We start from the raw sequence: 143,638 nt of genomic DNA, 5'->3' as shown, positions 1-143,638 counted from the left end.
ATCGCCTGGGACCCAGTCACTGCTGGTCTCCTCCCCCCATAGCTAAGAACTTTTGACCCCACCTGTAGGCCCAGCCTCATCCCTGGCACCCATCCTGACACTAGGCAGCCCCAGGCCCACCTGCTGGCCTTAATGTCAGACCCTTGCTGTGGCCTGGCCCTGGGCCTGGCCCTGTGCCCTGGTTCAAGTCACTGGGCTCTTACTGGTAACAGTGACCAAGTCTCTACTTTGCCCACCCCAGCTCTGATCCCTGGTTCCATCCTTGGTGACCTGAGAGCTGAGCCCTGCTTTGCCTTTGCTGGTCCCTCACAGACTGGAGTCTGGCCTCTTTCCCCTGCTGGAATCCTGCTGCCTGCAGACATACGCCCTCCAGCTGCCGCATCCCCAGCTGCCCCCTAGAGTGCTTGGTGTCACCTGCCCCAGGACTCCTTATCAGTTGCCATGTCCTCTCCCAAGACATTGTGTGAGACTGAAGACCTCTGCTGCCCCCCTGAGTGTCCCCACTTCTGGCTGTTACCTCAGCTCTCCAGACAGCCTGTTCTGCATGCTTTACTACAGGTGTAGCAAGGCTTATCCCATAGTGCCTGCCCAGGTCCTGTCATCTGTCAATGTCAAAGGCATCTAGGTTTGCTTTAGCAAACTGTGGCCATGATCCCATGACAAAGAATTTGACTCCACCCACCAAGCCTGGCAAAGAAGTTCCCAAGCATTAACTGCCACTAACACAGGGTCTCCCTGAGCTCTGTTAGGCCCTGGGACATGCCCATGGGCCATCCTGGGGCCCTAGGTGGAGATCTCTGCTGTGTCATTGGCCCAGACCTTGTTGCAAGCTAGTTTGTTTCTTTCTCTTGCCCTATTTCTCAATCCCCCTTACCCCCATCTTTGACTCCTTCTTCCTTTCATTCTCTTCCCTCACTGGCCAGCATTCCCACCTTAGCCCTGCCAGGCTCTATCTGACCTGTGATTGCCAAGCCAGCAGCCCTTCTGCCAGAGCATTTGAAGCCACCACTTCCTGCATAAAATTGCTTCTGTGCTGAACTGATAATGACCAGCAATCCTGCTAATAATCAGATGCTTGCAAGATTCAACCTTCAGTTGCCACCACTTCCTGTGAGGTTCCACCAAGTCAGCTATAGCTATAGCCCTGAGGGGCCCTTACACTTAGGAATGGAGCCCAAGGCCTCCTCAGAGAGGTGGAGTGGGTTGGCCCAAGGTGGCAGCAGCTGGCCCTGGCTAGAAAACGAAGCAGAGCTTGGTCCTTGGGGATCTCATGTCCCCTGCCCTGCCTCTAACTCTCAGCATACCGGGATGGCAAGGGTAGGGGCCACAGGAGCTAGGAGGTGCTGACTGACCTACTTATGGGCAGAACCACTGTGGCAGCGGGCAGGGACACTGCATTCCGGAGCTGAGAAGTTTGTATTTCCCACCCTAGGCCCTGGTGACTAGAAGACCAGACTTTCCAACAGCAGGAATTTCACTTCTCCAAGGGGCATCTAATGTCTTTTCTGGAGATCACATTCAGGCCTGCCTCAGTCTCTGGCTGCTTGCCTTGATGGTCCTGTGATACACAGAACCCCAGTTTCTAACCCATCTCCTAGTTGTCCCTGGGCCCCTCCCTTGGGCAGGAAGAAATTCCTGCCAAGGCAAGGGGCATTTTGCAGCAAGGAAATGATTAGCTGCCTCCTATCTGTCAGAACTCCCCAAAATGTAGACACTTAAAATGGTAGCCTTCTGTTGCTGGGGGAGGAATGGAAGGGGAATTCCAAACTCTTTTGTGTTGGGCCTCCCTGGTGAGGAAATCTAGGGGACAGAAGGGGCTCAGGGATTTAATGGTATAAAGGTATATCCTGCCTCTCCAGTATAGTCAATTCTTGGATCGATCACAAAGAACATCAGAACTAGAAGGACCCTTAGAACCCACTGGTTTCCAAACCCAGCTGCTCATCAGAATCCCAGGGAATCAGGCCCTACCCCTTAAGGTTCTGCTTCAGGCTGTCTGGGGAGGGGCCTGGCAATCTATATTTTTAAATGTAGATGTGCAGCCAGGTTTAGGAACCATTGGTCTAGTCCTGTGCCCTCACATTACAGATGGGGGAAACTGAGACTCAGAGAGCCATGTTTTCAAGTCATGTGACAACTACCTAATCTGACATTGAAGGCCCTCTATGGTCTGGTTCCGATCTACCCTTTCTCGTTCTAGCATCTCATTTATGCACCCTTAGGGTTGCTATATAAAATACAGGATGCCAGTTAAATTTGAATTTCAGACATACTTATACTAAAAATTTATTCATTGTTTATCTGAAATTCAAATTTAACTGAGTATCCTGTACTTATACTTTCTCAATCTGGTAACTCTATGCACCCTACACTGCAGACCACCTGAATGAACTTTGTTATATGTAATTTCTACATTCCTACTTCTAGGCCTGCTGTTCCCTCTGTCTGAAATACTCATCCCATTATTTCCTCAAATCCTGCCTGTTCTTTAGCCTGAATGCCACCTCTTCTCTCAAACTTTATTATCCTTTGATCTGATCTTCATCTAGCCTCCGATAAGACATCTTTGTCTCTCTACTTCCACCTCCTCATGCTCTGTCTTGGATCAGAACTAATTATCTACTTGGCTTAACTCTCCTGTGGAGCATGAGCCAGCCCTCCTCCATGGCAGGGACCATATCTGAGCAGAGAGTAATGTGTAAAAGCATGGGATCTGGAGTCAGATGGATTTGATTGAATTTCAGCTCTGCTACTTGCCAGCTGTGTGACCCTGGGCAAGATTTTCCACCTCTTTGGGACTCAGTTTCCTCATCTGTAAAATGAGAATTATAAGACTAATTTCTGTATATGGTTGCAGTGAAAAATAAATGAGATAAAGCTTTGAGAGTGCTTATAACAGAGCGAGTACATATATATCAAGTGCTCAATAAATGTTAGCTATTGTTATAAATCAACATCATCTCTATATCCTCGGGGCCAAGCACAGAGTAGCGATCAGTAAAGTCTACTGAATGAATGAGTTAATGAATGAATGAATAAATGAGTAAAAGTGAAACGCCTGGATATAAGATCTTGTGCCCTATTGACAGAATTGCTAGATGCCAATGTGAGTGGCTTTGCATTGAAAATACATGTGCATTGGAAAACCATGTTTCCTCAGGAGATAGTTGCTGCCCTTAAGGAGCTGTATATAATACCATATTCCTCTCTAGGGGAGTAAATTGCTTACTCTTGGAAAGGGTAAATTGGAGATTGTTACACAAATGTTTGTCTCATAGGATCACTTCTATGCTTCTATTCTCTATGGTAATTATTGCAAATGGAAATCTAGACTTGTGCCTTTCACTCAGTCCCTGACTTCCTGTGTACTGCTAGGAAACTTTAGTATTTCCATTGGGCTTTGCTCTCTCCCTCTGTTACAGTGGAATTCATTGATTGAAAACTTGGCAAATACTTGGAGACAAAGAAAAAAAAAGATGAAATACAAGTGCCAAGTTCTGTTCAGGTTTACTTTTCTGATTCCTCAATTACCGCCCCCTCACAAATGCAGTAGTCGAGGGTTCATTGGGTCCATGGCATTCATTAAAATGAGCATAAAATGAACAGGTAGAGATTGAAATAAAAGGAAGTGAGACAGGCAGTTTTCTAGTGCAGTGGGATGTGTTATTCTCATCTGAAGTCACTCATGGCTTTGTTGGAGCAAGGCATCCAGCATATTGCCTGATATATCGTAGATGTCAAATAAATACTTTTTGAACAAATGACTGGATGTTGTTGAATGAAAGATAGAGTATAAATAAATACATACATAAATAATTTTTAAACTAAGATAAATGTGGAATAATTCTTCTACTCCTTTTTTCTGCCTACCATGTTCCTGGTTCAACTTGGAAAAGTGATTGATTAGGCCCTGCCACAGGAACCCTGCCTAAATTTTGGTGCAATTACCATTTACAGTCACTTCTGTTAGGCTCTTGAAGCTGATAGGGACATGAGAGGTTAGTTGGGCCAAGTTTTCTCTTGTATACATCTAGTGACAGGGAGCTCAGTACTTTATAATCTTTGCTATGCTTTTGATCTATGCTGTGATCTTTGAATGCTCTGGAAAGCTCTGCTGCATCAATGACAGATCTGGTACTAGAACCCAAGCCTCTCTGTAACCCAGACTAGGGTACTACTGTACCCCCCACTGTACTACTCTTGGAACTCTAAAGCTGTATTTATTCAAAGGTGGTGGGAAAAGAACTTTCCTAGGAAGCAGGAGACCTACATCCAAGTTTGAGCTCTGACGTTGACTTGCTGTGTGAAATTGGGCAATCTCTTTCCTTATGTGGGCCTCAGTTTCCCTTTTTGCACAATGAGGGGTTTCAAACTGGATGTTCTGCAAGACTCTTCCAGCTCATGTGTTCCAGGATTCTCTAATGAGTGCTAATTAAGATCTCGTAATACGGTGGTTCTCAAAGTGTGGCCAAAGAATCCCTACAGCTCCCTGAGACCCTTTGCAAGAGTCAAAGAGGTCTCCCTTTTCAAACTACATATCTGTGGGAGGCAGGATTTTCTTCATATACTTCAAAAAGCATGTCACAACAGACTGAATGCAGAAGCAGGTATGAGAATCCAGCTGTCTTCTATTAAGCCAGACATTAAAGAAAATAGCAAAAAATGCAAAACCATGCCACTCTTCTCAGTAAATTTATTTTTGTTGTAGAAAATATTGTTATTCTTCATAAAATATATTTAAAGTATGTTCTAAAAATATGTCATTTATGTTAACATGTCTAATTTTTAAGCATGTTTTTTAAATTAATGAATGAATCAATCAATATTCTTTAAATGTCTTCGTCTTAATTTCTAATACAGTAAATATCCATAGATATCACCTACATAAATAAAAACTCCTCGGTCTTTGATAACTGTTAATAGTGTAAAGGGGTCCTGAGAGCAAAAAGTTTGAGAACCATTGTTCTAGTCTTTCTCTGACTTCCCATCTCATACTGTATAGCCTTCTCCCTCCAATGGTCCCAAATATGCTCAATATCTGGCAGAGGGATAGACACAATGACCTTGGGAGGGAGACCATTCTTCCTAACTCACGGGTCTCAGACATACCAGGCTTCTCTTCTCCTTCACCTGGGTTCCTTGGCATAGAGTGGTCACTCAGGACTTGGATAAGACACCCCATCACAGGCAGTGCCAGTTCGTGGGTAGGGAAACAAAGCATCTGGTCAGGTGACGGACAGTGTGATTGCCTCCCTGCTTGTCTGCCCACAGGTTCCCAGCCTATTCTGTTTCCACCTGCCCTAATTGCTACAACTCTCCATACCCCACCGTCCACCCACCGGACCCTGCCACCAAAGAAAGCAGGCTTCATGCCTGCTATGCCACTTATGGGAGGCCTTGGGTGTGAGGCAAGGGAGGCCCTCCCAGATTCAGAGCCCCCATATAGTGTGGGGCAGGGGAAGGAGGAAAAAGAGGGGGAAGGATCCATGTTAACTGAGAGAACCTACTACTAGTCAGGTTCTTCATGACCCTTCTTACTTAATGACAAGCCTGCAAGGTGAGTAGGGATCATTATCCTCATCCTTATGTTACAGCCAGGGAAAATGAGGGTCCCAGAGATAAAGAAAGTTTCCTAAGGTGGTTATACAGCCAGAAAGCAGCTGGGCTTGAATTTGAACTCAAGTCTAGATAATACCAAATCAATGCTCCTTTTGCTTTACCAGGGTGAGTCAGGAGCACCCAGGACAGGAAAAGGGAGCGAGGGGACTAACATCTATCGAACACTTACTATGTGCCAAGCATGGTAAGTGGAAAGGAATGTTGTCTCATTGACTCCTAACGGTAGTTCCCTTGTATTAACAGTGAATCCACAGTTTACAGATGAGGAAACAGGCTTCGAGAAGTGAAGTGGCTTTCCTAAGAGCACACTACTAGAAGGTAGCAGAACTAGCGTTCAAATATAAGTCTGTCTGGTCCCAAAGCCTAAGCTTCTTCAATAACAACATTTATTGAAAACTTACTTTATGCCAGGCACCATACTAAATACTTTAACTCATTTAATTCAAACCTCCCAACCAGGTAGGTGCTATTATTTTCCCTCATTTTACAGATGGGGAAACTAAGGCAGTAATGGGCCCAAAGTCACCCAGTTAGAAAGTAACAGAACTGGGATTTGAATCCAGGCAGTCTACCTCCAGAGTTCTTGGGCTTAACCATTGCACTATAATATCCTTAAGGTTAAACTGGCATGAGAGGCCCAGAAGTGAAACTGAAGTCTCCTGGTCTCTCAGGTCAATGTGCTGTGCACCATTGCCTCCTGAATGAATGTGCAAAGCCACAGCTGGTGCACCTCCTCCCAGGGGCCAGAATCTAAAGAAGGAGGTGAACTCCAGGGAGCAAGAGGCCATGTGGCCATCCTAGGAGGCCTGTGCTCCTGCCACGCAGCCAAGCTGCTGTGCAGCATGTTGTCTCCTCCAGCAGTTTCTCTGTGGTTCTCCATCCTCAGGCTTCTGGCTGTGGGGGAAGAGGGCATATGCTCAAAGAAGGGAACACTGCTCTGCTCTGGGTCTTTGTGTTACTCCCCTGCCCCATGCAGCGGGCTTTCTCTTATAAGCTCATGTACAGTTGGAGGTGGGTGAGAAGGAGCCACTTGTCTTGCCTTTAGCTGACTATCATCCTGACAGGGACCAACAGAATGGATATCTGATATGGAGGTCAGGGCTAGAGAGAAGTGAGAGATCAGTTACTGCAACCTCCCCAGGGTACAAATGGGGAAACTGAGGGCCACAGAGTAAGTTGTAAACAGCTGGAGGGACCCTTACAGACCCTCAGGACAAACCTCTGGACCAAACCAACCACTGATGAGGAAAGTCCTCAAAGATAGGCAGAGGCTTGCTCAAAGCAGGCTTAGGATCTTCTAGGGTTCCAGGATTTGATCCTTTGCCTGGCCAGCTTGGATATCTCAAAGGGAAGTGAGGCCAGGGAGAGTAAGTTATTCTGGGCCTTGTGACGACATGTGCCCCCAGAGACCCAAGCCTGGTCCTTTGCCATGGGGTCCCTGGGATGCTTCTGGCTGCCAGCCATGGCACCCTGCCTGCTGAGGCTTGGGGGAGGAGGGAATCACTGCTTCTTAATGGCTTCCTGCCCAGAAAGTCTCCAGAACCTCCTAGTGCTAACTCTATTTCCACTGAAAGAACTGACTTCAGTGCATCCAGAAGGTTTAAGTTCAGATTCCAAGCTAAACATCTGGATCTGGAGAGTTCTGAGCATGGGAGTGGATAATAACAAAGAGGAAAGCCATCGTCTCCTCAGAAGATGTTCAGAAAAGAACATAAACCTAGGCTATCTGAGCTGCTAGACAGCTGTGATGCCCTGAGGCAGGAGGATGGATGAAATGGCCTTTGAGGGCTCAGATTCTCTTTGGGGCATTACCTGACTTCCTATGAATTCCCAGGGCAGTACAGGAGTTCTGAGAGGAGCTGAGTAATTGTTGTCCAGAATGGAGTTTCTTCCAGACTTGCCCTGTACCTAACCCCAAACAGGAGTCATACATTAGACTTGAGACTTAGAGACCTGTGACCCTGCCTTTCATTGTACAGCCAGGAAAACTGAGGCCCAGAAAGGAAGGGGCCTCTGCAAGGTGCCAGAGTGAGTCACAGTTCCTAACTTTAGAGCAGCATTGGAGAATCACCCCGTGACCCAGGGCCCAGAGCCGCCCATCTGAGAATGTTTCCTAAGGCCACAGCTTTTCCCCTTTCACCGACTGCCTTCACACCTGCCTGGGTCCTGCTGGGATTGAGGGCTCTCCTCCCTGGGCCGTTTTCCTTGACACTCTTTCCACAGCCCTTGTCTGTCTGTGGTTGTACTCAGAGGCCCCCAGGGAGAGCTGGTGTGTCATTCAACAGGAGGCAGGCAGGCAGGCACGCCGGCGTGCAGGTGATGGGACTGGTGAGTGAGATGGCAGGCGGGCTGAACACTCCAAGCTTGGGAACTGTAATGTTCAGGGAATATCAGTTGGCATTGCTGTCCAGTCCCAGCCAACTGGTTAACGGTGCCGGGTTTGAATCAGTGACCCGCCTCCTGATCCCTCCTCCTTAGCTAGCGTCTCTCCCTCCCTCCCTCTCTTCTTCCCTCCCTCGGCTTTCTGGAAGGCGCCTGGAGTGGAGGCAAGTGGAGCTCAGGCCAGTGCTGCTCTCCGACTCTCCCCTCTTGGTGCTGGCTGATGGAGCACAGGGCCAGGGCTGGCTCTCACCGTGCTCCGGGTCCCCTCTAGCCAAGTCCCTAAAGAGGGAGAGGCCCGTGCCCAGCAGAGTTCTGCCAGGCCCTGCCAGCTCCCTGCGCACCACCATGCCTCTGCTGGATGTTTTCTCGGCTTGCTTCAGGAAAGTGAAGGTAAGTGGCTGCCCACACCCAGCTCACCTCACTACTCAGGGAGGAAGGAGGCAGCTGAGGACCACTGCATGCTGGGTGGAAGGCAGATGGGCTTCTGAGACTATCCGGAGCTAGAAAGGCTTGGGTTCAAATCTTGCCTTTGTCACTTAACCAGCTCTGTGAGCTTCTGCTGCTTTCCCACGAAAATAAGTAGGCTAGCTGGCTCTTCCATAAAACTTGCTTCTGTTGCTTCCCCAGCCTCGCCACAAAGGCAAGATTCTTAACTTCTCTGAGCCTCAGTTTCCTCAGCTTTAAAATGGAGACAATAGCGACACCGACCTTACAGGGTGATGAGGTTGGTGTTATTGTTTACATATTAAATGTATGCAAATATAAGAGGTAATGTGTGTAAAGTTCCTAATGTGATGCCCAGCATGTAGCATCCATACAAGTTAATGGTAACTATTATTATGATTATTACTAATTTCCATCAACATATATCAACCACCTACTCTGTGCTAGGCACCATAGGAGTTGCACAAAGACAAAAAGGGATGTAGCTTCTGTCCTCAAAGAGGACATAAGAAATGTGACAAATCTTTATCAAGCTCCTACTATATGCTAGACACTCTGCTAGACAGTCAGTCAGTCAAATATCTGTTGAGTGCCCACTATCTCCTGGACACAGGGTACATGAGCACAGCAGGACCCGCAAGGATGTGTAGGGCATGATTTGTGCTCTCAAGAACCCAGGAACTGGTGTTTATTTATTATCTGCTATGTACCAGACATAGGCACTTTCAATTCATTAACTGTAGTGGTAATCTTCACCACAGCCCACTGTTTTCCTGCTTTTGTAGATGGTGAAAGGACAGTGTGAACAATTAAGAAATATTTACAAGGTCGCTCAGATATGACTGGCAGAGTTGGGATCTGAACTCCTAAGTCCATACTCCTCTTGACACTAGGTGGCTTCCCACAGTTCAAGCCCGCAGGAAGACTTTTAAACAACTAGTCTGCCTGGAAGATAGGATGAAAGTAAGGCTGGGACCCTTGAAGGGAAAGATTACTTCCACTGGGAGGGACTTGGAAAGGTTTCTCAGGAGGTCACATTTGGGCTGAGACTGAGGCTGGAAGGAAGAGAAGAGTTTGTCAGTCCAAAAAGGGGGGAAGGGCATTCCAGGAATGCCTGGCAGAGGAAACTTCATGAGCAAGTCTGGAGGCAGTCAAGTGATGGTGGGTTGGGGAGGGGCTGGTTTTGTGATGTGTCTCAAGTGCAGGGTTTGAGGAGAGAGCAGTTAGAGAGGGGGAACCAGGGGCTGCCTCCCATAGGGTTTGGAATTGATCCATAGGTTTGTGGTCCTCACCTAGTGGGGGTCCCAAATGAGATTTTCACCCATCTATGGTAAAATGAGAGAGAAGTGGTATAATGTAGTGCAGTTTTCAGAAAGCTAAATTAATTCAACTTAAAGGACTATTCCTTATTTGGAGATTGTTATGTTCTTCTTATGGGGGTGGGGTTCAAATGATCTTTCTTTTATGAAATAGGAGTGAGAGTTTTTTAAAAAGTCTGTCCTCAGCAAAATAAAAAATTTGCAACTCTCTGATTGTTCCTCCATTTATTTATTTAAACCTGTTCTCCCCATCCATGAAATTCCAATGTCTGGGGACTGTTGTTTTAGGGGATGGGGGGATTTCAGTAAAGTAGGGATGTAATTAAACGGATGATTTTAAGAAAAGCACTCTAGCAGCCTCAGGTGGAGACGGTGTGGAAGGGCCCATGCAGTGATGTGGAGGCCAGGAAGGTGGCTGTGATGGCACTGATGATGGGTGGGGAGGAGACAATGAGAGACAGATCTAATGATAAGGACAGGGCAAGGGGGAAGTGAAAGTGCCTGTGAGGTTTGACGCCTGATTGGCACCGCTATCCGCTACCCTAGTTAACCATTCTGGGTATTTGGCTTGGATTTAAATCCCTTTACACTCATTACCCCAATCTCTCAGACTCCCAGCAACACTCCCAACCCATGTCAGCTTCTTAGAAATTTTTGGGTAGGGGAGTCCCCAGAAAGGTCAAGGACCTGTATCCTAGGCCCCAGACACTGGTGCACATGCATACATTCACTCATGTGCGTGTTCGCAAACACAAGATGTACTCATGCATTTGTGTACACTCTCAGCTGCACACACATATACATAGACATGCCATTCAAGCATGCCCACACACACATACACACATAGAGACAAACACATGCAAATGCACATGCACACACAGGCAGTGCATATCCACAAGCATGTAGACTCACACATATGCCTCCAAGCACATACAGAGATAGGCACACATGCACACAAATACATACCCTCTCAAGCACAAGCATCTAGGCACACACAGACCCAGGCACATATGCAAAATTGTGTAGACATACAGAAGCATGCACACAGTGCAAAGGCACATGTGCATGCACGCACACACACAGGGCTGTGGCAGACATAAATCAGCACATGGTTAGATCTCAGGGCTAAGAGGCAGCCTGCCAGATCCATACTCACGCTTGAGTTTCATGTCTCCTTTTCCAATGCTACTGCATTGAGGCCCCAGTCAGATTAGGCAGGCCATCTGGGCTTGTAAGGTGGGTCAAGGGCGTGGGCTGCTCTGAGCCACCCTCTGTCTCTGAGCCAGGCCCCCTTGTGAGCAATTGCATGGCTGTGCGAGAGCTGACTATGGGGAGCAGCATGGCTGTGTCAGAGCCTGCCATAGTTGAAAGGGCCCTTTCAGATCATCTTATTCAACCTTCTTGTGGTCCTGATGAGGATACTGAACTGCCTACCATCCCACAACATATGGAGTGCTCCACCAGCTGAAGAGGTATGAGGAGGGGGGGAGGGAAGCAGAGAAGCTTAGGTTTGAATTTCACCACCCCCCATACACACACATGAACAAATACTAGCTGCGTGCCTTTGAGAAAGTCCTCTCTGACCCTCAGTTTCCTTGTCTGCAAAATGACATTAATCAGTGCCTGCCTCACAGAGATCCCATGAGAATTCGGGGAGGTGGTGTCTTTAAAGTGCCTTGCATGGAGTAGGTGGTCAACACACAGGACTTGTTGGAAGTAGATTTCTGAACTGTACATCAGGGGCGCCAAAGCAAAGAACAAGGGTTATTCCATATTTGAAAACTCCAGAGTTAAGGTGTGCTCCTTTGCCACAACTCCCCTCTGCCCTCTACTCTGGCCTTGCCTGAGTCTATGACCAGAAGCAACCCATTTGGGAGCTGAAGGGTGACACCCCAGAAGCCAGGGATACTGGGGAGGTGGCAAGAGGCCAAGCCAGGCCCCAAGATTGCTTTGAGCTGCACTGGGGTTAGGGGCAGCCAAGGAACAAGACGTTTGGATGTGAGATGAACCCAGTATAAATAGTTTCATACGTGTTTGATGTGTCTTCCTTGGAGGCCACTGGGGGCTTGGAAGATATCCATGGCCTCTCAGCACAACCAAGCATGCACATGAGTCCCCCACAGCCTCCCCCTCACACATGCACACACACAGGACTGTTTCTTTGATGTGCCCTTTTGCCCCCTTCCAGCAGCTAGCACGGTTTTATGCATATAATGAGTGCCCAGAACATGGATCCTCTCTCACTTACTCTCTTTGTAGCAGGTGGCCATATCAGTTCCTGGAGTGCACTGGCCTGGGACGTGGAGAATATGGCTGGAGCTCCATCTCAGCCATGATCTCTAGGTGACTTTGAGAGAGTCAATATTTTCTGCTGTACCTCAGTTCTTCCCTCTTATAACATAGGTAGGTAGTCAAACAATGTCAGAGATGGAAAGACCCATAGAGGTCATCTGTTCCTCCCTCCCTCCTCCTCCCTCCAAACTGCAGATGAGGAAACTGAGGCCCAAAGAGGGGACAAGATGTGCCCAAGGTCACACAGAGGGTCAAGACACAGAAGGATCCACACATGGTCTATGTAATAGACCATAATCTCCCCACTTGTTCAGTGGCAAAATCCAAACACAACTTTCTTTGGTAGAATCGAACAGCAATACCAGGTGGGCCATCTATATCCATGCCACACACACATGCACACATAGATGCACGTGGTGATAACCCTGTCTTACCTACCCACAGGGCTTCTATGGGAGGCAAAGTAAATCATGGACAGAAAAGTCCCTTGTAATCCGAGACGCCTGGTAGAGGCTAGCTACCCAATCATGGTCCAACAAGGGACACCACTCTTCTCCCCCGTCACTGCACTCACATATTTAGTCATGCATATGAGTGCATATGTGCACAAAGGTGCTCCTGAGTTCACCCAAGGACACATTCTCAAGCACCCTCTCCTGTGAATGACCTCCCATAGTGTGCATGGGACTTTCATGTGGCTGTTCTTATCCCTGGCTGCTTAGGCACCTGTTCATGTGGCTGTTTGTGTTCACACCCCCTCCACAGGCTCGTATTCATGTACAGACACATGCTCGTGTGAGCACACATCCTCACGTGTGCTTGTTCACACTCTGGGCCCTCTCTGCCCCCAGGCCAGCTTGCAGCTTTCCATTCTTTGCCCGGAATCAGCCTGGCAGGATATGGGGTGAAAGTGTGACAATGACTGGGTGATTCGGCAGTTCCACTCCCAGCCTCCAGGATATCTCTACTTTTCGAGACCTTTGCCCTTGTCATTCCAAGCAAGACCAATTTGCCACGTGCAGTATGCATTTGTTGTGGAAGGGGCAGGAGAGAGTATAGAGGATTCAGGAGGGCATATGAATGTATAGAAACTCTCAAATACTTCTGGATGCCATTCCCACATTCCATGTAGAAGTCCTCTCTATCACATCTCACCAAGAGGATGGCCAGACACTGTTGCACACCTCCAATGATGTGGAGCTCACCACTTCCTCAGATAGCCTATTTCATCTCAGGACACTGCTGTAGGTCCCCTAATCAGCCTGAGTGTGTGTGTGTGTAAGTGGTAGTGTACATGTGTACATCTGAGATTTGTACATACAGCCACCTCTCAATTATTGGGTCCAAAGTGACGAATTATGACATAGACTCCCAGGTCATGAAAAAAACCACTTGGCAAGGCCCTATACTCCATAAAAAGAGGCTTCATCCCCAGGTCCCTCTCTGTTCCACAGCCCAGTCAAATAATGTATCAGTTGAGTGGTGGGTACTGGTTCTCGACATGGGTGAAAAATCCACACTGTGGATTATTCCTGTGTGGCTAATTGTAAATTGCCTAGATGCTGACATATGCCATGTATCTGTGAAGCACAGATTTATGGGCTGAGGCAAAAGAATAGGTTGTGGTAAGGTTTTTGGCACAGGTGCACTTAAATAGAGTTGTGAGTTGGTTTCTGGATGATCTAGGAAGCTTTCTGGGAGGCATTTCCAAGTTCAGAATAGAAGGAACCTTGGTATGGCAGAAAGAGCACTGGACATGGAGTCGTCCGACTGACCTGGATGTCATGCCTACCTCTGCCACCTCTCCTCAGTGGATAAGACTTAATTGAGTTGCTAATAAAATGATGTATATACAAGCCTGGCATGTGGTAGATACGTAATTGGATCAGAATCTGAAGGGATGATCTACAGAGGAAAAGAGAAGGAAAGCTTCTTTAAGGAAGAGTAAGGTTGGATACAGGAGAGGGAAGAGGCACAGAGCCAGGGGACTTGCCCTGGATGTAAGAGTTTGAGGTGAATCGTGATGGGAGAAGGGGCCACAATGAGAGACTTAGAAATTTGTGTGTGAGAGTTTGCCCTGGGTGCCCTTGATGCAGTGAAAAGATCAGATCTAGGGTAAGAAGACAGGGAGTCAGGCCTTTCACTTATCTGAGCTGCAACTTCCTAGTTGTGTGACCTTGAGAAAGCTACTTCACCCCACTGAGCTTTAGTTTCCTGCTCAGTAAAATGAAGCTAAACATAGTACCCACCTCATAAGGTTGTTATGAGGCTTAAATGAGTGAATATGTATAAAGCACTTAGAAAAGTACCTGGCACGTTGTTGGTGAGCATTAACCATTTTTATTATTGGTACACTGGGGAAAACTGTAATTCCTATCTCATAAGGCTGTAGCGAGGATCACATGAAATAACGGTGGCAAATCCTGTTGAGATGTTTATTTATTGTTTTCCTAAATGAAATGGAGGGTTTTCTTAGGCTGGGAATAGCCTTGAAGAATTCATTCCTTCACTCATTCAACCAAGCAATATTTATTCAGTGCCTATTATGTGCCAGGCACTGTGTTCGGCCCTGAGGAGAGAGATAATGGTGAGCAAAATAGCTATAGGTGCCTACCCTCATGGAGCTGACCATCTAGAGGATATAAAATGAGAGTTTTTTCACACTCACAACCCTCAAGTGTCCTGTTGGTGGGTATGACTGATTCAGTCCAGAAAATGTCAGGAGATGAAACTGTTCAGTTAACAATCTTAGTCTATCTAGGACCAGTGCATGGTAATCTTGCCTAGTCTTCAAGGCAGAGGGATGGCTCAACTGGAGTCCAGGGTACTTCTTGCAACAGCATAGCCAGAACAATCTTGAAAGTGGGCCCAGCTTGGGGAAGGGGATAGGGACCTTCAGAATTTGTCTGATCTGAACTCCTAACACTTGTCTCTCTCCTCCAGTTGCCCCATCTCAGCACAATTGGTGCAGTTTGCTCAAGAGTCATCTGAGATTGGACAATATTTGTTCTGGAGAGTGGGAGAGACGGGGATGGATGCTGGGGAGGTGAGATGGGGAGTAGAAAGCAAGGCTTCGACTCTTACTTATATCTTGGACACACATTCTTACGTTGTCTTCAGCTTCGTTGGTGCCAAAAGGAGTATGAGTAGGGGCTGCTGGGGGTGAAGGACACACCCAACAATATGTCTGGTGGAGGCAGAAGTAAGTAGGAAAGCCTGCAGATTGGCAAAGCCAGGTTTATTTTTCCCCAAAGCACTAAAGAGAGTTAGAACTAATATTAGTTCACATTTATAGAGCACGTACTATGTGGTAGACACTGTTCCAAGCCCTTCACATATATTAACTCATTTCACCATCACAATAACTCTGCAAGACAAGTGCTATTATTCTTATCATCCTCATTTTATTGAAACACAGAAAGGTTAGGAAACATCCAAGTTTACACAGCTATGAAGTGATAAACTTGGGGTTTTAAACCCAGGTAATCTGGGTACAAAGTCCATATTCTATTCACTATGTTTATGTAATCTGTGCCTCAGTTTCTCCACCTATAAAATGAAAATTGGTTTATCTCTGAGTCCTCCCAGCTCTGGCACTCTCATTATATTTCATATATGTATACTTCTCTGAACTTCTAGGCCAAGTGAAAAAAAAAAACTGCTCCCAAATGTCAGTGATTTCCACTCAAGATCCCTGGGGAGGGGGAGAGGAGCCCAGGCTCAGGGAAATGAGCCTGCACTGGAGGCCAGGCCTCCCAGTGGCCTCTAAGGCCTGAGAACAGCTGGAGGCTTGGGAAATTCTGGGAGCCAGGGCCTGGCCTGCATTTCCAAGTCACTAGTAACAATAACAGGGAGCAGCAGCTTAGGCGGCCTGTGCTAGGATGTGGGGTCAGAGGTTTCACAGTGGGGGTGACCACACCCCTCTGGTCCACCCCTGAGCAGCTGCTGCTGCTGTCCAGAGACCTTGGAGTCCAGTTCGACCAGTAGTTCCAGAGCTGGGGCTGCCAAGGGGCAGAAAAAAGGAAGTCCTGCACTTGGGGAATGGGGCTTGAGGCCCTGGAAATGGGCGTGGGCTGACTTTCCCTGGCCTTTCCTCTACCGTGGGCTGGGTCATTCTGGGAGCTTGAGAAAAGAATGTGGTATAATGATATAATATAGTAGCTGCTGCAAACATAACACCAATCTGCTAGCCCAGGGTCTGCTTATTCTTCCCCTCTCTGAGCCTCAGTTTCCTCATCTACAACATGGGGAAAATATTCCCTACATCATAATTGATTGCAATGATGGCAATGTGAAAGGGCCTGCCACATAGTAGGCCCTCAGTAAATCTGAGTTAAATTCGAGGATAGTTGATTGGTTGCTCCAGTGGCTTGTGCTCTCAGTTTCCTTGTCTATAAAATAAGGAGACATTTTACCTGCCTAAGGAGAGCCAAGGATTGGGAACATCCTGCAGAAGTAAAAAGACAGTAGGAAACACTGATGTCACTACCCGAGGCTCAGGGAGCGGGTTGTTTAGGTGATTCTCCCTGCTTCTCCTATCCCCACCCCTACTCCCACTGCTGGTCAAATTAGTTCAGAGTCTGGAAACAAGGCTCCATTCCACCCTGGAACCACTGTGCCTCTCCCCTGCAGTCCCTTCTTGTACTCACCCTGTCTAAGGCCTCTCTCCAGGAAGGACTGCCAAGCTCTGGCAGGAGGGTCCCTGTTGGTTGGTGGGAAAGTCAAGTCTTTTGGATATGACATTCCTGAGAATATCCAGAGAACCCCTGGGGGTTGCAGCTGCTCACTCACTCTCCTTCCTGGCCCAGCTCGCGCCTGCTGTGGAGGCAGGGAGGACAGTAGGGCCCAAGGCTGGAGAAGGCTGGGGGAAAGGGGTCCAAAGGCAAGAAGCTAGGCCTGGAGTGGCCCTGCAGGCCAGGTGAGGAGTGAGGGAGGGAGGTCCTCTGAGACGGGCAGGAAGGAATTAAGGTGAAAAGAGTCCAAGGCAGCAGGAATTTCTGTCATGGGGTGAGTTATAAAATGATGTGCAGATCAACATTCCTGAGACTACAGATCAGGTACTCTCTTGGGGCGTGGGTGAATGAGTATTAGACCATGGTAGTCCTGGTGGGTAGGAAAGGAGAATCAGGCCTTCTGAGAGGCCCCGCCCTCCAAGCTAGTATGGGATAGCTCGCACCCTCAGAGAAGGGAGATAGGGGAGATAGACCCTCTGAGGATTCCTCAAAAGGCTGTCCCAGACTCTGAGTTCTGCAAAGACCTTCTAGAAGTAATTTCTTCCACTGCCGTTTCCCAGCTGGGATTGTCCGTCATCCTCTTCCTCGTGATGGAAGGATAAGAATTGTCAGGGGACCACCTATCATTATAGGCAACAAGTCTGAGGCCCAGTAAAGAATTGGTCAAAGGCATACGGTCAAGCCCGGAATGCTTGTGTCGGTTAGTCCTACTCTAAACCAGGTCTCCTCTGCCCTTTCCAGGGAAGAGATTGGTGTCCCTCAGGGCTGCAGCACCCCACTCCCAGCAGACATCACACTCTGAACATGAGCACATGTTTCCAGGCCAGTGGGATGGGGTTTAAAAGTGGCACCATGAAACCAATGCTCCAATTTAGGACATGGTGGCAAGCTTATTCCAGCCCCAGCCTGCACACCACCTGCCATGTACTCAGCTATCTCCATGCTGGATCGTGAGCTCCTCTAAGGACTGAGCCTGTGTCTTATCCACTCTTGTGTCCAGCAGAACACAAGCTTTGTTCTAGGCCTAGCCTAGCAGAAGTTGGCTGAGTGCATAGAACACACATGTACACTCATGCATGTACAAGTGGCCAAACCCACTGCACTCCCTTCCAGTGGAGAGAACCCAAGAGGCAGAGGAGTCAACTCCTGAGAGGTCAGGGGAGCCTGTTTCCTACAGTAGCCATAGTCTGTGTTGGCAAAACATGGGCTGGGCCTGGGGGCGGTGAGAGCCCACTCTGGAGGGAGGGAGGGTCAGGCTGTGAATAGGGCTCTGTGTCACCCAGCTGAGAGGGCTGGGGGAGGCTGGAATGTGAAGAACGTGCTCTCATGACTGGCCCAGGCTTGGGTCTATGGCACAGGGCTGACTAGGGGCTGAGGGGAAGCAGAGAAACCAAGCAATGAAAGGACGAAAAGTCTCTCCAGGCCTGTCCTCAGATAGCAAGGCAATGACTGGTCATAGATCCTGCAGGCTCAGCAGAGAGGGTGCTGGTGATAGTGAGCTCTGCCCTGGCTACTTATGGCTGAGGACTCCTCGCTTCTGGACAAAGCCTGTCAGTAGCCTTTGCAGCTTGTCTCCAAACCACCCCTCTCAGACCTCCTGACTTCTCACCCAGCAACTAGCTTTCTGCTCCCATCTCCCTTTTGGCTCTGGCTCTCTCTTTTTCACTCTTTCAACATGATTCCCTTTTTCTCTCAGAAACTCCTGATCTTTTTCTGTCTGCACACTCTATCACCCACTAGACTGCAAGCTCCTTGAGGGCAGGGACCACATCTGCTGCTGTGCAACTCTGCATCTACAGGTCTACCATAGTGCCTACTGGACAGCTCTAAGCAGATGCTCCACAGACCCCTCAAACGCAACAGGTCTAAAATGAGGTTCGTTACAAGAGGAGGATTCCCCTCCCACATGCCCCAAACCAGGCCTTTTCCTTTGTTCTTGACCTCAGTTAATAGACCTATCATCCACCCAGTTGCCCAGGCCAGAAACCTTGGACTCATCCTCGACTCATCTCTTATCCTCTCACATCCTATCATTCACTTTGGTTCTACCATGTAAATAGTTCATATATTGGTCCCCACCTTTCTATCCCAAAGGCCACTGCCCCAATCTGCTCTGGCCTCCTTGTCTCTAGTTTTGCCTAATCTGCCCCACACCCATTCCCAATCTATTCTTCACTCAACAGATAAACATTCTGAAATATAAATCTGACTATGTTACTCCCCTGTTTAGACCCCTCCAATGGCTCTCCACTGGGCTCTGGATAAAGTTCAAGTTCCTTCACATGATCTACGGAGTCCTTCATGATCTGGCCCCTACCCACTGCTCCAGACTCATTTCTCTCTCTGTCTGGCACTCTGCTTTCCAGTCATACTGCACACAGTTCCTGAAACCACATGCTTCCACACCTCCTTGCCGTTTTCTATGTTCTTCCTTCTGCCTGCCATGCTCTTTGCCCCCTTGTCTGCTTCATAAACATCTATTCATCCTTCAAGACCTTTTCCAAATGCTGCTTTCTTTATGAAGGGCCTCACGAAGGGCACCTGCACTCCCAGCAACTAATTACTCCCTCTGCTCAGTTCCACAAGGCTTTATACTTTTCAATAGCACTTCCATGGAATTATGATGATTTGTGCATGTGGCCTACCCACCCCCGCCCACTTGGCTGTGAATTCCTCAAGGGCAGGGCACATGCCTGATTTATCTGAGTCCTTGAGTACCCAGCACAAGGCCTGGCCCTGAGGAGGCTCATAGTGAGTGAATGAATGAGTGAATGAATGGCCCACTGGATGGGAAGACTGTCACCACTAATCCTGGTCTTCTTCCAGAGTTGCTGTCTCTGTAGCTGCTGGACTCCCGGGTTCAAAACCCCCAAGTGAGAGGAATATATTCTACAACGAGGAAACAAAAAGAGGCTTTACTCTGTAGCAGAACACTGATGCAAAATTTTATGCCTCATCTTTCCCTGTAAGCCTCTTAGCTACCAAAGTAGCACCAGGATCAGGGTTCAAAGCAGAGTAGAACTCATAGTCCTGGCCCAGTCCGGGTTATTCTGGACCCCAGAGAGAAAAGAATAGGATGCAATAAAATTGGGAGACCCATAGGCCTAAAGGGTAAACTTGATTCTGACATTTACTAGCTGTGCGACCTCGAGTAAGTCATTTCACTTCTCTGGGCCTCATTTTCCTCATGTATGACAAAACCTAACACGCAGAATGTTTGTAACAGTCAAACAAGGTTACTTATTTGTAACCTATAGATTCCTGTGTAAATTTAAAGCCTAATTAACTCCTGAACTATCTTTAATTCTGTTATACTTATGATGGGTTGGAGGGTAGGGTGGGAAAGGAGAGAATTTAACATGAATAGAACAGGACTGCAGAGTAACAGTCTGTCCCACCCATCAGTTCATCTCCTAATTTCCAATAACTATCACATTTAGGACCTCACAAGGGCCTGCTTCCTCCTTCTCTCCCACTCTCTCATCCTTTCCTTTTACTCCCCTTTTGTCCACCACTGAGAATTCTATTGACTTGCTTAATCGTAGTTCTGCTTTGTAGCTTTGTAGGGGAATTTCATATCTGTCCCTCTTGATTGATCTTTCTCCTCTTTTCACACCTATCTCATTCTAAAATTTTCCATCTCCCTCACACTAACATCCCTAGAGGGTCTTGCCAATGAACCCTCAGTGGAGGACACCTTCTACCCCTCCTCTCTCCTGTGGTCAATTGTAGGTTGAAGATTCATCAGGTTGTCTTGTGGTCTTCAAGGATGGATCTGACCTTTACTCATTTTAGGGTGATCTAGGGCTGAGATTAATCTCCTAGGACTAGAAATCATTGTGGTCAAGTGTCTGCACCTGGTGTGACAATCATTTGCAGGGGATAAGAGAGATGACAAATACTATGGCAAGTCCTTTCCTGATAATCCTTTGGTTGATTGAGAGGCTGGTGGCATAAAGGCAGAATAGGCAAGAAAACCCTTCAGCCTCTAAGAGGAATGCTTATTTCCTTCCTTCTTAACTGCTGAATTAACATCTCTACCACCACCATTTTAGCCCAAGCCACCGACAGTGCTTACCTGAACTACTGCAAAAGTCTACTAAGAGACCGCCCTGCTTCAACTCTAGCTCCACAATCTCTCTCCGAACAGCAGTCCTGAGTGAACTTTTTAAGGTGGAAATCAGATCTTGTCATTCTGCTGTCTGCCCTCCAATGGCAACCTACTGTCATTAGTATCAAAGCCAAAATCCTCACCCTGGCCTTCAAAGCCCTGCATAATCTGGCACTTGCCTCTCTCTTCAACCTCTGCCTGGAATGTTCTGCACCCAGATCATCACATTGCTGGCTCTTGCTTGTCATTCAGGTCTCTGCTCAAAGTTTAGCTCCTCTGAGAGACCCTCTCTGACCACCTTTTCTAAAGCAATTCCCCCTATATTCCTCCTACCCTATCATTCGCTACCTGATCCTGTTTTTGAAAGTTTCTCCTTCTTGGTTCTTAGTAATGTCTGAAATTTCCTTATTTATTTATTTGTTTACCTATTTAATGTTTGTTTCTGCTCCACGAAGACAGGGACCTTCTTTGTCTAGATCACTGCTATATCCTTAGCGTCTAGCATAGTGCTCCATAGGGCACTGGTGCTCTATAAATATTGGTGGAATGAATGAATTTATAATGTGCTTTATCATTTTAAAAAGTGCTCTCATGGGGCCGGCCCTGTGGCGCAAGCGGTTAAGTGTGTGTGCTCCGCTGCAGCGGCCCAGGGTTCGCCGGTTCGGATCCTGGGTGCGCACCGATGCACCGCTTGTTAAGCCATGTTGTCGCGGCGTCCCATATAAAGTGGAGGAAGATGGGCACGGATGTTAGCCCAGGGCCAGTCTTCCTCAGCAAAAAAGAGGAGGATTGGAATTGGATGTTAGCTCAGGGCTGGTCTTCCTCACAAAAAAAAAAGAAAAAAATAAAGAAGTGCTCTCATGTACATTAATTTCTCACAAAGCCTGTGAGGTCAGGATTATTACTATCCTAGTCTTATGGATGCAGAAACTGAGGCTCAAGAGTTTATGTCCAATGTCGCATAATCAGTAAGTAAAGGAAAGTGGCCCTGAAATTGAGCTTTCTGATTCTAAATACTGCTCCTTCTGTCAACACACCTTGCTTCTAACCTGGTTGATGCTATACCAAAGATGGTATGTGCCGAGCAAATGGTGACCAATTCCTTGATAATCCTTATTGGCAGGTCTTGGAACAGTACTGTGAGTTGTGCAGACTGTCTCTAAACCCCTGACTTGGAGGCACTCCCCATTCCATGAGAGTGAAGTGAACGGGATGAGTTAGCTAGTAAAGTGGGAAAAAGTATTTTGGAGTGGGCAGTCAGGAGTCTGGGATTCTAGGCTCTACTTTGCTCCCTACTTGTACTTCATTTTCCTTTCCTGTGGGCCTCAGTGTGTCTTTCTGTAAAATGAGTAGATTGAACTTGCTGATTTCAAAGATCCCTTCCAGTTCTGACATTGCGTGGCTTTCTACAGTGCCTTGATTTCTTCTCTGTTTCCTTTGCAGTGTTTCCCGTTGCTGCAGGGAAGGAAGAATGCCGGTAAGTGTATAAAGTGGACCTCGCAAGTGGCATGCAATGGGACTGAGCTTCTCAGTGGTCCTCATAGGCTGGCTGATTAGGTCCCTGGGCAGTGGAGCCAATGGCCTAGATACAAAATCTGGAGACATCCTCTCTGTCTCCCTCCAGTGGGCATATCCTGGGTGACTCAGGCTGTGCCTTTTAGATCTGAATAAGCATGCAGAGCTTCTTTATTTCTCAAATGGAGAGTTTTTTCTGGTCAGGGAGCCAGGAGAGGGTTTCCCTGAAGAACTGTCAACAAGTGGCAGCTGCCACATGCTTCCCTTCTTAGATGTTTTCTTTCCACCAGGAAGTATATTAGGTAGGAGATATGTTGGGAAACGGAACAGGTAAGAGGAAAGTGAAGGAAAGAGACTTGGCATTTGGGGTTCAGTGTCTGTGATATTCCCAACACATGCTTTATCTGGAAGGCTTCCAAGAGGGTTGTTAAAACTGAGGGGATATATATATAGCCTCGAGGGAAAAAATTCCCTCCTGTTTCTCTCTAACAAGTCTCTTTGAGCCTGACTGCCTATCCATCTTCTGCCTCTGGTGTCCTACTTGGATGTGGACAAGTGGGTGGCATTCTGGGAAGAACACCCTTTGTTGAGGAGAGTGCAGTTGTCTAGAGGGGGGTTTCTGCTTTGGGAAGGAAGAGAAAAAAGGATGCTGGCCAGGAATGAATTTGCTGCCAGAGCCTAAACTCCTGGCGTTGGCCTGGCTTTGCTGAGGTCATCTAGGCCATCCTCCTGACTCCAGCCCAACCTCAGCCATTCCCGTTGGCTCCAGTTTTTCATCAGGTTGAGCTCATGACTTCAATGAGCACGGCTTCTAGGTGGCAGTTGAGGCTGGGGGGTCAAGGAAACAGAAAGGCACCAATTAAGAAGTGGCATGCTAAGGGCCTGTGTGAAGCATCTTGGGGAGACATTGGAAGAGACAACCCAAGCCCTTGCTTCTGAGGACCTCCCCAAGTACTTGGAGTTGGTTTGGGCACAGTCTTACCAGGAGGCAGAGAGGGGATCTGGTGACCTCCCAAGGACTTTTCTACCTTAGGACCTTGAGTCCTTGGGTGGTGGCTGCAAAAAAGAAGAGCCAGCAGGATGAGGTGTTTATTTGCATTGCCATGACAGCAGATGAGAGGCGACCTATTTTGAAGCAGGAACATGGCTTTGATCAGCACACAGCATACATCTGCTTCTCCATCCCCCACCTCCTACTCCCCATCACCATTCCAGGGCTTCTTGCTGAGTACAGCTCCTGCTTTGCAACAGAGACTTATGGGGGCACAAGATCTGTAGGCTGCTCATCCTGGGAGAAGGACAAACTTCTCCATTTCAGAGACACCAGCTGCAAAGGCTAAAAAGAAGCCCCTCAGGCCATGAAATAGTGATCCCCTCCCCCAGACAAATGCACTCACAGCTGCTAAGTTGGCTCATTAGAATGTCTGTGCCAGGCTGAGTCACCAGCACTGAACCCTGGGATGGTGGGTACCAGGTGGCTTAATGGTCTGTGGCTTCCAGAGGAAGGAGGAGTGTCTTTTAGGGGGTGGGGCCAAGCAGAAGAGATTGCCACCTACAGAACTGAGCTGGGACTAGTTTTTGTGCTACTTCTTTAGGTTAAGGTTTGAAAATGTCTATTTAAGGGCAAATGTAAATACATTGTCTCAAGCTGATCCAATGACGATCCAGCACAAATTATGAGTTTATGTGGATGTGGCAACGGAAGCAGCAAGGCACTGGGAATCAGGGGACCTGGATTTTAGTCCAAATTTCATTACCGATTCACTGTGTGAGCCTAGGCAAGAAACTTCCTCTCTCTAGACCAATGTCCACATCTATAAAATGGAGCTTATTGCACAGGGCTCTTGTACGGATCATAAGAGATAGTGCTTTAAAAATGTCATAGTGCTGAACAAATGTGATTATTTCTGAGATTTAGCTCAGGGAGGGAGCAGTACTCTTGATTTGTTTTCTTATTTATTTATTTTTGGAATAGGTAATGCCTTCATGTGTTTCAAAATTCAAGAGGTAGGAAAATAAAAAGTCTTCCCATCCCTGTCTCTCAACCACCCAGCAATCCTCTTGGAGGTGACCAATATTACCAGCTTCTTTGGCTCTTGATGAGTTTAGAAGGTCTAAAGAAAGTGAGCTGTGCTAGACAGGACTTGTGGAGGATATAACTGCCTGATTTGGGGTGGGGGTAGGGTTGAGGGGAGTGTGCAGGAAGGGCAATGGAGAAGGAATTGTGGGGCAGGAAATGTGGGGCAGTGGTGGAGCAAGCATTAGTTTGGGAGTCACGAGGCTTGAGATCCAGTCTTGACTGCCACTTATGGTTGAATGATCTTAAGAACCTTCCCCTCTCCGATGGTCAATATTCCATCTGCACATTGAGCCTGCTGTGTTATCATATGCCATTTTTACAAGTTCCACCAGAGTAAGAACAGAACTGGTGGTGGAGGAGAGGACCAACAAGGGACTTTTTAGAGAAGAAAGAAAAAGCCAAGACTCTGACTCAAAGCTGACAATCGAATATGATCTGCATATATGATCTTCTTCCTATTAAGATCAGTCAATCAAAGGTTTCTCTGACACGCTACTGCTTTTGTCCTTATGGTCTCACTGACAGAGCAAACCTTTGGCATCGTCATCACAGGCGAACGTTAGGAACGTCCAACTGGCTTCAACATATGTAGTGCTGCCCAGGCCCAGGAGGATAGCCTGAATGACCTTTGATGGTCTTGCTATCCTGGTCCAAGAATCCACTAGTACAAATGTTTCCAAAATTTCATTTATCTGTCAACCAACTTCACAATTTTTATCATCACTTCATCCTGTGCCATTATATACTTATTATTTTTCTTTAAATCAACCTTATTTTAAACAATAACCTCGCTCAAAGCTGTAACATCTATGAAATTAGGGTTTTGAGTTACTAGTTACATCTTTCCTAATATGTATGGAATTCAATATATATCTATCATGATTCAAAATTTCAATGTATCACTCCAAATCACCCCATGCGTATATATCAAGCATTGGAAAACAGAGAGGTCACAAACCAACAGGTCAGGAGGAAGTTCAGGCCTTCGGGCCTCACTCCAAGACTGACTAGGTGCTCTCCGGCTCCCCACATCACTTCATACTCTTTCCAAGTCCTCACTTTGTGTTACTTAAGCATGAATTGCTCCTGAGATGGAAATAGGTTCTGGAGCCTCAAAGGAGCCCCTTCCCTTCAACCAAAATCCACAATTCTGAACTGCCTTGCAGGTCCTGAAGTGAAAACACTTGACTGGGGAACCAGAAGCTCTAGGTTGTAGTTTTGGCTCTGTCGTTTGCCAGCTGTGTGAAGTTGGGCCTGTCCCTTCCTTTCTCTGGGCCTTAGTGTCCCTGACTATAAAATAAATAGTTCGGTCTAAATGACCTCTAAGGTATCTTGCTGCTCTGAAATTCAGTGACTCCTTTACTTGCAGACCCCACACTTCTGCTTAACCTATTAGCTCCCTTTCCCAGCAGCCCGCAGAGGTAAGGAGGCTGCTGACCTTCCCTCCCACCACCCTTGCACCAAATCCTCCCTGCGTTCCCTTGCTCCTAGTGTACAAAGCTCCTTTTGTTGCCTGGAGCCATTCAGAGTTTCTCTCCAGGCTCCTGCTGAAGTGGCTGAGGAAACCTGGGGGGTAATAGTTGGCCTACAAGAGCTGGGGGGTAAATAGTTGGTAACAAGAGCTCTGACTCCCCAAGCTAACTGGCTCCAGCCTGGCTGCAGGCTTGGCCTCAGCACCAGACTCCATCCATCAGCTGCCCCAGACCCCTCCCTCCAGCTCTGAGAGGACAGGAAGACCAGTTTAAAAGGGAGGAAATAGAAATAGAAACAAATACATTTATTTAAATTCATTTATTTAAGTTGCTATTGAGCATCACTTCCAAGGCTCAGGAGGGCAGGAGGTTGAAATATGGAGCCTACGAAAATCATCAGGACAATAATAATTCAATTAACTTCTCTTCTTTTGAAAATGATTTCCTTCATTAAGTAGTAGATAATAACAACAATAAACAAACACATAGGGACAGAGATTGGATTGGTGGTTACCAGAGGGGAAGGTGGGAGGGAGGAGGGTGAAAGGGATAATTGGGTACATGTGTGTGGTGATGGGTTGTAATTAGTATTTTGGTGGTGAACATGATGTAATGTATGCAGAAATAGAAGTACAATGATGTACACCTGAAATTTTTACAATGTTATAAACCAATGTTACTGCAAAAAACAAAAAATTAAAAAAAAAAAAAAAAAAAAAAGAAAATGACCAAATCATTCTTGTAACTAATTCTTGACAGATCCGGTCATTTAACATTTGCTATTTTATGAAGAACATTTGTAGGGCATAGCTTATCTAGCATTTGACAGATACTTTACCTAGCAACTTCGAATAGTATAAAGATCTACTTAGTTAGGAGGTATCTGGAATTGATTATCATTTGAGACAGAAAATCTTTCAACCATGAACTACAGTGAATTCAGCTGAGGCAAAAACACTAGACTACCAGTTGAGAATTCTAAGACCTGGTCCCAGGGCTGACATTTCCTCCTTCTGTGACCTTGAGTTAGTTGCCTCCCCTCCTTAAGTTGCCTCAAGTTTCCTTGTCTGAAAAGTGAGAAGCTTGAACCAGAAGGTCCCAAGGTCCTCTGCACTCTGACTCTGTGCCATCCTTCACCCCCTACTTCTGCCAGAGTCAGACTAAAAGAAGGGAGAGGCAGGGATAGGGTCACTGGAAAGACAATTTCAAGATGTTCTTTGGAATAAAGGAAGGAGTGTAACAACTTCCTTTGGGGTCAAAAGAGGCTGGGAAGCCCAGGTTCCCAGTGCCTGTTTTCAGTAGTGCAAAACAGAAAGTTAGGCCTGGGCTTAGAGATGCAGGTCAGGCAAATGTCCTGAGACACAGCCTAGTTGGCCATTTTCACAGCCTGGGCCAATCCAGAGCAGAGCAAGGACTGGATGGCATGGAATAGCTACCCAGGGGCTAGGGAGGGAATGTGGATTGCAGATGGAATGATAGGTCTGGAAAGGACGTAGGAAGTGCTATTGGACACTTCGACCAGAAGGTCCCATGAATCCCTCAAACTCAATGCTAAAGATTGTAATTCTTCATCATTCCCGTGGAAACCTTCTCCTTCTCCAGGACTCTCTTTCTTGATTAATGCAGCATCATCTACCCAGTCACTCAAGCAATAATAACCTGGACTTCTCCGTCTCTCTCATTTGCTGCTATCCAGTCACCAAATCATGCCCATGAAACTTCTCTGTAATGTTTCCTAAATCTGCCCCTTCTTTTCTACCCACACTTTCATAGCCCTCCATCTCAACTCTTAGCAGCTCTGGCATGGATGGTTGCTATGGCTTCTTAACTGGTCTCCCTGTCACCATGCTTTCCCTTCTAGTCCACCTCCCATACTGCTGCCAGAGTTCTTTCTTTAAAAGAAAAACTTGATGATGCTCAAAAACCTTTGATTGTTCCTTACCTTTAGTCAAAGTCCAAATTCTTTACATTGGCATTCAAAGTCCTTCACAGCTTAACCTATCTTTCTTGCTTCATCTCCCACCACATCCCCACATTTCTGAGCCCCATGGGACAACTCACTATTTCCTATACATACAATGAGCTCTCATCTTGGACTCTCCACTGGGTGTCTCTGCCATCCCCCCTACTTGGCGCATCAAGCCATCCTCTGGACTCCCTTTCCGTCTGATTCGTATCTCTATTATAACATGGAACACTGCTCTGCATTTGCCTCTTTTCTTTCCTGTATCTCTCACAGACCATGAGCTGTTGGTGTACAAGAGCTACATCTGACTGACCCCTGTATTCCCAGAACTAAGCACAGGGCCTCACATAAACAATGAATCTGCCAAGGACTGTCTTTTATTTTTGTTGGCATAGCAAAAGAACTTCTGGTAATCAGACTAGCGACTTCTTCCTCTCAGCAGACTTTCTTCCCTATCATTTCAGCTCTGAGCTAGCTATTACAGATTGACACAGAGCCCTCGCTGGCTCCAGATGACAAATAATCTTGAGACAGGTCCTTGAGGGTCCAATAGTTCCAGACAATGGTGCAGATCTATGTAAAACACATTTCCACAAAACCCTTGAAACTTGGAGGTTGCCCTACATCTCAAGGCAGGGAGTGTACTTAAGGATCATATTAACTGGTGATTTTCAAACTGAGTACTGAAGAACTCTAGAGTCCCCAGAGATTCATTGGAGGACATGAGGGGAGGACAGAATTGAGGGGTGGTTCATTCAACCAAATCTATTTTACCTTTTGGAGGCTCCATGAAGATTTCATTTGGAGACTGGAGTTGGCCACATAAAAGTAGATGTTGGAGACCCATGCTCTAGTCCAGTGCTCAATTACTAACAGGCCCCCTTTTATACCATTCCTGTTACGTGCCCACTTGGGCTCAGATCAAACTCTCCAGGCATGGTCAAGCATCACTTTTCATTCTGTACTCAGTTGAAAGTTCTTCTTTATATGGAGCCAGAATCTGCCTCACAACTTCCACCCAGTGGTTCTGTTTTCATCCCTTGGGGTCTCATGGAAGTTGTTATGTTCCTTCTGCCCTACGACCAATCAGCTGGCATTTAGAATTTCCCAAAGCCTGAGATGGAAGGGACTTTGTAGCTCATACAGTTCAATGCTCTCATTGCAGTTGAGGAAGCTGAAGCACAGAGAAGGTAGGTGATCTGCACAACAGCAGACAGCTCATCGGTGGTAAAACTGAGACTAGAATACAAGTCCCCACTCATCTATAATGTTCTCCCCAGAATCTGTCTTTCCCCAGAGTGAACAGCTCCAACTCCTAAAATGATTTCTCACAGTCCTGATAACTCTTCCCTAAACTTACTCCTGATTGAGAGTAACCAATGGTTGAAGATCAGCAGCTCAGCTGGTGAAGGCTCCATGGTAGGGCAAGGGTAGGTCCAGGGTAAGGGAAAAAGCAAAGGAGAGCAAACTGGCATCAGAAGCAGAGCTTTTCCATCACTACAACCTGGATGCCATTCTTCTTGTCCTCCTCCTCTTTCCACAGGACTGAATTCCATTCCAACAGCCCTCCTCCCATGGCAGGGCAGCCAAGGGGCAGCTTTCAGAGGCCCTGTCTGATCTGTTTGCTAGAGGGTCCCTGCTGTGTGACCTTCCACATCCCAAACCCAGAAACAGGAAGAGTTGGTTTGGTTTACATTTTGAGAAGAAAAATGAAAACATAGGAAGTAGAGCTCCCGAGAACAGAAGCTTCCAACTCTGTGTCCACGTGCCCCTGGAGCAGGATATATTAGGGAATACATTCCACAAGGGAAGGGAATGGCCTCCTTATTAAAAACAAAACACAAAGCCCTTCAAGGTTTGTAAAGAGAAAAAGGCCAAAAGGAGACTCTTAAGGAGGGGAGGGGCAATTTTTTCAGAATCTCCAACCCTTCCCCTAATCCGCCACGTGGCGTTGTCATGCTTTGATCTCACTGCTGTTATCACCACATCTGGCCCCCAGAGATGCCCTGCTCCCTTTAACCTATGGCCCAAGAGGAGGTCCAAGACCCTTTTCTTGTTTCCTTGAGGATCATCAAAGTATGATGGCACTTAGAACCTTCCTTTAAAAGCAAGAAAAAACAGACATAAATTAATTACAGAACACACAAATGGCAGAACAGTCAGGCTTTACAAAGTACGTGCTTCTTGTCTTAAGAAAGCCAGCAATGGGCCGGCCTGGTGGCGTAGTGGTTAAGTTTGCGTGCTCTGCTTCAGTGTCCTGGGGTTCGCAGGTTCGGATCCCTGGTGCAGACGACTCATCGCTTATCAAGCCATGCTGTGGCGGCGTCCCATGTAAAGTAGAGGAAGATGGGCACGGATGTTAGCTCAAGGCCAGTCTTCCTCAGCAAAAAGAGGAGGATTAGCACGGATGTTAGCTCAGGGCTAATCTTCCTCAAAAAAGAAAAAAAATAGCCAGCAAAAGTAGGGAAGCGCTTTGCCAATCCCCAAATATCTCTCAGGATAACTATTTCATTGACCCGCACAAGCTGCTATAAGTTTGCCTGGCTTTCTCCCCTTTCAGCTCTCTGTCGCTTGGAGGTGGGTGCTATCTTATTTCTCAACCACAGTTACCAAAAGGGTCAATGCAAAAGGTCTTTTAGAAAAAAACCTTCCAGAATACCTAGGGTCCTTTCTGGTTCTGGTTTCTGGGCTGAGGAACATGGCTAGTTCACAGCTAGTTGGCAGGGTAGAAGTGTGGATCATCTGGGTGCCAAAGTAACATGGTCCTGAAAGGAAACAGTTCTGGCCACCTCTGGAGCATCTACAGGCACGCATGTATATCTGTCACATGCGTACATGTGTGCACACACACACATAGCCTCTTTACCAAAATCTTAGTTTTTCAAACTAACAACACCTTCACCACACAAAAACATATCACTGTCTCTTGCTTCTCAAAGGGGGCTATGTGTTCTCTTGGGCCAGAGGTAAGCAGAACCTCTTCCTGGAAGATGCTTCCGAGAGCATCCGCTTGGAATGGCTCATTCTTCCTAAAAGATCTGGGGGCAAAACATCATTTTTGTATTAAAACAAGCATAGATATATGTTATGGAATAGCATGCAAAGTTCACGTGAATTTGTAAGATAAAAATGGAGACTTCAAAGAAATTTCTCACTTGTGGCTGGCTACATGGGCTTCTCCAGCTCCTTGGGGCTGTGTGGGAAATGAGTTCATTCTGTTCAGCCATTTGGCAGTGCTTTGGTGCACAAGTTTGAGAAACACCCACTGAAATGGGCTCTCTGAGCGTAGAAACTTTGTCTAATTCATCTCTGTATCCCCATGCCTAATACGGAGACAGACACAGAGAGCGTGCTCAAGAACTATTTGCTCTATCCTTCCATCCACCCATCCACCCATCCATCCTTGCCAAGAAACAAGTGAAAAAGGTAGCCTTAAACTGGTGGAAAGAGCTCAGTTTCTGGAGAATTCAGACAGCTCTGGGTCTGAATTCTGACTCTGTCACTTATTAGCTATGTGATCACCTCTCTGAGCCTCAGTTTTCTGTTGTAAAATGAGGATTCAAATACCCAACTTCTGGGTTGTTGTGGGAATTAAGTGATGATGAGTGTGAGAGTGCTCTCTAAGCTCCCAGGCAATACCCAAATTATAGTTATTAAATGGTTATAAAAGGACCACCATGACTATCCCAGAAAGTAGTGTGGGGGAAGGGAGAGATGTTTTCTCCAGTCCAGAAGTCTGATTTGAGATGAAGAAGGCAGGAGCTGAGACCTCAGGACCTCTGGGATGCGGAGGGCCTATGTTGAATTGTGGCTCCAGATCCCCACCCCTACTCCCGGGAGACAGTGTGCAGGCCAGAAGGCAACTTCAGGTGGAGTGATGAAAGGATCAAATATGCCTCATATACCTCAGGTCTCCAAAGACCAGATGTGCTTACCTTCTCATGTCTGCCAGTGAGCCCCTTTGAGGCCTGGCTCAAAGCAAGGGTCATTCATCAACAGGGGCTGAAGTACACCCAGGCATGGGTGCTAACAAACTCTGTGACCTTGGGCAAGTGCCTTCTCCTTCTGGGCCCTGGCTTCCCCATCATTAAAATGAGGGGATTGGATAGGGTGGTCTCTAAGGCCCTTCAAGCTCCTATACACTATGGTTATATGACCTTTAATTGGAAAGGGATTTGACCTCTGTTTTCCAAAAATGTGGTTTTCCAAAAATGTGATCAAACTGATCGTCTGATTGTTTGATACTGAATCTTGGACCTTAGTGAAAAACAGTGAAAAGCAGTGTGGGGAGGCCTGTCTGGGTCCCCCTTCTGTTTGTGAGTTTCTTGGTCCCTATGGCTTCTTCTGCCTGTGTCTGGCTGGACTGGCCCAGCTGGACATTTCCAGAGCAATCCATGATCACAGTCCAGGTGAGGGACGGGTGAATGAAGCAGGTGTTTCCCAAGCCCTGGGCTCTGGCTCAGGTACCTCAAAATATAAAATGAGGAAAGGAAAGGAAACAGGAAATTCTGCCCACTATATACACCTAGTTGTTCAGGAAGAATTCCTTCTAGGCAGGCCTGTTGTCCCAGAAGTCAGCAATAGCCGCTGAGTTAGAAAGCTGACTGCTGCAGTCTCTGGGATTCTGGGACTTCCCCCTCTGCATCTCAGTCTGTTTAGACCTTTGCCATTCTTCGAAGCTCAGTTATAGCATGGATCATGTTCTGCCTTGTGTGGCAGCTATTTCCTATCACATGTGGATAAGAAATAGAATACATCTGGATATAAAATGGAGAGCCAAAGTCCCATAACCCCTCACTCCTACTTTCCAGAATTAGCCACTGGAGGGTTAGGAGGGTTTTTTGTAGTGTCCCAGAAAGCTTCTATTGTCAAAGCTATTGAAAATGCAAGAGCACAATGCTTTGGACAGAGCACTGGCTCTGAAGACCAAGTACTTGGGTTTGTGTCTTGGTTCTCCACTTGCTAGTCAGATCAGCTTGGGTGAATTCTGTCTCTTCATTGACTCTCAGTCCTATGCTCTGTAAAATGGGATAACAGTTCCTCTCCTGCTCTCTCACAAGGTTGTTGTAAGGACCAAAAGGACAAAAGAAATGAAAGCACTTTGGAAACTGTAAGGGGTGCTGTATTTACCACCATGCTTGTCTCTGCGACTTGACTGTAAGCACCTTGAAAACAGACACCTCAGCCCACCTGGGCCCCCATTGCCCCTAGTTCCGATGACTTGTCCAGAACAGGCAGGTGGTAAATGCTGGGGGATATGGAACTAAATCCCAGGGGGTGCACTACACCCAGACAGGTTGATACTTTGCTCTTGCCCTGGTTCTGGGCACACAGTTCCTTGACCTTTCTTTGGAGCCAAATCAGCTGACAGGACCATTTTTCTAAAGTTACTTGGCTTTCAAAATGCTGCTCCACTTTGAAAATTCTACAACTCCTGTTCCCACTCTCTACCTTCCTCAGGTCCCAGTTCCTTAGATTCTGGCCCCAACTAATGCTTTTAGAGTTCCCCGCACACAGACAGAGTATGTGTGCATGTGATGTGTGTGTGTGTATGAATGTATATACATGTGTGTGTATGTGTGTATGTACATATATATATATATAGAGAGAGAGAGAGAGAGAGACAGAGACAGAGACAGAGACAGACAGAGAGAGAGACAGAGAGAAGTGGCCAGGGAGATTCAATTTTCTAAATGGATCAGATGTAAAATGGTTGAAAATTAGAGCTGGAAATCTCCTCGGATGTCATTTAGTCCAATCACTCCCCTTCAACCTTTAACAGATGGAGAAACTGAGACCTAGAAAAGGGAAGAGACTTGCCCAGGGAGATAGTGGCTTTGACAGCCAAGTAAAAAGGGGAAGGGGCAAGCCTCTGGGCTGAGGGGGTTCAAGTTGAGGGAACTAGCTTAGGCCAGGTGGGTGGGGCCCAAGAAGAGATGAATGCTGCCAGAGAGGGAGGATCAATCAGGAGAAGCAGTTGGGACCAGCTGCAAAATTCCCCTGGAAAGTAGAAATATAAGAAATACGAAGGTTGTGGTTTAGCAAGTTATTATGGATCTTGCTGAGTAAGGAGAGGGAGGAGAGAGGAAGAGAAAAATATAAAGGGCCAGAAAAGGAGAAAAAAAGGAAGAAGGAAAGCTAAACCAGGCTAACGGAGGACATTTAGAGTGGTAGGGTCAGTAAGGGCTGAACATAGCAAGTCAGTAGTCTTGTTGCATGCGGGACATCCAGCCACCTTATAAATTTCCACTGGGTCTGCCGCCTAGTTTCTTCTAGGCTCTGAGCATGCAAGCCAGAGCCTATTTTCTTAGCAAACTCAGCATTTTTCCACTGCTCACTGTTTGGAGAAGTGGCCCCAGACTGTAGGCTTTACCTTAGCAGATCTGGCACACGTGGGCACCATGCAGCCTGGCCTCATGGCCAGAGCAGGAATGCACCCGTTCTGCAGCTGCAATCTGATTTTAGGCACACAGTCACAGAGCAAGGTGAACTCAGCCCATTCTACAGATGAGGGGTAATATAATTTACCAATGAAAATAACAACCATCACAAGAATCATAAAAATAACTAAATATGTATTGAGAACCAATAGTTGTATTGATGAACAATGAGGGCCCTAGAGCCAAACTGCCTGTATTCAAATCCCGGTTGCACCTTTCATTAGCTGTGTCATACTGGACAAGTTGCTTAACTTCTCTGCGCCTCAGTGTCCTTATCTGTAAAATGAGGGTAATAATAATGCCTTCTTGAGAAGATTTGGAAGGATTAAATGAGTTGACCCAGGTACAGCCTTTGAATAATGCCTGGCACATAGTTAGTGCTCAATAAATGGTAGCTATTATTGTCATCATCATTACGTGCTGGGCACTCTTCTACATATTTTATTTGTATTACAGCATGTAACGATCACTCAGAAGGTAACTGAGGCTCAGGTGCAAGAAAAAGATATGTAGTCCATTGGCTTTTAAATTTTTCTTAGATGCAGACTCTTTTTTTATTTCTAAAATTGAAGCCTAATATATAAAACAGATAAAAAGCAGCATGCTCTGATTGAAGCAAGGCTGGGTAGGAGTGGGGGCCTGGAGCCTCCAGGCTCTACCTTCCCTTATTCTCTCCTCCCACAACATCCCCAAGGTAGGCCTTGAGGCTCCTCCCTGCTACTGGGAGGCACAATTCGCAAGCCTGCTGATCTAGTCCATCTAACCTTTTCATGCTCAGATGAAGATATCATTAACCCTGAAAGAGCAAGTAGCATGACCAAGGTTATATAGCAAGTCAAAGGCAGAGGAGGGTACAGGTAGCACCACCAGGTAGGGAGGACAATAACTTGGTGGAAGAGAACAGTCTCCTTGGTTAAACTAGAATACAGAACATTGAAGCTTGGGCAGAGAAGAGCTAGGAAAGGAGAGTGAGCAGGAGGGAAGGGAGGCTGACCCAGAGACCCTGTCCCTGGGCCCTGAGTGTGAGCAGTCCCTCTGGACCCTCACATCTGCTGGAGCCACCCTAGCCTTCAAGACAAGGCCCTGTCCTCGTGGGTCCTCTCACTGTACAAGGCTTGGGGTTCTGTTTTGACAAGGGATGTAGTCCCCTGTCCCAAAGGTCTCCAGTCTGTGGGATGCAGCTGACCTGGGGCTAAATTCTGCCATTCAGGCCTTCCAGTTGGACTCTTGGCCCGAGCTGGGCATTTTTACAAGGTTCATTCTCCTCCAGGGTTCCAGGACAGCAGCCTGGCTTCCGACCTATTGCTTTCCAGGAAGTACAGGAGGATGGCCTGGTGCTCCACCCATTTTACAACTGTGTATGTGGGTGCCCCTATCTGTTCAAGGCAAGCTGCTGTTTATCTAAGAACCTGTGTGCTGCCAACTTTTGTTTCCAGACTTTGACATGGGTTATCTAAGGACACCACACAGAGGAGAAATTAGAAGAGAAGTTCCCCCCAGAAAACTTTGGGACTTCTCTGGAATCCCTTGTTCTGACCTGATCGCTTGAACCACCCAGGCCCCATGAGAACTCTGGAAGAGTGAATCTCCAGGTCAGGGCAAGGCAGGGGTAAATACTGGAGGGCAAAGCCCGAGTTCAGGGCCCTGAGTTGATTGCTCCTCTTTGGATGGGCCTCAGGATCTGTACCATGAGGGGGTGGAGCAGATGCTCTCTAAGGGCCCACCAGCTCTGGGCTGGGCTTCTGTGGAGGCCCTGGCCACTTGGGCACACTCTCATGCACTGGCCTAGAATCCCAGGGGAACATACCAAGTGATGGATGCAAACAAAGCCTGCCCACCGCCATGGTTTGCCAGCCCTCCTGGCTAGTCACAAGAGGGTGGAATGCAGGAGGCAGATTACTGACCCTCAAGCTGCAAACTGCTCCCCTGACACAAAAGCAAGGACAGTTGCTCAAATGGACAGAGCCCTGGACCCCCAAGCCACACTGCAAGGTATGTGTTACTATAGGTTGGTGCTACACCCTGCCCAGTGATGAGAAGAGGAGGATGGACGTCTGCAAGTTCTGACCAGGGTGAAGGTGTGTGCACTAAGGCCGGGGAGTGGGAGTGGGGGCAGCTGTGGGTGGAAACTGTAACTGCTTACCAGATAAAGGCAGAGAGTGGATCTTAGAAATGAGCAGCCTATGTGGTGCAAGGACAGGAAGAAAGCAATGAGGCAAGCTAAAGGGTCAAGGGGTGAGTTTGCCACTGACAAAGGCATCTTGAGGATGCTTTCACACTTGATCCACATAATAGTTTAGGGAGGCAGGTGTTATTACCTCTATTTAATAAGTGAGGAAACTGAGGCCCAGAGAAGTGATATGACATGTCATCTAGTAAGTGTTGAAGCTGATGTTCAAATCCAAGGCTGCTTTGCGAGTTGGAGTTCGTAGGGGCCCCTTCTCTGGAGCTGATAAAATCTGTACACATATACATTGTTGCTGACCAGCCAGCAACCCATCTAAGACTTGGCTGCAAGGGCCTAGGAATTATCCTTCCTGTTTTACTACAGCCCAGAAAAGGCTAATGATTGGGCCATAGTCATACCCAACCAGCTGGAGATGGGGGAAAGGCTGAGGCTCAGGTCCTTGACCTCTCTGCCTTCCATTGGAAAGCTATGGAACACCACCAGAAGTAGCACTCCCTCTGCTAGTCTCTCTGCATCTGGTCATTTTCCACTTACAAACTGCTCTCAGATCAAAGAAGTTTGCAGGGCAGAAAAAATTATTTCCATTTTCTAGGTGAAGAAACTAAGGTTGAGTAATTTGCCAAAGATTACACAGCTATTGAATGGTGGAACCAGGATTTGAGACCTGAGTTGTGCCCAAACTCCCCTCTACTTGTCCACAAAGTGCATTTGGCCAGCAAGGGAAGGGCAGAGCAAGTTCACTGAAGCATAACATTTGAGACCAAAAGCAGCAAACCCCAACTCCCTAGGGTGACATTTAAGCCCTTTGCTCTTTTCCATAGGAACCTCTGAATTGCAGAGGCAGTCATGGGGCCTTTAAGGGGCAAACAGAGAAGCCAGGGAGCTCAGTTCTCCAGAGCAGACCCCAGAGCTGCTGGCTTTCGTGACTTACTAGATGTCCCATCAGCCCAAATGGCTTTGTGGTCAGGGTGTCAGGGTTTGGTCCAGCCACATGAATGGCAGGATGGGGTGGGGGGGGCCTTCTCTCTCTTCCCCTCTGACTACCTCTGGTTGCATTTCATGCTTGGTCATTGAGTCATCTTTACGTTCCTCTACCCTAATGATATTTGGGGAAGAAAACCCCAAATCTCTCAGCCACCACTTGGTTCGGTCAAGGCTGCTCCTGGGCACTCATTCACTCTTCATTCAGTCCTTTAAAAAATATTCTCTAAGTGCCAACTCTGTGCCAAACTCCTTCCTGAGCAATGGATGTGCCATAAATAATAAAACATAGTCCTTACCCTCAGAGAATTCAAACTCTTATTGGGCAGGAAGACATATAGATAATTAAACTCAATATGGAATGATTCCTAATGTAACTGAGCTGTGGGAGCACCCAGAAAGGGAATGGCTTATGCTATTCATAGGAGGGGCTAAGAGGACATATAGGAATTTGGTAGGTGTGGCAGATAAGGCAAATAATTTAACCTCTTTGTGCTTCAGTTTCTTCATCTGTAAAATGGGATAATAATACTACCTACAGAGTTTCTGTAAGGGGTCTATGAGTTAAAATGTGAAAAGAGCTTAGAATAGTGCCAGGCACATTGAAAGCACCACGTAAGTGTGAAATAAGTCAAAGGAAATAAGGATGAACATTTTTGTGAAAGAGAAGAGCGCATGTGACACATCTGGAGGGTAATGAAGTTAGGTTAATGAAGTTCTGGGAACGCCAATTCATTTGGCTGGGTAAGCTTGGGCAGCACTTTGAACGTCAACCTTAGAAGTGTGGACTTGTCCCTGTAGATGATGGGCAGCCATTTCTGAAGCTGGATCTTTGCTACAGAGGATAGCAGAGGACTCCTGTGTGAAATACTAGTTCTCTATCCACCAGCCCAACAGGTGCTAGGTCCAAGAAACTGCCACAAGCCAGGACACAATCAATTGCCACACATGAATGGAGGACCAGCCCTGTGCACAGCCCAGCCCCTGGCTTAGCATCAGTCTGGGGAAGGGTGGGTTGAGGGGAGAGACACTGCATCTCTGCCCTCAAGGAGCTGCTCATCTAATTGGAATAAGGCCTGCTTCTGTCAAGAATCAACTCAATCGTCCTGGTGGGAAGTGGTGGAGATGAGTGGGTAAAAGAGGCTCTGTTGTGGCCTAAGAGGCAGTATGTATAGTGGATACTGGCCAAGGCTGAGAGTCAGGATCTCTGGGTTTAAAGCCCACTGGTTACTTCCAAACTATGTGACCATGGGCAAATCGCTTAACCTCTCTGTGCTGCAGTTTTCCCACTAAAAATGAAAGCAATGATAATAATTTGACCTCTAATAGAATTGTCATGATAATTAAATCATACGTGGAAAGTGCTTAGAATGCTGGCTCATGTAACAAACTCTCCATAAACGTTAGCTCTTCTCAGTGACTAAAGGCCTACCATGTGTCAGGTGTCTCGTATCCCTAGGGTAAAAGGCAGTGGCCTGGAGCGTATGAACGCACAGGACCAATGTGGCCCATCTTCCTAGAGTGTCAACTTTCCTCAGAGGCTTAAAGGAGAAAAACACCCATTTTTATATGAAAACAACATGCGTGTATACTGGAATTAACTGGAAAATTCAAGTAGGTGTTTAAAATAAAAGCAGTGACTTCAAAGACATTCCCTGTTTGAAGCCGAAGCTTCAGGTTACATTTTCAGCCCCCCCAGGGTTGCTTCACATTCTTCCCCCTTGGCCTTTAGGGATACTTGGGTGCAAAAGTTCCAGCTGCACAGACACAGGTGAGTTCAAGGAACCTTTATGTTGGATCATTTTCTGGGGTAAGGATGATCACCGCCATTATACAGGTGAAAACTGAGGGTCACGGTTCAAGTTCTGCCATCGCCACTTATTAGCTGTGTGAACTTTAGCAAGTTATGTTACCTTTGTTGTCCTTCAGTTTCTCCATATATAAAATGGGGGTGATGCTGCTGCTGCTGCTAATAGTACCTACTTTAGAGGGTTGTGGTACGAATTAAATAGATTAATACCTGAAATGCCGGGCATATAGTTAGCGCTCAATACACATTAGCTTTTATTAAATCCATTCTCACATTTCCTCCCACAACAACATTGTCAGGTAAGTGTCATCCTGTCCATTTTATGAAGGAGGAAATTGAACCTGTAAGAGGTTAGGTCAGATGTCCCTCTCCTCTTTGCTAACAGAGGGCATTACTGCAGTGGGGAGGAGGTGGGGATAAATAACCTCTGGGGTCCTTTCCAGTTCCCAGGTTCTGTGATTCAAGTTAAACTTTGGAGCTCTTTCATATCACTGTTCTGGCTGTGGCTGAAGCAGTGGAACTCAGGAAATAGGGGAGGGACTGGCCAGGGAGGGAGATGCCTTAGCAGGGTAGGAAATGGCAGCTGCCGCCCTTCCTTCTAGGCTGCTGCTGCCGAGGGGCTGTGTCCCGCACTCCCGCCCCACCAGAGAGCAAAAGGGAAACTCCTGTGCTTGGAGGAAGCTGACTGGGGCCTCCTTTTCCTCAGAGGGGAACTTGCCCTCGTGGCAGGAGCAGTGCAGCTGCTGCTGGAAACTCAGAAGTCAAAGGCTTGGCAGCACCAAGCTGGGCACAGAGAGGGGCCTCCCAATGGCTGTTTATCCTGGCTGAGCTGGTCCAGAATGGGGATTGCTGATAGGCCAGAGGGTGCTGGGAGAGACAATGGACTCCCCACTGATTTATGATCACATGGGGGAAAAACAAAAAGAATTCCATGAAGCAGCATGGCCTAGGGGAAGGAGGAATAGACAGGAGACCTATCTTGATTCCAAAACGACTCACTGTGTGACCTTAGGCAAATCCTCTTCCCCATGTGAAGAACATATTCATTCAATAAGCTTTTGTAAACCCTATTGTGTGCCAGCACTGCCTTGGAGAAAAGGGTGAATGAAGCGGAGGTCAACATGTTACTCTCTCATTTCCTTAAAGCTCTGACATTGAGTCTATGAAAAGTGGGTGTAAATCTCATGCAAATCAGCACTCAGGAATGCGCAAACTCCTCTTCCTTTTCCTAGCCTGTCCCTCACAAATGGGGCCGCTTAACTCTAGTCTCCTGGCACAAGGTATGGAGACGATAGGGGGAGGGGCTGTGACCCTCATCTGTGTATCCCCTTATTATTATTCCCATTGTGTCATGGAATTATTATGCTTATGTTACAGATGAGGAAACTGAGGCTCTCAGAGGAAAAATGGCTCAGGTCATGCCCCAGTTAGTGCAGAGCCACTATTAGAATCTTGCTTCTCTTACAGGCCACCACAAGTGGAGTAGAAATGACCAGGTTTGAGAGCTGGCAACTTTCTGCTTTCCCTCCATTGCACACAAAGGCAGATAGGACTCCCCACCATCCCCAAATCGGGGAATGCAAGTTTCCTTGCTGTGGGTGGAGGTTAGGGGTAAGGAAAAGGGTTATGTAACTTAGGCTCCTGGGTCCAGGCTTTTTTTGTGGTAGATTCCCAGTGCTGATTTCCTTGAGAATAAAAGCGAATCTTTCTTTATGCAGACTGTCTTCTTGTGCCAGGCACCAGGCTCAACCCCTTTAGATCCTCACAACAGCCCTGCAACATAGAGATAATTGCCCCCACTTAGGTGACGGCCAAGCCATTTGTATTCTTGGGCCTCAGTTTTGCGTCTGTTAACACGAGAGTCTATAAGGAATGCTTCTGCTCATAAGGTCTAGGATACTCTTGGCACTGCAAGGGTTTCAAGGTATCCTTGCTGGAACCTAGGGTCCCTTGCTCTGTTCAGACAGACAGAAAGCGGGCGTGGGGGGGACAGTGATAAGTAGGGGGGTGGGGGAGGCTGATGAGTGAGTGAATCAGTCTGCCAAGATGGCGGGAGCCATTGTTCCCCACTCCATCTGGCTGTTGCAGCGGGTCTTCCGCCATGTTACATGGTTGGTGAGATTTGGGGTAGACAGGAGGTGGAGGGGCTGACCTGGTGACTAAGAAGACCCTCACTATCTCACACTGCTCAACAGAGCAGGAAGGAGTGGGATGGTGGTGAGACACCTCTCAAATAGTGGGCCGGAGTAGAAAAGGCTAGAGGGTGACTCCAACCCAGGAGAGGAGGCCCAATGGTGATGGCGAGGCACAGTAGCAGAGCTAAATGAGTTGAGGCCAGTGTAGGATAGAGAAGGGGGAGTTTCTTCTCAAGATGGGAGCCTGGAACTTTCTAGTCGCTACTGGGTGGGGGGGCGGGGCAACCCAAGCCGTCACTCCCTCAGCCCCTCCCTTCCTCCGCGCTTCCCCGGCTGTCCGCTCAGTCCGGGTGCAGCCACCCGCGGCGCCAGAGTTCAGGCTCGCTCGCCTGCGGGGTCCGGAGACGCTCGCAGACGCATGGCCGAGGCGCGGGGCTGGAGGCCAGCCTTGCGGCTCCCAGAGCCCCGGACGTGGACACCGTGGGGTGTGAAGGGCACCCGGTGGGACCCGCCGTGCTGGAAACCAGGTGAACAGAGCCGCGCGGACCCTGGCGGGAGGTCAGGGCTGGTTGCCCTTTGCTGAGCGCCTTCGAGCTGCCGACCCAGCCGGCTCCGCAAAGCTCCTCTCCCCCTCGCGTTGTCTTTGGTTCCAGTCCCGTTTTCATCTATTAGTCCTATGTACGTTTGTCTAAACCCCATTCCTGGCTGGCAGTCCCCGTTTGCAGACCTTCCACCCCCGCACGCCTGCTTTCTTCTGATTCTTAGCCACCCCAAGATGTCCCATCCTTTTATCAAGACTCTGTCTGGCTTCGTCCCTACCCACCTCTCTCTCTCTCTGCCTTCAGCCTCCACTCAAAAAGAACATTTTCGTTATTAACATATAGTAGGCGTGTAATAAACAGTATATCCCTTACCCCTTATGCCTCCAGCACTTTCTTTGTTTCTGCCCCTGGCGTCGTACTTCCACCCTCCTGTCTGTCTTCCTGTCGCACTATATGTATGACCCTCTTCATTCCATTGTTTGTCTGTCCTTCTGTCCCTCTTTTTGTCTCTATATCCTTGGGTCTTACTATCTAGCTGGTAGCTCCCTACACCCCCCATCACTCCAAGAGCCCCTTACCACCTCACTCTGTCCTCTAGTTGCATGACACAGACCAGCCACCACGGCCACACCTTTTCAGTCAGTTTGAATTTCCTAAAAGTTCCATCCAAAGGCCTGTTTCCACTCCAACAGGTCTCCCAGACTGCCTGGCACTTTGTCTTAGAAATTGAAAAAATTTATATTTCTTTGAGCACTTAAAAAAATTTCCAGGCTCTGCCTGTTCCTTTTCCCCAGTAAATTCTCCCTTACTGCCGCCCAAATGGCAGGGAAGAAATAGCAAACCAGGTTGGGTTTTTCGACGAAGATTTGTCATGGAACATGAACACACTGAAGGACAGGCCCCTCAGACATCCTCAGATCACATCCTCTGATTGTATATATGTAGACACTGAGGCCCAGAGAGGGCAAGACTCTCACCTAGGTCACACAGCCTCTCAGTGATAGAAGCTGGGTAGGAGTGCAATGTCCTGGCTCCTGATCCAGGAACCTTGGTGGGGGTGGGGCCGAGGAACCACTTTCTGGTGTTCCCTGGGGGTCCGTTGATCCAGAGACATCAGGTGTCTGATTTCAGAGCCTTGCTGTTCCTCCCCTCTCTCTGTCCTCTGGGACCTCACTCGGCTGCCCATCTGCTTGGGTTGGGCATTCTCCCTCTGGGGCTGCTGTTGCCTTCCCCACTGGCATGGGAGCTCCAGGAAGGCAGGGACCCTGGCTGTTGGGCCTATCTGCCCTGTTTCCCACCTCAGCCCCCTGACAGTGCCTGGGTGCCCATGTTGACTGACAGGTTGGTACATATGCATAGGGAAACCCTGGCCCTGACTGAGGGTCAGATCAGAACTTTTATTTAGTGAGAATGTGTGTGTGTTTGTGTGACAGTATTGGGAGGGGGAGAGCTGTGCGGGGGGAAGGGCCCACTGAGAGAGGACAGGGATTCCAAGGCCAAAAAGGGCTCAGACCCTTTGTTGAGTTGCCCTCGAGCCACTCCACCTCATCAGATGCCCTCTCTGATGTCATCCTGGGGCCTCTGGAGGGCTGTCCTTCAGGGAAAGGAGACAGGGTGGGTGGGTGGCCGGGGGTGGGCTCTGTCTGCCTGAATTGAGATTGCCAAGCCCTAGAGACCCATAATCACAAGGTTGGACTGGGCCTGGCTCTGGGCAGTGCCTGTGAAAGCTACTCTCCCCCCTACCCCCTGCCCCAGCAAGCCCTCCAACTTCATGGGCACCGGATCTGGTTGCAGCATGAGGTGAGGCTGTAGTGGGCTGATGATGAAGCCTAGGGGTGGGAAGGAATAGCCTCTTTCCTCCTCCTCCATCTTCTTCTCACCCTCCCAGGTTTTGTCTTGGGAGCTGCTTCCCTAGACGGACATGTGGAAGGGTCCCAGGCAAGGGACTAGGATCCTGAGCTCTATTCAGGGGCTCTGGGTATCCACCGCTGCGGGGTAAGTGGGGCAGCACTGGAGGCAGAGGCCAGGTCTCCAGCCTTCTGGGCCCTTTCTTTGCCTTTCACCTCAGCCCTTCGCCTTCCTTTTTCTCACTTTCCTCTGCTCTTTCTGACCTGGTCCCCAGCTACTGCCCATCCTCAGAGGACCCTCATGCCTCCACCGCCCCCTTTCTCTGCAGAAGCCCCATGGATGTTGGGCTTCTGGGAGCCCCACTCCCACGGAAACACACAGAGAAGTTCACAGAAGCAGAGAATGTTCTGAAAAGAAGGGACACAAGAAATTAGGACCCAGCCCTGTTTTTCCAGATGAGGAAACTGAGCTTAGCCAGGAAGAAGCAAGCTTGAAGGCTGAAACGAAATCATACAGAGGGGACTCTTGGGGAGGTGGGGTAGAAGAAAGGTTCCTCTGACCTCAGCTGCTTGTATGTGTGCATGGGGAGGGTGCAGGGCAAGGCGAGGGGGCTTGTGTTAGAAGTGGGCTTGCCTTTGCTCATTTCCCCTCACCACACTGTGACCTTCCTCTGAAGGACAGGAATGGAGTGGGGCATAGGGGGGTGGGGGTGGGCATCCTGCTCTGGGTGTCTGTGCCAGTCACCAAGTGCTCTGCCCAGGGTGACCTCACTTATTCGTTTGGGCCAAGGCAGGCAGACCTCCCCGAGGGAACCAGGTGTGGGGGGTGCTCCATCTGCCTGCAGCAGAAAACCCTTGGCCCCTTTGAGACGGGCCAGCAAAGCCAGGCCAGGGGCCCATCCTGGGTGTAAAATGGGGCCCATCACACTGTCACGGCCCAATGGGTCTGTTGTGTGGATGCTGGGGGCCAGTGCTCCATTAAGCTGACACTTTGTCTCGTGTTTGTTGGGGGGAGGGGGACGGGCTCTTGAGTGTCTGGGAAGGAGCCCGGGACAGAGACTGAGTCGCCTTGGGTTCTCCACTTTCAGCCACCTAGTCCAAGTGCCTGGAGGTGGTCATGAGCTGCCCCTACACTTTCCTCTCAATGGCTCCAAGAGGCAGGTGGGAGGGAATGAGTGCCTCTATGTCCTGGCTTAGGGAGGGGGAGCCCAGAGAGGGTAAGTGACCCCTGAAACTCCCCTGGCCTGTGCCTGGCTCTGCCAGTGCTTCAGCTCCCCTCACAGCCAGCCCAGGGGTCCCAGCCCAGGGCTCCCAGCCTGGCACAGAGCTCCCCCTTCCAGGATGCTGTGGGAAGTGGGATAAGCTCAGCCCGGGCTGTGGGCTGAGAGGGGGTCTTTGTGCTCCTTCCAGGACATAGCTCTCTGACCCCCATCCACAGTTGGCAATGCTCAGTGAGGTGCGTGTGTGCTCCTCAGCTTTTCAAGCCCCTGCCACCACTGCATCCCCCCTCCCCACATCTGGCCCTACTCTGGCTGACCCTCTTAGTGCAAACCCCCCTGACATGGCCACGACTCCTCAGGAGTTTTTTCATGAGCTGCAACTATCCCACCTTTTGGGAGCCTGATCAATAGCCCCCTTTCATGAGGCTGGGTGGGGGCCCCAGCCACTGGGGAGCAGGCCTTTACCCTCCCAGGCCTGACTGGTGGGCTTTTGATGAGGCATGCAGGAATGTGTGTGCAAGTGTGAGAGCGTGTGTGTGTGAGGGCACCCATGGTCATGTGCTGGGTGGAGCTGGTCCGAGTGTAATTCATTTTCCCCTCATGGCTTCTACTCCCCTTTTTTCTTCCCAGCTCAGTTCCCTGGAATTATTTGCTACTGCTCCTTTAGCTCCATGGAAAAGAGTAGTGGAAGCATCTGTTTGGTTCCTTCCTGACATTACCCTCAGCCATTCCAGAGTGGGGTAATGGGTCTGCCTGCAGCAGCCTGAGGGACCCCCATTCTTAGGCAGGAAGGGGTGTAAGAACTGCTGTAAGTCCTCAGATAGGTGCTTATTGGGACCCAAGTGTCTCGGAGTGAGGCTCAGGGTAATGGTGTATGGAATTTCTCTGTGCCACCACCTAGAAGAAAAGGGCTGATTGGCCCTGGAAAAAAGCTTAGCTCTGCAGCACCTTCAGTGCCATCCTGCCACCTGTCACCACCCTTTCCAGTACACTCTCACATCTATTGTCTCAACTTTGCCCACTAGGGATTGTACTCTACCCTCATTTTACAAGTGAAGAAACTGATGGTTGGAGTGCCACAATGACTTGCCCTGGGTTACATAGCCAGAAAGTGGTAGAAGTGGGACTAGCATCCAGCTCTCCTACTTCCTGATCCACAGCTCATTCCACCATTGCTCAGTGCCTCTGTTTAACCATATCTGTCACCATATCTAACACTTAGAGGCACTTTCTATGTGCCAGCCACCATTCTAGGTGTGATTTAGCCCAGTGGATCAGCTTAGCAGCCATATAAGGTCAGGATGGTGATCATCATCACACTGTACAGTTGAGGAAACCGAGGCACAGAAAGTTGGAAAGCCTAAGGTCACACAGCTAGCAAGTAGCAGAATTGGGCTTTGTACCCAGGCTATCTGGCTCCAGAATCCATTGTACTGTCTTTTGTATGACACAGCTGAGCTGTGGTAGTGGTAGAATGAGGGGAGCCCTATGCCTCAGGCATAAAAACACACACACATGCACCCTGAGGCTTTTTCACCTGCCCTCGGCCTGCCCTCATGCACTGTATGTTTCCCTGCCTCATGGCTGAGCTGGCATCCAGCATAGTAGAGGCAGCACTATAGGACACACAGGGAATAGTGGGGGCTCGTGGAAAAAGGGACACCAGGGACCTAAAGGCTCCAGTTACTTCCAGAGCCACTCAAGATGCAGCCCAGAAAGGAGCCTGTGAAAAGGCACCATTTCCTCATCCATTCCAGGCACCATTACTGAATATCTGTTCTATGCAAGACTCGGGCTTAGGTTGGGGGGTGGGGTGGCTCGGGGAGCAAAGGCTGGCAGTGGGATTGAAGGGGATGAGCTATCTTTGTCGTTCTGAAGAGGCTGAGCTGTCCTTGCCTTTCTGAAGCTCATGGGATAAGAGAATGAGATCAAAAAAGTCCCAAAGGAATAGCCTAGACATCGCTTGGGCCATTTCAAAATGTCACAGTGTGCGTGGCAACTGTTAGGATCGTAGCTTTCCCTGACTATTGTATTCACTTAGTAATTCAAAAGGTGTTTTTATTGAGTAGCTACTCCATGCCAGGCACTGTGAAGCCCTTGTTCTAGTCATTTATAGCAATTACTCTTTTTGTAGGTTTAGTTCTTTCTGTAGTTTTTCCCTTTTGTAGTTTTCTGGTTTGATTGCCTTTTTTTTTTCTTTTTAAAGAAATGGGTGTCTCAGAACCCAACATATCTGATTCAGTTAAATGTATCTACTAAAAGGTAAGTTGGGTTTGGTCATATTCATATGATTGTAATTTCTTCATGGTTGTCCCTTGAATATCTTTCAACATTCATTCACCCATTAGTAAATATTACTGAGAAACTACTGTAGGCACTGTGCTTGGTGCCATGGGGTGGATAGAATTGGTTCTGACGTGGTTTCCTGCCCTTAGGGAAGCTATAGGATCACTGCAAGACCCACACTTTTATATCCTAGCGTTTTCCAGAAGCAAGATAAGTTTGGCTCCAACTCAGAGCCTTAGGGATGCTTACAAATATAACAGCCCAACCTCAGGAAGGAGGTCATCTCCCTTCCCACCCACCATGAGGGTTCCTGACTCTGGGTAGAATTTTGTTTCCATGAGTGAGCTGTGTACAGGCCTCATTCACATCCAAGACCCACAGGGACATGGCTCATCTTGAACAAAGTGCCAGCTGCAGACTTGCCATTGAGAGGAAAGGGGGGGTACACACGGGAGGTAGCCTCCTTCATCATTTCTCCTCTGATTCTCATCAGGTCTGGCAAGGAAGGAAAGTGGGAGAATTCCAATTTGGCCTAGAAGACTGAAGGCCAGACAAGAGGGGGGCACCTGGTGCTAGGTCTGGCTCTGCCATTGCCTCGGGTGACCTTAAGAAAGTTGCTGTCCTAAGAAACATTACTTTTTGCTCTCAACCATGTTGGCTGCTCTAGCAAACAAGTTAGATGGATGCAGTCTCTGTTTTTTAGGAACTTCAGCTTCATTTCTCCCATCTATTAGGTATAGAGAAAATAACTGGTGTGCATGTTTTGTCCCTGCCATGGATTTGCTAAGTTAACTTGAGCGCGTCATCTCTTCTCAGTTTCTGTATTTGTAAATGTGGAGGATGGTGGTTAGATGGCATGGGGTCTTGGGTACTCCCAGCCCTGACTAATAGGAGTCCCCAATTCAACAATGAAATCAAGGTTGTGAACTTGTGTTGGAACTTTGTGAGGAAAGGCAAGAGAGAAATCAAATCTTAACACTCTGTTGCGTACTGAATTTAAATGGGCTTTCTGGTGGTACTTGCTGTCACAACTCTTGGGAGCCCTCTCTTGCCATGGTTAATGCAGATGCCTCAAGTTTTCCATGCATTTTTGGGGAGGTAGAGTTTGAACTTGGAACGGAGAGCTGGGGGTAGTGGGGGAAGTTGCAGATTGCTGGAGCCTGAGCAAGGTGGGAATGGCAACTTCTTGCTCAAATATCTAATATCCCAGTTCTGTCCCGGTTGCCCCTACTCACCCAAGAGATCTTACCCAAATTGTATTTTCTGAACGGCCCATAAATTATCCTCAGTAAGCCACCGAACCTTCCTGTGCACATGGCTTATGTATTTAAATTCCCCACACGGTGCCAGACACATTCAGAGCTCAATAAATATTAGTCTCTGTGCCAGGCCAACTCACTCCTTCGCCCTCAGTCGCTGGCTCTCGGCTTGCGCCTCCTCCCCCCGCTCCCCCACCCCCAGCGGTGTGACCTGAGGAAGAGGCAGCGGCGCGGGGATTGGAGGAGCCAGAAGGCAGAGCCCCGCCCACCACAATTTGGGCAACTATCTAAGGAGTCCGGTGGGCCGGACTGTGCCCTCATTGGTCCAGGGGCCTGTAGGTGGGCGGGGCACCCCTACCGCGCAACTCGCCGTGCCTCCCTCCCCACCTGCGACAAGAGCAGCGTCGGGTTGACAACAGCTAAGCAGCCGCGGCAGCTGCTCCTCTGGCTGACACCGTTACCCCCGTCTGATCCCAGGCTCCGCGCGTGCTCCGGACGGAGCAGTCACGCCTGTGCTCACCTCCAGCCTGCTGGCAGCTGTGTTGGGTTCTCGAACCCAAAGCGGTGGACGCGGCCTCCAGGTAGGAGTTGGGGCGACGGCGAGGGAAGATCCGGACGGACGGGGCCGCCTGGGCTCCCTCGCCCGCCTCGCTTCTCTGGCGCGCTCCAGCCGGCCCCCGCTCTTAGCGGTTCGGCTGGGCAGGGTACACAGGAGACGCAGAGGAAGCGAGCCGAGCCACCTTTGCCCCTGGGATTTGGGGTTGGAGTCGCCGAAATTGGAAGACCCCCGAACCCGCAGGCCGCACTTCTCCCAGGGAAGCCTTGCGACTGGGGTGGTGGAAGGCGGCTGTCCGCCCGTTATCTCTGGGCCTGGCTGGAGTCGGGAGCCGCCGCTCTGGGGCTTTGGAGGAGGGCTGGAGCTGGGCGTGGGTGGCGGAGTTCCGGGCTCGGCGGTCTGGTCACAGCGCTTCTCTTACTCTCTTCTCCTTCCTCTGCTTTTAAGGTCATTTCCAGGAAACTCCTGGTCTGGCGGTATGGGCTTTCCCCTCCGCCACTGCCTTCCCTTCTGAGAAACGCCCCGGACTTTCCTGGTGTTGTAGCCGTGGGTATCAAGAGAAAACCTTTGAATAAGTCGCATCCTTCAGGGCTGTTTCCCCATGAAGTCCAAAATGGGTTTGGAATAGAGAACTCTGAGGAAAGGCGTTTTAGTGGAAGTTTTTGGGATTTCCAAATTAGGTAGTCGGAGGTTCTCTCCATTTCTCTTCTCCCAAGACTCTTTCAAGTTGAGCAGTGAATTACGACTCAGGGAACCGGGGTTTAGTTACTAATTCATGTGACTTTAGGCGAGTCTTACTACTTCTGTGGGCCACAGTGTTTTCAACTGCACTTCAGGTGGTGGGCTGGATTTCAGTATGTCAAGGGCCAGTCTCTTCTGCCCTGACGTTTGATGACTTGGTGCACGGGTCCAGGCTCTTAACTGGCAGGTAAAGGGTTATCTCTGAGATGCTTGGGTCGACAGGAGCTATGTAGATGGAGAGCTCTGTGGTGTTTATGCAACTAAACCACCTGGAAAACCAGTCGTGGGGAGGGTGAGCAGGACAGCAGCCAGACTGAAGCTGGAGAGGGTTGGGGCCAATGTAGAGCCAGGATCCCAGAGGTTAGGTGCCCCAGATGTTGGGCTGGAGGGCCCTGGCTTGTCTCTGTCCCACTCCACTTGGAGCACCCAGGTCTGCAGACCCAGGAGGAGAGGGTGATGAATCACACCCAGGGCTATTTTCAATCCCTGACTCCTACTGTGGGACCTGTTTCCACCCCCACTCTAGGAGTTGCTGTCCCCACCCACTGTCCGTCTGTCTTACTGCTCTCTGAATTTTCCCCTCACTTTCATCCTCCTGGAATGAAGGACAGACAATTCTTGTCAGGCTATGGGAGGGCAGGCAGCCCAAGGGTGTAGAGACATTGGTGGCTGCAGGTGGTTTCCGAGTGGTTGATGGAGTCAGCAGGAAGAGTGTGATGTGCATGATGGTGTTGGGGTGGGGGATTCTTTCACCCTAAGGCTACAGCTACCATATCGCTGGACATTCTGGGCTGGTCCTCATTTCTGGGATTTGGCCTTTGTCCAACTATATTTTGAATTTGGGATTTGGAACTTCTGCTCCCTGAGCCTCTGTAGTTAGCCCTAGAAAACACCACGAGGACAGAGTCCCGTCTCCCCTGTTCGCTTGCCTTCTCTTTACCCCTTAAGTGACTCTTGGAGAAGTATGCTAAACCTCTCTGTACATCTGCAGCTCCCCCCACTCTCCAGTCTGGAGAGGAGAGGGTATTGGGAGATGATATCTGGAGGTATTTAGAGCAAGAAGAGGGGCTGAAGGTGTGCAAAGGGGCTGTGTGCCCTGTGTGAGTGCTGGGGTGGGGGCATGAGTGGTGCAGGGAGGATGGAAGGGCCTTCTTTTTTAAAGCACAACACCTCCTGAGTTTAAGCAGAGAGGCAAAGAAAGTGGCACAAAGAGGCCCTAACTTTGATCCTCTCCGTCTTCTTGAAGTTTTAAAATTCCATTATTAGGACTATGGATTGGAGAGGGAGCAGAAGACCCCTGGAGCCAGGTATAGAGATAGCAGCAGTGACACAAAAGCAAGAAGATCCCAGAGGGAGGAGAGGATGGAGTCTCTAATCGGGATGCTGTCACAGCTGCCAGTGTTTTTCTGCCAGGAGACTCCTGGAGCTCCCTGTTCTAGCTGTGGAAAGTTCAGGTTCAGTGGATGGCAGGCTTAACAAAGGCAGGCTGCGCCCCCACCTTCTTGGAAAAGGTAGGGCACGGGGTCTCTGGCTGGAAGAAAGAGTTGTCTCTGGCTTGAATAGAATAGAGAGAACTTTTTCTTGGGCTCCCAGTTTGGGTAGGATCAAGTGTCATGACGCTGAGCCTTTGGGAGGCTGTTATCAGATAAAATAGAGATACGGAATCTCAAAGATGCAAGGCCTTAGGATGGGAAGTGTGAGGTCCCCCGCCCCGCAGCCCTAAACAGAGTAGTTGAGCACAGGGCTGTGCACATGGTTGGTGTCAAGTGTTCATTAAGGCTCTATTCATCTGTGACTCAGGGTTTTGGCTTTTGTGTGTATGTGTGTATGTGTGTAGGGGGGTCCTGGTACACTTGAATCACTGGACTGGAGGCCATAATCTGGGCCTTTGTCACAGTCTGAAGTGCTGTATTTGTGTGTTGAGTCTCTTCTTGCCCAGCCCTCCACCTTGGGAACTGGCATGCCAACAGTTGCTGTCCCTGTTTACCCCACCTGTGCAGGGACTGTAGAACTGGATGTTAAGTTCCTCAGGAGTCCAGGGTGGCATGGAGCAAAGAACAGGGGGCTGGGAGCTGGATACATGGAGGTTTAACTCTAGGCTCTGTCGCTCCACTTGACCTCTCTTACTCTTGGTTTCTACCTGCTTTTTCCACTTCACTGGATTAAACAAGGGGATCCATGGCTAAGTGCTTTGTAAACTACGAAGTGCTGTGCTAGGTCTTGTGGAGGACACAGAGTACAACCCCCACCTTCAGGGAATCTACCATCTAGTTTGGGGGTTAGTAGCATAAATAATACATGAAACACTAAGTCTTTCCTCAGTGAGGGCTTTTTAAAAAGATTATTATGAAGAATTCCAAGCGTATATAAATGTAGAGATGGTTAGTGTAATAAGGCCCCATGTGCTCATCACCCAACTTCAGCCGCCATTAGCCCATAGTCAGTCCTTCCCTATGTACACCTCCGTCTGCTTCACCCTCTTTTTTGTTATTTTGAAATGAATCCCAGACACCTTATCAATTTATCTATAATTAGTTCAGTAGATATCTCTAAAAGATAGGGACTCATAAAAAATAGCCATTGTACAACTATCACACCTAAAACAGTCCCTTAAGGTCATCAAATATCCTGGCGGTATTGATTTCCAATTGTTAAGAAGGACGTTTTGCCCTGGCAGGCCTGACCAGGGAGCGATTGCTTTTGCCTGAGAGGAAGGTGACTGACAGAGGCAGTGACATGTGAGCTGAACCTTGGAAGAGAGGCCCAGGAAAGGTCTGAACAGGAGTGATTATGGAGCCCTAGCCCCTCATTTTACAGCGCCGGCTGTCCTGCCTCTGCGGCTCTGGCTTCTGAGGCTGACTTGTGGAGGCTTCTTCTGGAAACTTGGTGCCTTGGATCTCTAGCGGTAGATGGGAGTTCTAACTCGCTCACTCGCCTACCCAGTTCCAGGGCCTCCTAGGAGCTTGAGGTCGGCAGGCCTGGGAGAATTCCTGGGAGGGTGCTCTCCTCCTGGCCCCTCCCCTGCCCCTGGCTCCTGAGGCCAGTTCGGAGCAAAACAGGATGCATTCAGGATGAGCGTCTTTCCCAGCTTGTCATCTAATCACCACGGCCCAGCTTGGAGCTTCCTCTCTCATTTATGATAAAAACCCTCACTGTCTCTCTTTTCCCTCCCACCCCAGTAAGGGTGTGCTGACTTCCTCCATATCCGGGCCAGCCCTCCTCCACCCCCGTGGAGGGCTGAGGGAGAGCTTCCCTCATCCAGGCCTCTCTTCCCACAACCGCAGAGCAGGCTGTGAGAGGGAAAGAAAGACCCCATGAGTGCTCTCCCTGGCTGCAGCCTCCTGTTCTTGGGCTGTTCTTGGGAAAGGAGTGGCTCCTTTCCAACAAGCTTGGGGTCTTGCCACTGCTTGGTTAATGATTGAGCCACCTAAAACCACCTTGGAAAGTCACCTCTAGTGAATGGCCATTAACTACCTCCCTGTCCACCCTAGGCCTTAAAGGGACCCCATCCTGAACCCATACCTTCCCCCATGGGGACATTGACAAACATTCAGTCCTGGGAACTTCTGTTGCCAGGTAAACTTCTGCCCCTCTGTCTTAGCTTGGGCAAACAGAAGTAGTTAGTCACATTGCTTGAAAGACACACATTAAGCCTGGGTGGTATTGAGAGGGACAGGAAGTTGAGTTGATAGGGATTCAGACGGGCAGTGGGGTAAGCGGTTTTTTTAGGCGTCAGAGTCAGAAGGGAGTGGGGATGTTTCCAGCAACAGTTGACCCCTTGCTCTTAATTCAAAAGTCTAAAAGAGCAAGAAATACCCACCCAAAAGGTCAGCTGTCACTGGGGTTGGAGTTGGGCTGTGTGTGTTGGCTGTGTGGTTGGGCTGTTTTCAGTACAGCTATAGGTCTGTCCACACCAGGCTGGGACTTGAGCTGCCAGCCACACTGCTGCTGTTGCTGCTGCTGCTGCTGCTGCTGTGAGGCTGAGGCCTCTGTAGTGGAAGAGGAGGCCTTCCTCAGAGAGCCTGTTTCTTGACAACCAGTGGGAGTTGGGAAGGGTCACGCTAGGACTGAGGTCCAATTTAGAAAGCTCTAAACCACAAGCAGTTTTCTGCAGTTTCAGCAAGAAGAGAAGGAACCAACATTTAGTGAACTCTGTGAGCCTAGTATAGAGTCAGGAAACCTGGCTTCTGGTTGTTCCTCTCTATAGCTACCTCTCCATGAGTGACTTTAGAGAGGACATTTGCTTTCTCTGGGCCTCAGTTTCCACATCTTTAAAATGGGCAGGGCAGGTGACATGGACTCAGTGGTCTCTCAGGCTCCCTTCCAGCTGTGAAAGTATACGTTCCTAGTCAAGACTTCTTTTGTATCCACAAGGCAAGGGTGAGCTGGCTTCAAATTCTGCCAGGCCCGGTCACTAAACATTCTCAGCTGGCTGGTCAGTTTGGGCTGGCCGTGCCTTGAACTGCCACAGCTTGGGTTTTACTTGAGCATGGGTTTTTAGCCCCTCCCCATGTTTGCATCTGTCCCAGGTCACCACCCTGTAACCCATTCAGCCACAAGTTAATGAGTGACCTGCTCCCCCTGGGTAGTACCAGCCCAAGATGCTCCTGGGATCCCAGGTCTCTGTGGGAACCGGCTGAGGGCCTAGCCAGCTCCAGTCACCTTTGTGCTTTCTCCCATGACACCCCAGAGGTAGGAAGCAGAGAGAGCACGGGGGAGAAGGGCCTTCAGAAGGCACTCGACCCAGCTCTCCTTCTGAAGCTTGGGCCTTCCTGCCAGTGCTTGTGCAGCTCCTGTTCACTCATCTTCAATACCTGGGAGAGCAATGCTTTAAGGCAGTTGCTTTCATTCATGGAATGTCTGAAAGTTTTTTTTTACGTTGAGCTGAACTCTGTCTCCCTGTGGCTTTTACCTCAGGGTCCCAGCTCTGCACCCTGGAACCACCTAGACCCTGTCTACTCTCTAACCTTCAGGAGTCTGAGGACAGAAAATGAGTCCCTCTGCATCTTCTTCAGGCCAAATAGCCTCAGCTCCTCCAAGTGCTCCTCTGGGGACCTGACCTGCCCCCTTCCCAGCCTCATTACTCTCCTATGCACATGCTACTGTTGATGGCCCTGGGGGCAGGATATGAGGCTCCAGAAGCCCCTCACACTCTTCTGTTTATTTCTAGCCTGAACTTTTCCAGAAGACTTCTCCATTATCTTTTTCTGGTGACTCCAGCAGGTAGATTCTGAACCCTCCAAGTCCTGGGTCCAAACATCTCATACAGCTCTCTGATTTGTTTGTTGTTTAGGTCCAGCCAGCTCTCATGATTGGGGAGCCCTTGGAGGGTAAGGGCCTTCTTCTTGGTTTCCCTGTAGCAGACGGAAAGCCTGTTGAGAGGAGGTGCTCACTTTGATGGGTTGACTGTAGGTTACTGTGTGGGGGCTGCCAGTGTATCCTGCTTTCCTGCCACTTGCTTTTGTCTCTTGAGCTGGTGGGGATGGGGTGAAGGGGATATTTTAAGGAGCACTGAAGCCAGAAATGAGTATGAGCCACGCCCACAGTGGGGCCCAGAAGAGTGAATCAGACAGGGGGAAACACCAACTCAGCCATTCCTCTAGCAGTTAATGACGATGACAACTATGAGTCCTCCCATTTCTTTAAAGTTTCCCAGGCACTTTCATTTCCATGATCTCATTCTGTTCTCAGAGCAGCCCAATAAGATAGACAATGTGATCCCCCCAGTGTGATCCTTGGTGATCCCCACCTAAGGCCCAGGGAGGGGGAAGGCACGGTCTCCAGGGAGGGCGACGGCACGGTCTCCAGGGAGGGAGGATTTGGAACCCAGGTCTCCTGACGCTCAGCCCTCCCTGCTTCCCCCAAACCACACCCGGCAGCCAAGGCAGCTAGGGCTGACTCGGCAGCTTCCCTACCACAGAGGAACCTCTGCCCAGGCTGCAGTTCTGTTCCCATGGTAGAGGGAGCATCTTCCAGGGGAGGTGGCTGAGGATTTCCTGTCCTTTATCTGGGCTGGCCAAAGGCTGGTCTGTCTGAGGTGTGAGATAGGCACTTGCAGCCAGCTTTTTGGCTCTAGGCTGAGGTCAAGTCAGGCTGGGGCAGGGGCGGGGAGCTTGGGAAGCACTTGGCCCCAAACATCTGGCGTCAGCAGCCCCCACCTGAGCAGGGGCCTTTTAAATGGGGGAAATAAAGAGGGGCATGTGGGAGAGGGGCTGTCGGGGAAAAAGGAGACTCCCCCTCCGCCGTTTCCTTTAAGGTTCTTATGGCTAGCCAAATAATTAAAAGACAGGTTAGCAGGAGAAAATAATACCAAGTTTAATAACATGTATACATGGGAGAAACTCAGAAATGAGCAGCTCATCATTCTGCCTAAGCTGCTTGCTTAAGTATTATAGCTAAAGGTGTGGAAGGTGGTGGGGGGTGGGGGTGGTGGTAGTGGTTTGGGATTTCAAAGGGGAAGAAGACAATTCACATGGAGATAGAAATGCAAATGTTTGTCTGACAACTCTTTTCAGGGCCACCTGTAGAGAATGTGGCCAGAGAGAGAGAGAAATTTTGATAAAATGGGCTTGGTGCCTTTCCTGTCTTTCCTATCGGCAGCATCTTATTTTACATTATACTACACCCATCATGTAACAATGGCTCCTTCCTGAAACAGATCTTGTATGTGAAATTCTTTAGGCAGTTTGGGAGGGGAAACTCAAATGTTCTTCCTGAGTCTTCTGAGTCTTTATTGTCTTCATCTCGAAACAATCTACATACCAGAGTGGTGCATCTTGGGGTGGCCTGCCCTGAGCACCATCAGGGCCAAAGTGGAGCCGAAGCAAAACACATCCTGAGTTGTACACACGGTGCCTAGGGCAGAAGAGTATAATGGTGAAGAGCAGGGGCACTGGGTGACTTTGGGCAAATCACTTAACCTCTGTGAGCCTTCATTTTGTCAGCTATGAAATAGAGATATGTACCTACCTCATGGGGTTGTTGGCTATTAAATCCAAAAATATAAACAGAATTCTCATTATTATTGTTTAGTACTGCTTTCTGCCAGCTTGTCACTTTGCTGTTTTTCACTGACCTGGGGATATGCAGTGCTCAAACCTGCCACCTCCTGGGCATTAGGTCTGGAATTTTCTGTCACTTCAGATTCCACCTCGTCTAGAGAAGCTCTCCCTGGCCATGCCCACCTACAGGCCTCCCTTCCTCTGGCCTCCTTTAGTGGCATTTATGACACTACAACAAGCTGTAGTTATGATGATAACACCAATAATAATAGTGAACTCTTCTAAATTCTTGACACATTTCAACTTTCTTAGCTCCCGTGACAATTCTGTAAGGTAGGCACTGCTATCATCATCCCCATTTTACATACGAGGAAACTGAGGCAAGGAGAGGTTAAATGAAGAACTTACCCGAGGTCATGCAGCTAGGGAGTGATGGAGCTGGGATCAAGACCCAGGCAGACTGACTTCCCTGCCCACACTCTTAGTGACTGTGCCATGCCTCTCTCTCTCCCTTTTGCAGATGCCTGGCCAGGAGGCAAGAGCTGAGGCTTAGGTATCCCTTCTGCCCCTGACTGGTCATTGCACCCACCAGTGATCAGTCACTCCTGGGCAGACAGTCGCCAGGTCCTTGCCTGCCCGGCCCCCAGGTGGACAGATGAGAGAAAACTCTAAGTATTGGGTATTGATGCTTGAAAGCAGAGCTGCATTGGAGTGGAGGAGGATGTGCAGGAGGGAATTGGGGGGGGAGGGTTCTAACATCAGCAGCACACCCGCCTGATTAGCACCTTCCAGCACTGGGGGTGGAGAGCAGGGTGCTGAATGGCATCAGGGAAGAAGGGACATTTTAATGAGCTGTCTTGACAACCAGGTTGCATTATTTAGAAGGTGTGGGTGGTTAGGGGTAGGCAGGAGCCTGGCTAGATTAACTTGTGATCCTTCCAGCTGGTGTGGCCCATGCTGGAATTGAGTATGGGGTGGGGGGGTTTTGTCTAGAAGCTCTAGCCCTTCCCCTCAATGTTCCCACCTCTGAACTCTTGGGTGTTGCAAGCTTCCTTCTGTACCAGCTGCCAGTTCCATTGCTCTGGGCCGGGTAGCAGCTCTGGTCGAGTACTCTAGGGGAGTTCGGCTTTTGTTCAGTTTTCAGACCTTGGTGCCTAGCATAGGGCCTGGCACCGAGTAGGTGCTCAAGCAATATTAGTTGAATAAGTGCACAGTCAAGAAAGAGTGGATTTGGAGGGGAGAGCTTCAGGAGGCTGACATGGGAACAGATCAAAAGGGGGGCTATTCGCATTTAGACAGGCTGCTGGCCCCATCTGTAGTCCAATACAAGCCACTTGACCTTTCATAGCCTCAGTTTCCCCATTTGTGCAGTAGGCCTGCTTTGGACAGGGCTCTTGTGGGGACCAAATGAGATATGGGATGATCAAGTGCTTTCTCCACTGATGGGAAGTTACTTCAGGCTAAGAGTTCATACTGCAAAAACCCTGCTATATGTTTTTTATGTCTACGGCCTAGATGATTTCTCCCATTTAATGAGGAGGATTCTAACTTGGTGGCCCTGATTCTGGAGCCAGACTGCCTGGATTTCCATCTTGGCCCACCACTTCTTAGCTGCAGACCTTGGGCAAGTTACTTGATATCTCTGGGCCTCAATTTTCTCATCTGTCAAATAGAAATATTATCATAGCACTTACTTCACAGGGTTGTTGTGATGATTCAACAATATAAACCATATAAAAAGTACCTAAAGAAATGCCTAGGAGATAACAATAACTCAGTACCCTTTGGCTGTTATTATTATTACCTCAGTTTACACTTGCAAAAAGCTTGTGTTGTCAGTACTATGATCATATCTGTATTTTACGGATGAGGACACTGAGGCATAGAGAAGTTAAGTCTTCCCCAATGTGATCTGTATAAAGTGCTTAGCCCAGGGCCTGGCACATAGTAAGTACTCAGTAAATATTAGTGTCTCCCTTATTAATTATTATTAATAATTACATTCAGTATCATAGCACAGCCACAGCTAAGAAGTAGCAGAGCCACCACTAAAAGCCACATCTTCAGATTGCTGGTCTGTTACTCTTCCCACTGTACTCCAAAACCTCTATGCTCCTAGGTGTTATGCAGCCATTAGGCCACCACTTTGGGTTCTCCTTCCCTTCACTCCACCATGGCCTGAACATGCACATTGTTACTCCCTGCTCTCAAGGGTCTAGGCCCCTGCCCTCTCCTTTGTGCTCAGCCTCACAGCCCTCCTTTTGGCTGGCCACAGGACTCAGGGGAAGGGTTGTGTCTGCTGGCTCCCAGAGGGAGAACAGGCCCCGCCTGAGGAGGCTACTTCTCTCAGGCCCATTTCCTTTCTGTCAGAGACAATTTTCTCTGCATCTCAGGGTGGGGCCAGGCTCCTTCAAGGCATTTCCTACCCGGGAGTTTATATTTGGCCTCAGCAGAAGGAAAGGGAAGTAGGCAAGGGGAGTGGGATGTAGAAGTGCTGGCACAGGGTCAAAATGGGTGACTGCCAAGGCTTTACAGGCCAGGAGAGGGAAGCAGGAGATGGCACGTGATCCTTCTCTTAATTGAGCTTGGATGCCCTCACGGAAGCTTGGGATGGGAGAGCTAGGTGGTCCTTGAGGCCAGAATGCCTCTACCCTCAGACAGAGTTCATTTTTCCTTCTCACGTCTCTGGGCCTTTGTTCCTGGCCCTGTGGTTTCTGCCCTGGTGCAAGGTGTTCTGCCAGTCAGCGAGTTGCTGAGTTGCAGGTATGTGCTCACCTCTGGGTCCTTGCTGTGGTGATACCAGAGGAGAGGATGGAGTCAGAGGCCGACACACTGTCTAGTTGAGAAGCAGGACTTTCTGTATAGGTGTTGCCAGAACATTTAGTAGCCCTTACTACACTGCAGTAGAGATACTGAGACCAACAGGACCCAGTGCAATGGAGCTCTGGTTGAATGGGGGAGATAGACTCATGTGCTGCTGAGAAGGTAATGGGAATGTATAAAGGGCCACTTAATTTAACTGAGCCATTGGGTGCTAGGGGGTTGGTGAGTGGTCAGAGAAGGAAGCCTTCACGGTAGGAGATGCTTGACTTCCATCTTGATAAACAATAGGAGTTTGCAACTTCGTCAGGCTGGGTCTAGAGTGTGGAGAGCCTCAAGTGCCAGGTAGAAAGCAGTCTGATGTCTGCTCTGGGCTGTGGGCAGTGGGGAGCCCGCTGGGCTACAGAGTAGGAGAGTGGCCAGGTCAGAGCTGGGCTCTTGGAAGAAGAAGCTAGCAGGATGATCTGTTGGAAGGAGAGACTGGAGGCTGGGAACTTGGAGAGCTGAAGTAATCCAGGCCTGAGAACCTAGAGCACAGTTGGGTGTGGGAAACCAAGACCGTTTGATGGAAAAGTTGATAGAACTTGGTGACTAAATAAATGAGTGAGGAGAGGACAGACCAGGATGACTGGAGGTTTAACCCTAGGTGTTTGGTGCCTTTGGAGGCAGGAAATCAGGAGAGCCAGATTAGGAGGGGAAGATGGGTTTGGTCTTGGTACCCACTGAGGACCCTCACTTGAGTCTCCCAGAAGAGAATGTGCAGGAAGAGGCTACCTCTACTGAACCAGCCACTGATCACACATATGTCTGCTCTGGGTCTAGATTTTGGTGAGTGGCTGTTAGAAGATGGAGAAACTGAGGTAGTGGCTTGCCCAAGGTCACCCAACAAGTTCCTAGTGGAGCTAAGGCCAGAATGTAGTTCTACTGACCTTCAATACAATACTCTTTCCACCCATATTCTCCTCAGTGGAGAGCAGTTACCACTGGTCTAACATCTGCCCCAGACCGGTTAGGCTGGCATCTCTTGCCTGCAGGCTGGGGACTGGAGGTGATGGAGTAGCACATGACTTACTAAAACACCTGTCTTTCCTTGTCACCATGACCTTGTCAGAGCACCTGGGACTGGTTTGGGGGCAGGATCCCCTGGGGGCAGGAAAGCTAATGGAGCGACTGTGGCAGAGCAGGTGACAGCTTTGAACTTTGCTATCACAGGGAAGCCATGGACCAGGCAGGAATGTCAGCTGCCTGCTTTGGCCTTGCTGTATCAAGTGCTGGCCTAGGAGACCACAGGCAAGGCTGACCCTGGACCCAAATTCTCAAGCAGCCCTAGCAGGCCAGAAGTCTGGTTTAGCCACAGGGCCCTCATGACCCTCTCTCACAGCTGCTATAACTGCAGCTCAGGCCACAGCTTCATGGTGGGGACGGACATGGTTGGGGTTCCTTGTATAACTTCTATATTTATAAAAGTTCCAAACTAGAACTGCCACCTCTCCCTGGCTGACCCTGCAAGGGGTCCACAGTGTCCAAAGACAAGGGACCTCCATTGAATATTGCGTCCATTCTTTGCCTTTCCTCAAGACATCCCCAAGGTGGGGTGGGGCTGCTTGGAGGTGCCTGAGGCCCCCAGGTAAGGTGGAGGATGACCTTCATGGTCTCACACTTCAGGTTTGGAGTCAACCTTTCTTTTGTTGTGGGGCTGTCCTGTGTATTGTAGGAGGTTTAGCAGCATCCCTGGCCTCTACTCAGTGGATGCTAGTACTATCCCTCCACAGTTGTGACAACCAAAAATGTCTCCAGACATTGCCTAAGTTCCCCCGGGGATAAAATTGTTCCTGGTTGAGGATCCCTGTGGCCCTGTGGCTGTGATGTGGACTTGGAGTGTTAAGGAGAGAGGGGTATTAGAGTGGAGAGCCACACATGTGAGCCTGCCACTGACCAGCAAGAAGATTCAGTGGCTTCATTTTGTTACCAGTCAGTCCCATGGTGCTGTACCCTCCTGGGCTGTTTGCCTTGGTGGTACCTCAGTTGTGACAGAGAGACTGCAAAAGTGTTGCTTGCATGGCCCCAGGAGCTTGGCATCCAGCTGTAGCTCCAGCTGAGACTGAGTCTGGCATCCGAACAGGTGCAGTAGGGGCAACCTAACAAGCTGGAGGCCAGCCAAGTGTCTAGCACAGCCAAGCTAGGCTATTTGAAATCCAGAGGCCCTTGCTGCGGCACCCCTCCTATGAGGTTGGAATGTGGGATGAGAGCTATTTTGGTCTTGTCTTCCTTCCTCCCTCCACCTCCCTCCCCTGTAAGAATCTAGTTAGAGTTGTGATTCCAGCTAAGAGCAGCAGGAGCAGGGAGAGACAACAAGTGTACCTGACCTCCCAGTGGACAGGATATTGCAGATCCCCTGGGTCAGGAGGGAGGGTCTTAGCAGTCATGGAATCCATGATAGCTCTTAGTACAGGCCCTTGTGAAGGTCCCTGTCCCTCGGTCCCTGAGAGAGAGGTGGCATAGCCAGGCAGTCACCTGTTGTAGCATCTCTACCAAGGTCACTGCCAACCTAAAGGGCTCCTTTGTGCAAATTCAAATGAAGCGCTGCCGTGGAGGGATCCAAGGCTCCAGGCTGAGTGGGCACGTTTCTTGTGGCCTAGGCCCCTTAGTGTGTCCTTACGGAAGGGTGACAGGAGCTGGTCATAAGCTCTTGGGGCCAAATGAGATATAAGCCCTCTGCCAAAAGGCCAACATCTCCTCCTTAAGTGGGGTCCCTCTCTAGGAGTGGGGTGGGCAAAGGAAATGGGCCTTGCGTCAACCAAGAAAAATGATCTGAGAAGCTGTTTGCCAGGACCCAGCATTTCCCAGGTACAGCAGCAGGGCCTGGAGTGGTAAGCTGCCTCTCTACCTACCTTGGGTACCAGCTTGGCCTCACAGAGCCCACCTTGAGAACTTGGGTTGTCACGTAGACAGTGGCATTCCAGGTTTTTCTCCACCCCTCAGAACGCTGGCTTTTCTTCCTCTGCTCACTGAAGGTGGGAGAGACCACGCTGATACTAGACCTTGCTTTGGAGACACCCATCCTATGGTGAGGGCCATGGAAGAGATGCCTTTCCAAATAGGAAGCTAAGTAAGGTAAAGGAAATCAACATATTTGTTGAGTGCTGCCTTATGGAATAAGCTAACTGTGAATAAATTACCATCACAAACACCACAGACTTGCCCTCCCCTCTCCCACCATATGCATTCATATTTCTGCTCATTGCTCTCACCTTCCGCACTTGAGCCTGGAGAGAACATGGGCCAGTGATTAGAATGGGCCTAAGTGTGGCTTCTGGCTAGAGTCTTTCCAGAGACCTATGCTGTGGCTTTTCAACTGGCCACATCTGTTTAGGGTAGTGGTTCTCTATCTTGGCTACACTTTAGAATCACCTGGAGAGCTCTCCAAAACAAATAAAAAAACTAACCCTGTCCCCAGAGATTCTAATTTAATTGGTCATGACTGGGATTCAGGCACTGACATTTTTAAAAGCTCCCCAGATTATAATGTGCAGCCCGAGTTGAGAGGTTACTGCTCCAGCAGTAACAAGGACACTTTGATCTGGGCCTCTGTGACATCTACCTGTTGCTTGTCCTGGGCCCTGTGTCTTGCCTGGTCCCTAGGCCTGAGCTGGCCTTTCGGTTGGGAGGGAGGAGGCTGAACTGGGTCCTGGGCAGTTCTCTCACAGCCCATTGAGTAACCACAAGGCATAAGGACTCGAGTTCTTCAATAGTGGCGTGAAGAGAGTGGAGTTGGTGACATTGGCTGGTTGAGGCCTGACCCCCTGCAGCTTAGTTGCCTATTGTCTTCTCTTTTCTGCCTAGCTCTCTTTCTCACTTCTTTACAACTAGGACATAATCTGAACTGAGCCTTAAAGACTATGTGAATACAAAGTTCAACTAGTCTTAATCAAAGCAGCCCTCTCTAATGATAGCATTCATACAGCCACTTTCAAAACCAGACGAAACCCGACCAAATCCACGCAGTAACTATCAAGGTAGGCAGGAAAGTTGTTAGTCCTCACTGTATAGACTGGAAACCAAAGCTTAAAGAATGAAGGAAGTTGCCTAAGATGACTTAGGCAGCAAGGGAGGCAGCTTGACTAGAAAAAGCTTTTTTTCCCACTCAGTTATCATCTATGGGCATTATTGCATTTCCTCCATGGGAAATGTTGCTGCCTTTTTCCTGGGTGCATAAACTCTACCCCTGTTCATATAGCGTTTCTCAAGAACAGAAGCCCTGCTTTTGTCCTCATTCCATCCTTCTCTGCATAGAATAATGCTCCATGCTAAGAGGACCCCTGGTACGTGGCCTGTGTAAGTATAGGTGCAGATATTGTCACTGACCTCTGAAACTGTCCGCTGCTGCTCAGCTGTTCCCTCTTTGACACTCCCTGCAGGAGACCTGTGTGTGTGGCCCTGAGGCCTGAGTTTACTCTGGGGCTTTCTAGTATGCCCTCTCCCCCAACTCTTATGGCTCAGATCAGCTGGGCCCCTCCCAAGGGAAAGAGTCTGGACTTAAATCTCAGTGGAATCCAGCTTGTGCCATCTGAGTGCCGTCCCTGCCTTCTCCTGGCATATCACCCTAGCCTTGGCCAGAGCATGGCCTGCAGAAAATAGCAGTTGAAACTACTGGAATCTGCACATCTGGACACAGAGGCAGGACCAAGGGCCACAGACATTTCTACATCACTCGCCTCAGCCTGCCCAGTGTCACTCTCCCTGCCAGGCACAAAGGACTATCCTCAGTCTGGGCCACCTGGGCCCCAGCCCCAAGGTGAATTGACTCTACTGGGGGTGGGTGGTCACTCCTGGCCCCAGCCTGGGCAGGCTGGGACGGGTGGGAGGCATGAAGGCAAAGCACCTTAGCTCAGCCCTTAATAACCAAGACACATGTGCCTGACTGCTCCATCTGGGAGGGAGCCTCAGGGCCTCCCCACCCTCCATAATGTAGCATATTGTTGGGAGCCAATGTCCCTGACATCCTGTTGAGTAATAACGCATCACATTCTCCACATTCCTGCCAGGGAGGGCTGCTGGGGATTCAGTCCATAGCCCTGCTTCAGACTCCGTGGCTGCTTTGTCTATTGGAGCTCTTGTGGCCTCTGAAGCTTCTGCCTCCTAACCTCACTTCCCTGAGCCATATTCTCTAATTCCAACAATGAGGTGGATGCAGCCACTTTCCAGACCCAGAAGGGAACACTAGCTGAGCCTCTTTCTCCAGTTTCCTCTTTTTCCTCAGGACTCTTCAGTCAGAGAGGGAAGGGAACTCATTTGTTGAGTGCTTGGTACTGTGTGACAGGGTTTTTTTTTTCTCTCCAGTATTTTATTTAATGCTCTCAGTAGCTATTAGAAGTGGATTCTATTACCCCCAATTTATAGAGCAGGAAACTGAGTCTTAGAAAAATTAAACAGCTTGCCCAAAGTCGGAGAGCTGGTGACTGGAGGCACTGGGATTTGAATTCAGGCTTGTAACTCCACTAGACCAGAAGGGGCAGCAAATAGTTCGGGGGCCTGGAGTTGGTCCCTTTGAGTCTAAGCCCTTTGTTTACCTGGCATCTGAGGGCAGGTGGCATAATTCAGTGGAAAAGAGTGCTGGACAGGGAATTAATAGATCAAGGTCACAATGTCATCTGTGACACTTTAACTTTGTGCAACTTGGAAAATTCCCTTGGGCCATAGTATGCCCCATACTGTGGCTTTTAAAAAATACTGATTTGGAGAGTCCCACCACAGACCAATTAAATCAGCCCCCAGGGATGTTGCCCATGGGAGTTGGCATTTTTTAAAAGCTTCCTAGCTGATTTTAATGCGGATCCAAGGGGGAGAATCCTTGAGCTAGGTGATTTAGGCCACTGCCTCTCAAACTTTAATGTGCATGCAAATCACCTAAGGATCTACTTAAATACAGATTCTGATTCACTAGGTCTGGAATTCTGCATTTCTAGCAAGCTCCCAGGTGATGCTGCTGCTGCTGCTCCAGGGACCACGCTTTGAATAGCTGGGGGCTACAGGGCTCTAGGCAGGAATGAAAGACCTTGGCTCACACCTGAGTGAGCTGGTCCCATTCCTGCCAACCTGGGTAGGGCCACTGCCTAGCACTAGGGGAGCAGGCATCCCAGCACACTCCATGGGCTCCATGACTTGGGCAGGTGGTGCAGATGTGTAAGACACAGGACTTCATCACTTATTCTCCCACCTCCTTCAGGCTTAGGAAGGAGGACGGAAGTAATGGGCAGGCAGGTGCCTCTCTCCTTCCCTCTCCTCCTCTTTCTTCTACCTCTAGGCATGAATGACTGAGGGCTGCAGTGGACTTCAAGGGTGTGTTCCTGACATGCAGGCCTATCTGTGGGGATTGTCTCCCCTGCCTGGGGTGGCCATACCAGACTTGTGGCCCTTTAGGGGTCATTGTCTCTTTCTGTGCTTGCCTTTCTGGAAACTCTGACGTGGTCTCTCCTTTGGCACCTCCCTTTGTCCTAATGACAGGAAAGCAGAGCTGGCTGCTGGAGGGGCTCTGAGGATGGGAAGGGCCTCCTCCTGGGGGTGTGGGAGGAGCAGGAGACAGGGAGGTAGTTGTGGCAGCCGGCTTTGCTGTCTTAGCAGCAAAACCATGTCCCTCAAATGCTCCCTCGCACCGTGCATGAAGTCCCTTCTGGCTGCTCTTATCACGTCCCCCAGACCACCACTGGCCTACGGACCTGGATCCTTTCCCAGGCCTGCATTGCCCCCGGCCAGAGGGGCTGAGGTACTGCTAGCTGGGCTCTGTGGGAACAAATGCTTTCCAGGACCTCTCAGAGGTCCTGGTGATTCCTAAATCTTTATCACAGGTTAGAAAATTGCAGTAACAAAAAACACGGACACACACACACACACACAGATACAGGTGCATGCACAGACTGAGGGGCCTGTAGCCGTGTGTAGACAGGCGTACAATCCCACACCGATCCATATGGATCGTGGACATGAGCAAACTGGGCTACAGCTATACGCAAAGACAGATGCTGGGGCAGCACCGACCTGATGCACACACTCACGAAAACGCACAGGTGTTCATCTCTGCCCTGCCCGTTTGCCCCGAAAGCCCTCAGGGACTCCAGGGGCTTCAGAGCCTTCTCTTTGCCCTTTCCAATCCTCATCAGTGTGTGGCCCTTGAGGAGCCTGTTATTTTTTCTGACTGACTTCCACCTTCCCACGCTCTTTCCTCCTTTGTCTAGCCACCCAGCATCTCTGAAATACCATTTTGTCCTTTTACTTATCACTCCTGGCTGCCAGGATGTCACCCTGGATTTCCTTGTGGGAAAGCATTGGGAAGAGAGAGTACTTCCTGTCTTGGAAAAAACCTACCAGTCTCCTTGGAGTCCCCTGGTCACAGGCGCTAAGGAAATAGAGGAAATGTTGGGGGCAGGACTCCATGGCCAGAGCAGCTCTGCTAAGCCAGCAACCTCCCCTCAACCCCACAATGCCAGGTCCCACGATCCCAGCCCCACTGCTCCCTGGCACCACCTGGGTAGGGAACAAATAGCTGCCTGTGTGGTTCCAGGGCTTTGCTGCTGGTACTCAGCCTGCCCTGGCCATGAGGGCCTCCTCTGTGGCTTCAGTTCAGCTGAGGCTGGCAGGGGTGCCCCGCCCAGTGCTGGACACTCCCAGAGCACAGGCAGGAGGCCGACCCATTGCTTTCCACGACTCCCATCGGCTAGCACTGTGTTGACATGACAATCAGCACTGAGTTATGCTGCAAATTGGTCGAGCCACAGAGAAGAGCCAGAGCAGTCCTGGGAGGCTCCCTGGGGAGGGAGGGCTGGAACTTGATGAGTGGTAGGGAAGGAAGAGTACTGGGGAAGCTGCCATGACAGAAAGGGAGGATCCCTGAGCAGAAGTCAGACTGATCTTAGATTCTGGCCTCAGCACTGCTACTCTGTCAACTGTGAGACTGTAGATGGACTTTTCCTTTCTGAGCCTCTTGGAAGCTCTGCAAAATGGGGATAGTAAAACCTTCACAGCTTACTGTGTGTGTTAAAGGAGATTTGGTTACCAAAGTACTGGGGAATGTTAGGTGTGATGATGAGAAAGAGAATAATAATTGTTGAACATTTTATATCCTTAGCTGGACTAGGATGGTGTACCCAGGGCCATGGAGGGACATCTCCCTGAGGAAGGGGAGGGTGAAGACACAGCTGTGGCTTCTTCCCCCAACAGTACTCCTTGACCCCAGACATTCCTGGGAGTTGCTACTGGTGGTGGATTTTGTTCTTGGGTAGAGGCAGGAGAGAGGGAGGTGGATTGGGACAGGCAGGAAATGAGGCTCAAGAAAGCTGTTCCAGGACATGCAGGTAGCAGACCTTGGGGAGTGGAGGGTAGATCCTAGCTGGCTGGGACATGGAGCAAGTGTGTTGGCCCCTCCGTGCTTCTCTTGCCATTTCCAGATTACCAGAAATAGAGGTGCCTTCCTGCTGGAGGTGAGGCAGCGTACACCCAAGGTGGCTTGGTGCCAGCACCCCACTAACATCTTTTCTCCGCCTGTTTCTGTCCCCCTGTTCTGTTTTAGAAGCCGAGGCCAAAAGAGCATGCGAGTGGCTCCGAGCGACAGGATTCCCTCAGTATGCACGGCTTTTTGAAGGTAAGGGCATTCAGTTGCTCCCCCTCCCCCACCCCAAAACTTACCTTGTCTCTCCATTCTTCATCTGTAAAGTGGGGCAAATCAGATTCTTTCTCCAACCACACAAGAAGCTGTGTACCTTGGCTGTGCTCCTATAGTTATAACTTCTCTCTCCTACATAATCATCTCCACTGGATCACTCTCATCAGCTCTCACAAGCTCTGGTGTTCCCCATGTGTTAAAGTACCTTGTCTTCATGAGGGCCACTGCTGTGTACCACTTCTGAGGATGTCACTTACATAGATGCGATGTGGAGGGTGCACCCTGGCGTCCCTTGCCCTCACCTCACCTTCCCCATGACCTTATTTCTCTGTTTTCCTTCATTTTTCTCTTTTTCTCTAGAGTTGTTCATACTTGCTGTTTCCACTTTGCCTCTGCTTCCCACACCCCCACTGCACCCTGGCTTCACCCCCACCTCACCAACAAAACAGTCCTTGTCAAGCTCACCAGGCACCCCCACGTGGTCGAATTCAGTGGTCGCTTCCTAGGCCTTACTTAATCTCTCACTAGCATTCAGTGGAGTTGGCCACTCACTTCAGCTTCTGAAACACCCTCTTCTCCTGGCTGTCTCTCTGGCTGCTGCTCTCAGTCTCCTTAGCTGACTCTGCTTCCTCTAACTGATATCTAAGTGTTGGGGTGTCCCAGGGCTCAATCCTGGCCCCTCTTCTCTCTCAACATTTCTTTTCCAGGAGATCCTCGACAAGTACCATCTATCTTCTGGTGACTCTCAAATGTCTCTCTGTGCAGATCTCATTCCCAAGCTCCAGATTCATCTATTCAACTGCCAATTCAATATCTACTCAGATGTCTGACTGGTGTCAGATTTAACAGGTCTAAATCTGAACTCCTGATGGCACTACCATCCACTCAAGCCCCACAACCAGGAATCATCCTCAAGTCCTCTTTTCCTTTGTCCTCCATATCTAACCCTTCAGCAAGTCACTTCTCCCTCCAGAATATATCTTGAATTGATCCACTTCTTACCATCTTCACTGCCATATCTGGTCTTACCTGCCATCATGGCTCGCTTGGCCTAGTGTGCCAGCCTGCTTCCTGCGCTCCCTCCTTTGCTCCGCACAGCAGCTGAGGGACCCCGTGAGCCAAAGGCCTCACTACGTCACTCCTCTGCTGGCTTCCCAGCACACTCAGCATGAAATAAGCCCAAGTGCTTTATTCCGGTTGACAAGACTGCATCACCCAACTTCCATTCACTCCTCTCCCCTTTGCTCACTCCGCTCCACACTCCTTTCCACCACTCGCTCACACCAGGCTCTTTCCCTCCTCGGAGCCTTAATGTTAGTCCTGCCTGGAACTCTCTTCCCAGGCTCTTTGCACGGCTGACCACTTCTCGTTCCTCAGGACTCAGCTCAGAAGTCACCACCTCATAAAGGGCTCTGCTGACCATCTCTCTACGTGTACCCCCACCCCGCCAGCCTCTCTTTACCCCATCACCCTGGCTAATGTCTTTCATGGCATTTAGAACCGCATTCTCTTGTTTGTTTCATATACTGTTTATGATCTGTTACCCCCATGAGTGTAAACTCCATGAAGGCAGGGATCATTTGTATCTCATTCACTGTTGTATCCCCAGTGTCTGGCACAAAGTAGGTGCTCAATTAATATTAGCTAAATGACTCAATCGGCTTGTTTTGCCGGTAAAGCAGAGAGGTATGTGATTTCCCTAATGCTCTCTCCTCTTCCCCTACTCCTTCCTCTCTGCCCTCTCCTCCCCAAACCCCAGAGAGTGGGCTCCCCTACTCTGACCAGTAGGGAGAAGTGAGGTATTGTTTGGCTGTGCTCTCCCTGATCCCTCCAATTCACCTTGGGCCAAACAGGAGGTTTCCTGTCTGAGCAGCCCAGAATTCAAAGGGGACTAGAGGAGCCCAGGTTGGCTCTTGGCAGCCATCCAGGGTCTCAGGTCTGCCGTCCACCATGGACCTGCCTCACTGACTGATGGGTTCTCTTGTCCAGTTCAGCCCTCCTGGCCTTTCTTCGGCCTTTCCCCAACAGCCAACACGAAGCTCCCTCGGCTCCTCCTTTACTCCAGGCTTTCTCTTTCTGCTCGGCTCTTGCCTTCCTGCCTCCTGCTTCCCTGGCCTTCCACTTCCAGCTCAAGGGCCACTGGCGCTGAGTTTCTGACCTACCACCCTTGACTCATCTTGGCTTCTCTCTGCCATACAGAAGGTTCGTTTCCCCTGGATATTGCCTCTGTGAAGAAGGACCACAGTTTTCTGGACGAGGACTCTTTGGGGGCCCTGTGCAGGTAGGGGGGCTGAGGGCCAGGTCTGGGAGGTCAGGGCCTGGCTTGGGGATTCCTCATGGAAGAAAGCAGTCCCTGTCTCCTCTAACAGAGGAGGAGCCCGGCCTATTAACAAAGCTCATTTGCCGCAGTCACGCGGCTCGCTCTGTCTTCTGTGTCCATGACACCCTCACTCACACACATACTCTAGCTAGAAAGCAAAGATCTGGCCTTGTTTTTTCTCCCTTCAGTTAGATCCCTGAAACATTCTGAATTGTCCCCCATCTACTTACACTGGCTTGGCCCTTGTTTGAAGCCAAAGCACAACTTCTTGGATCCATTGTAGTAGCCTCCTTACTGGCCCTCCTGCCTTCCATCTCTGCATTTCCTGCCTTGCCCTCACCCTCATCCAGCCTCTCCACAGCCACTAGAGTCAGCTTCCAGGTGGGTGCTCCTCTGCTTAAAATGTGTCACTGCCTACAGGGAAAAGTTAGAAGTTTTTTTAGCATGACACCTGAGGCCCTTTACAGTCTGGCTTTGACTGACCTTATCAGCCTCAGTCCCCTCCCCTCACACCCACGCTGCTCTGTTTACTGACCGTTTCCCTTTCTGCCTTGTCACAGGCTCCTACTGAAGCCTAGGATAGGAGTCTCTGTTTCTCTCTCCCTCAGAATCCCATTTCTGTCCTCCAGGAAGCATTCTCTGACTACAACCCCTCTGTTCATGGAAGTTCCTTGTCCCACCCTTGGTGTGATGGCTGTACTTTCTGTCTACTCTGTTCTTGAACCTGTCCCATCTCTAGTGGTGTGTTCCACATCTATAAACTCCTGGAAGACAGAGGCCATAAACTCCCCAGCATCATATCTGGCACTGAAACTTTCATGAACATTGGGGCTTTGGAGAAGTGTTGATGGCTTGGGCGTGTGAAGTAGTGGATGGCATCTTGGGAGTGTCTTGGTAGGCTATGCCCTGCGGGCTTTAGGGTTTGGGACCCTTGAGTGAACACTGCTTCCTTTCCTTGCAGGAGGCTGATGACCTTGAACAGTTGTGCCTCGATGAAACTGGAGGTTCATTTTCAATGCAAGCAGGTGAGTCATGGCAAGGGTAGGGTCTGTGGTCTTGTGGCACCAGGGGGAACCCAGGACATACACAAACCACTTGCAAAACTAGCTCCAGTGTCCTGGGAGTCTGGGGTGTCTGGAGCAGTGCCTTGCTCCAGCCTGGGAGTGAAGGGTAGGGGTTTCTAGGAGGCTGCTGGGTTTCAGCAAGCCTGGTCTAGAGGTTTGAGTGTGAGAATAGGTGCCCTGGCCCACGGCCTCACCTCTTCCCCAACCTCAGCCCACCTCTCCCTCCTGTGTTTACTAATAACTTGACCTAGTGATCATTCTGCCTTAGGGAAATCTATCTGCTTCCACTACCTGCCCTGTGATGGTGAAAATTCCTTGACTAGGGGACAGAGACAGAATAATATGGTGGGAAAAGTCATGGCCTATATGGTCTTAGAAGTCAGGATCTCCAACCTCACCCCCAAGAGGTCTTACCCGTCTAAGCTTCATTGTCCCCATCTCTATCATGAATTTGTGGTGAGGGGCATTAATAGCTTCCAAAGACCTTTCCAACTCTGCCAATCTGGGATTGCAGAAACTGAGAGGACTCTCTGTCTGCACGTAGCCCTGGAATGCGGGCCTGATGACCCCATCCTTCCCTGGAGTCAGGCTTTGTGGGTTTCCTCTGTGGCTTTCCCCACCTGAAGCCTTCAGCAGGGTGGGTCAGCTAAGTTGCCAGAGCCCTGGCCTGGAGAGCAGAAGACCCCTGGGGGCTGGTCCCAGCTCTGCCACTGACTGCTCAGTGACCTTGGGCAAGCCTCCTTCCCTTTCAGTTTCCCACCTTGCAAATTAGAAAATCAGAAAATCTAAAATCTCCTTCCAGCTCTGGCATTCTGTGATTCTAACCCAAGACTATAGCCTAGAGACTTGGGAGGCTATTGAGGACAGGAGGTCAAGACACCTGGATTCTAGCCCTGGCTCTGTCACTGACTTACTGCATGACATTGTATGACCTTAGGCAAGTGGCTTCTCCTTTGTGGGTTTGGGTTTCCCTATCTGTAAAATGGGGAGGGATTAGATTAATCAAATGACTGTTATCATCCATCTGGGCTCTGTCTATGACTCCTGGCTTCCTCTGGCACTCCCAGAGCCAGCTCCCTCCTTTAGGACATGTCCTCAGCCAGAAAATAGGGCCCTTTGCCTCAAAGTCCCCCCAAGAGATTGGAGGCAGAGAATGGAGCACAAGCAAGGGCTTGTGGGCTGGACTTCTCTGACCCAACCCTGTGGCGCCCTTCCCAGAATGAAGACTCAGAAGAGGAAGAGCAGTGTACCATCAGCAACCACTGGGCCTTCCAGCAAGAAAGTAAATGCTGGTCTCGCATGGGCTCTTGTGACCTGCTGGCCCCACCAAGCCCTGGCCTGCCAGTGACCTCCAGCTGTGAGAGTGTCCTCACTGAGCTTAGCGCCACCTCCCTGCCAGCCATCACCGTGAGCCTAGCGCCAGAGCCAGCGGACCTGCCCTTGCTAAGCCGTGCCCCCAGCGCGAGTGACTGGCCCCTCCTCAGCCCTACCCAGGGCCAAGAGGGTCCCCAGGACAAAGCCAAGAAGCACCATTCTCGAAGCTTCCTCAAACACCTCGAGTCTCTGAGGCGGAAGGAAAAGGGTGGCAGCCGGCAAGCAGAGCCTGACTGTAGCCCAGCCACCTCAGAGAGGGCCACAAAAGCCTCCTCTTTCTGCAGTCGCCGTGGCTTCCTCTCAGCTGGATTCTACAGGGCCAAAAACCGGATAGCCACCTCAGCCAATGGTGGTGGCATTGAGACTCGGAGGGTCTGGGATGCCTGGCCTGTGGCCAGATTCTGGCATCCTCAGCGGGTACACCGGGGTGACTGCCTGGTGCATGTGCCCAGGGACCACAAACCAGGCACATTCCCTCGCTCCCTGTCCATTGAGAGCCTGTGTCCTGAGGATGGACAACGCTTGGCAGATTGGCAGCCAGGTAGGCGCTGGGGCTACGAAGGGCGCCGGGGCTCCTGTGGCTCCACGGGCAGCCATGCCAGCACCTATGACAATATGCCTGAGCTGTACCCAGCTGAGCCTGTACTGGCTGGGGCTGAGGCAGAAGATGAGGAGGAGGGTGGGGGCAGCTATGCCCACCTAGATGACATCCTCCAGCATGTGTGGGGGCTGCAGCAACGGGTAGAGCTTTGGTCTCAGGCCTTGTACCAAGACCTGGGGCCTGGAAATAAGGAAGAGGAAGAAGACGAGGAAGAAGAGGAGGAGACCACTTCATCTGTAGAAATAGCCACAACTGAGGTTGAAGGCCAGGCTGAGGCTCTGGCCCAGGTAGAGTCTCCGGCCCGGGCTGATGTCCAGCCAGTAGTCTCGGCTCAGGCTCAGGCCCCAGGTGAGGCTGAGCCCCTGGCACAGGCAGAGGCTGAGGCCCTGGGCCCAGCCCAGGATAATGATCAGGAGACGAATTCAAGCAGGGAGCCCACCTCTGCCTCCAGCCTGTCTGTGGAAGAAGGACACTCCATTTCTGACACTGTGGCCTCCTCCAGCGAACTGGACAGTAGCGGGAACTCCATGAATGAGGCTGAGGCCTCAGGGTCCCCGGCTGGATTCCAGGCATCAGTGCCCCGTGAACGACGAGATTCAGGTGTTGGGGCCTCACTTAGCAGACCCTGCAGGTGGGAGTTCAGGGTCGGGGTGGGACCAGGGGGCTCTGTTGTCTCTCTCTGTCTCCCCCCTCCCCCTCCCTTCCTCCCTTCTTCCCTTCCCCTCCCTCCATCTCCTCCCACCCTCAAGCCAATTTCTTAGTTATGGGGCCCAGGGGCAGGTCCTTGGGGGCTGGATGATTGCCTCTAGGCAGCCAGTCCCAGGAGAGAAAAAGAAAGAGCACAGGACTCAGGAATCTAGAAAGTTAGGTTCAGGACCTGCCTCTGCTATGGCCTTGAGCAGGTTCTAGCTCCTCTTTGGATCTCAGTTTCCCCAAGTGTAAATTGAGGGTGTTAGAGGAGATGGTCTTTGATCGCCAGCTTTGCCATCCATTTCTCAGAGCAGCCCTCCACTGCAGTCTTGGAAGGGTAGGGGGCTGGTACTGTTTGCTGGCACTAGATGGGCCTAAGCTCTTTGCCACCCTCCCTGACAGTGTCTTGGCCACTGGGCAGCCCTGGACCCAGCAGCAATGCTGACAGTGGTCCCATCTCCTTGCATTTTCTTTATTTGGGGAGAAAAAAGAGACCAGAAGAATACAACCTTTTCTGAAGTTTACCCAAACCTGCTCCTCTGGCCTTCTCCACCCCGTCACCCCTCACCAGGAAGCTCCGTTGGCACAGCTTCCAGAACTCCCACCGGCCCAGCCTCAACTCAGAGTCGCTGGAGATCAACCGGCAGTTTGCTGGCCAGATCCACCTCCTGCACAAGGGCTCACTGCTGCGGCTCACTGCCTTCATGGAGAAGTACACTGTGCCCCACAAACAGGGCTGGATCTGGTGAGTGCTCCTGGGCCACAGTGGATGGGGGGAGCTGCTCACCTAGGTCATGGCTCCCTCCCTGCCCCCATTCCAGGGCCAGTGGAGTGGTGGGATGTGCCAAGAGGCTGGAGGGGCTGTGGCCCAAGAGGTTAGCGTGGCTCTGGGTGGCTTGCATATGTCTGTAGGGGATGCACATGGGATGAGTACGTGTGCCATGTGTGAGGAGGGGTGGGGGTGGGGGACCCTAGTCCTCAAGCTGTACCTCCTGCATCCCAACCTCCATGCTGCCACCAGTGAGATTGTCCTAAAATGCAGCTTTGGTTGTCACTCTCTGATAAACATCCTTCTGGGGCTCCCCATTGCCGAAGAATGAGGTCCAGTTTTCTTCCCATTGTGATCCTTTCATTGTCTGGTCCCGCCCCATCTGTCAGGCACTTTAGCCTGCCACTCCCAAGCAATGCCACGATACAGGCGAGTGGACTATTTGCCCTTCCCTGAATGTGCCGTGCTCTTTTTCCTGCCTCTGCCTTTGTCCATGCTGTTCTCTCTGGCTGGAAGGCCTTTTCCCCATTTCTCCTCTGGGACAACACCTACCTACCCCTCAAGAGCCTGCTGAATTTCCACCTCCTCTCTGAAGCCTTCCCTGACCCACTAGGTACAGTTCCCCTCCCTCATGGGTCTTCCCCTAAGTTCTTAGCCCACTCCTGGCCACATGTATTGTCACTGCCTGTTGACACAATTGACCAGACTGAGAGCTCCCTGTGTTCCTCTGTGAGCCCCTAGGGCTGGACCCAGAGCAGGTGCTCAATGAATGTTGACTCTGGGGGTGTGGTGTGTTTCTTACCCTGCTCACCCCCCCCGGAGCCCCCCAAGACTGCAGTCTCCAACCTGTGTCCGAGCCTACCCCGCCCCCTTCGTGACCTCTTGTTACTCCCCCAAACAGGTCAGTTCCCAAGTTCATGAAAAGGAATAAGACCCCAGACTACCGGGGCCAGCACGTGTTTGGGGTGCCACCTCTCATCCATGTGCAGCGCACGGGCCAGCCACTGCCGCAGAGCATTCAGCAAGCCATGCGTTACTTGCGCAGCCAGTGCCTGGACCAGGTGAGCCCTCCCAGGGAGCCTGCAGAGAGATGGCCCTGGGGAGGAGGTCTGAGGCTGAGGAGTTGGGGAGGGGAACTGCTCTGGCCTTCCCCCTGGGTCGAGCAGAGACCTTTCCTGTCTTCAGGAAGGCCCAGCAAGGATGGAGCCAAAACTCCCTTTCTGCCTGGCTCTGTGCCAGCTACTTTCTAGCCCAGATGCTGCAGTCATCATCCTCCAGGAGCCTGCCTTAGCCTAGGTCCCCCGTTTCTTCCTCATCTCAACTAAAGCCATCTTTCTCCTTGGCCCCGAAGCTATAAAAACCCTTCTCTTTGGTTTTGCCATTCCTCTCCTACCCTGCCCAGCAGGAAGCCTGCCAGGCTTGGAAGTCTGTGGGGTGGCCTACACTCTTGACACTTGGTCCAGGGCTGGCCTCACAGTCTCCCTCTCACCCCCACATGTCTCCCTCCCTCCCTCCGTCCCTCCCTCCCTCCCCTGCATGGACCCAGGTGGGCATCTTCCGCAAGTCTGGGGTGAAGTCTAGGATCCAGAACCTGCGCCAAATGAATGAGACCTCCCCTGACAATGTCTGCTACGAGGGCCAGTCGGCCTACGATGTGGCTGACCTGCTGAAGCAGTATTTCCGGGACCTGCCTGAGCCTATCTTCACCAGCAAGCTCGCCACCACTTTCTTGCAGATCTACCAGCGTGAGTTGCCTGCACCTATCCCCAACAACCTGCCCCATTCTCAACCTCTCTGAATCCTAGAGCTTGTGGAAGATAAACCTGATATGAGCAAATGTAGCTACATCCATGAGCTCATTGGAAGATTTACTATCCGGAGTTAGAAAGGCCCCTGGGGAGAGACCACATTCTATTCCCCCTAGACTCATTATATGGAAGGATTGACTAAGGCCTTGAGGAAAGGCAGGGACATACCTAAGGTTACACTGCACAGTAGAGCAGAGCTTAATCTAGCACCCAGAGCCCACCTTTGCTCTTTCCTCTCACGGGCTTCCCTTGGGATCACTGTGCCTTCTGCATTCCTGGAAGCAGGAGGCTTGCTGCTGGAGGCTCTAGGGGAATAAGGAAGCCCTTCTGTTCTTCCTTCCTTACAGTCCTCCCCAAGGATCAATGGTTGGCAGCAGCGCAGGCTGCCACCTTGCTGCTCCCTGATGAGAACCGAGAGGTGCTACAGACCCTGCTCTATTTCCTAAGTGACATTGCCTCTGCTGAGGAAAACCAGATGACAGCCGGCAACCTGGCAGTGTGCCTGGCACCCTCCATCTTCCACCTCAATGTCTCCAAGAAGGATAGCCCCTCTCCCAGGTGAAAGAGGGCAGGGAGTGGCAGAGCCAGGCAGGGAAGATTTGGGCCCTGTTGGACTTTTGGCCCTTGATGGCTGGCACTGCAGTTCCCAGGCATCACCACAAGGGGTCAACCTGACGCCTCAGGGGCCCAGTACTGGTTGAATGCTGTGAAGCATGGCCTTCCTTCTAAAGAGCACCAGGTTGTTTTGTGTTCAGGACTGGCAAGCTGGCTTCTGGGCAGCTGGAAGCCAGCTTGTCAGCCATCTTGTCTTGTGCCCTTGTGCCATCCTCTTCTCCCGGCCCTTCTGTCCAGGATCAAGAGCAAACGTGGCCTGGTTGGCCGGCCAGGCCCTAGGGACCTAAGTGAGAACATGGCTGCCACCCAGGGCCTATCACACATGATCAGTGACTGCAAGAAACTTTTCCAGGTGAGTAACTCCTGGCCATGGTACCTACTTCCCAGACCCAGGGGAACCATCAGGCCTGAGCTTTGCGACCCAAGGCAGGGATAGGACCCAACTCGACACATTCCCCTCATCCTCCTACTTCTAACTCTTCTCCTACAAGGTTTCTTATCTGCCTCACTGCAGTAGCCAGGCCTCTCCACCCCCTTAACATGAACTTGACAGGCCCCACGGGCCCTGAGGCTGAGGGTCCCTGACCCTCTCCTGCTCCCCACGGCCCCCAGCCTGGTGTGTGTGTGCCCTCCCAGGTGCCCCAGGACATGGTGCTGCAACTGTGTGGCTCCTACAGTGCAGCTGAGCTCAGCCCTCCCGGCCCAGCCCTAGCTGAGCTGCGGCAGGCCCGAGCAGCTGGCGTGAGCCTGAGCCTCTACCTGGAAGAGAGCGTCCAGGAGCTGCTGCGTGATGCTGCTGAGCGCTTCAAGGGCTGGATGAGCGTGCCAGGGCCCCAGCATACAGAGCTGGCTTGCAGGAAGGTATATAGCACACTGCCTGTGGTTGCCATGGGGCTGGGAGAGGGTGTGGTGCAGGTGAGGGGGAGCCAGGGATCCCAAAGGAAGGAGGTGCCCCACCAGTCTCGCTGTGCCTCAGCCTGATACTTGGAGAATGCCAGCTAGCAGAGCAAATACCTTAAGGAATCGAGAACCAAACGAGACCAAGGGATCTCTTTCAGGGATCACCTGTCAGAATTACCTTCCCAAAGCCCCACTCCAGACATGTCACTACTTTTAGAGCCTCACCTCACATCTCTTCCTGCCCCGCAGTCATGCCGAGCTCCTTACATTTCCACCTGTGTGCTTCTGCCCTTGCTGTCCTGCTGCCTGGGCTGACCTGCCCCAAGTACTACCTTTCCCAAGCCACCTTAAGCCCTGACTTGATATGCCCCTCCTCCGTTCAGAGCCTCCTGTCATGCCCCAGGCTGAGCGTGCCTTCTCTCTGCCCTTCTCTTGGCACTAGCCATGTTTTTTCTTGGATCCTGATTATGAGTAAGGCTGCAAGCCTGAGCTTTGCCATGTATAAACCGGTCATGTAAAGCCTTCCTTATAAGGATCAGGGTGAGAAGCTTGCACCGTGCCTGGCACAGACAAAAGGCTCAGGAAAGAGCAGCTTTTGTTGCTGTGCACATATTCTACTTCCTGCACTAGATGGTGAGTTCCTTGAGGACAATCACCATCTTCTCTTCCTGTTCACTTCCAGAAATTTCAAGCACTGTGCCCATTTCTTGGTAGAGCCTAATAGGCCTCAGAGAACGTGTGTCTCATCATCTCTTTGTGCTCTTGAGCAGATAGAGAAAATGACATCTGGAAAGCAGAGAGAGGACAGGGAACACAGGGATGGCCTGTCTGGATCTGGCTAGGGTTAGCAGAGTAGCCCTGCAGCCTTCCCTTGTCAGGGGCTGGAGTGAGGGCAGGCCAGGCCTGGGGGTGAGTGGGAGTTCTCCAGCCCTGACAGCTGCCCCTGTCCCCGCTCCTGTGGCTTGCAGGCACCGGACGGGCACCCCCTGCGTGTGTGGAAGGCATCCACAGAGGTGGCAGCCCCTCCGGCCGTGGTGCTACACCGTGTTCTGCGGGAGCGGGCCCTCTGGGATGAGGACCTGCTGCGGGCCCAGGTGCTGGAAGCCCTGATGCCGGGTGTGGAGCTGTACCACTATGTCACTGACAGCATGGCACCCCATCCCTGCCGCGACTTCGTGGTGCTTCGGTGAGGGGCTCCAGTTGTCAGCCTGCTGTGCTTGGGGGACCGGGGAGGTGGGGTGGGAACCAGCACCAGGAACCTGAATGTGTGTCCCTTCCCCATAGGATGTGGCGCTCCGACTTGCCCCGCGGAGGTTGCCTGCTTGTATCCCAGTCCCTGGATCCTGAGCAACCTGTGCCAGAGTCGGGGGTGCGGGCCCTGATGCTCACCTCCCAGTACCTCATGGAGCCTTGCGGCCTGGGCCGCTCCCGGCTCACCCACATCTGCCGTGCAGACCTCAGGTACCAGGCCCCCTCAGCCCTGGCACCCTCTGCCTCTGTCCCATGCCATTGATCCCTGGGGGCTGGAGGCAAGTCCTTTCTCCCTTTCCCCCGGCAAAGGCTCCAGAGAAGAGCCCCTGGCTCATGCCTGCCTGCTTCTGCCTCCCCAGGGGCCGCTCTCCTGACTGGTACAACAAAGTCTTTGGGCACCTGTGTGCCATGGAAGTGGCAAAGATCCGGGACTCCTTCCCCACCTTGCAAGCAGCTGGCCCTGAGACAAAGTTGTGAGCCTCAGCCTGGTCCCAGAGTGGCAGCACCTGGGCCCCCTGGCGCCAAGGGAGTAAGGGGGAAATGAGAGTAGAGCAGCCCTCGGATGCTGCTTCCAGGGGCAGAGCCAGGCCTGTGCATCCCTAGCTGCCTGTCCCTCTTATTTCCTGAAGCTTCTCCACCCATGTAGGGGAGGAAAAGAGAATTTCAGTGTTCCATCTCCACTCCACCTCCACCCTCAAACCTGTGTTCTGCCCCCCCGAGGGAGAGGGGGAGACAGAGAGAGAGAGAGGAGTCATTTTAGGAGCGAGAAGATGCTGCTGCCCTACAGGCCCGTGGAGCCACCAGTCAATCTGAAGCCCTACTGCAGGGGGAAGGAGGTAGAAAGCAGTGTGTGCTCCCAGATCTCCACCGTCTGAGAGGCCAAGCCATCCTGTTTGGTGCTAGGGTCACTTTGAGGTTGGACAGGAAGTTCTGGTCCTGCCTTTGGGCCCAACGTTGGCCCTGAACTGGCTTTTCCAGAGAAATTGGACTGGAGTGGACAGGCACAGGGGCAGAGCACAAGGCAGCGCCAACCACCATGAGCTGTTTTATTTGTGTAAGTACAATGCTGATTTTTATGAGGGTAATTTAAAGAGTGGGCACTGACAGGCGACGATGATTTGGGATAGCTTGGGATGTGAGAGTGGGAAGGCACTTTCCTTTCTCAGGTCTCAAGAGACCAATGAACCAGTCTCCTCTAGCTTGGGCCCCACACTTTATCTGCCACTCCCTGGGGTCCTGTGTAGCCTCTGGCCACACGCTGCCATATCTGGAGAGTAAACAGGCTCACTCCTACTGCACAGGCTGAGCAAAAGCAGATGGTGGCGAGGAGACACATATCTGTGTCCACATCCTTTCTTCTGCCGTAGCAGGCTGACATAATAGCCCCTTCCTCAAGCAGAGACCTGGCCCCTGGCTCAGGCGGCCAGCCAGCCAAATAGAAGGGCCTAGTGTCATCTCAGCCAGCTGGGGCTTGATCCAAACCTGACCTATCGCACCCACTGGCCATCTTGGTTCATGTGGAAATTCAAATGCCATTCAAATGCCAACTGGTGCTTTATTTTTCTTTCAGATGAATAAACTAGAGTGGGATGGGTCCCACCCAATGTTGTAATTTTTAAGCCTATTTTATTTGTACCTATAAATACTGTACAGTCAGAATATATATATGTATTTGTGTGTGTGTGTCTGTGTATATATATACACATCTGTATACACACACATATATTCTATCATGAGTACATTATAATCTGTGGGTGGGAGCAGGGATCTGGAAAGCCTTGCGGGGGGCAAGGCACTTAAGATGAGATGGGGTAGGTGGAGAGCAAGATCCATGTGACCCTTCAGCAGAACAATAAAACATTTCTAGAGATGCACTCTGGCTGTGTGGCTGTCTTTGCTGAGACAATGGGCTCAGGATTGGGGACGGGTTACAGTGCGGGCTTGGTGTTAAGATCAGAGGTTGTGAGCATTACCGGCATAGGACTCAAGGGGGGACTACAGGAGGAATGGGGAAGGGCCTCAGCTCTTCTCTTTGGGAGGTGATTTGGGAGTGGGGAGGCGGGATTCAAGAAGCCAGGGCTTGGGCAGAAGCTGAAGACCCCATCCCCTGATCTGGCCAGGGTCCCTGATCTGAGTGGCCCACAACCACGCCTTCAGTCATCCTGACACTAGCCCAAAGGAGAGATGCCCCTTGCTATGCTGTCCTTCCTTCCCCTGCTACACCCAGCCCAAGCTGAAGGATGAAGAGGAGAGACCCAGTCCCAGGAGGCTTGGGGAAGCTGTTCCAACCATAAGCCAGCATATGAGAGGTCTGAGTGCCTTGAGGCAGCCCCTAGTCTGGCTCCAGTGGCCAGCAAATACCAGGGTACTAGAGGGGCCCGCTCATTTTGACTTTCCCGCAGGAAGGAGCTTGCCTTTGCCATGTTGCTGTAGCCATAAAATTCCCCAGCTCTGAGGGGCAGCTACAGAGAGAGTATAGGCTTTGTAATCGTATCTGTGTTTGCATCCCTTGAGTGCTGTCGAGTAGCCTGGAACACAAGTCCTGTTCTCTCTCTCTGAACCTCAGCCTCATTGTGGGCCAAACAGGCCAGTGATACCTCATCATAAGTCTGGCTCAGGAAGTGTTTAGGTTGGCCCACCCCAGTCAACACCCCCACCCAGCCTGAACAGATTGGGGTGCCTGTCAAGTTTTCTGTCACTTCATTCCATTCTCTTCTTCTGGGTTCAGCTGTCCCTACATGCCTTTGGCCTTTATTTACTGATGCTGCCAGGGTGTCTTGGCTAGCCCTGTCAGGAAGCTAGGTGGAGCAGAGGGCCTGTCAGTTCCTTGCCTTTGGGAAAACAATAGATGCACCCCCATGTGTGGGTGTGGGATGGGAGAGCGCTCAAGCAGCACTGGTGTTAAGGGACACCAGTGTAAAGCTCTGGCCAGTAGTTTTTGAGGAAGGCAGCCAGGAGGCCTTCTAGCACAGGCACCTGGTTATGGAAGGAGCCTGAGTGATGGTACAGAGGATGGGGTTGGGCATGCTGTTAATGGGCAGTATGAAAATGACCACCCAGCTGATGGTTACAAGGAAACAGATAAAGAGTTATGAGGGAGGCTCTTGGAAGGGCCAGAGAATTCCCCCAACCTTTCAGCTCTGGACTCTGCTGCCCTGACCCAGCTGCCCAGTGTGAATCCCTCATGTCCGGCATCCTGGGAGAGGTAGTGCCAAGCAGGGGAGCTACTCTGGATCTTAGTGTTGTCCCTCTGCATAAAGCAGAAGCTCTCATCCCTGCCTCTGCCTGGCCCACTGTGCAGTCCGTTAATGGACCATCATGGCCAATAGACGGGGGAGTGGGTATCATGATGAGACCACCCACGCACCTCACTCCCACACACATGGCAAGCACCGCCCATGGCCATTTCCAGCCCTCAGCCTTATACCTCGACCAACCCTGAGTTGGCCTTTTCCTTTCCCTGGTGCCGGAGAACTCTCACCCTCAAATTCCCAATCCTGTTGCCTATACTTTCTCCCTTGTGCTTTCACTGACCCAGTACCTCAAAGAAACCAGGCTGCGGGTGAATCCCATGTGGGAATTGGACAATCTATCTCTGAGCTTCCATCTATTATTTTCTAGTCTCCAGCACCCTGTTGCTTGAGTAGCTGTGGGTAGATGGTAGACAGATCCAAGTTCAAATCTAGTACATTATAGCCTGGTTGTGTGACCTTAAGTGACACATTTAACCTTTCTGATTTCTTTTTCCTCATAGAAGATAAGGATAATAATCATTTATATCTTGCAAGGTTGTCATCAAGGCTAAATGAGCCAATGGTTGTGACTGTGGCTGCCTGGTGCCTAGCACATAGCAGACTTGAATAAATGGTAGTCTCCTCTGCCCTGCCTCCTCCCTGCCAGTCAGGCTCTGTGGGGAGGGCTTGGGCTTGGGTGAGTGGGTGGGGTATGTATATTATTTTCTGTTTGGCATCAAGGCCCTACTTATCCTCTTGGCTCTCAGACCCCCACAGCCTCAGCTCCCAATATTCTGGACACACCTACCTCCTCACCAGGCTCAAAATATCCTAGTGGCGTTGTACATCCTAACTACTGATTGGTCTTCACTCTACTTCCTCCTTAAGAACATGGCATATCTTCCTTCTTGAGTCCCCCTTCTTCCATACAATGAGATCTCTTCCCACTCTTTTGGCCATAGCTCCTGGCCTTCTTTCCTTGCCCGTCCCACTTCTGTCGTCCCTCTGCCCCACCCCAACCTCAAGCATTCCTCCAAGTTCTTCCTCATCCTTCTCCTCCCTGCCTCACCTTGCTCATTAGGGACCTCACTGACATTCATCGTTTTAGTTTACACCTGTATACAGATGCTGCCCCCCATCGCTATCCAGAGCCCCATGACTTCTTTGAGCTCAGAACAGTATTTCCCACTGATGAGTGGACATTTCTACTTGTAAGCCCCAACTGCATATCAAATTCAACAGGCCCAGGCTAAACTCATCATCTTCCCACACACAGTCTGCTCCCCGTTGCCTGTTCTGTTGGTGGCACTGTTATCTTCCTGGTTGCCCAGCTCAGATCCCCAAATCAGCCATAACCCCTCCCTCCCTGTCACCTTTCTGCACAACCAATGCATCCATCCATCCATCCATCCATTCAAACACTCGTCCCTTCTGCCATTCAACAAGTAGTTGTGAAATGTCTGTTATGTGCCAGACTCTGTTGAGATGCAGGGAATACAGCAGTGAACAAGACTGACAAGGTTCCCACCTGCCGTTAGCACACATTCGAGTAGATGAGTGAGTCAGGAGAGGTAGACAGTAAACACATACACGAGCTAACTTCAGCTATGATAAGGGTGATGCAGGCAATACAGCAGGGTAAGGGGGTAGTGACTGACTGCTTACTTCATTAGGGTGGTCAGGGAGCACCTTTCTGAGGAGGTGACATGTAAGCCAAGACCCAAGGGAGGAGAAGGAATCAACCATGCAAAGATCTAAGGGGAAGAGTGCTGGGCAAAGGAAATAGTCAGCAAGTACAATGGTCCTGGGGTGGGGACAAAGTTGGCATTTTCTAGGATGAGCAGCTGGTCAGCTTGGCTGGGGTGCAGGGAGCAAGGGGGGTGTGGGAAGAGATGGAGTCAGAGAGGTAGGTAGGGGCCAGATCACATGGTTCTAAAGAGGAACTATCCACATCCTGCTTAGTCTACCTCCACAGCGTCTCCCGTATCCAGACCCGAGCCCCAGTGTCTGAGGCACCCCAGTTCATATTGCATTCCTTTCCACCTGGACATTACGGAGAGGCCCTCACCTCTTTTCTCTCTTCTCTCACCCATTTCCACCTATGCCTAGCACCAGGTGAATCTTTGTAAAGTCAAGTGTCATCCTATGTCTTTCTGACTCAAAAACTATCAATGCCTCCACTTCCCCCTCAAGTGACTACCACACTGTGGCATTCAGGACCCCACAATGCAGCCTTGACCTGTCCACCAAGTTCCTCCTCCCCTTCACTTCCCTTCTCCAGCCATGTCTCGGGCATGCTCCTTTAGTTTCCTCTGCCAGGAGTGGATGTAGGACTGTCTTGGACTCAGAGGACCCAAGTTCAAGTCTCAGCTCTGCCATTTCTTTGCTGTGGGGCAGTGGGCAAGTTATTTAACCTTTCAGGGCCCCTGTTTCCCCATACATAAAATGAGACTCAGAGTGATGTATGGATTGCTTAGCAAAATAGGTTGATTGTTGCAAAGTGTTATCATGCTCAAACCTCACTAGTCTGGCAACACTCAACTCAAATAAGTCTCCACCAGGAAGTCATCCCTGAAGCTTCCAGCAAAGGTTACCCTCTCCCTCCTCTGAGTTGTCACTGCCCTTTGCATCTGTTTCAAGGCTTCCATCTTGCTTATGCCACCTCTTAGGGTTCTTCAGGTACCAGTCACATTACCAGTCTCCCCATTACCCTGGGAGCACCTGGGATCAGGATCCTTATGGGGTTCATCTCTGAGTCCTTCATAGTGCCCAGCTTGAGGAGGCAGGGAGGTCTGCTGAAAGGCATCTGGAGACACACACAGGTGGCTTCAAGTCCTGGTTTTGCCACTTCTTAGCAGTGTGATCTTGAGTAAGCCATTTCACTCTCCTAGCCTCAGTTTTCTCATCTGTAAAATGGGTATAGGAATGCCTACCTTGCTAGGGTGTTGAGAGGAACCCATGCACCTAGCACAGTGCCAAGTACAGTCATAGGCATAAAGTGACCATTTCATCACTATTTATTGTGTTGGCTCGTTCACTCTAAGCCCTTGCTCTATAGGACTCCCGCCACTTGGCTTGCCCCAAAATTATCCTCTCTAGCTGTTCATACCCTTCCATTCCCAGCCGGCCTTTCCTAACCAACCCACCCCGGAGCTCCTGAAACACTTTTTGAGTGCACTTTTGTCATACAAAACCAACCTCAAATGTACAAGCCTGCATCCTCGCCTAGGCTGTGACATTAAAGACAGGGACCAGGTGAGAATCATGTCTGTGGCCCCAGGGTCAGTGTCCAGCACAGTCTGGTCTAGAAGAGTCAGTGTCAGGGAGCTCAAGGGAGTGTGTGCTGAATGCAGCTAAATATTTGAGGGTTGGAGCAGGGAGACTTGAGAGTACATGTGGCAGGGGCCAGGAATGTGAGGGGGCGTGGAGCTCGAAGGAACCTGGGGAAGGGTGGGGAAGGACAGGACAGCGTCAAACCCTTCCACTGCCCAGGAGGGAACACGTGGATACTTAGCGCCTATCATGTAACAGGCACCATGCCATTCACTTTCCCACACAGGGTGTCCTTTCAACCTCAAAAGTTCCCTGTGAGGTGTCAGCATCCCCTTTTTCCAGATGGAAATCTGAGAATATGAGAGGCAAGGAGACTTGCCTTGGGGTACACAGCAAGTAAGCAGCTGAACTGAGACTTCTGCCCAGAATCCCAAGCCCGTTTTCTTTCTACTACAGCCCAGTACAAAGAGCGAGGAGACTCCTACCTCTCGCTGGTGTGTATAGGGGGACAGTGGGAAGGGAACCGGGAGTGGTAGGTGTGAGAGCTGGAAGGAGGAAAGGCATTTGAGGAAAGCTGGCTGAAAAGAAACGAGACCAGGAGGGAGGGAAGAGGGGCAGGAATGCACAGTGGTCATGGAGGCTGCCCTTCTCTGTCCCCAGCCCACCCCTGCAGCTTGCTGGGAGCTGGCCTGCTCTGCCTGCCTCTGGGATTCCAGCTGGTGGGCAGGCCAGGCAGTGCTCAGAAAGGACCCTGGACTGCCTGCCATAGCCTTTAAGACAGGCAGATGGTGCCTCAAGCTGATGGGGAGGGCCTGGGATTGAGCAGAGACCAGGGCTACAGCTAAACTATCATGGGCCCTGGCTACTTTTGCTTTCACGGGCCCTTCCTTCGTAAACAATATTAAAAAATATATTTTATGACTGCATTGGTATAAAGACAAATATTCTCCATGCTGGACTAATCGTTATGTATTTGCTGTTATTATATTCATTTCTTTCTTCTGATGTTAAAATAAATTAAAATTAAAACATTTTCATGGACAATTAGGTGCTGGGATGACTTTGCCTAACGATAACCTGGCCCTGGCAGAGGGCAGTGCAGAGCCTATAAAAGAGTAAAACTCTTGCTGTTTCCTCAGGGGGACAGAGGCGCAGAGGCCTGTGCAGCTGGAAGCCTGTCTCTACACTTGCGGCGCATCTAGCGTGTGTGACCACAGCAGCACTTCCTGCCTCGCTTGTTGGAGTGTAGACACCTCTTCTCATTTCCCAACTCCACCCCAGCTAAGCTTGCTAGTCCAGAGAGGCAAGCAAGTTCCTGTCAGGGCCTCTCACTGGCTCCTATGACCTTGGACAAGCTGCTTGCTATCAAATGAGAGCAATTTATGGCCCAGGGCTCCTGACAGGGAGGCAGAGCCCCCAGGCTCCCAGCCTCCTCTCCTCTGAGGGGAGAGAGAAGAGCTGGGCTCAGCCTGAGGCTGGCCTCTTCCAACCAGCCCCCCTAGGGGGAGGCAACTGAATCAGTGGCTCCAGCTTGTCCATGGAGTGGGACACATTGTCCAGGTCACAGAAAAACGCCAGCATAAACAAGCACTGCTTGTGCAGGCAGAGCAAATGGCCATGTCCTGGCCTGTGACAGCTTTATGGGGAGGGGAAGCAGAGGAGATGAAGGGAGAGTGAGATGAGGGGTAAGGGAGCAGGGTGCTAAGAAGGGAGACAGGGCTCAGGGCTCAGAGAAAGCAAGGGAACAACAGAAATGAAAACCAACCCCTTTCCAGTGTGGTTGACACAGCTCACCCACCTGTTTTCTCATTAGAGATTCATAAACCCCTGCAGGTGGATAAAATTTTAACCCCCATTTTATAGGTGCAGAAACTGAGGCTCAGAGAGGTGAAGGAATGAACTTGCCCAACATTATACCTAGCTAGTTAGTGGTGGAACCAGATTTGAACAAATCGGGTCTCTGTGACTCAGTGTTGGGTGGGTAGGAAACGATCAGTCAGTGAGGCGGCCGTGAGGTGTGGGGGTGAAGCAGGCAGAAGCACCTTTTCTCATGGTTTCACTTGTCTGGGGAGCAAGGTCAGTCTCTGCACGGCCTCCAATAAAGTATACTTGATTTGTTTCCAAAAGCCCCACAGGTGGGTATCAGCACGATAGTAGCTAACATGTGTTTAGTGCCTCCAAATGCCCAGCACTGCTTACACACTCTACGTGCCTTTCCTCCTCTAACACTTAATATGCACTGACCATGCCAGGCACTATGTTGAGTACCTTATATGCATTAGCCTGCTTACTTTTCACAAGAGTCTTACGATTAATAGCCCCATTTTACGGATGAAAACAACTGAAACCCAGAGAGGTAAGGGGACCTACTTGAGGTCACAAAGTTAGCAAATGAAGGAGCATGGATTTGAAGCTTAGTCTGTCAGACTCTAAAGACTAAAGAAAGTCTGGAGTTGGGGGGCGGGCAGTGGGCATTAGACCCAGTGAGATAAGCTGGGCAGAGCAAGGGGACTGAAAATGGAGCCCAGTCAGAGAAGCAGCAACAAATGACTGAGCCACTTCTTTACCCAGAGGGTAGTGAGAAGTGGTTTCCATGTCCATGGAGGAAAGAGAGGAAGTAGGTTTAGGGAGCAGCTGGAGAGATTGAGGTTGGATGTTAGGAAGCACTTCCTCATTCGTGAATCACTAAAGCACCCACTTATCTGGCAGCCTCTTGCTTGGAGGCAAGGGGCTGTCTAAAATGACTTCCATGAGGCCTGGCAGTTAAATCAGAATTTGGGGAGGACATGCAAGGACTCAAATTGTCTGGCAAAAGTGGGGCTGAGTTCCTCCTCTGGAGACCAGCTCACAGATCCTGCTGCTCAGGACATAGGACAGGCTCCATAACAAAGAATTTCCCTACCCAAAATGTCAATAGTGCCGAGGTTGAGAAACCTTGGTCTAACTCAAATCCTTCCAGCTGCAATTGGGGTTAACTGGCCAAGGCCGAAGGGACTAAAGTCCGTAAAGCCAGGAGATCAAGGGTAGAAAGATGGAGAAGAAAAGAAGGGCTATAGGGAACTGACTGTGTGCCCTAAGCCCTAATCCAAGAGCTTTGATGGAGCGACCCTCAAAGCCAGTTCAGCTTAGGCATCTGAGCACCCATAGATGGGGTGGGCATGGAGCTGAGAGAATTGTTCAGCAGGTCCTAGAACGCAGCAAGCAAGAAGACAAGGACTGAGTGCCCTCCGGGGATTAGCACTCTGCCAGATACCCCAGGGAGACACAATACCTAAGAGTCACCTCTCACAGCCACATGGCCCTTTACACCCAGCCAATCATTGCTCTGTCCATCGGCTCCTGTGGGTCTCACGAATGCTCCTGGGGTTGACAGAATGAAGATTCTTCTCTCCGCTCTGGCGTAGTAGAAAAAACACTGCTCTGAGAATCAGGAGCCACGGAGTCTTGTCTCAGCTCTGTTGCTTCTGAACTATGTGACCCTGAGCAAGACCCCCTCTCCCACCCAGCTCTTCCTCCAAGCCCACCTAGTGGAAGTGGAGACATGGTCTAGGGAGCTGAACCAGGCTCTGCTCTCCACAATCCCTACCAGTCCCAGGGGATGGACTTGGGGACTTCTGGGCCCCTGTTCTCTGGAAAGAAGCCCTTGACCCTCTCCTGGGTGCAGGTAGGCCTACGCACACACTCACATACCCACAGACAAATGCACTGCGCATGCATGCTCATGTGTGCACACACAAAGTCGCACACACAGATACCAGATTCTTTGCTCCCTGGCTGGAGCAAATGTGGGAAGAAGGGAGGACAGGATCAAGAACTTACAGAAGGTACAAGGAACTAAGCCCCAGGGAGGTATCTAGGAGCAGCTGGATGAGGTTGCTGCTGTCCAACATCCTGCAAGTAGGTGAGCTTTGGCAAGGGGGTACAGCAGCTGGGCACTGCCCTGGCAGAAGGCCTAGCTCCGAGGTAGGGCACGGCCAGAGGTGTGGTCTCCAGTCTGCTTTTCCTCAGACTGCTGCCCTCGTCCTAGACAGCCTTCAGGAAAGCCACACACAGTTGTCCTGACAATGGGGCCAAAAAGTTTGTGAACACCTGAGGTGAAGTCTCCTTCTGAGAGTAGCCCTTGCCAAATGCACAAGCTCCAGCCCCTCGCGGTGCCTCAGTCCCCCATGGCCTGCAGATCTGTTCCACAGTCAATGCCCTGTGTGACTGCAGGCACCCCACTTCATGCTGCAATGGAAGGGTCCCAATCCTTCCCCTGTAGGGTCTGAAATACAGAAAGCTGGGGGCATGCCTGAGAGCCACTAACATGCTTAAGCTTAAACAAAACAAAGGAGTATACATCAAGCCCAGAGCAGGGAGAGATAGTCCCCCTCAAGGCCATAAACCCAGCACAATGTTCCAGGCCCAAGGCCCAGTGGGGCTAGGGGGAGGATGGGGGATGGGAAACTGCCTTTCCCAACACTCACTGAGCTCCATCTCTCTCCTACCCCCAGAAGGAAAGAGGCCACTCGCAGCCACTCCAGGGAAACGTTCTGAAAGAGCCAGGGAGGGGTTGCCACAAGGGCCCCAAAGGAGAGAGCAGAGTCAGAGGCAAGGGCAGGGCTGGCCATGGGGCTTACCTGGGCAGCAGGTGTGCTGAACGACACAGGAGGATTGGCTTGAGTGGAAAAGCAAGCCCTGAAGAGTGAATCTAATTTAAGAGAGAAATATATGGTAAATTCCTAGTTAGTCACGAAAGGTACAAACCTCTTTCTCTGGTGAGTCCTCCTGTGGAAGATTAATTTTTCTAAAGGTTCCTTTTGCCTTAAGTATCCTATTGCCTCCTCACAAGCACAGCTTCTCCAAAGGGGCCAGCCAGCTCACCAGTGCCCAGGGTTGCCAGGGGAGCGGGTGAGAGAGTGGGGATGGCTCTGTGAAGCACATATGCTTGCTGGAGAAAAAAACATGGTCCTGGTCCTTAGATCAAGAGTGGGAACTAATGTCTTTGTTATCTTTATTAAGAAATGGTAAGATCTGGGGCAGGGAAAGGCAAGAGATGTCCCTCCAGGCCCAACCAGTGATCCCTGGGATCAGAGACAAGTGTAACTCCTTGATACAGAGTCATTTACTACTCGGGGCAAACCACCCCTCCCACCCCACCCAGGGCTGATAGCTAGTGGCCAGCAGGCATGGAGCTCTGAAGAAAATACCAAGGCCACCTCAAATTCGAGTTTCTTTCTGGACTGGTTGCCTATTCCACCAATGGCTATTTGTTCTTAGGTAAATGGCCTAATCTGTCCTCTCCAGCCAAAAAGCTGAGCACTCCCAACTTTCTCTAGCCCGCAAAGCCTCAATCCCATCCTAACCCATCCCTACTCCTTAACCACCAGCCCTAGGCTCCATCTAGGAAACCTGGCACTCACAGCTTTCTCAGTTGTGACAAGCCTTTGAAAGCCTTGGGAGTGATGGAGTGGATTGAGCTGTCAAAAGGAAGCTGTGAGCAGAGAAAGGAGCTGGGGCACCTCATAGTGTCCCATGCTCTTGTGTCCCAGAGAAGTCCAGGGCCCAAGGGAAGAACCAGGTCCCCAAACATTGTCCCTGGCCCTGGTGACTCTCCCAGGTTCCAAGGTTTCTAGCTGGGTCTGCTGGAGATCTCATGCCCTTTCTTTCAGCAAAACACACGGGGCTTCACCAAGTCACATGGGACCTGCACTGGGGGCCTGCACTGAGCCGGGTTAATGGGCTTTGCAGGAACTTGGTCTGCTTTCACCCTGCCCTGCAGATTGGGTCTGATTATCTTCAGCAACTAGCAGTAAATGGCAACTCCATCTTTCCAGTTGCTCAGGCCAAAAGCCTTGGAGTCATCCTTGACTCCTATCTTTCTTGCATACCCCACATCGGATCCAAGTTCTGTTGATTCTCCTTTCAAAATCCATCCAGAACTTTCCCACTCCCTACCACTTCCACTGCTCTCACCTCAGTCCTTGCTATCATCTCTCACCTGGATGACTGCAGGAGCCTCTCAACTCCTCCCTGCTTCCACTCTTACAATCCACTCTCAACATACAAACCAAAACGACCTTCTCCACAGTACTCTCCAGTGGCTTCTGATTTTGCTCAAGTCCTTGTGACAGTCTACAAGGCCCTACCTAACTTTGCCCCTTGTCACCTGTCTGACCACATCTCCTACCACTTCCCCCTGATCCCATCTGCATTGGCCACACTGGCCCCTTTGCTGTCCCTTGACTGTGTCAGGCGTACTCTTTCCAGTCTCCCCAGATATCTGCATGGCTTTCTCTCACCTTCTTGGGGTTCTTACTCAAATGGCAGTGAGGCTTTCTGTAAACAAATGGGTCAAGGAATCCCATCCAAACCCTAAGCTTGGCCATTCTTTGTAGCTTCTTTCTTTTTCCCACTTCCTAACTCTGAGCCTCAGAGGGAAGGAGAGGGAAACAGACCAGAGAGAGGAGAGGTACATCATCTGGGGAGATAGATCAGGGGCCAGGACACCCCAGTGTCCTCCTGTGGAGACGGATGAGTCCTCAGGCCTTTTCCCCACAGTTCACTGCCATGGAGGCAGTGCAGCGCTTGTGGGCAGGGCCCCAGTGGAGTAGAACCTGACACTGACACATGCTGCCTGAGCGCCAAATTGAGCCCACCTGACCTGGTGGTTGGCCCACCTGAGCTTTTTAGCAGACATTGTTTTTATCAAATTAGTGAGCACTGCTGAATTAGTAGGCTGGACTGGCCCAATGCACTGGCCTCACTGTTGTGTTTGGGCTGCAGCCCCATTGGATGCCAATAAGCCAAGAGCAATTGGCCATTCCTACTGAAGCTGCGTAGAGTATCTTACATAATGTACAGCTGTTCAGTTTCAAATCCATTAGCTTGACACATAGAACCTGGGGCATTCTGAGGGCTTCCTGACAAAGGCCTCCATATACTTGCTTCTGCTCTCTCATTTCGTCTTTCTTTCTATCCCTCTCTTTCTGAAACTCTTTCTCTGCTGCTCTTTCTGTCCCATCTCTCCATCCAGCATTCACTGAGAACTGGCAGGCCCTGTGCTGGGCTCTGGGCCCAGAGTTGAATAGGGCCCAGACCCTGCCTACAAGGAGCTCAAAATCCCATTTTGGAGGCAAATATGGAAATGTTGTATTGAAACCATGTCAGAGATAGGCACAGCCTAGAGAGTGAGAGATGAGCAGTGGGTGGGAGTAACCAGGGTAGGCTCCCCGGAGGAGGCATAGTTCAAATGTCTTGAGAGGTAAGCAGGAATTAGGCAGGCAATGGGGAGGGCCAGGGAAGGTATTCCTGTTGAGGGGACAACATGAGTGAAGACAAGGGGGCTGGAGGTGCATGCAGATGCCAGGTCCCAGAGAGTTGCATACAGCATGTGGAGCCAGTGTTTCCCAAACCGGGTTCTGCTGAATGCTATATCCTAGGAGAAAAATGGGGTAGAGGAGGTGTACATTAGCATAGTACAGATGCTCATCTGTCCTGCAATAAAGACACCTGTTTTACTTTGTTGAGCAAGGCATTCTCCTGACTTATTTGCCCTTGGAATCCCTTTTGTCATCAGATCCCAGTGACCATCCCAGGCCACATAGTTTGGGAAATGCTTCTATAGATACTGGGGAACCAGCTGAGGGTTTTAGGCTGGGAATGATAAGATTGGGCCTGTGTTTTGGAAAGCTCACTCTGGATGCTGTGTGGGTCGTGAACTGGAGATGGAGAGAAGAGCTGCTGGGAGATTAAGAGAGAGCCTACTGCAATTATTCAGGCAGGAGAAGTCTCACGCATAACAAAGGTGCAGCGGGGATGGCAGATGGCGTTGGAGCCTGTCTCATCTTTAGATCGGGCCCAGTCCATGCGCCCTGCAGCCTGCTCACAGCCCAGGACTGAGCCCCCTTCATCAGTCCAGTCCCACTCTTGGTCTGTCTGCACTGTCCCCACTCAGCCCTACTCCACCCTCCCGGCCCCAGCTCCTCCAGACTGCCCAGGATGCCAGTGTGCTGACCCTCAAGGAGGCTGGGTTCCTGGCCTCTCTGCACTCTGAAACCTTGAAAGCCTAGGGTCCCAGAAGGCCTACAGTTGTCAACTCCTTTTCTCTCTAAGGGGATCTGTGGCCTGGGTGGGCCTGGCCCCAGGATCCCTTCTCTTTTTTAAAGCATTTTATGAATTCCCGCTGGAGGGACTTTGTTGGGAAGGCTAGCTGGACTGATGGCGGTGATGAAACAGAGTGAGGAGGGAGACGCAAATAGCAGCTCTTCTCCTCATGGATCAGTCTCACTTCCTCACCCTGGCCAAGTGTGAAGTCAAGGTCACAGTTGGAAATACCCTGACAGGCTAGCTCTGTGAGCAATGCTGATGGGCACCTTTACCCACGTGGACACATACTGTGTACACTGAACAAGGTCCCCAGGCCTACAAATACCTGGTCTGGCCCAAATATTCATAAAAGGGAGCATGTAGCTGGTGACCCTCATATACTCACTTGCTCAGAGGCACAGACATACACACACACACACACACACACACACACACACACACACCCTGTGGCACATGCCATTTTGACCTGGCTGCTTTGATATATCCATTTGGACACCAGGAACATTTTGTTCTGACTGCATTAATGGAGTGGATTTGACAAAAAAATATTTTACAAGGCCTAACATTAAACCATTAAACTTTCAGCTTTAAAAAAAAATGATTATTATCTTGCGCTGTTTGAAAAGGACATTCCCACCTCACCACTTCACCTCCTCCACTGGTGACCCTAGCTCTGATGGGGATTGATGGAGGAATTCAAGAGTGAGGGAAGGCTCAGGGATGTCAGAGGATCCCATTACCTCATAATAAAAATGTGGTGATTTTATGTTGTAACACAGCCATCTGGGCATAGTGTGTTCAATGGCTCTGGCAGAACAGTCCTCCAGATCTTCTGTGTTAGGACGTGCAGATTATGGTCATGCATGGAGACGCAGGGCACACAGGCACGTGTCCACACAGTGTCACGGAAAAACAACCCCGGGCACAGACTAGCCCTGCTGTTTCATCTTTAGACTCTGAACATGCAGGTCCTGTTGCCTGGAATGCTCTTTCCCTTCCTTTTTGCCTGCTTAACTCTTATTTCTCCTTCAGATCTCAATCAGACTTCACTTCCTCCTGGAAATGTTCTTTGGTCCTTCTCCCCAACCCCAGTCTGGGGTAGGTTTCCCTGTGCTTACTTCACATGACACTGGCGACACTGCATTTTTATCGACTGTTTGTGTGCCTATCTTCTCAATAACTGTGGATCATTGTAAGGCAGGAACTGTGACCACAGTCCCTAGCTGTGTCCCCAGCACTTAGCTTGGGCCTGGCCCACGAGGGGCTCAGCCCATGCTTGTTGAACGAATGACTGGGAATATCAGCTGAACAGAGCAGAGATGTGACCCTGGAGGAAGGGGTGCAAATCAACCATCTGACCTGAGCCACCTATTGAGGGCAGGAGAACACATTAGGGAAGGCTCTGCCGCCCCAGCATGGGGAAGGCCATCAGAAGGCAGAAACACGAATGACCCCGCACTTGTGGGTGGGAGGTGAGAAACAAGGTGGATATTGGAGAGACAGGTGGCAGTGTGGAGAAGAGAGAAGGAGGGAGAGAAAGGAAAGAAATGTAAGGACAGCTCCTCCATCTGCTGAATGAGTACTCTTGTGGGTATGAATGCTGGGTTATTGTGTGGCATTCAGGCACTCCATGTGTGGGTGTGCTCTCTCCTACACAGAGGGCATTTCTGGGGTCATTGACCTGGGGAAAAGGCAGATTCTGATACAGAAACCCAAACTGTGAGAGATGTCCTTTGGCAGGACATAACCTCTCTAGCTCTGTTGGAGCCATGGGCTAGACATGAGTTTCTGGGTGGCGCCTGCATTGTGAAGTCAGGCCAGGAGCTGGGATGGGACTGGCATGGGCCTTGGGGATGGTGTTGTTTATAAGCAAGATGATGTAGTTTCACATCATTTCCCTGCAATTTTCCATGCATCAGTAGGAAAGCCTTAGCTATCCATTCCACACTGAGTTCAGGGAATAAAAGGAAACGTCCTAGGTTCCCCCACAGGCCAAAGCATTAAATGGGCTCTGCCAGTGTGCGTCTGGAGTCCAGGGAGAGTGGAGGTAGCAGTGATTGGTGAGAGGTCCCCGAGGTGAGTCTCTCTTCACTGCTAAGCCTGGGCCAGCAGGGCTTTACTGTTTTTTACTTATTATTATTATTATTTTTTTTTTTGGTGAGGAGGTTTGGCCCTGAGCTAACATCCACTGCCAATCTTACTCTTTTTTTGCTTGAGGAAGATTGTCCCTGAGCTGACATCTGTGCCAGTCTTCCTCTGTTTTGTATGTGGGACACCACCACAGCATAGCTGACGAGTGGTATAGGTCCACACCCAGGATACGAACCCGCGAACCCCGGGCTGGTGCCGAACTTAACCACTATGCCACGGGGATAGCCCCTGGTCTTTCTTTTTTTAAGGATGCCAAGGACAGTTTTTACAAGAGACAAAAGAGAGGACCAAAATAAAGAGAAAACAGGAGCGAGATGGAGAGAAAGAAAAGAAGAGCGGAGTGTTCGAAATACCTCCAAGACTCCCAAGACCCAGATCCTGGGATCTGGGTGTTAAACAAATAATGTCTTTGTAATAAGAAACAGCCAGAAAGAAGACTTGACTATTAGAAGCTAATAACAACCTTGCAGAAAGGGCTAATGCAAGTAGGCTGCTGGGAAATACTCTCCATTCATAGGTTTGTGAGTCAAGAGGCTGGACCACCTGGCCCATTCTGAGTGACGAGGTTGAGAAAATCTGCTCTCTGAAGAGGTAGTGAGAGAGAGAGAGAAGAAGAGAGAAAGGGACAGAGATTTGGAGAACAGGGTCAGAGCTGCCTGCTTGCCAAACCCAAAGCAGAACTATGTCCTGGTAGCTGGAGCTTGAAGAGATCTGGGCCCAAGTCTCTGGGAGATGGCTCCATGAAGGGCATCTTTGAATCTACTGTGGAAATGGCTCTGTCCTTTCTGTGGTTCAATGTCTCTTAGGTTCCTAGAATGGTCCAGTTTTTCTTGGCCACCCTCCTTACTATATCCATGGGACAATTGAGGCCCCGAGGGGGTAAGACCCAGCCCAGGGCCACTCAGTGAGATAGTAATAGAGGAGGAACCAGATGCCAGCATTCCAGATGCCTTCCTGCTTCAAAACATTTTTTGCTCTGCCGGGGAAAAAAACAATCTCTCTTGTGAAAAGGTAGGGGTGGAAACGTGGAAACTTTCAATTATTATGGATCCACAATTGTCTTACGCTGGCTGCATCAACAGCCCAGCAAGACGGCAGGGTAGGTATTATTATTTGCATCTTTAAAGACCAATCTACTGAGGCCAGCGATGGACAGCCAATGACTTGCCCAAGTGACCATAGCAGAATAGTGGCAGAGTCAGGGTTTGAAATTAGGTTTCTTGATTCTAAATCCTGGAACCGCTAAGGCAGAAGGAACACTATGTCTTGGAGGAAATGGGTGATGATGTATTAGTCAGGGTTCTCCAAAGAAATAGAACGAATAGGATAGATAGATAGATAGATAGATAGATAGATAGATAGATAGATAGATAATAGATAGAATTATTATAAGAAATTAATTCACACAATTATGGAGGCTGAGATGTCCCAAGATACACCATGGTCAAGCTGGAGACCCAGGAGAGCCAATGTGTAGTTCTAGTCTGAGTCTAAATGCCTGAGAACCAGGAGAGCCAATGGTGTAAGTTCCAGTATAAAAACTGGCGGGCTTGACTCAAGAAGAGCCATTGTTTCAGTTCGAGTCCAAAGGCCAGAGAAGACTGATATCCCAGCCCAAGCAGTCAAGCAGGAGTTCCCTCTTATTCCCAGGAAGGGCAGCCTTTTTTGTTCTATTCAGGCCTTCTGCTGATTGGATGGGGCCCACCCACACTGGGGAGAGCAATCTTCTTTACTCAGTCTACTGAATCAAATGTTAATCTCATCCAAAAACACCCTGAGAGACACACCCAGAATAATGTATTTTTCTGTTTTTTGTGAGGAAGATCAGCCCTGAGCTAACATCCATGCCAATCCTCCTCTTTTTGCTGAGGAAGACCAGCCCTGAGCTAACATCTATTGCCAATCCTCCTCTTTTTTTTTTCCCCAAAGCCCCAGTAGATAGTTGTACATCATAGTTGTACATCGTTCTAGTTGCTGTATGTGGGGCAACGCCTCAGCATGGCCGGACAAGCAGTGTGTCGGTGCGTGCCTGGGATCTGAACCCAGGCTGCCAGTAGTGGAGCGTGCGCACTTAACCGCTAAGCCACCGGGCCAGCCCCCAGAATAATGTTTGACCAAATATCTGGGCACCCTGTGGCCCAGTCAAGTTGACACATAAAATTGACTATCACACCCAGGGAGAAGGTGAAGGTGAGCCTATGGCTCCCTTCCTGTTGGGAGATACTTACTGCATGGCTGGTCCTCTTGAATCCACTTTCCTACTTGCTTCACTTTCTGAGTCAAGTCTGAGAGGTGGAGCCATCCACTGCTGTTCACTGAGGAGGAGACAGCAGACAGGAGAGCTGGGAGGAGGTGGGATGGACAGCCCCCAGGCACATCCTCCCTTCCTCCTCAGTGTAAGAGTTCCCATGTGCCAAGATGCTCCATGGACCTGGCACTCGACTGGGGACTTTATCAACAGGAGCTTGAATGTTCTCCTTTGATACCATCCTAGGAAGAAGGGAACCCAGTAGGAGGTCACCTATTTGAAACCTAAATACCCAAGGCATCCCAATAGCAAAGGACTTGTTATAAGGGGTTGTTTTTAATGGACATCAAGTTTTCTTAAGAAACACCATCATAATAATCCAATGATGATTTATTGAGCACTGAAGTTCATCATGAGATGATGGTGTGTAATGTCGGTTAAGGTCACAGTGGCCCAATTCATGCAACATAGGCAGAATGGTGAGGATGGCACCTGAGCCTAGTGATACCACAATGGCAATCTCACTGGTAATGCATATTTAGTAGTGACAGTGACAAGTTCTTCATGTGTTTTCATGGTTAACAAAAATTATGCATATATAAATGAATTTTTTTCATGCCTCTTTAAAAATTATTGTTCTGTTTTTGAGTAAACATTGCCAACTTTGGAAATATTGTTAGTGCAGAAAAGGGAGGATCAGCCACACCAGATAAAATATCTCTTACCATATTGTTACCCCCATTTTTAGATGAAGAAATTGAGGCACTGGGGGATAAGGGAACTGGCTTGAGATGATACAGCTGGTAAGTGGGGTAAGTGGGATTTAAACTCCACATCTGCCTGACTCCAAAGTTGTCTTGTGATTGATGAGGAGCTGGGGATCCAGAGAAAGGAAGTGGTAGATCAGGATTAGAGTGGTGAAGGCAGACGATTTGTACTCTCCCCATGGAACCCACTTCTTATGTCTAGTCCTTTCTGATTGGTAGACAGGATCAGTTCTTGGAATTTGATGAGATATGTCCCTAGAGAGGTAGCTTTTGGGGTGGGGAGAGGGAGAGAATGGAGGAGCAGGCCTCTGGGAGGGAATAAGGAAATAGTCCATGGGTCAGATGCCAGGAAGTTAATGGGAGGCCATGGAAGGCCAGGAGCTAAGTGTATTTGCCTGCATGGAGTGGTGGGGCCACCAAGGGCTCCTGGGGTGGGTGGGCTGGCTAGGGGTTGGGGAATGGGCAGGTGGGATTCATCACAATCCTCTTGATCAGCCCCAGTTGGCACAGTCCAACACACCATTACAGTACAGGCGCTGGGGGAGGCAGCCACAGGGAAGCTGGCTCAGGGAACATGGCTGAGGGGAACTACCTCCACTGAGGCTGGTATGGGTCAGCAAAGAATCTGCCCAAGGGAAGCAAAGAGTGTATGGTGAGGTGGGGGTGTATATTACTTTCTTAAGGCTGCTATAATAAATTACCACAAATTGAGTTGCTTAAACCAATGGAAATTAATTCTCTGAAGGCCAGACATCTGAAATCAAAGTGTTGGCAGTGCCATACTCCCTCCTGAGGCTCTGAGGGCAAATTGTTCCATGCCTGTCTCCTAGCTTCTGGTGGCTTCTAAGCAATTGTTGCTGTTCCTTGGCTCATAGCCACATCAGTCCGATCTCTGCCTCCATCTTCACATTGCCTTCTCCTCTGTGTATCTATCTCTCAAAACTCCTTATGCTTTTCTCTTATAAGGATTCATGTGATAGCATTGAGAGCCTACTTTGATAATCCAGGGTAGTCTTCATCTCAAAATCATTAACTTAATTACATCTGCAAAGACTCTTTTTCTAGGGATTAGGACTTGATAGCTATGGGTGGCAATTATTCAATCTGCTACAGGGGATGAGGGTGTGTATCAAGATGATTTCAGAGTTTACCTCCCTGTGGTTCTCTTGGCTTCTCTCTGATCCATATGGTGGCTTCATCCTGAGCCTGGTTGCAAGATAGCTGCCACTGCTTTGGATATCCTTTCTGGTACAACAACATCCCACAGAAGACGAGAGAGATCATCTCTTCCTATGTAGCTCTGTTATAAAGCAAGGAAAGCTTTTCCAGAAGAGGTCCCAGTGGGCTTCCCCAAGTATCTCATTAGCCTGAACTATGTCACATGCCCATGCCAAAGTCAATCATAGGCCAGGGGTTGAAGCTTCTACAACAGGTTTAGACCAATCAGGACCCATCTCTTGAAGCACATAACCATGTCGAGGAGGGTGGATACAAACAGAATTGGGGTTCCAATAAGAAAGAGTAAGGCATGGGGGGCCCTAGTTTTCATACTTTGAATTGGATATGACCAGATTGATTAACCAGGGGACACTACTTGCATCTTGTAGCTGCTATTGGTTATCAAGTTAAGCTTGGAGTGTGTAGAAAATATGTTGCTCATGCTGCAGAAGCCACATGATACTAGATCTGAGGAGCTGACTGCTCAGGTAGCATGTCTCCCATTCACAGATGGCAGCTGTGATCTCTCATGATTTTTTTGCTGAGGTGAAATTCACATAACATACAATTAACCATTTTAAAGTGCATAGTTCAGTGGCATTTAGTGCATTCACAATGTTATGAAACCACTACCTCTCTCTAGTTTCAAAACTTTTTCATCACCCCATAAGAACACCCCTCATTCCCTTTTTATGGCTGAATAGTATTTCATTGTATGGGTAAACCACAATTTGATTATTCATTCATCCATTGATAGATGTTTGGGTTGTTTCCACCTTTTGGCTATTATGAATAGTGCTGCTGTGAACATTTGTGAACAAGTATTTATTTGAATATCTGTTTTAATTCTTCTGTTATATATGTAAGAGTGGAATTGCTGAGTTGTATGTTAACCCTATGTTTAACTTTTTGAGGAAGCACCAAAGTGTTTTGCATAGAGGCTGCACCATTTTACATTCACACTGACAATGAACGAGGGTTCCTATTTCTCCACATCCTCGTCAACACTCGTCATTTTCTGTCTTTTTAAATTATAGCCATCCTAGTGGGTATAAAGTTTTACCTCATTGTGGTTTTGATTTGCATTTCCTTAATGATCAATTATGTTGAACATCTTTTCATGCTTGTTGGCCATTCATATATCTTCTTTGGGGAAATAACTATTCAAGTCGTTTGCTCATTTTTTAATTGGGTTGTTTGACTTTTTGTCACTGAGTTGTTAAGAGTTGTAAGAGTTCTATTCTGAATACTAAACCTTATCAGATATGTGATTTGAAAATATTTTCTCACATTCTGTAGTCAGTCTGGTCATTTATTTGATAATGTTCTTTGATACACAAAAGTTTTTAATTTTGTGGAAGTCCAATTTATCCATCCACAGATGGATTTATTTGTCCACAGATGCCCAAGGGTCCTGCCTCTGACTCAAGAAAGTCATCTCCAAGTGCCCTGAACCATTGCAGAGTTCAGCCTGGGCCCCCTTCAAGACTAAGTTTGATTTTTTTTCTCAGTCTCACCTTGCTTCACTCTTTAGTTCAGCCAAGTTCCTCTTAGAGAAGTGCTGCTCTTCAAGGAAACCCTGGTTTTCTAGTACTCCTTGCTCCCCCAATTCCCCTTCTTTCAGAATACACAGTGCAGCGAGCTCGTCCTTTCTTCCTTCCCTTCCTCTTTTTTCTCCCTCTCTCCTGTCTTCTTTCCTTCCCTTCCTTCTCCATGCTTCTTTCCTTTCCTTCTCCCATTTTTTCTTCCCAATTCCCAGGCCATGTAAATAGACTGGAGAGGGAGAAGTAAAGGTTTGGGGTGAGGGAGGCCTGGTCTGGTGAAGATGACCCTCAGACAGCCATGGCCCCGGTTCCTGTTTTGTCACTGCCTGTGTGTCCTTTTTCTCCTCTGAGCTTCAATTTCTTCTTATCTGTAGTATGAAAACGTTGGAATGCATCTGTGGTTTCTGCACTTAAAAAATTCCTATTTTCTAATAAAATCTTACTCAGAAAAATATGTGAAACAAATAAAAGCAGACTGGCTGTGGTGAAGGGGGAGTGTCTACTCAGCTCAGCCAGCCTGCCCTTCAACAGCTGCCCCTGAGGCGTGTCCTTAGAACACTGAAGCTCAGCATATTCATCTGTTGAACAGGCATTTTTGGAGAGTCCACTATGGCTAGCCTTAAATTTGCTCCTCTGCAGTTCTCTATGGTATTGGGTATTAAACGGATATGTTACAGGTTCAGGCACTGATGCTTGTGCCGCTGGTTCTGTGTCTCCAATGACTGCCCCGAGGGGGCACACTTCAGTGCCCGCCCAGCACCTCGAGCCTACCACTTCTCTTCCCATTCCTTCTTCTTTGCTTCTCTCCCTACCCCATGCCTGATATCTTGCTTATATGCCCAACACTGTCTCTTCCAAGGCAAGAAGGGAAAGCTAGACTTATTGGAAGCTCTATTCCAGCTCCCTTCTATTTTTTTTGCCCAGATCATCTTGGGATTTGCAGCTGCTAAAAAATTGGAGCTGCTAAAAAACTGGTGTTCCCCCAGGCCTAAGGCCTCATCTATACTTACGGTTGCTAAAGCTTTGAGTATCTGCTTGCTGCTCAGTAAACAGGATTATGTCATATAACAGTCCAGAGCAAATGGCTGTATGAGTGTGAGAGAGGCCCCCAGCACCAACTCTTCACCCACAAGCTGCACACAGAGCTTGCTCTGAGGCTCATCTCCGGGGATAAGAAGAGAAGGAGCAGGAGGGAGTTACCCAGATGCTGCGAACCCTACTCCCAGGTCCACTCAGAAAGAGGCCTGTCTAGATTCTGAGGTAGATCCCAGAAATGCGTATGTTTAACAAGTACCTCAGGTGATTCTTATCATCAGGAATGTTTAGGAAACCCTGGATCAGTGGTTCTCAGCCTTGGATGCACATCAGAATAAGCAGATGCCCAGGCGACACCCCAGACCAAGGACATCAGAGTCTCTGGGGGTGGAACCCAGGCATTGGTATTTTTTTTTAAGTTTTTGAGGTGATTCCAATGTGCAGACAGGGCTGAGAACCACTATCCTAGAAGGTCTGTGACCCCCTTTTAGCCCTAAATTCCATGGCATAGAGACTGTGTGCGGCTGATAAGGTTCCTGGTGGAGGGGGAGAGGACACTGTGGGGTGAGAGGAGCAGGCCTCTCTGGGAAGGCAGTGTGCTGAAGAGAGAACTAAAGTGTCTCTGGCCACCTGCCGAGAGGGTGGAGGAGGAGGGCAGCAGTGATGCCTGTCTGTGCACAGGCAGAGTCCGAATATCCAGCTTGGAAGTCCAAGGTCTGGAGTGGTCAGTGACTAAGATGGAGTCCCCAAGGGAATTAAAGGCTTCTGTGGGAGCCTGATGGCCTTTTGCTCTGGGCTCCTTCCCCTGGAGCTCTCACCCTTCTACAGAGCCCACACTCTGATAGTAAAGCCCTTTCCACATCTCCAGCAAAGGACACAGGCAGAGGGAAGAGCCTTTCTGAGGCTAACATCGTCCTAAGCACTGCATGTACTACCCCCCCACTCCAATAAAATGCATCCATGGCTTCCCTTCATCTTCAAGACAAAGCCTGCACTTCTTGGGCTGGAATTAGAGGCTCTTCACCATCTGGTCTCAGCATATCTTTCCAGCCCCTTCTCTCACCCTCTCTCCCTCCCCACTGTGGGCAGACCCCAGCCACACAAGATTACCTCTTGATTTCTCTCCCGTTCCAGGCTCTTCCAGGCCACATCCCTTTGCTCTCACTGTGCTCTGCCTACAATGAACTCCTACCATAGACTCTGCCTGGAAAGTTCCTAGTCTTCTTTCAAGACTAGGTCAAATATCACCTCCTCTGGGAAGCTTTCTCTGATATATCCCTGCCTCACTTCTGGCCCAACTGCTTAGGCACTTCTTCCTGGCTGCTCCCCCACCCCACCCTCAGCACTGTATGCAGCAGTGCCATGCCAAACCAGGTTGGAAGCTGAGACAAAGGAAAAAATCAGCAATACCCAGCCTGCCTTCAGGTATAATTCTGATGTATTATTTATCATGGATTTCTTGCATGCATTCTGATTTTTAAAAATATTTTGCTAAAATATATCAAATTACTGAGCTTTTTGGTGACCCCTTAAATTTTAGCCTGAGGCAAGTGCCTCACTCTAGTCCAGGCCCTGGAATATTCTGTCCCCTTTAGCACCATGGCTGGCTCCCTCACTTCATTCACATCTCAGATCAAACATCACCTCAACCCAGAGACGGACTCACATGTATATGGTCTTTGTCTCACAACAAAGGCCATTGCTGTGATTCAATGGAGGAAAAGGCAATCTTTTCAGTAAATGGTGCTGGAGCAATTGACTGGCCGTATGGGAGAAAAACGTGACCCTTAACTCCTACCTCGCATCATACACAAAAATTAATTTTAATTGGATCATGGACTTAAATATGAAAGGTAAAACATAAAGCTGCTAGGAAAAAATAGGATAATACATTCATGATCTTGAGATGGGCAAAGATAGCTTAAACAGGATATGGAAGGAAAATATTGATAAATTGGACTTCACTAAATTTAAGAACTTCTGTTCATCAAAACGAATCAAGAGAGTTAAAAAAACAGCCACAAACAGGGAGAAGACATTCACAGTATATACATATATGTGTGTGTATATATGTATGTATATATATGTATATATACATATATATGTAATATCTGAAAAAGGACTCATATCCAGAATATATAAAGAACTCCTACAAATCAATGTTCATAGCAGCGTTATTCATAATAGCCAAAACATGCTAACAGCCCTCATGTACATCAATAGGAGACTGAATAAACAAATGTGGAACATCCATGGAGAATTACACAACAATAAAAAAGAATGAACTACTGACACACACAACAACATGCTTGGATCTCACAAACATTAAGTTTAGTGAAACAAGTCAGATAATGGCAACACTAATTGATGGTGATAGACTAGAGGTTACCTCTGGGGTGGAAACTGGGAAAGAAGGAACTCTGGAGTGCTGGAAATGTTCGAAATCTTAAGCTGAGTGGTGCTTACTTAGTGTCAATCAATGTAAGAAGTCATCGAGCTGTACTCTTAGGATTAGTGCACTTTAGTCTATGTAAATCATACCTCAAAGAAAAAAATCAGCTCTTCATGAGGCCATCTGGACCATCCTCTTTAAAAAAGCACGTCCATCACTCGCAGCACACGACCCTGCTTCACTTTTCCTCAAAGCACTTATCACAACTTAACACAGCATATATATATTCACTGGTTCACTGTGTGTTCCCCCACACTAGACTCGAAGGCCATTAGGGCAGGGACTTTGTTTTGCTCACTGCTTAGAGCAGCACCTGGCACAGAGTAGGAGCCTGGTACTTATTTGTTGAGAGGTCTTGACACACTGTCAATATGGCGTGCTAGGAGTATAATGGTGTAGGAGCAAGCACACAAGCTCTGGAACTACACTACTTGGGTTCAGATCCTGGTTCCATTGTCTAGTAGCTGAAAGGCCTCAGGCAAGTTTCTTCACCTTTCTGTCTCAATATCCTCATGTCTAAAATGGAGATAATGTCAGTTCCTACCTAGCTGCAGCCCAGAGCAAGGAGCTAAACTCCGCCATCCCCCTCACATGGGGCCAGTGGGCACATAGGGCCTGGGACTCATGCCTGCAGGCAGCTCCCTGCCCCTCCCCACACCTCCTCCGAGGCCTCTGAGATCCCTCAACCCTCTGAAGGCGAAGGGTATATTGTGCAGAGTGACGTTCCCCAATGAGTGCTTCTAAAGTACATACCTCAGGCAGACTGTCCGCAGTTTATAAGGCAGTTGGTTAAAGCTCCTGGTTTCCCCTGGCAGCGTTTCCTCTTTCTCCAAAAGAGGAGAAATGGCCAGGTAGAAAAGCCCATTCCAGAGCCTACAGATGCTCTCAGCTCACTAGGTCTTTACAAACCACCTCCTCCCGGCCGCCTCCCCTGCTTCAGGTGCAGGTGCCCAAAGAGGACAATGAACTTCCCCTAGGTCACACAGCAGACCAGGAGTAGAAGGGAATTTCTGTCTCCCTATCCAGTGCTCTTTGGATTAAATTTTATAAAATGATATCTCATTTACTTTCACATCTAACCCTTTTCCCTGCAAACCCAGGCAGGCCTCAAATTGTAGTAAGTAATGTATTTCCCAGACAGGCTCAAAGGCAAGCTGGCAAAAGAGTGGCTAAGGCAAAATGGAATTGGCTGTGAGGCATTGCCTAGAGCTTGGCTTTTTCCAGTGGACCTGGGTTTTCAATAAGACTGAGCTGAGCACAAGTATGTATATGTGGGGCTGCCTCTCAGCAGAATGCATCTCTCTCCTCCAGGCCATTTCTTGCCCAGATACTGCAGCCCTCATGGAGCCTTCTACCCAAGAATTCAGATGTGTGTATACATTCTGGATCAAAAGGTATTCAAGCCTCTGCATACTTCAGGTTTAGGTACACATGGAAATGTGCGTCTGTAGAAAGATATTTGTTCATCTGGTCAACAAATGTGTTCCCCTGCCCAGAGAGGCCCTCGGGGCTCCTGTCAGCATTATTACTATTTCTCAAGATACTTCCAGTTTACCTGGTGATTTCTAGTTTTGAAAATACTTCCTCATCTGTTTTATGCTTTCCTCCTTATAAAACCCATTTGAGGCAGATCTGTTGATTTCATTGTTGTACGTGGGGAACCTGAGGCTCGAAGACCAGAATGTACTTTCTCAAGGTCAGAGTCAGTGGCAAAGTCAGTACTAGAAACTAGGTTCCCTGACTCCTGGTTGTGTGAACTCCATAGCACCAGGCCACTTCCTCCAGACACGGTCTTCTATACTCTCTCATGGGCAACTGTTTCCGTGTTTGAATACCCTCACCAACTGTTGCCTTTTTCTAACCTCTGACCCAAACCTCTGTGGCTGGCATGTGCAGTCTAGCTCCTCTGGTTCTGTCATCGTGTAACATATGAGATTTCAGAGAATGTCTTGACAAGAGAGGCCCAGGGCTTTCCCTGAAGGTACAGAGGGAAGAGGTAGGTGGAGAGGAATGTGGAGTGGTCCCAAAGTGACTCCAATGCCAGGGTAGGGAAGAGCAACTGAATGTACTTGCTCCATCTGTGTCTCCCCCACCATGTGCCCCCCTCTCTTGCTGGCATTCCAGGGGTTTTGCTAAGACCCCCAGAGGATGTTCTTATTCAGAGAGCGAGCATTTCCCAGGGAACCCAGCAGTCTTCACCCCAGATGGTCTGGTCTGATGACTTCAAAGTGTTTGCTTCTCAGGAAAGGTCAAGGCCCAGCCCATTCTAATGGAAGGAGCTGCCCCACCCAATTTCATAGCTCTACCTACCTTCCTGGATGTCCCCAACTCTGCATAGTGACCAGAACTTTCCCCAAGAAAGACATGAGTGCACAGTCTCATTTATTAACCTCTAGGTAACCCTGCCCAGAACCAGGCCACCCTACAGTTCCTGTTCACCCCACCCAATTTGAATTTGACTGCTATGCCCCCAGAAGCTGGGCTCCCTATCCTCTCCCTCAAAGTTCACTTCTTCCAGAGAACCTTCCTTGATCAACTCCATTTTGCTCCTCGCCCCCTCCTGCAGCTTCATTCTTTCCCCTTCTCTACCCTGCTTTTTACCCCAGGGGCACAGGGGACAGCTGACCCTTAGGGACTGCATCACCTGGCTTCCCTTGCCCTCTGGCTTCCCATTGGGTTCAGTCAATGAGAGGCACCTGCAGGGGATGGGCGGGCAGTAGAGAGAAGTGAAGATATTTCTTCCCTACTTTCCCCCTGTGGCAGGCCCTTCTTCTGGCAGAACCAATGACGTGAAGGAAGGGAGGGAAGTGGTTAATCACTGCAGCCCGTCCACATGCAGCCCTGTGCTCTGCGCTCTAGATACTTTCTCTTCTGGACCTTGACAACTATCCTGGGGGGCAGTGTCGTTATCCCCATGTCACGGATGAGGACATCAAGGCCTTGTAAAAGGAAATGAAGGTAGAAAACAGGAGCCAGCCTGAGGTTCAGTCCCCTGCCTGGGGGAACAGACCCCAGTACATTGTGGGAGAAGTTGTTCTATTGCTGAAGAAGGGCCCAGTACCTCCTACCTTCCAGAGTCTTGGTCTAGAAGAGGCACCCTTTGCCATCCGTGAGTGGTGGTGCCCATTATGTCTGGTGAACCTTGCCCTAAAGGCTGCGTGTAAATATGAAGCACCCCCTGGGATTCAGCCATTTACGAAGCTCTCCATAGAGGAGACCACTCACAATATCACCAAAGCTCGCCATGCAGACAAATATCCACAAACCATAAAGATGTTTCAAAACAATTTATAAAGGAATAGTGCATCCAGCCCAGGAAAAATGGGGCAGGCGTTGGGTGTAGAGCCCAGAGTGGGAGCCACTACAAGTCTGGTGGCAGAGTCAGGCTATGTATTCATCTCCCAGGCCCTAACCCATACTCCAACTTCTAATTTATATACAATTTATAAATTTACATTTCCTGTATCAGATACTTTCAGAACTCCAGACTGGCCCCAGCCTGTGGCAGCCATGACCATGAAAAGCTGAGATAGAAAGCAAAGAAGAAACTCAGCAGAGAAAAAGCAAATTCCACTTACTTACTACCTGATTTCTTTCAGATACTGGACCTGTGCCCGGTGCTTATTTGCATGTCTGGAATCTGTTTTCACTGGCCACCACTCCTCACTAGCTTTTCTCCTAGAATGATGTCTTCTTCTGTGTTCTCTTATCCTTCAGAAAACCCCACACAACCTGGACACTTGAAATGGATATGGACTGATAAATCACCCAACTTCTATAACAGTCATCCCTCTCCCACATATATGTACTGTATTTGACAGTTTGGAAAGTGCTTTCACATAAATTATCTTATTTGACACCCCCCCAGCACCCTAAATGTGCAGAAAGGTAAAATGAGAGGGAGATGGTAAATGGAACGCACACTGGACGGGGATGCAGGAGTCCTAGGTGCAAGTCCTGGCATGGCCTTGAGAAACTTTTCTCCCTAACTATAAAATGAGGGTATTGGATCAGATCAGGGGTGAAAGTTTACACAATAGGCAGTGGCTACCCGGACTGTTACCTGGAGGTAGATTCCAAGGACATCTGGGCTGAGGGAGAAAGAGTCCCATGATGGATCAGCGATGTCTGCCATGGATGAGTGAGAGGGAAGCAGTAGCACAAAGACCACCCACTCGCCCTTTTTGGACTAAAGGGTATTTAAGAGCCCACTTCAGTTCTGAGAGCTTTGGGTTTTCAAGTGCTTTGCCCCCGAGGTCATTCAGTGAGTTGAAGACAGAACTGGGACTAGGCTCATTCCTTTACCCAACAGGCTTTCCATCTTCTCTTCCAAGCTCCATCAGGGCATCAAACCCATAATTTACTTCGGTCCCAGGTACCTAATCGAGATTTGCAGAATATTTGCTTTGCAGTTTGGGGAAAGCCACTTCCCCAAATGTTGTTTTCAAGGTATATTCATGTTGTAGCCTAGATAGCATTTCAATATTCATGGATTTAATGGATAAAATTTGGTAAGTATTGACAGTATAGAGAAGAAAATAAAAATCATATGTAACTCCACCACTCAGGGTAAGCAGTGTACACATTTTGTCATATATATATATATATAATATATATATAAAATATGTGTATATTATATTAACATATTATATTTATACTATGATATAAATATATTATATTTATACTATGATATATATTATACTAGAAATATAATATTTTTATTAATATTATACATATTATGCTATTAAGGAGCCTTCCAAATTGTGCTTTTTAAAAAAAATAGCTGTCGAGTATTCCATCCTGTGGGTGAGCTGTAATTTATTTAAACAGTTCCCTATTGTTAGGTGTTTAAGTTGTTTCCAATTTATCTTAAACTGGCAAGTTTCAAATGGTGCAGAGTCTCCTTAGTCTGAGGTGGTTTCAGAGTAGTCCAGCACAGAGGCAGGGGAAGGCTGAGATGCACTCTTAAAGTTCCTCTTGTGCCAAATACCCTCTCCTGGGGGATGTCTTCTTTTCTGTTTTCCTTGGGAAGTTTATTTCAGCAAGAGTTTGTCTGCTATCTGAGCTGACACACTATTCTTCCAAGTTCTCAAGTGGCTTTTCAACTAAATCCAGGCTGCCTGTAGCTTTGGCCTTCTTGGTGACAAATCCCAATTCTTGGCTTATCCACCCACTGTGGCAGCTGCCAAGAAGCAGTCTTTGCCAGGGCCCACAAGAATAGCTTTTGGGGTACCTTCCAGGGCCCAGCAGGCAACCAGAGTAGCCAAGATCCTTTCAGAGGTGGGGGTGGGTGGGGGTGGAGACAACTGAAGCCAGGAACTACAGGGGCAAGAATGGTGGAAGGGGGCCCTCGAGATGGGTGGCCTAACCTGTGGGGTCTTTTGTTTATGGCTGGGGGGCCCCTGTGAGCTTCTGGTGGAGGAAAGTGGGGGAAAGGATGTCTTGCTGAGGAAAGATGTGGAGCCAGAGACAGGAGGATCAGTCAGGTGAGGTTGATGTTCCTCTGGAAGGTGGAAATAGAAAGTGGAAACAAGGACAGAAAATCTCAATGATTTCTCATACCCTTTCCAATGTGTACCAACTGACATTGCCTTCCCCCTCCCAACAACCGTCCTCAGGAGGGAGATCAGGCAAGGATTACGATGCTCATCTGAAGCATAAGGAAAATGAAGTTCAGAGAAGTGAAGCAACTTACTCAAAGAGGAGAACTCATCCATCCATTCATTTGACAAACAAGGTCAGGCAGTGCTCGTCACAAAAGTGAATACGGCTTGATCCCTATCCTTTACTGGGCAATAACCATGTGACAGGAATGATGAACAAGAGGATGTGGTCCCCACCCTCAAGTAGCTCTTGTGCCTGTAAGCACCTTGTCCATCAGGTTGGCAGGTTGTACAGGCCACTCCCCCTGGCCTCTGACATGGGCTGCATACTAGGGTGCAGAGTCCCTAGGACTTTTGGAGGCCTGACAAAGGATTATAGCCCTCCACACCTCTATGTTCCCTGGCTGAGGGCCAGACCATTCCCCTGGACCAATAACATTCCCCTGAGATGGGATCTTAGCTTTGATAGCACAGTCCAGTGGAGAGGGATACCCAAATGATGTAGCAGAGGGTTCAGACTTTTCCTTCTTTGGGAATAGCAAGCTCCCTATGGCTGGGGATGTGCAAGCAGAGGCTGAGAGAACACTTGCTGGGGGCGCTGCAGAGGGGTTTGGCACATCAGGTGCCAGTGGCAGTGGGCATGGTATGGAACTAGGTCAGCTTCCATGTCCTTTCCTGCTTTGAGTGTTGTGATTTGGAGATTCTGCCCAGTTATTTTCCAGAGATGACTCCACAAGTTCCCCCACAGACAGAGAGTTGGGCACAGTTCCCAGCCAGGTCAACAAGGTTCCCCTGGGGCTAGTGGGTAGTCTCAGAGAGACTCCCTGATCTCCTTCTCGTTCTGCTTACCTGCCCCATGCACTTGAGTCTCCACTCCCAATGTAGCCCTGGTTGCTAGGTGAGGGATGAGCCTTGGACACTGAAGCCAGGCTCCCTGTGGTTTGGCATTTGCCTACACTTACAGTTGAGCCTGGAGGAGGTGGGAGATGCTGAGGATCAAGTAGCAAGTTGTCTGTACCCTAATGCAGGCCTACTCTGAGCATGGAGTTGCTTAGCCACAATCTTAGCTCTTCGCTCCTGCTGACTCATCTGGAATCTTAGTGTCTGAAGTTCTCACTAGAAGATGCATATCTAGGCAGGAGTTTCCCAGGCAATGGGCTAGTGATGGAAGGAAGGAAGAAGGGAGGGAGGGACAGAGAAAACTTTTATTGAACTTCACTATGTGCCAGATGCCATATTAAGCACCAAGTAAGCATGTGTTAATGGAAAGAGCAAAGACTCTAGAGTTTGACATTCATTCCTTCCTTCATAATTTTATCCATTTATTTAACCAACACTTATTGAGCCTACTATGTGTCAGGCATTGTGCTAGATACTTGGGATACAAGAGTGAAAAAACTCTATCTTTGACCTCATGAAACTACAGTCTTCTGGGAGAGACAGACATAAAGCAAATCATTCCCCATATTCATCCCAAGTAACAAGTGTGATAAATGCTCTGAAAGAAAAAAGAGAGAGGCTTTGAGAGTATATATCAAGGGAAGCCAAATTCAGATTGGAGTGGGAGGTAAGTGTCAAGGAAATCTGCTATGAGGAAAAGGCCCGAAAATGAGACCTAAAGGATGAGTAAGAGTTAGCCAAATCAAGAGTGAAGAGAAGAATGTTCCAGATAGAGGGACTACTCTAAGCTAGAGCCTCAGGATGGCGAAGAGATTAGAATGCTTAAAGAACTAGAAGAAGACTGGTACGACTAGGGTAAAGACACTGAGCCACCCTCCAGAATTTGTTCCTTCCTAATCCCCTTCTAGCCACCCAAGGGTCGGGGACTGCAAGCTTCATTTGACAGGGGGAGAGTGAGGCCCTTCAGAGGAAACCAGCTGCTCAGTTCCTGTGGGGACAGTAGCCTGTTGAGCTTCCCCAGGCCTGAGTCCAGCTCTGTGTTTCATCAAGCAACCCAGTGTGGTACAGGATCAATTAGTGGGAGAGTCTTTAACCTGAAAGGGGCGTAAGCCAGTCTGGCTATTTCCACCTTGTTCTTAAAAATCTGCCTCTAGTGCCCCCCACAAAATATTTTCTGAGTGCCAGGCCTGTGCTGAGTGCTGAGGATATAGAGATGAATTTGACAGTTTCTCCCTCAATGAATCAGGAGACAGGCATAAAGGAACCATTATCTTTATCTTCAGGAAGTCTTCAGCTTCTAACTTTAATCTCTTCTGCTGCAGTCCAGAAAGAAGTCACCCCAGACTCCTTTGCACTGGCCCTCCCTCAGTTTCCTGACATCACCTTGGTAGGCTGTGGTAGGAGCTTCAGACACCAAGCTGAACTTCTGCTAATGTTCTCTGCTCACCAGGACCAAGGACTTTCAATTGCCCTCCGGCATTTCTGTCTCCACTGCTCTATCTCCCAGCACTGAAAGTTCAACAGAAAAGTACTTATGTGAGCATGAGTTAGTGGCAGGGGCAGGGTGAGGTGAGGGTTGCTGGAAGCTTGTGTACTCTTACCCCACCGAGATCAGAGAATAGAGGGGACACTGGACTTGGACTTATTCCAGGAGTGGGGGTATAAAGCATTCTGGGACCCTAGGGGTTTAGGTGGTGAGAGTTATAGAGAGACACTGAGCAGGCAGGGAGAGACCCCAATCTCCCACCATTACCACCCTCCCCAAGCTATGCCACTTGCTAGCTAACTCACAGGAGGGCATGATGGCCATGGGAGGGGCACAGAAGCAGAGCAGTTGAGCACAGCAATGAAGAGGGGAGGCTTGAGAACTGGGCAACCTGCAGTTGAGTCTTTGCCAGCTGTGGGATTGTGATGGGCATCACCAACGTTCATCAATATCAGGCTCTCTGCACCTCCAGGCACACAGAAGATAATATGTCCCCACTTGTTTGAAGTTAGATGTGGCCATGTGACTAGTTCTGGCCAAAGAAGTGAGGGCAGAAGTGACAGTGGTCACATCTGGATCTGAGCATTTAATTACAGGTCCTCAACTCTCCAACTTCTCTTCCACAGTTTTCATGACAGTGGAAGCCCATGTTGAGTTGGGTGTCATTGTCATAAGATGGTGGCTGCTCCCGCAGCCTGGGTCCTAGAAACCTCCTGCTGACCGATATGGACACATAAGATGAGTGAGAGTAAACTTTTTTCTTAAGTCACTGAGATTTAGGTGATATTTATTACTGTAGCATAATCTGGCCTGTGCTGCCTAAAACAGGAATCATGGGCAAATTACTTAACCCCTCTGTGCCTCAGTTTCCTTATCTGTAAAACTGGGGTCATAAAAGTCCCAACCTCCTATGGATGTAAGGATTAAGTGGGTCAAAACCTAATGGGCTTAGAACACGCTGGGGCTTATAGTAAAGCATTCAATATTAGATTTACCACTATTATCTCCTACTTGGGAAATATTCTCCTCAAATTTGATTGGATTAAGCAGAGAGACAAACGTAGACACTTAGGGATAAGAAAGACTTTTAAGTCTTCTGGTTCCACCCTTATCTTGTGTTGGGGTCTTCTGTGAAGCATCCTTGCCAAGTGCCATCCAGTTCTTCTGGAGGTTCTAGCACTGGTTGCAAAGGCAGAGCTGCAACCTGTTCATAGATACCTTCCCTCTCCCAGCCCCTAGTATATCCATAATAGGGGTGGCACTCAGACCTGGGCCCTGCCTCCTTGTCTGGTGTGCATGTGGTGAAATTGACAACATGCAGGGCACCAGTTTCTGCTGTCACTGATAAAGTCATGGAGGGAAGGAACTGGGCAACTTTCCTCTCAAGCTGCTTGGAAATCATATCCTCCTCACCGCACACACACACAGTCCTCTGCCCCGTGCTCCCATCGATCTCCCCTCAAAGACACCTCCCTGAACATGCTTCCTAGGCTCAGAGCCCCTCTGACCATCTCCCTCGGTTGCTCCATCTCCTTTTTTCCTCTTATTTCCTTTCTGAAAGGGGATCCCTGCTATCTTCCTCCATCAAGCCACTGTGTGTATTCTCCCCAGATTCATGAAAATTGGCTCCTTGCCTCTCCATTATCTGTGATTCCTGGGGTCACAGCCCCCACCCACAGGCTGGATTGTAGCAGAGGCTGGGGGCCAACGAAGCTCACTTGGCTCAAACGTGAGCAGATCAAAACAGATTTGCACCTTATGGGCCCCTGTGGTCACACATGAGATAGATACCATCTGAGAGAAGTGGAGAAGGTAGACCCCAATTGTTACTCCCACTTGTCACTCACCGTGTCTCACTGCCACCATTTGGGATAAGGTATTGCCTTGTGTTAAATTGCAAAGAACCCAGGAGGGCTACTGGCCCTGGCCATGTAGATGAATTACGGCAACTGCCCTTGAAGCCTGGTCTGAGGAACTCTTCATTGGAATCATCTGGGGTGTATGTAAAAATGCAGATTTCTGAGGTGGCTTCTTGGGGCTGGTTGTCTGCTATTTGAAAAAGGGCTGCTGGGGGAAGGGAAGGAGAAAATTTGGAGCGTAAGTCCTTACTCTCCAACCCCGGGTGCCACCCAGATCCCATCTATAACCTCTGCTTGTGACAACACCTCTGAGGTCTGAAGTCAGAGAGTATGTCTCCTTGAGTCTCTAAAGTAAAAAGAGAGTAGGGGCTCCACAAGATTCAGGAAAGCAGTTGTAGTGTATGGAGGACACCATGTTCCACTTTGAAGAAGAGGGCTAACAAGAGGGTATGGGCTGAAACTATAGCAAGAGGAGTCCATGGTAGAGGTAGGACTGCTGGTCAGACAGCAGGAAAAATTCCTGTCAACTTGTTCCTATTAGTGCAGTGGTTTACAGTTTATAGAGCTCTTTTATGTTTACACTCTTCTTCGAGCATCCCACAAAACTGTGAGGTGGATATTAATTACTTCTATTTTACAGAATTGGCAGTTGGTGCTCAGAAAGGTTAAGTAACTTGCCGAAGACTACACAGCTACTAGGTAGTGGAGGAGAGATTTGACTCAAGGTCTTATGCCTCTGGGTGATAATTGTGGGTGATTCTGTGTCAGTTCGATGAACCCTGGAACAGATTCCAGGTCTCAGAGAGGCCACCAAATGGGTTGAAGGCCCCGGAGGGTCCCCCACCCTCATTCTGATGTCTTCTCTGTCCCTAGGGAAGGTCTGCAATAGAAATGGACCCTGGTCCTTGTGTGTAATTAACCTTTATTGCTCTCCATTGGGCTACCAGCTATCAGAAGCCACTGTGTGAATAAGGGTGTTGTCCCCAGATAATCTCCGGACTGGCTGATGAGGCACCCATATCTCTGCTTGAATGGGACACTGTTGGAGTAGAAGACATCTGTCTCCATTCTCCTCCCATGGGCTGGTCCCAAAAGCTTACCTACTACCTGCTAGGTGGTATTCATCCCAGTGAGAACACATAGGGGGCAGAGGTCAGCCTAGTACAACCCCTATCTTGAAGCAGGAAAGCCAGAGTCAACTGAAAAGTGACTCTCTGCTGAAGGAGTTTGGAAGAGGAGATTTCACAGCTCCTCCTTCATGGCAAGTGGCCACCCTCTCTGTTTGCTAAATATCTTAAGAAGCCCTTTTTGTGCTAGGAAGAATTCACTGTATGCACTCAAGAACCAGCCTGGAGTACAGAAGTACCAGGTTCTAGTCCCTTCTAAGCTATGAAATCACTGTGTGACCTTGACAACTCCCTTCCCCTCTCTGAGTTTCACCTTCTAAGGGCCTTTCTATTTAGTAGCTCAAAAGACTCTAATCAGATGATGCTATGTCAAGAGTTAATGTGGATATCTGCAATTAAAAGTTCACTATGTGGGGCCAGCCCCAGTGGCCTAGTGGTTAAGTTCAGCACACTCCACTTCAGCAGCCCAGGGTTTAGTTCCTGGGCATGGACCTACACCACTCTGTTAGCAGCTATGCTGTGCTGGTGGCCCACATACTAAAAAAAATAGAGGAAGATCGGCATGGATGTTAGCTCAGGGCAAATCTTCCTCAGCCAAAAAAAAAAATTCACTATGATGAAGAAATTGACTGACTGGAAAAAGAATAATGTATTAATTGGAAATATGCAGTTGTACTCAGATGTACTTAGGGATATTTACTTGGGATGGAACAGAGAATAATGTAATGGGAAGAAAGTGGGCAGGCAGGTGGGAAGGAGGTGGGCAGACAAGATGATGGCCTCAGAAGGAAGAGGGAAGTGAAGTATGAACAAAGAAATCTGGCAGAAATAACAGGGCAAAGGGGTGAAAATGATGAAGAGAAGGGAGATTCCAAAGTTGGATAGGACTGAGCTACATGAGGGAAATGTTGGCACTCATGAGTCTATTTGCCTACTGGGCACCTCCCCTTTGATGTTCCACCAGCACCTCAAAGCCACCATGGCCCCAACCCAGCTTAGCATCTCTCCCGTTCTGAACCAAATCCTCCAGCAACCAGTCCCCAACTTCAGTGGTTTTTCTCTCCTCTCTACCTCTCAAGTTTGAGTCTGTCCTCTCCTCTGTATCTGCACTGCCACCACCAGACCATCATCATCTTTCACCACTCACCTGGAATACCATAGTGTTTCCTAACTGGTTTTCCTGAGTTCATTTTGCCTCTACAATCCATGCTTCACACCCCTGAAATGCCCTCCAGTGGTTCCCCAGTGGTCTTCAGATAAAATCCAAACTCCTCGCCATGGCCTACAAGGCCCTGCATGGTCTGACGCCTTATTCCCAGCCTCATTTCTTCCACTCCCTGTATAGATGGCAGCACTCCTATCTTACAGACAACTCTTGCCCATCTCTAGACTTTGGCACATGCTGCTTCCTCTGTCTGAAACATCTTCTTTCTTCCTAATTTATCACTTGGCAAACTCCTTCTCATCCTTCGAGCCTCAGCTTACACAGCCTCTCCTTCTGGGAGCCAGTCTGTGTTGAAGGCTTCTCTTCTGGGGTCCCACAACCTCTGGACTTCTCTTTGTCACAAAACTGATCACACTGATTAATATGGATCTGGTTACATTCTAGACTCCCTCACTAGACTGGGAGAAACTTGAGGACAGGAATCACATCTTATTTGTCCTTGTATGGCATCTTGTAGGTACTCAACAATTGTGTGTTGAATCAACATCCTGGAAACAGCCTGGTACCTTGTGCATGGTAAGCTGGTGTTTATTGGATTGAATTACTATCCAGGAAAGAGGTGGTAAATGGAGATGTCAATGAAACTGGGTAAAACTGGGAGAGAGTTTGAAGTAGTGGAGCAGAGTTTCGGCTGGAATCTGAAGTTTCTGCTGAGAAGTACTAGGTAAGTTGAGAGAAGGGGAGCCTGTCTAGGCTACAGGGGTAGGTAGTTGTGGGCTACATGTCATGACATGGAGACTTGAAGGAAAGACACCAGCTTTAGCCCTTTAAGTGGACCAAGCAGTTCTCTTTAACCCCATTACCCATTCCACACTCAATGGACTGGCAGCAGGTTGTACCCACTGTGGTGTTTTGCAGGCTGGATAGCTGGCGGAGGGAGATTTCAGCTATGACTCTCCATTCATTCTACAAATACTTATCGAGCACTCACGATATGCCAGGCACTGTTCTAGACACTGAGGAACACAGCAGTGAATATGAGAGGCAAAAACATAGAAAAATCCCCTCCCTCATGGAACTCACATTCTAGTGAAAGGAGACAGACAGTAAACAAAATAAATAAAATTTATAGAATGTTAGGTAGTTATAAATCTATGGAGAAAAATTAAGGATGAAAGGGAGCTAAGAAGTTGCTAGAGGGGCATATGTTTCAATTATAAGTAGGGAGGTCACAGGCCTGCAGAAGGTGAGAAGCCTCTCCTGTGTGGGACGTTGTAGAGAGGAGGGGCAGGGCCAGGGAGAGGTGAGCTCCCCATCAGGCCTAAAGTGAAGGCTACAGTGAGGAGCCGGTGACCTAACTGGGTACCCTGGAGATTGCCGTGAGCCTATGTGTGCATGTTGGAGTTGGGATTTCATGTGCAGCCTCACTGACTCTGGACAGTTCCTGTTCCCTTTCTAAGCCTCAGTTTCCTCATTTGAAATGTGAAGCCCCTGCTCTACCTCCCTTACAGGATACTTAAGGATGAAAATGATGTGAAAGCTTAAAGTGAGATGTAAAGGCTATTGGTGGATGCCACCCTAGTGCACTCTTTCCTGTGAGGTGGAAACAACCTAGCTCCTCTAGCCATCTCCGTGTGTCTGGCCCTTGGATGAACCTCTGGGTAGTTTCACTTAACTGGTGATCAGATGGGTCTATATCTGTCAGACAGAGCTGCTGGTGACCCAGGGCAAGGAGGGAAAGGATACTGCCTCATCAGCTGATAACAGAAAGGTTCCCAGCGTCATGGTAGGCTGGGGACATGAGAGTATGCCAGGGGTGGTGGTGCTGGCCTTTCTCCTCACTTGCTTATCATCCTCAGTGAAGAAGTTGACATCTGCTCTCTTAAGTAAAACCAGGAAATTTGAGAAGCATGCATCACGCCAAGAACTGCACTGAACACATTGTGTGTGTGTGTGTGTGTGTGTGTGTGTGTGTGTGTCTTTTTTTGATGGTGGTGGGGAGAAACACAAAGATACACAAAGTCTGGTCTCTACCTCAAGGGATCACAATTTAGTAAGGAGACATCTAGGGAGTCTTGAAGGGAAAGTGTGCCAAGTAGGGTTTTAGAAACACACTAAGTGTGGAGAAAGGGGTGGCTGGAGGCAAGGTCACCTAGGAGACTTTTGTGGTGGTCTAAGGAGGGGATGGTAGTGTCTTCAACTAGGGCAGAGTCAGTGAGAATGGAGAGGAAGTCATGACTGGGAAGAATATTGTGGAACTGACTGCAACCTCACTTGCCGAATGGTTGATTAGAGGGGATGAGGGAAAAGGGGAAAGCTCAAAGGGGCTTCCAAATTTGCTGCTGCTAAACCCCATCTTCCTCTTCCTAGACTTGTGCAGTTGGATTGGGGGTGAGGGGTGGGGCTAGTTACATGATACATTTGGCACTCTAACATTTCACATTGTCCGTTTCAACTCATCACTCCAGCCTGTAGAGAACTCTCTGAAGCTGGATTCACTATCATTTTAAGTATCTGCTAGTCCTCTGGGTTTCATATAATTTGCAACTTCTCTAAAGCCACAGTTTCCTCATCAGTATTATGGGGATAATAATAGTATTTACCCGATAGGACTGATGTGAGGATTAAATGAGTTAATGCATGAAAATGCAGTGCCTGCTACATTGTAAACACATGATAAATGTCATTATCATTATTGTTGAATGCATTTTTACTTGGTACCTATATTGTGCCTGACTCTGCCAGATGCCCAGGGGGAAGCAGAAAAGAATTAGGCCAGGTTTCTGGGAGAGAAATGTATACTTAGTGGCCAGAATCCAAGAGGCTAAAGACCATAATAGAGAGAGGCTCAGGGTGCTGTCGGAGCAAGGGAGACAAGAGGAAGTAATTGAATCCAGTCAGGTGGGGTATGGGTAGGCATGGCTAGTTGGATCAAGTTGGCTGTCTGACCAAAGGGCAGTCCACTTGGTGGTGCCTTAAAGGTAGTCTGGCAGGAAATTCTGTGCAAAAAGGAATCTGAATCGGGAACTGGAGAAAGTCAAGCAGCTGGCACTGGAAGTTGAATCTGAAAGAATGAAAAGAGCGGCTAAGAGCGAATATTTAAACTCACGACGCTGAGGTCTCTTGACTAGCTTAGGATCCAATTCCAGCCTCCATGAGGCCAGACCATTCTAAGATTCTGTCTCTTCAAGTCCCATATTTCTTTCCCTATTGCTCTGTACATGAAACCTCCACTAATTGAACTGGCCTGAGTGGATCACAAGTTCTTCTTCTTTTCGTTTAATGGTCTAAGTGGAGATTTTTAAAAAAGAACAGCTTTATTGAGATATAATTCACATACCATGAAATTCATCCATTTAAAGTATGCAGTTCAATGGTTTTTAGCATACGTGCAACCATTACCACAGTCAACTTGAGAACATTTTCATCACCTCAAAAAAAATCCTATAACTGTATTAGCAGTCATTCCCCCTTCCTCCCTCTCTGCAACTCCTGGCAACCACTAATCAACTTTCTGTGCCTGTGGATTTGCCTGTTATGGGCATTTCATATAATTGGGGTCATACAATACGTGGCTTTCTGTTACTGGCTTCATTCACTTAATGTAATGTTTTTAAGGTGCATCCATGTTTTGGCATGTATCAGTACTTCATTTCTTTTTATTGTGGAATAAGTTTTCACTGTATGGATATAGCATATTTAATTTATCTATTCATCAGTTGATAGATGCTTAGGTTGTTTCCACCTTTTGGCTGCTATAAACATTCATGAACAAGTTTTTGTGTGAGTATGTTTTCATTTTGGGGGAGTATATACCTAGGGTTGAAATTGTTGGATCATGCGGTAGCTCTATGTCTAACCATGTGAGGAAGTGCCAAACTGTTTTCCAAAGTGGCTGCACCATTTTAAATTCTCTCCAGCAGTGTGTGAGGGTTCTGATTTCTCCACATCCTCATCAACACTTGTTATTATCTGACTTTTTGATTATCACCATTCTAGTAGATGTGAAGTGGTAGCTCATTGTGGTTCTAATATACATTCCTCTGTTGACTAATGATTTTGAGAACATTTTCATGCACTTATTGGCCATTTGTTTATTATTATCTGTTGTCTATTATTATCTGTTTATCATTGAGTTTTAAAAGTTGTTTATATATACTAGATACAAGTATCCTATGATTTGCAAATATTTCTCCCATCCTAGGGATTGTTTTTCCATTTTCTTTATAGTGTCCTTTAAAGCATAGAAGTTCTTCATTTTGATGAAATCTAATTTATCTATTTTTAATTGTGTTTCTTGTGCTTTGTGTCATATATGAGAATCCATTGCCAAATCCAAGGTCATGCAGATTTGCTCCCATGTTTTCTTCTAAGAGTTTTATAGTTTTAGCTCTTACATTTAGGTCTTTGATCCATTTTGAGTTAATTTTTGTATATGGTATGAGGTAAGTGTTCAATTTCATTCTTTTGCATGTGGCTATCTAGTTGTCATGGTACCATTTATTGAAAAGACTATTCTTTCCCCATTGAATGTTCTTGCACCCTTGTTGAAAGCCAGTTGACAGTAGACACATGGGTTCATATCTGGACTCTCAATTCTATTTCATTAATCTATATGTCTATCCTTATGCTAGTACCACATGATCTTGATTACTGTAGCTTTGTGGTAAGTTTTGAAATCAGAAAGTGTGAGTCCTCCAACTTTGTTCTTCTTCAAGATTGTTTTGGTTATTTTGGGTCCCTTGCATTTCCATATGAATGTTAGGATGAGCTTGTCAATTTCTGCAAACAAGGCAGCGGGGATTTTGATAGGGATTGTGTTGAATCTGTAGATCAATTTAGCGAGTACTGTCATCTTAACGATATTAAATATTCTAATCCATGAACACAGGATGTTTTTACGTATATTTAGATCTTCTTTAATTTCTTTCAACGAAGTTTTCAGAGTATGCATAAGTTTTATATGTTTTTTGTTAAATTTATTCCTAAATATTTTATTCTTTTTGAAGCTATTGTAAATTCAATTTTCTTATTTTCATATTCTGGTTGCTCATTGCAAGTATATAGAAATACAATTTATTATTCTATGTTGATCTTGTATCCTGCAATCTTACTAAACTTGTTTATTAGTTCTAATAGGTATTTAATGGACTCCTTTGGATTTTCTATGTACAAGAACTTGTCATCTGTGAATAAAGATGGTTTTATTTCTTCTTTCCAATGTGGATGCCTTTTATTACTATTTCTGTGCCTGGTTGCCCAGGCTAAAACCTTTAGTACCATGTTGAATAGAAATGGCAAGAACAGACATCCTTGTCTTGTTCCTGATCTTATGGATGTTAGTTGTGAGTATTTCTTAGATGCCTTTTATAAAGTTGAGAAACTTCCTTTCTATTCCTAGTTTGTTCAATGCTTTTTTATCGTGAAAGTGTGTTGGATTTTGTCAAATGCTTTTGTCTGTGTATATTGAGATGGCTATTTTTTGTTTTATATTCTATTGATATGGTGTATTAATTGATTTTCAGATGTTAAACCATCCTTCCTTTTCTCTGATAAATCACACTTGGTCATGGTGTATAAATCATTTATATGTTGCTGAATTTTGTTGCTAGTGTTTTGTTTTATGGCCTAGCATACTGTCTATCCTGGAGAATGTTCCATATCCTCTTGGGAACAATGTATATTCTATTGTTGTTGGGTGGAATGTCTGGATTATTGAGGATTTTTGCATCTATATTCATATGAGATATTAGTTTGTAGTTTTCTTTTCTTGTGATATCATCATCTGGTTTTAGTGTCAGGGTAATACTGGCCTCAAAGAAGGAGTTGGAAAGTATTACCTCCTCTGCTGTTTTTTTAGGAAAAGTTTATGGAGAATTGCTATTAATTCTTTTTTAAATGTTTGGTACAATTCCCCAGTGAATCCATCTGTGCTGAGACTTTCTTTATAGCTGTTTTTTTTGTTTTTGTTTTTACTAATTCAATCCTTTTACTTGTTATAGATCCATTCATGTTGTCTATTTCTTGTTTAGTCAGTTTTGGTAGTTTAATCTTTCTAGGAATATTTCCATTTCATGCAAGTTGTCTCTTTTATTGACACACAATTATTCATAATATTCCTTTATAATCCTTTTCATTTCTGTAAGATCTGTAGTAATGTCCTCTCTTTCATTTCTGATTTAGTAATTTGAGGCATCTCTATTTTTTTCTTGGTCAGTATAGCTATAAGTTTGTCAATTTTGCTAAGCTTTTCAAAGAATCAACTTTTGGTTTTATTGATTTTCTCTACTATTTTATACTCTCTATTTCATTTATTTTCAGTCTAGTCATTCCACTCTAGAAAGGAAGTTTCCTTCTGCTTGCTTCACATTTAGTTTGCTCTTTTTCCCAGTGTCTTAAGATGGAAGGTTAAATTATTGATTTGAAATTTTTCCTCTTTTTTAACATAAGCATTTATAGCTATAAATTTCCCTCTAAACACTGCTTGGGTCACATTTCACATAAGTCTTGGTATGTTTTGTCTTCATTTTCATTGATCTCAAAGTATTTTCTAATTTCTCTTTCGATCTTTTTCTTTGACCAATGGTTATTTAGGAATTTGTTGTTTAATTTCCACATATTTGTGAGTTTCCTAAATTTCTTTCTATTTTTGCTTTCTAAATTCATTCCACTGTGGTCAGAGAACATAATTTCTATTATTTTAAATTTATTGAGGTTTGTTTTATTGCCTAGCATATGTTCTATCTTGGAAATTGCTCCATGTGCACTTGAGAAGAATGCATATTGTTATCAAAAAACATGGAAGATAAAAGGCAGTGGGATGACATATTTAAAGTGCTGAGAGAAAAAAAAACTTTCAACCAAGAATTCTATACCTGACAAAAATATCTTTCAAAAATGAAGGAGAAATTAAAACATTCCCAGATAAACAAAAGCTGAGGGAGTTTGTCACTGGCAGGCCTGTCCTACAAGAAATGCTAAAGGTAGTCTTTCAGGCTGAAATAAAAGGACACTAGGCAGTAAGTCAAAGCCGTAAAAAGAAATAAAGAACAAAGATAAAGGTAGCTACAAAGGTAAACATAAAAGCCAGTATTATTGTACTTCTAGTCTATAACTTCTTTTATTTTCCTATATGATTTAAAAGACAAACACATAAAATAAAAGTACAAATCTATGTTAATAGGTACACAACGTACAAAGATGTGATTTGTGAAAATAACATAAGGAAGGTGGGATGGAGCTGTATAAGGACAAAGTTTTGTACACTAATAAAGCTTAGTTGGTATTAATCCAAATTAGATTGGTATAAATTTAAGATGTTAATTGTATTTCTTTTTGAATCAGTTTTGGTAGTTTGTGTGTATTTAGAAACTTGTCCATTTCATCTAGGTTATCTAATTTGTTGGTGTACAATTTTTCATAGTATTTTCTTATAATCTCTTTTTTTTTTTTAAGATTTTATTTATTTACTTTTTCCCCCCAAAGCCCCAGTAGATAGTTGTATGTCATAGCTGCACATTCTTTTAGTTGCTGTATGTGGGACGCAGCCTCAGCATGGCCAGAGAAGTGGTGTGTTGGTGCGTGCCTGGGATCCGAAGCCAGGCCGCCAGCAGCAGAGCGCACGCACTTAACGGCTAAGCCACGGGGCCGGCCCATATAATCTCTTTTATATCTGTAAGGTAAAGTAGTAGTGTCCCCACTTTCATTTCTGATTTTAGAAATTTGGGTCTTCTCTTGCTCTCTCTTTCTTTTTTTATTTTTTGGTAATTCTAGCTAAAGATTAGTCAGTTTTTTTGATTTTTTCAAAGAGCCAACTTTTGTTTCATTGATTGTCTCTATTATTCCTTTAGTCTCCATTTTGTTTATCTCAGCTCTAATATTTATTATTTCTTTCTTTCTGATAGATTGGGTTTAATTTGCTCTTCCTTTTTACTTCCTTAAGGTATAAAGTTAAGTTGTTTATTATAGATATTTCTTGTCTTTTCTTTTCTTTTGTTGAGGAAGATTCATCCTGAGCTAACATCTGTGCCAATCTTCCTTTATTTTATATGTGGGACGCCACCACAGCATGGGTGATGAGTGGTGTAGGTTTGTGCCTGGGATCCAAACCCGTGACCCCAGGCCACCAAAGTGGAGCACACCAAACTTAATCACTACGCCACCGGGCTGACCCTTCTTTCTTCTTCTTCTTTTTTTTTTTGTGAGGAAGATCAGCCCTGAGCTAACATCTGATGCCAATCCTCTTTTGCCGAGGAAGTTTGGCCCTGGGCTAACATCCGTGCCCATCTTCCTCTACTTTATATGGCATGCTGCCACAGCATGGCTTGACAAGCAGTGCATCGGTGTGCACCAGGGATCCAAACCTGTGCACACTTGGGCGGCCGAAGTGGAGCACGCGCACTTAAGTGCTATGCCACTGGGCTGGCCCTCTTCTTTTTGTATTTAATTTTTTTATGGATGTTTTAATAGTTTTTAACATTGTGAAATTTTGGGTTGTAGATTTTTGTTTGTCCATCACCATATATATGACTCCCTTCCCCCCTTGTGCCCACCCCCCACCCCCATTGCCCCTGGTAACCACAATACAGATTTCTCTGTCCATGTGTTGGTTTATATTCCACATATGAGTGAGATCATATTGTGTTTGTCTTTCTCCTTCTGGCTTACTTCACTTAACATAATACCCTCCAGGCCCATCCATGTTGTTGCAAATGTGGCCCTCTTCTTTTGTAATGTAGACATTCACAGCTATAAAATTCCCTCTGAACATTGCATTCATCTTATGAGTTTTGGTATGTTGTGTTTTCATTTTTATTTGTCTCAAAGTATTTTCTAATGTTTCCCTTGTGATTTTTTTTTTCTTTCACTCATTGGTTACTTAAAGTATGTTGTTTGCTTTCCACATATTTGGAATTTTCCAGTTCTCCTTTTGTTATTGATTTATAGTTTTCTTTCACTGTGTTCAGAGAATATCCTTTGTATGATATAAATCTTTTTGAATTTATTGAAACTTGCTTTGTGGGCTAACATATGGTCTATTGTAGAGAATGTCCCATTTGCACTTGAAAAAAATGTGTATTCTGCTGTTGTTGGGTGGAGGATTCTGTATATGCCTGTTAGGTCTAGTTGGTTTCTAGTGTTATTTAAGTTCTCTATCTCCTTATTGATCATCTCTCTGGGCATTCTAACCATTATTAAAAGTAGGGTATTGGAGTCTCCAACTATTACTGTAGAATCATTTATTCCTCCCTTTAATATTGTCAATTTTTGCTACATATATTTGGGATCTGTTGTTGGGTGTATATATGTTCATAATTATTATATCTTATTGAAAATCTGAATAGAACAATAACAAGTAAATAGATTGAATCAGTAATCAAAAACCTTCCAAGAAAAAAACTTAAGACCAAAATGGCTTCACTGATTAATTCTGCCAAACATCTAAAAATAAATTAATACCAATTCTTCTCAAAATCTTCCCAAAGAAGATGAGAAGACACTTCCTAACTCATTTTATGAAATGAGCATTTCCCTGATACTAAAGATAGACAAATAATTCACATTAAAAGAAAACCACAGATCAACATCACTTATGAATATAGATGGAAAAATTCTCAACACAATACCAGCAAACTTAATTCGGCAGCATATTAAAAGTGTTATATACAAAGACTAAGGGTGATTTATTCCAGGAATGAAAGGATTGGTGGAAGTCAAGATGGCGGCGTAAGCAGACTCTGAAGTCTCTTCCTCCCGTGGACACAGCCAATTTACAACTACTCGTGGAAAAATTACCCCGTTAGAGAACTGAAAACTGGATAAGAGGAACTCTTGCAACAAAGGACAACCCTAATTGAGGTGGAAGAGGTAGAAACTCCCTTCAGGAGAGAAAAAACGCCGCCTTCACAAGCCGCCAGCTGCACGGATGCCCGGCAGCAGCCCACAGGTACGCAGCCCTCCCTGGAGGAGCGGGGCCCTGAGCCTGGGAGCGTCCCAGCTGTGGGAATTTTGTGGACCCAGCAAAACCTAGACGAGTGGCAGAATAACTGACTTTGCCTGCTACTAAAACATTGGGGAGTACCCCCAGAAAAGCTGGTTCACAAAGAAATTAAAACTGGCTCTTAAAGGGCCCACGCGCAAACTCACCCGTTTCAGAAAGCAACCGAAAATCACCAGAAAGAAAGGTGCATAGAGCTTTGGTGAAAAGAGACTCACCTAATAGGCCCTGAGTGCATCTCGGTTAGAGGTGAGACCTCTCCAGGGACTGGGACACTGGCGGCGGCCATTGTTGTGGCCTGGTGTGGGTGTGCTGACACAGACACCATTGGAGTTCTCCCTGAGGCCTGCTAGCCCAGGTCTGCCCCACCCACTAGAGCACCGATTTAATCCAGCTCAGTCAGGGCAGGCAGACCACCCTAGAGACTGGCCCCACCTAACAACAAGCTTTCAGGCAACTTGTGGGCCTGCATAGATTGGTGACTGGATTCTCTGCTGCCTGGCAACTGAGCCGATTTCAGTGGGGCAAGGCATTCACAAGGAGCGGGTGGAGAGTGTGGGGTGTTGGTGGAGTATGTGGGGCTTCCACCGTGGAGAGACTGGGTCCACTTCGGGAGGTCGGGGCGTGCACATGGGGCAGGACTGTGTTGACTGTGTGTGTGGACCTGTGGGCGGCAGGGCTTGTCAGCTGCAGAAGACTTGTGCTTCTCAAAGAGCCACATAGGGGGCTGGCCCCACCTTCCAAAGCCTGAAACAATTGGGTGCTCCCGTGCCTGAGGCCAGCCCCACCCAGCTGCAATCCTCAGAGAGCTGACAAGAGACCTAAAGGCTGGAGGATTACAGCAATTGTAAGCCCCTGAGCCTAACAACATGCCACGCTGGGAGCCTACTCACTTAAAAGAAATACTGCTACACAAATGTGGTATTAGAACTCGCAGCCAACTGTGCTGGGCTCCCCACACCTGATAAAGAGACTGAAGGGTCCACAACAACTACAAACAGCTGAGCATTACAACAGCTGACCAGGAGCATAACTCAGCCTACCTGGGCACATACAGGGAGAGCAAGCAGGCCACAACAGAAGGACACATGTAGCCCACATAGAGGTCACCCCTGGAACATTGAGAACTTAGGGAAGCACACTGCAGGACTCCTAAGGCATCACTTGTATAAGGTCACCTATCAAAGAGAAGGAGAACTGGCTGACCTACCTAATACATAGACACAAGCACAGGGAAAGAGGCAAAATGAGGAGGCAAAGGAATACATTCCAAGTAAGGGAACAGGACAAAACTCCAGAAAAGGAACTAAGTGAAACAGAAATGAGCAATCTACCTGACAGTTCAAACTAAGAGTGTTAAGGATGCTCACTGATGTGGGGAGAAGAATAGATGAACTCAGTGAGAATGTCAACAAAGAAATGGAAGATATAAAAAAGAACCAATCAGAAATGAAGAACACGATACTGGAAATGAAAAATTCACTAGAGGGACTCAAAAGCAGAGTAGAGGATACAGAAGAACGGATCTGCGAGCTGGATGAAAGACTACAAGAAATTACCCAAGCTGAACAAGTAAAAGAGAAAAGAATTAAAAAGAGTGAGGACAGTCTAAGGGACATCTGGGACAACATCAAGCGCACTAACATCCGTGTTATATGTGTCCCGGAAGGAGAAGAGCAAGACAAAGGGGCAGAGAATCTATTTCAAGAAATAATAGATGAAAACTTCCCTAACCTAAGGAAGGAAACAGACATCCAGGTACAGGAATCACAGAGAGCCCCAAACAAGATAAACCCAAAGAGGCCCACACCAAGACACATCATAAGCAAAATGTCCAGGATTAAAGATAAAGAGAGAATCCTAAAAGCCTCAAGAGAAAGACAAGTTACATATAAAGGAAGCCCCATAAGACCATCAGCTGACTTCTCAGCAGAAACCTTACAGGCTAAAAGAGAGTGGCACAATATATTTAAAGGGCTAAAAGGAAAAAACTTACAGCCAAGACTACTCTACCCAGCAAGGTTATCATTCAAAATGGAAGGAGAGATCAAAAATTTCCCAGATAGGGAAAAGGAAAGGAGTTTGTGCTACAAGAAATGTTAAAGGCACCGATTTAAGGGGAAAAGAGAAGACCACAAATAGGAAAAATTATCTATTTCCATGATAAGAGGGTAATGGATACAAAAAAGAGCTTAGATATGTATCAAAAACATAAAATGAGGGAGGAGGGGAGTTAAAGAGTAGAGCTTTCAGACAGAGGTCAAACTAAAGAGACCATCAATTCTGTATAGAAGGAGAAAGGAACAGAGAAGGACTACAAAAACACTGACCAAAAAAAAGTTAAAAAATGGCAGTAAGTACATACTTATCAATAGCTACTTTAAACGTCAATGGACTAAATCCTCCAATTAAAAGGCATAGGGTGGCTGATTGGATAAAACAACAAGACCCATATATATGCTGCATACAAGAGACACACTTCAGACCTAAAGACACTCACAAACTGAAAGTGAAGAGATGGAAAAAGATACTCCACGCAAATGGCAATGAAAAGAAAGCTGGGGTAGCAGTACTCATATCAGACAAAATAGACTTTAAAACAAAAACTGTAAAAAGAGACAAAGAAGGGCGTTACATAATGATCAAGGGAACAATCCAACAAGAGGATATAACACTTGTAAATATCTACGCACCCAATGTAGGTGCACCTAAATATATAAAGCAATTATTAACAGACATAAAAAGAGAAATAGACAGTAACACAATAATAGTAGGAGACTTTAACACTCCACTTACACCAACGGATAGATCATCCAAACAGAAGATCAATAAGGAAACCTTGGCCTTAAATGACACACTAGAACAGATGGACCTAGTAGACATATACAGAGCGTTCCATCCAAAAACCAAAGAATACATGTTCTTTTCAAATGCACATGGAACATTCTCCAGGATTGATCACATATTAGGCCACAAAACAAGTCTCCATAAATTTAAGAAGATTGAAATAATACCAAGCATCTTTTCTGACCACAACGGTATGAAACTGGAAATCAACTATAGGAAGAAAATCAGAAAAGCCACAAATACGTGGAGATTAAACAAAATGCTACTGAACAACGACTGGGTCAAGGAAGAAATCAAAGAAGAAATAAAAATAATACCTGGAGACAAATGAAAATGAAAATACGACATGCCAGAATTTATGGGATACAGCGAAAGCGGTTCTGAGAGGGAAGTTTATAGCAATACAGGCCTATCTCAACAAACAAGAAAAATCTCAAATAAACAATCTAACAATGCACCTAAAGGAACTGAAAAAAGAAGAACAAACAAAGCCCCAAATCAGTAGAAGAAGGGAAATAATATAAATCGAGCAGAAATAAATGAAATAGAGACTAAAAAAATAATAGAAAAAATTAATAAAACCAAGAGCTGGTTCTTTGAAAAGATAAACAAAATTGACAAACATTTAGATAGACTCACCAAGAAAAAAAGAGAGAAGTCACAAATACATAAAATCAGAAATGAAACAGGAGAAGTTACAACAGACACTTCAGAAATACAAAAGATTATAAGAGAATACCATGAAAAGCTATATGCCAACAAATTCGACAATCTGGAAGAAATGGATAAATTCTTAGAATCATACAATCTTCCATAACTGGATCAAGAAGAAGTAGAGAATTTGAATAGACCAATCACCAGTAAGGAGATCAAAACAGTAATCAAAAACCTCCCCCCAAATAAACGTCCAGGACCAGATAGCTTCCTTGCTGAATTCTACCAAACATTCAAAGAAGACTTAATACCTATCCCTCTCAAACTCTTCCAAAAAATTGAGGAGAGGGGCAAGTTCCCTAACTCATTCTACGAAGCCGACATTACCCTGATACCAAAACCAGACAAGGACAACAAAAAAAATAAAATTAGAGGCCAATATCACTGATGAACAGCGATGCAAAAATCCTCAACAAAATACTAGCAAATCGCATACAACAATACGTTAAAAAGATTATACACCACGATCAAGTGTGATTTATTCCAGGTATGCAGGGATGGTTCAACATTCGCAAATCAAACAACATAATATACCACATTAATATAATGAAGAATAAAAATCACATGATCATCTCAATAGATGCAGAGAAAGCATTTGACAAAATACAGCATCCATTTATGATAAAAACTCTGAAAAAAATGGGTATAGAAGGAAAGTACCTCAACATAATAAAGGCCATATATGACAAACCCACAGCTAATATCATCCTCAATGGCGAAAAAATGAAACCCATCCCTCTAAGAACAGCAACCAGACAAGGATGCCCACTGTCACCACTCCTATTTAACATAGTACTGGAAGTCCTAGCCAGAGCAATCAGGCAAGAAAAAGAAATAAAAGGGATCCAAATTGGAAAGGAAGAAGTGAAACTGTCACTATTTGCTGATGATATGATTTTATATATAGAAAACCCTAAAGAATCATCCAAAAAACTTTTAGAAGTAATAAACGAATATGGTAAAGTTGCAGGATACAAAATCAACATACAAAAATCAGTTGCATTTCTATATACTAACAACAAAGTAGCAGAAAGAGAAATTAAGAATACAACGCTATTTATAATTCCAACAAAAAGAATAAAATACCTAGGAATAAACTTAACCAAAGAGGTGAAAGAACTGTACACGGAAAACTATAAAACATTGCTGAAAGAAATTGAAGAAGACACAAAGAAATGGAAAGATATTCCATGCTCTTGGATTGGAAGAATTAACATAGTTCAGATGTCCATACTTCCTAAAGCAATCTATAGATTCAATGCAATCCCTATCAAAGTTCCAACAACATTTTTCACAGAAATAGAACAAAGAATCCTAAAATTTATATGGAACAACAAAAGACCCCAAATAGCCAAAGGAATCCTGAGAAAAAAGAACAAAGCTGGAGGTATCACACTCCCTGATTTCAAAATATACTACAAAGCTATAGTAACCAAAACAGCATGGTACTGGCACAAAAACAGATACACAGATCAATGGAATAGAATCGAAAGCCCAGAAATAAACCCACACATCTATGGACAGCTAATCTTTGACAAAGGAGCCAAGAACATACAATGGAGAAAAGAAAGTCTCTTCAACAAATGGTGTTGGGAAAACTGGACAGCCACATGCAAAAAAATGAAAGTAGACCCTTACCTTACACCATACACAAAAATTAACTCAAAATGGATTAAAGACTTGAATGTAAGACCTGAAACTATGAAACTTCTAGAAGAAAACATAGGCAGTACGCTCTTCAACATCGGTCTTAGCAACATCTTTTCAAGCACCATGTCTGACCAGGTAAGAGAAACAATAGAAAAAATAAACAAATGGGACTACATCAAACTAAAAAGCTTCTGCACAGCAAAGGAAACCATCAACAAAACGAAAAGACAACCTAACAATTGGGAGAAGATATTTGCAAAGCATACATCTGATAAGGGGTTAATCTCCAAAATATATAAAGAACTCATGTATCTCAACAACAAAAAAACTACCAACCCAATTCAAAAATGGGCAAAAGACCTTAACAGACATTTCTCCAAAGAAGATATACAGATGGCCAATAGGCACATGAAAAGATGTTCAAAATCATTAACTATCAGGGAAATGCAAATCAAAACTACGATGAGATATCACCTCACACCCGTCAGAATGGCTATAATTAACAAGTCAGGAAACAACAAGTGTTGGAGAGGATGTGGAGAGAAGGGAACTCTCATACACTGCTGGTGGGAGTGCAAACTGGTGCAGCCACTATGGAAAACAGTATGGAGATTCCTCAAAAAATCAAGGATAGAACTCCCATATGATCCAGCTATTCCACTGTTGGGTATTTATCCAAAGAACTTGAAAACACCAATGCATAAAGATACATGCACCCCTGTGTTCATTGCAGCGTTATTCACAATAGCCAAGACATGGAAGCAACCTAAGTGCCCATCAAGGGACGAATGGATAAAGAAGCTGTGGTATATATACACAATGGAATACTACTCAGCCATAAGAAACGATGAAATCCATCCATTTGTGACAACATGGATGGACATTGAGGCTATTATGCAAAGTGAAATAAGTCAGAGGGAGAAGGTCAAATACCGTATGATTTCCTCCATTAAGTAGTAGATAATAACAATAATAAACAAACACATAGGGACAGAGATTGGATTGGTGGTTACCAGAGGGGATGGGGAGAGGGAGGATGGTGAAAGGGATAATTCGGCACATGTGTGTGGTGATGGGTTGTAATTGGTATTTGAGTGGTGAACATGATGTAATCTATGCAAAAATAGAGGTATAACGATGTACACCTGAAATTTATACAATATTATAAACCAATGTTACTGTAATAAACAAAAATTTAAAAAAAAGGAATGAAAAGATCTTTCAACATATAAAAATCAATCAATGTAATACACCGTATTAATGAAATGAAGGAAAAACCCACATGATTATCTCAATTGATACTGAAAAATAATTTGGAAAAATCCAACACCCTTTCATAATTTAAAAAATAACACCCTAACAAACTAGGAATAAAGGGGAGCTTCCTCAACATGATAAAGTGTATTGATGAAAACCCCAGCTAATGTCATACTCAATGATGGAAGATTTCAAAAGTTACTATAAAGCTACTGTAATCAAAACAATGTGCTATTGGCATATGTGTAGTTATACAGATGAATGAATAGAATTGAAATTCCATAAGTAAACCCATCTATGGTCAGTCGATTTTTGACAAGAGTGCCAAGACCACTCAGTGGGAAAAGAATAGTCTTTGCAAGAAATGCTGTTGGGACAGCTAGATATCCACATGCAAAAGAATGAATTTGGACCCTTACCTCACACCATATACACAAATTAACTAAAAAATGGATAAAAGACCTAAATATAAGAGATAAAATTATAAAACTCTTAGAAGAAAACTTTGGGGTAAAGCTTTACGACCTTGGATTTGGCAATGAATTTTAGATATGACACTACAAGCATAAGCAAGAAAAGAAAAATATAAATTGGACTTAATCTAAATTTAAAACTTTTGTTCAGTGAACAACACTATCAAGAGAGTGAAAAAACAGTCCACAGTGTAGAACATATTTGAAAATCATATATTATAAGAGTCTAGTTTCACAGAATATATAAAGAACTCTTACAACTCAAGAAAAAGACAAACATCTCAATTAAAAAATGGGCAAAGGACTTGAACAGAGATTTCTAAAAGAAGAGATAGAAATGATCAACAAACACATGAAAAGACGCTCAACTTCATTAGTCATTAGGGAAATGCAAATAAAAACTACCATGAGATATTATTTCACATCCACCAGGTTGGCCATAATTAAAAAAGCAGAAAATAACAAGTGGGGAGGATGTTGAAAAATTAAAACCCTCATACATTGCTAGTGGGAATGTAAAATAGTGTAGCCACAGTGGAAAACAATTTGGTGATTGCTCAATAAGTTAAACATAGAATTATCATATGAACCAGCAATTCCACTCTTAGATATATACTCCAAAGAATTGAAAACATGTGTTCAAACAAAGACTTGTACATAAATGTTTATAGAAGTGCTATTCACAATAGCCTAAAGGTGATGAATGGATAAAGAAAGTGTGGTATATCCATACAATGAAATATTATCCAGCCACAAAAAGAAATGAAGTACTGATTGATACATGCTACGACATGGATGAACCTTGAAAACCTTGTGCTAAGTGAAAGAAGCCAGACACAAAAGGCTATATACTGTGTGATTTCATTTATATGAAATATCTAGAATAAGTAAATCCATACAGACATAAAGTAGAATAGTGGTTACCAGGGGTTGAGGGGAGAGGGAAATGGTACGAGACTTCCATTTGGGAGGATGAAAATGTTCTGAAACTAGGTAGTGGTAATGATTGCACAAAATTATGAATGTACTAATTGCCAATGAATTGTGCACCTTAAAGATGGTTAAAATGGTAAATTTATGTTATGGTATTTTATCCTAATTTTAAAAGATAAAAGAAAAGAAAGGAAAGAACAACTCCAGAAAAAAAAAAAGCTGTATAAGAAAGGGAAATGAGGGCATAATGAACTACTTGGCTGTGAAAGGAACAAAATATACATAGTCACAATAATTAATGCAACCATTGTTTATTCTCAACTTTTTGAATCAACCTATAAAGAAAGCATAGAAGATTTAATTATGCTTATAGAACAGAATGCAAATGTCATCAATCTTGACAATAAAAAATTTAAAATACAGGTGAGAGAAAACGGGATGTAGAAGGAAGAGGAGAGCTGTAGGAAAAGTATGGCAACGAATATTCTTGTCAATGGAGAGTCAAGAGATACTGTCTAGAGGTGATAGAACGAGAAATACATGTGCAAGTATGTTGTCTAAAGTTACACAGAAAAGCAAGGGAGTAATTAGAACCCTCATACCTTGCTGGTAGGAACATAAAATGGTGTGGCCACCATGGAAAGATAGAAGTACAAAGATACAAAGATAACATGTAGATTGCAAAGATAGGAGTAGGGGAGGTTGTGTCTTAAACTGATAGATCAAGAAATAGCAGCTTATGTATATTATTGGGAATATATGAGGGAACTAATTACCAGGAGAAACAGCTAAAAAAAGAGAGGGTCTGACATGGGAAAGGATGAGATGAGGGATTGTTGGTTCCTATAATAAACACTTCTGCTCTTTGATTTTTAACCATACACATGTATAATATTTCGATTTCAAAAATACTTTTTAAACTCTGTAGTTCTAACCATGTCCACTCCTGGCCTTAAATCCTTCTAAGGCTTCCCAATGATACAGGTTAAATTATGAATTCTTTATGTGTCATTCAAAGTCCTTCAAATTCTGGCCCTGACCTACATTAACAGCATCATAACTGCCCTTTTCCTTAAAGTACCTGGGAGTCTGGCCACATAAATCTATTTGCAGTATTTTGGGTGCCATTTTCTTTCATGTTTCCATGCTTTTGCACATTTTGTTGCCTCTGCTTGACATTCTCCTCCTCCTCATCTCCCTGATAAACCCATACTCACCTTTCCAGACTCTGCAAATGTCACCTCCCCCAGGAAGCCTTCCCTACCATCCCACATGAAGAGTTTTGCCCTCTTTCCTCTGTGCTATGTCAGCATTTTTAAAATCTCTCTACTGTAGCACAGATCACATGGGATTTAACTTGACATGTCTGCTTCCTCCTCTGGATTGTGGGCTCCTTGAAAGTAGTAACCAGCTTTTATCCATGTTTGTATTCCCAGGGCTTAGCCCATGCCTTATTGAATCAAATGCATTTTTAAAGGATGTTTGAAAAAATGTTTTACTAAGAAACTAGGGAAAAAATAAGAAAGTCTCAGAAAGCTAGAACAGGTGATTGTATTACAGCATTACCATAACTATGAATGAAGAAATATTGATAGTTTGGTAGTTCCTCCAAATGTTAAACACTGAGTTATCATATGGCCCAGCAAGTCCACTCCTAGGTATATACACAAGAAAAATGAAAATACACGTCCACACAAAAACTGGTATATGAATGTTCATAAGAACATTATTCATAATAGCCCAAAATGGAAATAACCGAAATGTTTTTCAACTGAAGAATGGTTAAAAAAAATGTGGTGTATCCATACAATGAAATATTATATGGCCATAAAAATGAACAAAGTACTGATATATACTACAATATGAATGAACCTTGAAATCATGCTAAGCGAAGCCAGACACAAAAGGCCACATATTGTATGACTTTAATTTTATGAGATGCTCAGAATAGGCAAATCTATAGAGACAGAAAGTAGATTAATGTTGACTTAGGACTGGAAGTGAGGAGAGGTCAAATGGGAGTGACTGCTAAAGGGTACAGAGTTTCTTTTTGGGCTAATGATGTGCCCCAATATTAGATAGTGACGATGGTCACACAAGTTTGAGAATAGTCTAGAAAAACGTTATATTGTTTTCCTAGCATAAAGGATGAACTTTATGGTACCTAAATTATATCTCAATGAAGCTGTTTAAAAAAAAAGAAAAAACCCTAGAAAAAATCCTGGAAGGAAATACACCAAAAGGTCAAGTGATTGTTAACTTCAAGTTGTGGGATTTTGTGAGGGTGATTGTTATTCTTTTCTTTTCTTCTACTTCATAGTGCCTTCCGTACATTCTGTGATGAACATGTATTATTAAATATGGACACTTCATGTTTTAAAATATTAAGAAGGAGGGTAGAGAGGAGAATTAACATGTTCAGAATACCTACTGTGCACTAGGTAGGCTAATCCCCACAGCATCACTGTCAGGTTGCTATTTTCATTTCATTTGCACCAATGTGACAGGGAAAAATGAGACATGAGGCTTCACTGTCTTTCCCCATTCTCTCCTCCCTTCTAAGAAGCTTTTTGAGTTTTCTGGCTTGATTTGGGACCTTTTGGTTTGTTGAACTGGTAATGACTAAAGGAAAATTGATAAAGGCCTTGAAAGCCTGGACTAATTTACAGTAAAAGGAGTAGAGAGTGACCAGAGGAAACAACAAAGGCTCTGGGAAAAGATCAGAAGAGGACAGTGAAAGAGAAGAGGTGGCAAGGGGCTGAACGCAGGGGAAATCAGCCTTGTATGTAGAACGGTGGACTGGACTCTGAGTGCCTGGCTCTTTTTATCATTCTGATCTCACCTCAGACATGGCCTCTTCAAGGGCTCCCTGATGTCCACCTCTAAAAAAAACCCCACCCACCTCTACCTCCATCTCTTTCCATCCCATTATCCTGCTCTATCCTCTCCATAGTATTGATTACTATCTGAAAGTGTCCTGTCTCCTCTCACTGGGATGTGAGTGCCATTCCAAAGCCAGGGCCTCCTCTGGCTTGTTCACTGCTCTATTGCAGGGCTGAGAACCAGGTCTGGTAACACGGTGGTGTTTAGAAAATGAGAACTGCTGTTGCTGTTGTCATTCATCAACTCCTCTCCCTTCACTTATCTCCACTTTTTCAAATGCCATTTCTCCTTCAAAGCCTCTCTTAAGACCCAGCAACTCCTAGAACTCATACCTCTTGGCTGGAAGTGAGCTCCTGACCTTGACATATGAGCCTTCAACTACTCCCACACTTGTCTCATAAGCGCTTTGATGCCAGGGACCTTTGTTTATGCATCACAGCAAAAAAATTTACTGAGCTTTTGTGTGTGTGTGCATGTCAGAAAGTAAACACATAAGGAAAATGGTAATTTTACACTATGATAACTGTTATGAAGAAAATAAAATGAGATAATGGCCTAGACAATGACTAGGGTTGGGGGAGTGGCACTAATTTAGTCTGGATGGTTGGAGAAGGTTCTCTGAGGAGGTGACAACTGAGCTGAGACCGGACTGATGAGATCAGGATATCTTTCTGTATCTCCCACAATGCCTTGCATATCGTATGTATTTGCTGACTGACTGACCATGGAGTCTCAGGGGTGGAAGATTCCTAAAGGTTATCTAGTCCAGGACCAATCCTACATAGGTTTCATCTCCCAACAGTAGGCTATTGTCCCCGAGTAGGGCAACCTTCCTCAAGGTCCCCCAAGTTTCCCACTTTAAGTTGGTTCTCAAGACTCTCTTATGGATAGCTGCAGAACCGGCATTTTCTAGGCACCTGCTGTGTGCCAGACACTTCCATACCCAGTGTCTTACGTAACTCTTACCTAGTAGTACTATTATTATGATTCCCATCTGAAAGATGAGGCAACCTCAGAGAGCTTATGTAACTTGCCCAAGGCCACACTGCTAGCAAGTGTGTAGTGAATGTACCTGACTCCAAAGCTGGTGCATCGTGCTACCATCCTTTGCTCCCTTAATTCTGAAGTTTAAACCATCCTGTTCAGGCTTTAGAAGTTATTTGAAATTCATAACCTCAGGACTGGCTTGATTTCATTGGACCTTTCTCACTGAAGATATCAGCTTAGCCTTTTCCACATGCTGACCCCATAGAGACATGAAATTTTGCTGTCTTTATTTTTCATAATCATAACATGAAGACTGAGATCTTATATGACCCAAAATACCCCTGGCTGGACATTCTCTTTCCTCCTTCAGGCTCCCTTCTCCAAATCTGGTTCCCTCATAATTCCTGTGTGTGTGTGTGTGTGTGTGTGTGTGTGTAATAGACTGAGGCTGTTTTCTTGCCTGGTCCTCAGGCTAAGAGGTCATTTCCATCCCCTGTATTGTGACCTCTTCCCTCCCCCTCCCCCTCCAAATCTGCTGAACCTGTTCTACGTCCCGTTTTACTACGTCCCGTTTTACTTTCTCCAGTGGGTCGACACAGGGTATTTGCTCATGCAAATTTCATGCCCCAGAGAGGATCCTGTTAATCTCTTATGCCTCCTCCCTCCCTCAGCCTCCTTCTCAGTCACAGGGCCTGGGCCCACTGCCCTAGAGGTGGAAACAAGAGAAGCCTGGGGCTTCTCTGGGAGTCTCTGAACTAGCCTGTCGTGAGGGGCACACGCCCTCATGTGTTCGCCTCATGTAAATTAAGGCTGAGATTACAGCCTAAGGTCCTGCTGGCAGAGTCTTCTTTCTTCACAGCCTGGCCAAGGATCCTTGCCTTTCTCTGCCTGCCTGTGTCACTGCCTCCCTGGAGTTTGAATCAGCCTAAGTCTTGGGGATTCCATCTGGTCACACTCCAAATGTAACGCCTCCTGGTCATTTCCCCCTTTGTCTCTCTCTCAAAACTGCACCTACACAATAATAGTGGTCATTATTTGCCAAGCATGTAGTATACATGCCAGGGGATTTATATACATTAGCTTATTCAATGTATACAGTACCCTGACAGGTAAGTGTTATTTTCCTGGCACATAGTAGGCACTTAATGGATGAATGAATGGTCCCTCCCTAGTTTATCATAGGGCAAACGGAAACTCAGGGAGGTCATGCAAGTAATAAGGGGCAGAGACAGAATAGAAACCCAAGCCTATCTGGCCTGGGCTCCCAACAGTCGTATCAGGATGTTTCTAACACCACTGTGGCACCTTGAATCCCAATCCCCACGCCTGTCTGAGGGGAAAGCTGAGGGTTGTGGTTAGGGATGCTGTATTTAAAGTCAGACAGCTAGTAAGCAGGCACCACCACTTCCTGGCTGTGTGAGTGTGGGCAACTTGCTTAACCTCTCTGTACCACAGCTTCCTCATTGGCAAATGGGGGTAATAATAGTAACAACTCAGAGGGTCGGGCCCTTTAGTGAGACAATGTACATAAATGGCTTAGCATGGAGCTTGGTACATAGTAATCACTCAATAAAGGTTTATGATGGTGATGATGTTGCCTGAGACAAACACAACATGACAGCCCCTTCTAGCACCTTCTCTAGCACCTTGTTCCTCACCCTATTCCCTCTACCCCTTTATCTACTGTACTAGACTGAATGGTAGCCACCAAAAGTATATGCCCATGCTCTAATACCCAGAACTTGTGAATGTTATCTTATTTGGAAAAAGGATCTATCTTTGCAGATGTCATTAAGTTAATGATCTTGAGATGAGGGGAGCACCCTGGATTATCTGGGTGCATTCTAAATTCAATGACAAGTATTCTTATCAGAGAGAGGGAGAGGGAGATTTGAGTATCAATATTTAACTATTGTTAATTTTACATCATAGCATTTAAGTTATGGGACATCAAGGGGAAGAGTAAACATCACTCAAAGAGTTTACGTCCTCCTCTGGGGAAGGGGTTAGTGTGCATTTGGTTGTAGGCACGGTATTTGTATCATGTTGGTGGAATTATGACTTTGTAATTTTCTTTATTTGGAGATTAAGTATGGTTTAAGGAGATGAATATAGATGCCAAGTTGACAAGGGGTGGACTTGTGATAGCTCATTTTATGTGTCAGCTTGACTGAGACATGGGGTGCCCAGACATTTGGTCAAATATTATTCTGGGAGTGTCAGCGAGGGTGTTTTGGATGAGATTTACATTTAAATCAGTAGACTGAGTAAAGTAGATTGCCCTCCATAATGTGGGAAGACCTCAATCAGTTGAAGGCCTGAATAGACTAAAAGGCTGATCCCTCAATCTTACTTGATCTTACCCCAAGTAAGAGAGAATTTTTCTGCCTGCCAGCCTTAGAACTAGAACATCAGCTCTTCCTGTCTGAAGGCCCTTGAACTGCGACATTAGCTCTTCCTCGCTCTACAGTAGCCTGCCAACCTCCAGACTTGAAATGGAACATCAGCTCTGTAGATTTTGGACTTGCCAGCCTCCAAAATCACATAAGCCAATAAGCCAATTCATATATATATATATATATATATATATATAATTGGTTGTGTTTCTCTGGATAACCCTGACTAATACAAGGAGGGAACACTTTTCAACTCATTCTATAAAGTAAATATTAACTCTGATGCCAAAACTAGACAAAGATGTTATAAGAAAAGAAAACTACAGACAAAACCATATTCGGTAGCATATGAATAAAAAGTATTAAGCACTATGAACAAGTGGTATTTATGCCTGGAATACAAGGTTTGTTTAACATCCAATAATCAATCAATGTAATGCTTCATATTAATAAAGGACAAAAACCATGTGATCTTCTCAATAGACATAGAAGAAGCATTTGATAAAATCCATCATTCTTTCATGATAAAAATAAACCCCAAACTCAACAACCTAGGATGAGAAGGGAACTTCCTCAACCAGATAAAGAGCATCTACCAAAAAACCCACAGCTAATGTCTCACAAAATAGTGAAAGACTGAGTTCTTTTCCCTAAGTTCAGGAACAAGACAAGGATGTTGGCTCTTGCCACTTCTATTCAACATTTTACTAGAGGCTCTGGCCAAGGCAGTACTGCAAGAAAATTAAATAAAAGGCATCCAGATAACAAAGGGAGAAGTAAATATTTATTTCTATTTGTAGATGACATAATCTTACATATAGAGAACCCTAACGAATCTACTAAAAACCTAAAAAGAACAAATGGGTTAAGCAAAGTTCCAGGATACAAGATCAATGTACAAAAATGTGTATTTCTATACACTAGCAATGAACAATCTGAAATGAAATTAAGAAAACAATCTCATTTATGATAAAATCAAAAAGAATAAAATGCTTAGGAATAAAATTGACAAAAGAAGTGTAAGACTTGTTCTCTGAAAACTACAAAACATTATTGACAGAAATTAAACAAAACCTAAATATATGGAAAGTCATCCACTGTGTTCATGAAATGGAAGACTTAATAGTTTTAATTTAATCCCCAAATTAATCTACAGATTCAATGCAATCCTCATCAAAATCCCAGATGGCTTTTTTTTTTTTTGGCAGATTTGACAAGCGGATCCTGAAATTCATATGCAATGCAAGAGACTCTGAATAGGCAAAACAATCTTGAAAGAGAGAAGCAAAGTTGGAACACTCACACTTTCTGATTTCAAAACTTACTATAAAGCCATAGTAATCAAGGCAATATCATATGGGCATACAGACAAACACAGAGATCAATGGAAAATGATTGAGAATGGAGAAATAAACCTTCACATTTATGGTAAATTGATTTTCAGCCAGGATGCCAAGACAATTCAATGGGGAAAGAAAAGTCTTTTCAACAAAGGTGCTTAGATATCCTAGATATTCACACCACATGCAAAAAAAATGAAGTTGG

At 47.5% G+C, this 143,638-nt stretch overlaps 1 protein-coding gene across 4 annotated transcripts; it reads left to right on the top strand.

Annotated features, from left to right (window-relative positions):
• Nucleotides 1-22,345: 22,345 nt before the first annotated feature.
• On the top strand, nt 22,346-81,484 carry STARD8 (StAR related lipid transfer domain containing 8). 4 transcript variants are annotated; one of them, XM_014794904.2, is made up of 15 exons: nt 41,881-42,014; nt 49,119-49,222; nt 68,323-68,394; nt 70,615-70,696; nt 71,697-71,760; nt 73,018-74,405; nt 75,036-75,209; nt 76,135-76,294; nt 76,780-76,978; nt 77,389-77,599; nt 77,894-78,008; nt 78,293-78,517; nt 79,525-79,742; nt 79,841-80,017; nt 80,167-81,484. In XM_014794904.2, the coding sequence occupies exons 5-15, from the start codon at nt 71,704-71,706 to the stop codon at nt 80,282-80,284; spliced, it is 3,042 nt and encodes a 1,013-aa protein (XP_014650390.1). In that variant the 5' UTR covers nt 41,881-42,014; nt 49,119-49,222; nt 68,323-68,394; nt 70,615-70,696; nt 71,697-71,703; the 3' UTR covers nt 80,285-81,484. The 4 variants fall into 4 exon arrangements, with proteins under 4 accessions (XP_014650388.2, XP_087283125.1, XP_014650390.1 ...); XM_014794902.2 differs by lacking the exons at nt 41,881-42,014; nt 49,119-49,222 and adding an exon at nt 22,346-22,377; XM_087426999.1 differs by lacking the exon at nt 49,119-49,222 and having other exon boundaries at nt 41,869-42,014.
• Nucleotides 81,485-143,638: the final 62,154 nt, after the last annotated feature.

The sequence above is a fragment of the Ceratotherium simum genome, chromosome X, assembly GCF_057802395.1.
Source record: "Ceratotherium simum simum isolate JZ-2026a chromosome X, ASM5780239v1, whole genome shotgun sequence".
NCBI classification, from domain to species: Eukaryota; Metazoa; Chordata; class Mammalia; order Perissodactyla; family Rhinocerotidae; genus Ceratotherium; species Ceratotherium simum.
The sequence above is the reverse complement of the archived record's forward strand: the minus strand, read 5'-3'. Positions and strand labels throughout refer to the sequence as shown.

Bases quoted from the DNA above. Each gene is read 5' to 3' on its own strand.
- STARD8 (XM_087426999.1), top strand. From the start codon at position 41,906: ATGGCCGAGGCGCGGGGCTGGAGGCCAGCCTTGCGGCTCCCAGAGCCC. The intron at 76,295-76,779 runs GTGAGCCCTCCC...GCATGGACCCAG, and splicing joins GCAGCCAGTGCCTGGACCAG to GTGGGCATCTTCCGCAAGTC. The intron at 78,518-79,524 runs GTATATAGCACA...TGTGGCTTGCAG, and splicing joins CAGAGCTGGCTTGCAGGAAG to GCACCGGACGGGCACCCCCT.